The following is a 105,418-nucleotide window of genomic DNA, read 5'->3' as shown; positions in this document are numbered from 1 at the left end:
TACTACTACAATGAGTTACAGCTTCCCGAGTGTGTTCGTCCAAGTTCAAAGGTATCAAACTGCATTATCTCTCGGGTTACTACGTATGCTCATCATATTACACATGCCTGCATGACTTCCTTACATCTATTTACATTTTTCTGTTCCATCCATTCGTCATATTCTTTTGTAGCTCCCTGCCAGGGCCGTGACGCAGTGATTTGATTTAACAACCTAGATTAAATTAAGAATTTAATTTTAAAAGAACATTTTTAAATGGAATATGTTAAGACTCTTGGAAGCAATGGAAATTGAACACACAGTTGGGCAATTCATTATGGATTCCATTAGTTATAGCATACCACGCACACACACACACTGGTGACTGACATGTATAGGCTGCAGGATCTTGTATTTGGCTGTACGTCAGTCAGCTGTAGAGAGGCTGGAAAACACAGTTGCGTGTTGTGGATATTCTCCAGTGGGGTGTATACAGAGTGATGAAAGCACATCAGGGCGGTGAAACAGAACAGAAACCAGAAGACTCTGTCATGTGACTGTGTTTGAACATGTATCCCCTTAAGCATGTAGGAAACCTGCTGATGGAAGAGGAATTTCCAATATATAATAACTGGAAATAAAAAAAAGAAACATATATTTATGCTTCTGGTCAAGTGGAGAAAAATCTTAAGTACACCAGTTTATCTGCCTGCAAAATTACCATCCATATAAAAAATAAAGACCTGGTTAGATACCAGCTAAAACATCAATAACCATTCCAAGGTTTTCTCAGAAGTTTGTTTTCCTTACTATTTGGAACATCCCAGGAATGTTATGCCCTGTCCCATGTTAAGGTCTTAATCTCTCTCCAAATCTCAGTGCACGTGAGGTCTGTAGTGGAGTGCATAATTTTAGCATTGCATGTCTATTGCCTCATGTTTTGCCATTTATAGCTCTACACAAAATCCTGTAGTGGCTTAGTGGTGCAGATTTATAGGGGGGCTACTAATGATGCTCTCTGAGATCACTACCTCTGGCTTTGTTTATACCATTATCTCTTTTGCAAAGATAATTGTGCTTCTATCAGAAAATAAAAGGGGGGTCCTGTGGGGCAAATGTAAATTGTTATAATCAGTCATTAGAACCTGTGTGGTAATGGACATCCCACGACAACAGGACCATTGTCATTCAGGATGTGTACAGAGGGGTGTGTGCGTGTGTGTCCCCGATGGTGACAAACATAGAGCAAAAAAACTGAAGCAGATTGGACACCCATCAGCTCTTCAGTTTCACTGTGGTATTTATTTACCACCTCTATGGACTTCTAATAAATAGTGACCTTTCAGCCAGCACGTGTTCATGAACCTTTTACTCGCAGCTTCCTCTTGTCCTTCAATGTTTCTCCAATTATAATGTCATTGGTACAACAAAAGAGATAATTAGATTTTTCTTTAAAAAAAAAAAAATTAGCTTCACTATTCTTCCTCAGCTTAGTCTTACTTGGCCACCAAAGAACGTTACCCTTTGGTCTTTAACAAATAGTTATGACTGTTTATGTACTTTTTTTGCAATTTAAGAGTTATAACATTTGTTTATGAATAGATGGTCTGCAGTTTGTCATGTAAAACCATATTGGTACCTTTGTATTGATCAACAGAAATGTATGTCTGTTATTTGTCTGCTTTGAAGCCTATAAACAGACGGGCATGTTCACTGGTGTTGTGGTAATCCTCATAAAATGGTGATGTAAACTTACACTGACCCACTTGACCCACCGTGCAGTAGCTTGTATTGAGAGCTTTGCTAATCAAGTGTTAGATTGAACTCATATTATTTTGTAATGTAACCTAAAGAAGAACCGTTTTTGAACCTTGGAGAGCCCCTGTCCTATTATTATGGCCATAAAAATTTGTTGCATAAAGTGGGGATTAACTCTTTCATGTTGCTGCCTGTGGAGCAGCCTCCTGAGATAAATCACTACTATTTCAGCTACATGAAACACCAGCTGCATGGGAACACACTGTTCTAATTCAGCTGGGATGTTACAGTTCCCAGATCCAAGATGGTTTGAGTGGTGAGGTGACGACGTGGACCCATGGGGAGAGGGGTACACCCACGGACAAACAGGAGGAGCCAGCTATTCTTGGAATTTTGATTGAAAATTAATTATTCTTTTTGGGATTAAGGCTAAACATTTTCATAATATCAGAAAATGTTGGAATGCATGCAGGTACATTGTTGAATAGGTGATTTCGGTTCACCCAGGCTTGCTGAGCTCTGCTATGAAAGTTTACCGGAAGAGTGACCCAATGCCAAGTGTACCCCAAAACACCCTTGTACATTAATGCACAGTCAGAGAACAGATTGTTTTGATGTTTGACAGGTCTCTGTGGAAACTGAGCTTGGCTTTGTATGGCCGCCTGGCCTGCTACTGAGCCTGTGACATCATCCTCTGGTTATTCACACCAGTGTCAACTCCAAGGAAGCAGAAACAGGAGAAGACTTGAGCTCCAAGAACAGCTGTGTGCCCCAAACACACTCACTTACATCTTTGCCTTTATGTCGCACAGCCCTGTTCATACTGACTTTCACCAATTGTGCACTGACACAATTAGTAATTGATTAACAGGCCTTATGTAATACTGCATCTCAAGCATAATCCTGATAAGAAAAAAAACTGATGCTCATTGCTACATTTAGAAAAAAAAAGGAAAGCAAAGTTTTAGGAATGAGGAAGCTGGAAAAATGAATTCCTTATAGAAAGCAGACAAATGACATTGTAGCTAGAATCAAATTAAATAAAATTAAATTTGATTGTTTTTATTTTTAATATTCATTGAGATTAATTGAGATTCAATATTATTCACCAAAAATATTAACAGATCACTTCTACTTTCTGTTTCTTTTCTGCAAAGAGTTAACATATAAAAGGTCAGATGTTCTGTGCTGACCACAGATACTCTAAAAATTTATTTATTTATTTCTCATTTTTATGACAGTTAAATTAACTCCATTACAAATGTTCCAAAACACATAACAGATTAAATCTTTAAATAACTTTTAAGAATATACTTGGGGGAATATTCTCTGTATACATGTACTTGAGTTGAGTTTTTCTTCAGGTATTGCAGCGCCATCTAGTGGGAATAACAGTACATAGACCTAGCAGTTTTAGGACCCACACATTTTATTAGTTAAGACACAATATTAATTTTCCATTTTGACATTTTATTAAAGAGCAACAATTTTGAATGATATGGAAATGACATAAAACTTTGCAAGCTGATAAAATGAGCTGAAAAGATCATTTCACCTAAACAGTTGTCTTAGTTTTGAGTATATGAGACAGCTGTACGATTGGACACAATCCTCTGTGTAGTCACGTCCAAGTTCTAAGTGTAAGATTTTTTTATTTTAATGGCAGCAGATAGAAGACAGAAGTGTATGCTTACTATTAATATAACAAGAATCTTATTTGACAGTGATACAATCTGACTCATAAACAAATCATGTGTAAATTGTGTCAGTTTGTTTGCAAATGTCAACAAACTGACACAATACAATTGATGTCTGATGTCAATCAAACTGAGATGTTGGATTATCTTATCCAAGATTTAAAACTTTAAATTTTCCACTTTTCTTGATTTTCTATTTTTTTAGAACCATTCTTTCATTGTCTATAATTAATGTACTATTTTCTGATGTGCTCCTTGAATTGTATGGTGGGCGAACTGACCGAACCATTAAAGTTAATGCATATCTACCATATTTACTGTCTGCATTAATTTTGTTTTTTAACTTAAGTCTATTTTTACACCCTTCTAACATGGAGACATTCAGACCTGCTTATTTTTTTCCCTATGTAACATAATAACAATTTGACACAAGGTTATTAACCTTTAGAAAACATGACCTAATCTCTGTGCAGTCTCTCACCTGACCTTTTTTAAATCCAAGAGGGACTTTTAAACACTGACATAAATACAACATAAAAAGTAACAATAATAATGATATAAAAAAATAACCAATGAAAATCCCAATAAAAACACAATATAGAAAACTGTGGACTGAGATAAAACTAAAGTACTGGAAAGATACCAAAACGTGAACATGATTTCTAATTACTTTACTTTTGCTTTCTTCTTGATAATTTCAATGATGGATGGAGCCTTCCGCTTTACACCTTGGAGCAAAACAAAGAAATAAAAACAAAAGAAGAAACAGAATTTAGTTGAAGCATGACTAATATAAAAGGACATAATGCTCCTGTATGTTTCTTGCAGTACCTTTGCTTTTGCTAGGTGACTCTGGGGATCTCTTGGCATAAGCAAGTTTCATCCTCTGAATATTTTTCTTGCTGATCACTTCGTGCTGTACAATGGGATGTGGGTAGTCTTTACCCACAATACATCCTGCTGCCTGCTGGATACTGCGTGGAGCTTTCCAAGGTTCATAGATATATTCTGCTGGGAACTTCTTCAGAAGAGGGAGGTACTTCCTGTAAACATAGGAGAAATGCTAAATCATTATAAACGATACATGTAATGAATGTGAATTGTTTAGGTAATACGTTTGGCTGATAGATCTTACCTGATGTAGTCTCCATTTTTGTCTGTCTTCTTCCCGAAGGCCACTGGAGAGTAAACCCTAAAATACTGGTGGAAGAAGGTGCTCGCTGATAGCCACTGCCAATTTCCAGCATTCAAAGCCCAGTCGCCATCTAATAAAAGCTGCTCAAACACCTTCATGAGCAGTGAGAAAATGTTACAGGTACCATACTGATTTAGCATATGTACTGCTGGACTCATGATAGAAAAAAAAAACACAAGTGTTGTGTATAGCTAATAATAATTACTATTAGTAGCAGTAGTATTGTAATATTTGTGATATTAGCAGCTGCAGCCTTTGCGAGCTGACCTTCTGCCCTTCTTCCCAGCTGATCCAGAGGTCTCCCCTAGTAAGGAAACAAGCAACAGCATGTCTGGCCAGGTGGTGGATCCAGCCCTCTTGCCTGAGCTGAGTCATGATAGCATCAATGAAGGGGTAACCAGTCCGAGCCTTTAAGGAGAGTGTGAAATAACAATGAATCATCTATGACACAGAAAATTAGATTACTCCACATTTAACAACAATTGCATAAGTACATCAACATGAAAACTCCTCTTCTCGCACCATCAATTTTCTCTAGAGACACTTCATTCAAGGACTCAATCTCAATACCTCTCTCCAAGCAGCTAGATAATCAGGGTTTGTGTCCCAGTCCACCTGAGTACACACGCTGTTACCCTCCATCTTGTTAAAGCTAGGAATGCCCAAACTGGCTGTGTAGAAGAACTCTCTCCAGAGTAACTGGCCATGCAGAGAAACTGGAGGATCTGAGTGTTTATTCTGCAAAAATCACACAAGTCAAAGACAAAGATTACTGCAAATACAAGCACATTGCACGTACAGTGTCTCACCACAGGAATCACACAAGGAAAGTATTTGAAGTGGCAATGATTAATTCAGTTTCTTTCCTGTTGAAATGTATTAAACAATACTACAGCATAATTTTCCTTACCATTATTAACTACAATATCTGTATGTAAAGTGCATCACTCACCCCTCTATACACCTCTGTGAGTCTCCACCAGAAGGTTCTGACTGATAAGCATCCAAAGGTGACATAGGGACTGAGAACAGTTGTACTGGGGCTCAAAGAGTTTGGAGAAGTCTGTGGCTTCTCAAAGGTGCAGACCCATTTCTGAAAGGCATACACAGAAATGTTTCAGAGAATGTAGGCATGTCTGTTGTTACAATCCTGCAAATAACAGGATGTAGATGTGAATCTAATTTACCGTTCTTTTCATATGTTCATCTAGTCTCCTGAGAGCCTCCTGTTCTCCTCCTGGAAACAGATCCTCTCCAAGAGGAGCAGTGTCCAGGCCGAGCTCCTCCAGTGTAGGAATCCCATATTCCTTCTCGTGGTTTTCTGAGGATGGTGTCTTTACATCTTTGACAGTGGGGATAGATTTAATCTAATCACTTCTAAATGTTGACATTTGCTTTTTAGATAAATGTCCATACATCATTGCAAATAACTTTGTCTGACAATTCAGTAACACTAGTCTGTTTTTCTGGTATTGTGATACCTTTCATATCGTCCATGGTTGGAGCAGGGATTGGTCTCTTAGGGGGACCAATCGTCTTCGCTATTGCTTGCAACTTGGTATAGGTAAGTGGGGGTTTTCCATTATTTTCCTCAATTATTCTATTAAGACAAAAAAACAAACAAACACACAGTCAAGAAATGACAACACAAGTAGCACAGAAAAAAAATCCCCTGTCTGAAAATGCTCAGCAAGATTTTTACCTTTCAATATTATAAAGAGTGTGTGAGACTTTGTAGATGACTTCAACTCCACGTTCTTTGGCCAGTGACGTCACTTTGCTGTCGCGCTGCAGGCTGTAGGGCTCTGTGTCATACTCATAGGTCAGCCTGGTTACTTTCCACTTGGTGAATAACTTGGGGAGCACATCTTCTGGCTTCCCTCTCACAACAAACAGCCTAAGTAGATTAAACATACCATAACATGACAATATAGGTTGATGGCAGCTGTCTGACTTTTTAAAAAGTGTTTAATGTTGCTGAGTGTCGACTGTGTCTCTACCTAGAGTTGAGCTTCCGTCAAGGTCCTTCAGCGCTCCAATGAGGAACCTCCAGCGGTTGATACCCACACACGCGTTGTTGTGGAGGTAAGGGTCCAGTATGAACACAGGGTACAGCTGCTTACAGTCCTTGAGAGCAGCCATCAAAGCTGGGTTGTCATGCAACCTGAGTCCCTTGCGGAACCAGTGAATACACATGTGAGCCATACCTGCGGACACGTGAATCACAAACATAAGGCACCAAAACATCAAGTTAATGATCTTCAGTGAGCTTGTGTCAACGCGTCACATAAACTAAAATTTTAAAAGAACTGATGCTGTAGGTTAACATCCATTCCTCCTCTCCACCTCATGAATTTCAGTTAATGGAGAGCACATCCTTACACAGACACGAAACCTCAGAAATGTAAACGACTAAGAGTTAAGATCTTTAAAACTACGGTAAATACAGCACAAATCTTAAACCAAACAAAACAACATTACGTTTCACAAAACAATATGATGATTCCTTGGAAGTTCTGAGCATCCGCTTAAATTTACACTTCAGCGGCAGAACCTGCAGAAACCTCTAAACTGCAACTAACATGCAATGCAATAAATCAACGGTATGATAACTACAGGATATAATAACATTCAAACATTTCAAGCCAAAAAAAGAAAAACTTTACCTTCTTAGGGCTTTTCAACTTTGCGCGATTCAGATCAACTGCTGTAGAAAAATTCAGTGTTTGGTAACAATCACATTCAGAGTGTTACAAAACAGGAAGACGTGTTACGTCTGCAGCAAGGGCAGCCAACCAGAGCGAGGAGGCTTAGCAAAACCACACGTGGTGCGGCTGTAGCAGTTTGTCGGTTTATCCACCAGGTGGTAATGTCGGGCAGACAATAACCGAAGTTATGCTCTTATAATGTCACACTAACTCCATTTGCTGCCGATAATTATTAAAAGTTGTGCAATGTATGTGTGTATATTGCTTATTTAAATCATATATCTGAAGCTTACCTCAATCACTAACAATAGCACCACTTTGACAAAGTTCCGGGGAGGGTTTACTAAAGAGACCTCGTTTTTGCCTCTCTAAACCCGTCAGCTCATCGTAGCTCGCCGTGATCGTATAGTGGTTAGTACTCTGCGTTGTGGCCGCAGCAACCCCGGTTCGAATCCGGGTCACGGCATTGTGAAACAATGTCACGGCAGATGAGTTTCTTTTCGACTATGTAAGAAAAATATGTGGCTTCGTGATTATTTTTTAAAATTCCGGCCGTAAATGTGTACGACATGAAACAGGTCTAAAATACGTGGTAGTTCACTCGTTTCCTACCACTGGGAGTATTTTGGAAACCGTATCCAGCCACAATACAAAGGACTAGGGCCCTGTTTCCCCCCATTGCTCCATTGTAATTACCATTAAGCACCCCCAGAGAGAGACGTGGTTGAAGAAATTTGAGTTTTCAGTTTTCTGTTTGGTCCAAACTCATCCAGCCGAGATCTTTCTCTGTACAATAAGCTGATCAGTTGTAGGATAATAAATACCGCCTGTCCTCCGCTGCTCGTGAGCAAGGCATGCCAATGAATTATGTTGGGTCGCACTCGGGCATAAAAGCAGGGAAATAATAAACAAAAAATAACTTGTCATTTAAAAATAGCCTGGCAGAAACACAGATACATAAATATTCTACTTTCTGATAAACGAAGTGCATTTGAGTTTAACAGCTTCGTCATCTATAAACAATGCGTCTCTCTGACTACATAATTAAAGACTGGAAACCAACCTGTGGAGGTGAAGCGGATTGAATGCTAAAATATGCTGTTGCCTTCACGTTCTGTCGGAAATATCCATTTTAACACACACAATAATAAATTAACTGGAAAATTTGGCACGTGAGGTGTGACGTTGAGCGTAAGTATGTTTCGGGAATGTTCAGCTGACGCATTTCTTCTTTTATTGCGTTAGTTATTCGTTTATCACCTTGAATTAACTGAGCAACTTCTAAAACAGGACAAAGCACCTGCCTGTTGTTTTACTTGTGAAGCTGTGTTATTATTCCATGTGGATTTAGTCAGGACTTGCGGCAGCCTATCGGAATTTCGACTTCTGTTTTTAACTCTGCGAAGGCAGCATCAGTTCCCGCTCTGTTGGCTGACAGATTCGCCATTCATCAACCAGCCCGCCCAGCACCATTGAGAGCGGCATGGCAACGGCGGAGACGGGGGGAGAAGGTGTGGTGAGGGGGTGACAGTTTAACCGGACCAGAGAGGAGCAGCAGCAGCAGTTACAGCAGTGTTCCCACTTCTCATTGACTGGAGAAACGCAGCACCCCGCTCAGTCCGCGCTCACACACTAATAAAACGATGCACCACCGCCGCCTGTCTGCACACGCGCTGCCGCTGACCAGGTGTTGGAGCAAAGACCAGGGACGCCGTTAACGCCTCAGAACATAAACTTGTATGTATGTGCTGTGTGCACCTCTCTGTGGTCCCGTTCGCAGACGATCGAGAAGATGCTGAGCCGACTAATGAGCAGCAGCATCAGGAGTCTGGACAGGGAATGCAATTGCACCGTGAGGCTGCTGGACGACTCGGAGTACACCTGCACGATCCAGGTCAGTGGAGACCAACATTTCCTGTTTCTCAAATCACCTTGTTGCGGAGGACGTGCTTTTGACACGTAACAGGGTGGCGATCAGGTAAAGTGACGTTTTCACCGCTCGCCCGTCACATTCAATGTGATGCTTGCAGGAAACATTCAGATTAATAGAGGTGTCATCTACGGCAGGTCCAATCATCTTCACATTACACCTGATTGTATGTTTTATGGTGCAGCCTGTCATTGTGTAGCTGCGGATGTTAGGCTTTCGTCAGAGAGATACCTGTGTGGACATGCCATGATGAGCGCATGTGGTTCGTGCATTGCGTAGCAAATATCAAGGATGGCCAGATGACTCTATATGCCAACAGAAGGAATACACTAATGTTAAATAAATACAAAATAAAATATCAGCATGAGCTGTGTTTCTTGACAGCTTTTTGCATGCATTGATTAGAATGCATTATAAAACTAATCTGGATAATCTGATCTTGAACGATTTCAGTGGAAGAGACAGTCAGGATTTCTAGATTCTTTAGCTACATCAGCCAGTCTGGTTTTATCATAGAATGACATAATGTTAGATGTTTATATACTAATTATGTTTATAGTTAGTGTAACCAACTCAGGTGTCATAGTCCCAAAGGTGGTTGACCTTCAGACTGACCTCATGTTTGGCTGGTAAACTGCACTTGTGATGAGAGGGATGTACATACATTTTTGCATTTGTGGTTGTTGTTTTGAGCCATTTAGAAAGTCTTTTATATCTGAGTCAGCTTTAACACAGAAATATTCTTTTCCAAATCTATAACGAGTATCATATTTACATTTTCAAAGAGTTCTGCAGCACAAACCTTAACGATCTAAAAATTGTTTGAGTTTTTAAAAATGTGAACATAAATGACAAATACATGGCTCCAAAAATTATTTCTCAGAAAATCTTATCTTATAGAAAAGGTAAAAAAACAGAAGCCAGTTTCTTTCTATTGTGTACTTTTGCGTCATTAACTGACATTGTAAGTAAAATAAAAATCACATTTTCCTTTAGTCTGAGTTACTTTAAATAAAATAAATTGGCACGAATAAAGGCAAAACATGATTGCAGTCAATAAGTGCAGTTTGTTTATAATGAGTGAATGCAGGAATAAGAGTAAGTGATTAATGTGCACTACCTCCTCTGTAAATCAAGTGTGTTTGTGTCTTTTGTGTTACTGCATACATTATAAAGTATGATTTGTGCGTCGTCTAACCTGGTCTTTGATTTGCTGGAGGTGCGTTTGATGCCTCTTACTGGAAGAGATTCCAGCGGTGCTGAATTAGAGATGACAGCAGAGAAAGGCCATCAACACCTGCTCATTTCTACGATCTGACAGCAAAGGCAAAGCAAGGCTTTCAGCATGTAACAACTTAAAGTGGTGGTGCTCAGGGGACAGATAAAATAGGGATTTTGTCAGTGTCAGGTCTTTTCCTATCTGTAAAAAAAATCAGCATTATCAACAAGTTGGGAGAAACATGAATGTTTTTCATTCAAATTATTCAGTTTTTTTAGTGTAGCATGTTGGTGAGTACTCGTTTAGATGACTTTGAGGCTGTCCTCATAGCTCAATACACATTACTGTTGAGAGAAAATGATGTGCTTTGTAGATGAATTGACTTTTGACCAGCTTGCCAATTTACCTGAGTGAGTTTTAACATTACTGTTTAACAAGCAAAACACCATGTACCATTTGTTGGGACGACATGGTGTCCTTGTGCTTTCTTTTAGTTTCAGCCTGTACTTTTTCCCCTTTGACTTCTAAGCAGCTCCTTCCCCTGAGTGTGATTCAAAGTGTTTGGCTGTCAAGATATGCTGATCCCATCCTTTAAGCAACTGAAACCACACAGCAGGGACAGAATGCCTAATTTCTAGTGGAGCTTGTATTGAGAAGGATTAGCGCTCTTTTGGCGTATGTCATTATTTCCAGCATGGGAAATAATGACATACGCCATTATTTCACACTATGGGGCCCTTGATGAAGCACAACTGGTCTAAATGGAGACATAAATAGGATCATCGGCTTAATCAATCGTCTATTATTCACAACAACAATGCCATTTATTTGCTGACATCCGAATGGGTGAATGCAGTATTTAGGAAACTCTATTTTATGTCTTACACAAAGCATCTCTAAAGCTAAATAGACACTGGTGTTCACTTCATTTTGCATCGGAGTAAAGGACATTACAGTGTCCTTAGTGCAGGATGACATAATTGTGGGCTCAGGGAAATTGAGAGTGGATGGTAGCTGTCCTTTCCTGGCCCACCTTACAGAGGTGGCCCAGAATAAAGGGTCCTCGTGGGGCCCAGTGGTCACATTCTCCATTTAGCTCAATTAGCCTACACCTTTAACAGCTGCTGTTAGAGTGAAATAACATCTTTTGGGAACAATGGGAGATACAACCTCCATAATTGGGAGAATTTCTCAATGTGAAGACAAGCTAAAGTGGAGTAGGAGAAGGTGAAGGTGTCCTGTTGTTTTAACATGGACTTCTAACTTTGCCTGTCAGTTGGCCAGGCCTGCCTACAGTATAATCAGACTGAAGAACGGAGAACCATGTTCACTCATCTGTCCTGTTCTGACAAGACTGCCCTTCACAATATTCACAGACGTCGCACATCCACAGATGTTTAAGCCTCAGCTCATGACTGAGCAGTTTATGCAGGGAAAAATTAGGAAGGTAAATGGTTGCTGTAATGAAAAGGTGGAAGGTGGTGCTGAAAACCCCAAATTTTAAAGAATATCAAGTTCAGTAACCACAGGATCAGGACTGGGACCACCTGTTGCTTATGAACCCCATCAGGAAAACTTTGAGATAGTTTTGAAAAAGCAAAATTTCAGCATTTAAAGGTAGAAATGGCCGTGCAGAAGGAGTAACCTAATGGACATATAGAGCTGTGCAGTTAATTGGATTTTATGTTCAGTTACATTGTGTAATAAATCTAGTGTTCCCCTTTTCATTACAGTTGAGACTCACTTTAAAGGCTAAAAGGTCAAATTCACTTTTCCACAGGCTGCTTAAGATTTACTTTAGATTTAGCCAAGATAGAAAGACATTGGTTCAGCTGAATTCAGCTGTTTAGAAACACTGTGCTCAGAGTGACTATAGCTACACTACCAGTCAAAAGTTTGGGCACACCTCCTTTAATGGTTTTTCTGTTTACCTTGTAGATTCTCACTGAAGGCATCAAAACTATGAATGAACACATAGAATTATGTAGTAAAGAAAAAAATGTGAAATAACTCTAAACATGTTTTATATTTTAGATTCTTCAAAATAGCCACCCTTTTCTCTGATTACTGCACAGTCTTGGCATTTTTTCGATGAGCTTCATGAGGTTGTCACCTGAAATGGTTTTCCAACAACCTTGAAGGTGTTCCCAGAGATCCTGAGCACGTGTTGGCCCTTTTGCCTTCGCTCTGCGCTCCATCTCATCCCAAACTATCTCCATTGGGTTTAGGCCATGTGACTGCGGAGACCAGGCCATCTGGCACAGCGCTCCATCATGTTCCTTCTTGGTCAAAGAGCCTTTACACAGCCTGGAGGTCAATGTCCTAAAACTAAATGCAAACCCAATGGGATGGCATATCACTGCAGGATGCTGTGATAGCCATGCTGGTTCAGTGTGCCTTCAGTTTTGGAGAAATCCCCAACAATGTCACCAGCAAAGCATCCCCACACCATCACATCATTCCTTGTTTCAGGGCTCAACCAAATCTCTTCTGCTTATTGCTTTTCCTTAGTAGTAGTAGTAGTTTTTTTTAAATCAGCTATTTGACCATAAAGGCCTGATTCATGCAGTCTCCTCTGAACAGTTGATCTAGAGACGTGTCTGCTACTGGAACTCTATGTGGCATTTATCTGGGCTCTAATCTCTAACACTTGATGGCTTTGCGACTGCACTTGGGGACACAAATTTTTGCAAGTTCTTAAAGTAATGATAGACTGTTGTTTCTCTTTACCTAGCTGATTGGTTCTTGCCATAATATGAATTCTAACTAATAGGGCTGTCAGCTGTGTACCAACCTGACTTCTGCACGGCACAACTGGCGGTCTCAAAACTGGAAAGGCACACCTGTGAAGACAAAACCATTTCAGGTGACTACATCATGAAGCTCATTGCGAGATGGCCAAAGGTTTGCAGTGCTGCCAACAAAGCAGAGAGTGGCTACTTTGAAGAGTCTAAAATATAAAACATGTTTTGAGTTATTTCATACTTTGTTTACTACATATTCCACATGAGTTCATCAATAGTTTTGATGCCCTCAGTATGTATTGTCACAACCTGGCTCAAAGAATGTGACAAGGATAAGGGAGACCACACCACTGGCTGTCACAGTATCTACAATGTAAATAGTCATGAAAATAAAGAAAAACCATTAAATAACAAGGTGTGTCCAAACTTTTGAATGGCAGTATATATGGAGAGGTATAGCTTGTATAACCTGAGAAAGCTTTAGTATTACTGGAACCAGTCCTTTTATTCTTAGTGATCTTGGCCAAATATAAATCGACTGGATTTATGATTTTATACACTTTACCAAGTTCTATTGCTGTTTCCTTTAGGGGTATCCACAATGAACCATCTGCCTTCATCTAATCCTATCCCTGGCATCCTCCTCTATCTCACCAATCCTCTGGATGTCCTCCGCATCCATTAATCTTCTCTGAGGTCTTCCTTTTTTCCTCATGCCTGGAAGCTCCATATTCAACATCCTTTGTCCCCTATCTCTCATCTGCACATGTCCAAACCATCTCAGCCTTGCCTTTCTAATTTTTGCTCCAAACTGCTCAACCTGAATTATCCCACTAACTTTCTCATTTTTAATCTTGTCCATCCTGGTCACTCTCAATGAAACCCTTAACGTCTTCGACTGTTCCACCACCAGCTGTGCCTTCCATGTTTTATTAGTGCCATTATCTCACAGCTATACTCTCACTACCATCTTGTGAACCTTTGTCCTCTCTGGTACCTGCGTCTTACTGCAGATCACAATGTTGCAAGCATCATAGTCCACGGGGCCCCTGCCTAATCTCATCTGTCCACTTCTCAGTGTTATGGTCCTTGGGTCTCGGACGCAGGTTTTTGAGTTCTTTTAAGGTTTAGTTTTCATTTGTGTTTAAGCATGTGTTATATTTGAGTTTGTTTGTTGTTTAGAGTTTTTCCTTTACAGTTTTTCTCAAATGCTAAAACACATGTCACAAACGTTACCACCAGGTCCCCCAATGTCCAAACACAACACCCTTCTCTAAAGCTACATAAACACAACCACACCTTCCCACTGCAAAACTCAAACTCCCACACCAAGAGAGCAGCTCGAAGCTGTCAAAACTGTAAACACTATACACAGCATTACACACTACAGCAAAACAATTGAAAACACAATGCTCAATTTGTGAGAAGGTTCTTTGTTCCATAACTGCCAATGCATATTTTAGAAACTATACAGTAACGGATCGTCGTAGATCTCTGCAGAGGATTAGGCATTTAGATTTGTGAGTTTCATATGAGTAGTATAAATCTATAGAAAATCCTGCATGTACGTACACTACTGTAACACAACTCAATGCAAAAACAGAATCTAGTGCACACAACAGTAATCTTGAAAACATGAACAGGGTGTGAAGTGTATTTACGTTATTCACACCACACACACACACCACAATCGCTGTGCGGCATCATGTCGCTGAGCTGTTGCTCGCATCTCGTCCGTAATGATGGTGCGAGGTTGTCTTGCTCTCCCTCCTGGACCTTCTCCTCTCCCATGTTGGCCTTCTCCTCTTCCTCGTTGGTCGCTCCTCTTCCTCCTCTCATTTGAACTCCTCTTCCTCATTGGCCTGCTCCTCTTCTTCCAGGGTCAGCTCTTCTCCCTCCTCTGCATCAAATTCCTCTTCCCCTGACTCTGCCTTCATCCATTGTGTTTGTTTGGAACCTTCAGCATACTGTGCACTCTGAACTTGCTTTTACATGTGGGTACAGCATTAGCAACAAGTGTCTTCAATTTTGAGTCATTGTGTGTAGTGAATGACGCCAGGTGTGTTCCCTGTGTTCAAAGATTGGTGACTGTGGCAAGCATTTTGCATCACATGGGCTTTCATTTGAGGATATGAGCAGAGTTGTTTTGCAACATGTGTTTTAGCAAGGAAAAATGTGTTTAGATTTATGAGTACAGAGGGTTGTGTTTTGTGAATTGTGTCTTCATGTGACATGTGTTTATGGTACTGGAATATGGTGGCTACATTTAGTAAATGTGTTTAGACTACTGGTCATTTGGGTTACAGGATTGGCTTTTGTGTTTTAACATTTGAGAAAAACTGTAATTTAGTTCTTCTTATTACAAGACTTTCAAGTCTTGTTTTCTTATGTTTTGTATAGATTCTTTATCGTTTATTATTTATTTTATTGATTATAGACTCTTCATCATTATTATTGTTATTAGAGTTGTCTGTTCTTGCTCACTAAGGAAATTCTGTTTATTGTTAATTGATTATTCATATTTGATTCCTTGTTTTCCTTGATTCCTGCTCCCTCTGTGTTCCTCATGTCCTGTGGTTGTCTCAGTCGCTGTGTTTGTGCTCATATTTTGGTAGCTTCCTATTTTATTTTGGTAGTCCTTTGTGTCCTCTTGTGCTCTGTATTTAGTTTTATTTCTCCCTTTTCTTGTTATCTTGATTTCTGTTCGCCTTGTTTTCTCCAGCAATATTTGCTCTTTCTGATTACCTCATCTTTCTAGTTACAAATGTAAGTCTACATATTTGTGTTATTGTGTAGCATTGTTTCCCTGCCTTCCTCTTTCCCTGTTTGTTCTTGTTCTTTGTATTTTTGTTACTTGGACTCTGTTTTAGATTTGTATTATTTTTCAACCTAATAAATGACTCATCATTAATTTTTTTGAATCCCACCTTTGCGTCCTGCATTCTGGACCCTCACTCCTTCTGAAAATCACATTCTTGATGATCTGCATGTTTGATTTGGTAGTGATTTTACGCCGGATGTCATTCCTAACACAACCTTTCTCATTTATCTAGGCTCGAGCGCTAGAAGTACACTCACTTGTGGCCCCCTGTGGTTGAGTTTACCCACAAACACATTGATGGTGGCATGCTACCATGCAAGGCATTGCCTTAACCAAAGGGAGTAATTTGGGGTACTTAATGTAAGGCAGCTCGTGAAGAGGAGGAGCATAGATCGAATCACCAATCTGCAATAAGCAGATGCCCTCTACCTGCTGAGTCACCCTATCCCAATCAATACGAGGATGAATAGTTTCTTCATTCAGTATTACAAAAAATAATAATAGTATTTTATCCAGACCATTCAACAGTACAGGCATGATTGTCCAAATCAATAAGATGATAGGACAGGGATTTAATCTTTAAAACCTGTTAAAATAAGTGAGACACACTGTTGATTCACTACTGTGAATTACATTTTCCTCCCATCTGCAATGCCTTGATGCTTCAGGTACCTTGCAGTTGATCTGCAATATACATTAAAAAGAATAAGTTTACATTTAACTTCAAATTTTATTGCTTGACCAGTTTCCTTTATGTGCGTCTTTTGCCTTTTATTATTTTTGTCCTAGAATATATTGACAGTGTTACTCTGGTTTGGATTTAGCCTTAGCTCATGAGTATCTGTGTCGGCTTCTTTACTCTTCTGAATTAATCACTGTAATTAAAGAGGTGTACAAATACAGGGATTATTTGGATCTACGTGTTGTTTGGCAGTTATGCCCTGGATGCCTTTGAATTATGTAGTCAAGGAGTGTGGTTAAACAGCCACGGTCTATAAGATAAGATAAGATAACCTTTATTAGTCCCACACGTGGGAAATTTGTTTTGTCACAGCAGGAAGTGGACAGTGCAAAAGTTATGAGGCAAAAATTAGGATACAATAAGAATAAATACAGTACACAACTGTACAGAATAGAATAAAATAAAATAAAATACTATATACAGTAGAATAAAATAAAATAAATATATAATATTTATAATATATAATATAATATATTACTAGCACTAGTAATAAGCAGTGTCTCAACACAGAACAGCAGAATCAATTCTCCAATAGCTCACAAACCAGTGAGTTACATTTCATGAGATTATTCTATGAAAATACAAGCTATGTAATTCACTCAAAGCTCAATATAACATACAGTTGAGCAAATATCATCCAGCAGTCAGGCAGTTAATATTTGGAGTTAAATATTGCGGGCCATTTGCTCTAACTTAATATTCCTGTTGTGAACCAGAATATGTATGTATTAGTGATTGAAAGCTAGGTGAATGATAGAAATGCAGTGATGCAAGGAAAGGTACCTTATCACTGTGATTAAGTGACTCAGTCACCTGGCACCAACTCAAGCCCTGGATAAGTCGCTAATGAAATTAGGATTGCTGTAATGCAGCCAAATGCGCAACTTGGAAGAAGCTTGTCTTGTTTGCATTGTGAATGCATTATTGAAATAGGCTTCCGTCATCTCCAAAGTGGTCTCTGTCCACTTGTATTGTTTTCCACTTGGTGTACTCTGCTAGAATTTGAGTAGACGTTGTAATATTGTGTTTGGATACATGCAAGGGCCTCTACTGATTATGGTGTCTTCATCAAGGTTCCACACTAAAATAATGAACATAAGAAAAATAGCAAATTACAAATTTTTGAGTATCTCTCACAAGAGACCAGAAGGCACTGGGGCATTCAAAAATATCAATTTGGTGTTAAAAGATTGTTCTATAGTAAAACTGGCAAGTTTATAAATGGTCTTCATACACTGAACTACAGCAGGTATTGATTCACTCTTGATAAATATTATACTTTGGCTCCCAAATGGTTTGGGTTTCAGGTTGTTTTCAGTTTGTACCTTGAGGACAAACAATAGTCAAAGCACTTATGCTGTGCTAAAATTTCATTTGTATTCTTCGGTTAATCCAATTCATGGTCGTGGTGGGGCTGGAATCTATCCCAGCTGTCATAGATTGAGAGGTGGGGTACACCCTGGACAGGTCGCCAATCTATCACAGGGATAACACAAGGAGACAAGACAACCACTCATCCTCATATTCACACCTACGGGCAATTTAGAATTACCAGTTAAACTAACAAGGATTTTTTGGGGTTTGGGAGCCTGAGTACCTGGAAATAACCCACACAGTCGCAGGGAGCACGAGCAAACTACACACAGAAAGGTCCCAGCTGACCAGTGGATTCAAATCCAGGACTTTCTTGCTGTGAGACAACAGTGCTAATGCCATTGTGCATATTACTACTTCTGGTAGTAAAAATCTTGATATTTCATGGCACTCCATCAAGATATTTCACCAAAAAGCACAGACATAAACCTCCTGGTGGCCCTTGTGGAAGAGCTAGGGGATCACGTAATGATTCATTATCTGAATGTCTGTGCACAATGTCATAGCAGTCAAACTAGTAGGTACTAAAATACGTTGTTCAGAAAAAATGTGGTGCAAGTTTTTTTTTGTTTCTTTTTTAAAAAAAATGCCATTCTTATTGCTTCATATTCTTGTTCATTTCAGGGGTTGTAATTTAGATTGCAGTTACTGACGAATATAATAGTAATCATGGGTTTTGCCCTAATTGAACAGCCCTGGACAAATCTGACCAAATTTCTGGGACTTCATTGATTCAATAGACAACTAACCAGCCTTCAATTTGGACTGTGCATTCTGTAAATGTTTGCGCATCAGATCAGCTGGTGCAAGCACGGATGCTGTCACTCCTGTCAAAATGTCTTTGATCAGAGCTTTCAGTCTCAGCTCTGTTGGATCTGCCAGCTGGAGATAACAGAACTGTCTTTGAATTTGGAAGCTCCCAGATGTTAAAAAAGAGCTAAATGAGGTGTTCAGCCTTTAATTTTTGGACAACTTAACAATGAAAAACTGTTGATAGCTTTGTTCTCTCATCACAGTTCGTGGCGCTTCACGTAGCACCTTCAGAGGTGCTAAAAGAAAAGCCCAGCATGTAACTCTCCTTTGATGAGTGTTTGGGATATACTATTGAACATATAGTTACAGAATATGCAGATATAAATTTCAACTGATGGCCAAAAAAGCACAAGCATAACATTCAGGGAAAGAATTTGGCCTCCTAAGTAGATTTATTTCTAACCTGTAAAGGCTTAATATAGAATAAAAGTAGGATGTGCTTTAAACAGAGCTCTTGCTTATCTGCCTCGCTTCCAGCTATGTGCCACCCTGCTGACATGTCTGTCTGATGAGAAGGCAAACTGCTAAATAACATGTTAATCCATAATGTGCAGAATTGATGGGATGAGCCTTCAAGGCTTTGGTGTGCTTTAATCCTGGGACTTTTGTTGGCAATGACACTAATGTGTAGGACTCCAGTGAAGTCAGGGCAACTCTGATTAAGAGGCTGATTCATTGTCTTAGTCAGATATAACCCATAATCCATAGTAGATTGTATGCCATTATGTATTGTATGCCACAACTGTTCAGCAGCTCACATAAACTTTTAACCACTGATGTACTGTTCAACGGTTAATTGAAAAGTGGATATTCTCTGTGTACACTAGTACCAGCAGGTAACTGAGCTTAATGTAATTACTTTTATTAAGAATTAGAGAAGAGAATTTAGTATGTGAAAATTAATCATAAAGTGAATCGCACAGGGACAGATCTTTTACATCCAAAACTGAGACTCCTAAAAAACATTTTGTAGCTCTTGTTGGCTCTCAGGTTGCTTTTCATGGAGCTCATCCCACACTGGCTAACCAGTATTTGTATAAGGTGTAATCAAAAAGTGACTGTGACTATAAAAATGAAACATTATACCTGATTTAAATTTGCTTGCTATCCCCTTCAGTTTAGTCTCCTTTAGCAGCTATACACTGCTCTCAATCGGCCATGTTTGAGTCGTTCCCTTGAAGTTCTGTTCTGACCTTGAATGTGATAACAGCCATACTGAGATCCAGTGAAGTTTTTAGTTTTTCTAGGCATAGTTTGGGGTCTTCTTGATTGCATCTCATATTTTAACACTGACACTGGCACTAAGTTGCTCAAGTAGTAAAAGGAGAATTTTCCAGTACACATAAAGCATTTGTCTTTGTTATGCCATTTGACTTGTTGTATAAAAGCATATGAAAAGAGCCGTATAGTAAAACAAATCTTACTCTCAATGCTCTAACACTCTTTTTTTCTTTATCAGTCTTGTTCTGTCGGCCCCGTTTGAAGTATCTTTCATCTCGCCTCTTTTTTTGTTCTTTGTCTCTTGCCTGCCCCCTAAATTCTGTAAAATCCCCTCTTTGTTCTGTCTCACTTTCATTCCCCACTTCTTCTCTATGCCTGTCCTCTCTCAGCCCGTAGCACTGCAGCTGAGCAGATTAATGAGCTTGGCCTGAGTGAACCTGACACCAGTAAACATCGCAGCAAAGACATTCTATACATGACACAGCAGATAGGATGGTAGAGGCACTTAACTCAAGACTAGAGATTACAGCCATTGTTTCATACATGGAGGACCCTGTGTTTTATCTACACTAGCAGCATGATTCTAGAAATGGCCACTTCTTTGGTTCTTTAACTCACATTGAACTCTTAGGGTAGACTGATGTTAAATTTTGTGCAAGATTCAATGTTTACAAGTTACCTTTTTGACCACAGTGTGAACATCTGGATATCCATACCTTGGTTCTTGACCAAATTCCAGCAAAACTGTTGACATCCCTGTGAGGGTTGGGTAATTGAGCCAGTACAGTGTCCATTGGCAGAGTTCATGATAGGATGACTTTTACTTATTTTACTTTTTTGTGATGAGGAGGTCAGTATGTAGCCTACTGTTAAAGCACTATGTTGGAGCTCTATTCTAGATAAACTATTGCCTGTTGCTAGAAGTGTGTCTGGTTGTGGGAAAGTTGTGTTGCACACATGTCAGCAAATATATTGACAATTAGTGGTGGTTATACTGATGGTAAGCTGAAGGTTTTAAGAATTAAAACAGTTTCTCTTTCAGACAATACTAGCATGCTACAGTATGACAGCAAACTGAAGCACAGTAGCATTGGGCTCAAGCCTAATAGTGTATTCCAAAGGTTGGAATTGGAACACCTGCTAAAGTCGAATTTCCAAATGGTAAAGCTGAAGTAGAGCTACCAAACCCAGCTTAATCCAAAATGCTGTTGCGTATTTGTGACAGGTTGAATAACATACATACATGGATCACTGCTCTGTCCACAAATGTGCTGTAGTGGTGTTTTTAAGTGCCAAAAACAAGCATTGTGTTGTATTGCTCGAGATACACTAATGGATCTACCCTGCTAAGAGGGACAATAAACTGTATTTTTCATTGCATTACTGACTTTACTGCTGGAACTGCACCTCGAGGTCCAACTTGCACGATAAATGAAATGCACCATCTGTACAGTGTCATGGAGTCAGTAACATGGCCTGGCATATCAGCGTTATTTTAATGTCTAGCATTCGTACATAACAGACAGCAGTTGTTGTTTTTTTTATCCACATACCTATCACACTCAGAATGCCAGAAAATGAAATACAATATATTTATTCTCTGCTTCTTTTTCACGGTGGTGATTTATGTCTCTCAGGGAGCTGGCGTGTCTTTTGCTGATGCCTTTGAAGCATGCAGGAATAAAAATATGAGAAAAGGTGTAGAGAGCCGTTCACTGTTGGGAGGCAGTAAATATGAGTGTTTCTGAAGCCTGCTGATACAACCGAGGTGTGCTTAATTCTCAATAAAACATAAGAGAATGCCAATGTGATTGTAGGTCAATACAATATTGACTCAAGGTGAGATTCATCAGTTTAATTCTAATAGTTACGCTTGGCGTTAGAAATGATCTGCATAGTATAGTGTGAATAGAAGACACCTATGTTGCTAATTTTAATTATGCAGCTGAAACACAATCAAGTAATTTTCCTGTCGTACTTGGGAGGCATCAAAAAGATTATGGTATAATGTGGGGAACTGAGTAACAGACAGACTGTAACCACCCAAACTAAATCACCCCTCTGCATGTATAGAAGCAGTTGTAGCTCAGGGATTATGTACTACGATTCCCATGAGACTGCAAACACCCTCAAGGTGATGGTCTGTAAATGGATGTTTCTCACTTTTGCAATTTCCTCTGTCTGTCTCTTTGTAACACCAATTTGCACATTACTCAATTAGTGGATTCTCCATCTGCAGTGTTTGGCTGCAGCTACAATCAGGTGTTAGCGGTACTGTATCCCACATCTTCACAAAGAAGAAAAAGGAGAATGAATGAAAAAAAATAAGCAGAATGGATGTGTATTAGCCTTTCAACACTAGTTGATATCAGAAGCACAAAGAAATCTTCTCACCCTGGCACAGGCTTTACAGCAGGGAAATCTTTAAGACTTTACAGAAATGAGAGAGCAGTCTCTTGTTCTCGCCGCAGTCTTCTCTGGTGCTCCTATTCCCCTTTTGTCTTTCCTTTTATGTCAAACTTGAAAGGGGAGACAAAGCTTGTTTTGGAAATGCAGGGGCTTGCTGTGGAGTTGAGAATGTTGCTTGAAAGGGCGAGCTGAGGCACAGTGGCAATTCTGCACACGCTGATGTTGGCCTCACTGATGTCGGAAATCGTTCCGTTGCGATTTTTGCTCAGACACGGGTCAAATGTTTTATTCATGACTCAGTTCCCTATTTAATCATCATACTGATGATGTTCTCATCGAGGTGCTCTTAATTGCCAGTGTGAGTATTAGTGTGTGTGTGTGTTTTCTTTGCCTGTGTTTCTGATGTGTAATTGTGTGTGTCATTGCTGAACAGTTTATTTGCGTATCTGATTTTCTTCTTTTCAATGTTTGTGTGCAATTTCTGCGTTAATGAGAGATGGCACAAAAGATTTTGCTGGTGTCCACTGGTGGAAGGTGCCTCATAAACAAAAGGCATAGAGCTTTAATTACACGTGGATGCTGACATCCTGTTGGGGGGCTGCTGGCTTTGCAGATTGCAGACAACAGTATCCTCTGTTTGTGTGTGTGTGTGTGTTTGTGTTTGCATGTGTGCATCCAAGTGCTTCTGAATGGAGGTTTTGGACTGGACAAAGGAGAATGGAGACATAGCACCATAAGGATCATTATAATGACTTTGGGATTCTCACTTGGGTAACACTCTGTGCGTGCTAATTACTTTGTTGCAGAGACAAAATGAAAATGCTAAATAATTAGCGATGCTTCAAGAAACAGCCGAGATCACTCAAAGCGGTAAAGGATTGATTTTGGGCCTGTCAGTTAAATCATTTTTCCTTTAAGTGAACACTATGTATATGTTGCATTTTGCATCTCTGTGGGCTGAGATGCCTGTTGCAGGGGCACCAACGAGTATTAAGGCTGTACATATCCATGCAAGTTAGTTAACTAAGAGTGCCTCGGTCTGTGAGGTAATTATTGAGTGTGTGCTGTGGTTTGTGGTGTATGTGTTTGTATTGTAGCTGACTTGTTTGTTGTCTCTTGGGAATATGCGCTTGTCTGTGCCATACTATGAGATGATGGTGTGCTCTTCTTCTCTTCTTTGTCAATTCACAGGACCAGTTTAAGGGTAGAGGTGGAAGCCACACAGTATTCAGCGCAGTCTGATCATGTTTGAAAAGAAAATCTGAAATATGCATGTTGCATCGCTGAGCATACAAGAACATAATGATGCGAGCAAATAAAATATAAAGTGTCAATATCTTATTAGTTAAGGTATAAGAGTCAGCATGCAACAAGTATTCATACACTTATTTACAGTATTTTCTTTTTTAAAAATTTGTGGCCTGATAAAAATTGAGACAGATACATTTTTAACCTCCTAGGACCTGGCGTCTACATATGTGGACATCACATTTTGGGTTGTCTAGACCAAAATACTAAATTTTGCTCTACAAGGGCCTGATATCCACTTACGAGGGCATTATACAGCCACTGTTCTATCAAAATTTAAAACAAATGTCCTCTTATGTGGATCTCATTTTTCTCAGAAACAAAAATCAGGTAAAAAAAAATAAAAAATCAGGTAATTCTTTTTTTTTTTTTTTTTTTTACATTCATCAGGTCCCAATCAGCCCAAATAGCAAAGAGAAATTGAAAATGCATGCCACGAAAGAGTTCGGGTCTTAGGAGGTTAATGCATTTTATGATGTATAACAATACTGTGCACAACATTTCAACTAAAATAACCTTCATGGATGTACACAGAACTGCAAGACTGTGGTATGCCATTTATTATATTTATTTATAATAATTATTTATAATACCTTTCAATGTGAAAATTAAGAAAACGTGGCCATATATGTGTTTCTCAGTATGTAAGGTACTGTATATGTTCTGAGACTGCAGTTGTTCCACCTGGCATTTCAGCAAACGTCTAGCAGGGATCTAGCTTCTAGTTTGTGTTGTTATCTTGAAATGCACATTACCATTTTTTTCATCAGCAGTGATGGTGTGAAATCATCTGTGTTCCATCAGCTAAATTGTTTGCAGTGGCTGCAATATAACAAAGCTGAATACACTATTGTAGTGTACCTGTAGTTGTATTAGGAGTCTACTAACATGTCCTTAAAACAGAATATAATGCTAACGTGTATACCAGTCACCCAATCACCATGCTAGTGGTTTTTTAAATGGCTTCTTCTTGTTTTTTAACAAAATACTCAAAGGCTTTTATTTTGAAGCAGCTAAATAATGTGCAGATTTAATTACAGATAGTAGCATGCTTTTTTTCATTAAACCAAACATTAAGCAAAACCAAGTTAATGCTGTGAACCATTGGGCTGGACAGAGAGGCACACAAAAGTTTCTCTGGTGGGGAAAATATTATTTTATTTTTTTCATTGTTTTAAAAAGATAATTCGGCATGCTTTCTTTTTTTTCAGAATCACAAAAGTTACATTCGACTTTTAGTCACAGTTATGCAAATGCCAGTGGACATGTCTTCTAGGAAAATAGAAGTAAAGAGCAGAAGTTAAACAAATCACTTCAGTCCTTCAGATGGCTGGATTGAGATTTTCAAGAGATCAGCTGGGAAGAGCAAAACTCTGGCTGCGGTTTGCACTGATATAAACTGTATCTAGGCTTATGAATCTTTTACAAGGCTTTGGAAGAGAAATGCTGCTCCCATGGTCCCATGGCATTTATTAACTCTGAATTTAGATATTTCTGCAATATAAAATGGGTTTATTGTTTTCAGTTCTGCTGTTGTTTGCATACAGAGGGGTTTTTTTGCCCATTAATAAAATCAGCCCTCTGATCAGATCATTTTCCCTCAACATCATATAATTTAGTGAGCTCAGTAACTTCAAAATGCATTATGTCACTGTAAATCTTTAATAGCTTACTAAAACACATTAATAAATCTTTAAAATTGTGATCAATGTAATTCAGTAAATAAATAAATCTACACCAGTGCACTTTCAAGTATAAATCCTGCTCTAGTGTAAATCCTAGACTTCACACTCTGACTGTTTACTTGTGGTTCCTAGGCTATTTAAAAGAAGAATGGGAGGCAGACCCTTCAGCTTCCAGGACCCTGTTCTGTGGAACCAGCTCCTAGTTTGGATTAGAGAGACAGACACTCTCTATAAAATTGGCCTTCAAACTTTCCCTTTTGATCAGGATCAGGTGACCCAGAACCCTCCCTTAGTTATGCTGCAATAAGCCTAGGCCGCTTGGGGCTTCCTCTGATGCACTGAGCATTTCTTCTTCACTCACCTCTTTTCTCTCTCTCTGTGTGTTTATACAACAGTCTGCATTCAATCATTAATCATTATTAAAGTTTCTCCCTCTTTCACAGTGTGTCTTTTATTCCGTCTTCCTTTCCAACCAGTCACAACACATGGCTGCCCCTGCCTGAACCTGGTTAATCCAGAGGTTTCTTCCTGTTAAAAAGGAGTTTTTCCGTCCCACTGTTACCAAGTGCTTGGTAATCAGGGGTCGTCTGCTGGTTGGGGTTTTCTCTGTATTATTGTGTCTAAACACACAGCCTCAATATAGTTTACTTAGAATAACAGCCAGAGGCCGCGGGACTGAGCGCTAGATTGATTGTGCTCACGGACTCCAATAAAATCCAGAATTATTAATTTTTTTCTCTCATTTGTTTAAATATTTAAGGTATTGATCAGTTCTCAAATTTGTTGAGACAAAGTAAGATAAATTACTGCATGAAGTAACCATTATTTAGGTCTTGCCACTGTTTTCATTTTATGTGGGTCTGTTTAATCTTAGCACCCATTTTTTTCTTTTAAATCTTTTATATCAATCAGTATATTATAGAATACTAAATTAATACAATACATTTCTAAGGAAACAGCATATTCTGATCTCACATTGATACCAGTGTCATGTGTTAGGTCAAAACTCTACAATTCATTAATTATCATTACGAAGGACTAAGCCATTTACTTCCCTCCCCTTCACATCATCCAGAGCAGTCTGGATCCCCCTCTTCATACGCTACGGCGCCTCTCTTTTTAGCTCATCTGCGGTCTATTTTTAAACTCTTGCTATAGTGGAGAGAGTCTGTGTGCATGGAATATTAAGCGCTCCCCCTGTTCTTACACACTCTTGCTCTTCCCCTCTCTAACTGTGGGTAACTGTAGTCATCATCGGCTCACTTCTATGCAAAGAACAGGCCACACTTCAGTCAAGTATCAGTCAAAGAACTCTCGCTTTTTCCTCCTGGATCTGTTGCTTTCCTTCTTTTGCTCTTCTCTGCACACAGAAATAGACAATCTATCTATTTTGTTTCATCTTCCTTTCATCACCTTTCTAATATTCCTTTTTATCTCTTTGCGAAACTTAGTTTTTTCAACACCTTCTGGCACGGTAAGCAGTATAAACAGTGAGCAGAATGGCTAACTGACTATTTTGTAATCTTATGACGTCTTGGCGAGCGGCTGTTCTGATGCACAGGGCAGCTCAGCGTTGCCTTCCACTTAGAGTGTGCGTGTGTTTCTTAAAACTACAAGAGGGAAGATTCAGCAAAGGTTTGTCTGCACTGTGAGAGCTTTCTTCTCCTTTCTTCACCTCTCTCTGAGTGAGGTAGACAGCATGAGAGTGACTCACTGAGAGGGTTTGATCTCCTCTACATATAGCTTCTGGCATTTTGTATGCTGCTATGCTAAAACTGAATTGGTGTTTTGGATGTTTACAGACCCAACACTTGCATTGCTAGTGGAATGGTTTGTGAATTCCAGTAGGGATGCACCAGTATATTGGGAAATCAGCTGATATCAGTCTTATTGTTTGATATCATTCTTCCTGCAAATAAGATAATAAGATTTGCTGGTAGTTATTTGTGGTGTCACAACAAAAAAGAGGAACCAGTTACAAAAAGTAAAAAATTTACTGCACATTTTTATTTTAAACATTGTGATCCATATTGGCCCTGTATTTCAGAATCAGAATTTCTCTAGCATCAAGGGATTGAGGCTTTTGTGTGTGTGTGTGATTCTAAAATAGTTGACATTCCCTACTTTGCATCTGTATTTTAGTGTAAGTTAAGCATATTATGTTACATAAAAGTTCTCGATTTAGTATCATTTCAGAAGCAACTCCTCATACTCATGTCACACAGAGTCAAACGTGATCGATGGCAACAGTTTCCTTCATTCATCAGTGCCAAACACACAGCACTCATTTTCTTTTTGGATGTGACTGTAGTATACAATAAAGATCATTTGTCAGTGTGCACATATTTGCATAAAGAATAAGTGACAGACACACATACACAGCAAAAATAAACACACACACACACCTTCTGTCATTAGCACCGCTGCTGGCAGTGAATCTATTTCAGACACATTTTTCATCAGTTACTGCTGATCCAATGGTCACAGTATGAAATATGGATTTGAATGTCCACTGAAAATGTGATGGCTTAGATTGGCTTCCAGCCCTGATGAGAAGAGTTTCAAGTTGCCCATCAAAACAGATAAGAAATGGGGAATGTGGACTTATGTTTGTGGATATATTTCCCCCTTGAAAGGCACTTGGAGAATCGAAGACATTTAGGATTTGGATTTTTAGGGTCAGAGTTTTGTGTAAATAGCATCAAAAATATGAAATCACGGCTCCATTCGGCCTTATATCAATTGCTTAAGCTGCTGCTGGTGATATATTAGTGGGCAGGATATTTTCTTGGCACATTTTGGCAGAGCATCATTTAAATGCCATGGACTACCGGAGGATTGTTGCTAATCTTTTTGACCACAGTGCACCCATCTTCTGATAGCTGCTTAAAACAGGATAACGTGACATGTCACAAAGCTCAGATCATCTCAAACATGACAGCGAGTGCACTATACTCAAATGGCTTTCACAGTCACCAGATCTCTACCCAGTAGGGTGGAATCTGGAATCTAATTGGAATCTGACAGAATGGGAGATTCACATTATGGATGTGCAGCCAACAAATCTGCAGCTACTGTGTGATGCTATCATGTCAAAAATGGACCAAAATCATTGAAGAATGCAATTATATTGTCATTATGTAGCTAGGTACATAGTGACATTATGTACCTAGTTACTTCCAAATGTTGTTCTTGGGCGACAGAAATGCTCCTAATCCAGATTTTAAATTATTCATTATGTCCCTCAGTCAAGGCAAGAAATGATTTAACTTTCAAAATTTACAGCTGGAGAAGTTAGCTCTTCAGATGAAATGATGTCCAAAAGCTCCTGAAGACATTATGATATGCTGCTTTACAATGTTTTCCATTTCCACTTTTCAGTTACACTTTTGTGTGGATTTAAAGAATGAAGCCATTAATCACAAGATGATGTTTATCTAAACAGACGTCTACTTAAATTCCCGGGCCCTGTTTCAGGCCTCAGAAATCATGACTCCCTTTGCATGTTTAGTAACAAACCCCAGTCTTTAATCAAAGATGTGATATAGAGCTATAGTCCTGTTTTCTTTGTTTTCTATTGTTTTTATTTTCTCGCTGTCCGACTGTCCATATTTCTAAACTCTTTATTTTCCAGTCATTGCAGGGACTCTGTACCTCATCTAAATCAAGAGAACAACAAGCTTCTCAGTCTTGATCAGTGGTGTGTTAGGTTTGTGCTCTGATTTCAGGTTAAAATTTTTTGCTTCATATGGCTTATGGGATGAAAAACAGAAGAGACTTTCTTTACCGCTCCCCCTTAACACAATTGCACACAGATGTTTGATTGAAAGACTTAGTTCCTCTCTATTCGCTGTGGATTTGGGCTTTCCTGATTCAGCCGTTTTGACACCAAAGCATATTTTAACAAGGTTTCAGTGACTTGGCATAAAAGCCCAACCGTTTTCCAGTAAAGTCTTTTTCCTATTCATGTTTCTTATGAAGCAAACCTTTAAATCTAAAAATCTTTAAAATCTTATCCTGCATGGATTAATAATTGAGCTCCTATGACTCTGAATGTGCAGCCGTGCATCGTCTCATCACAGCAGCACTGTGTCCCAGCCAGCCAGCCAGCCTAGTGACTTTCCACCGCCCTTGAATTTTTGGAGATGCTGGGGAACCACTGGTCTCCATGGCAACAAGATTATTACATCACTACTCTCCAGCTGCTGTCGTCAGGCTGGTGTTTGGCCAAGCTCTGCGGCAGCCCGGTAGTGACTCCACACACTCATCACATACACTCACTGCTGTGCATGTCAGAACCCTCACTGTGAACTCTTCCAACTGTAAGAGGAGGTCCATATGTCCACAAATATCACGATTTTGGTGTGAGACTTTTAGCTGTGATTAGCATAAGTTAAAATGGATTTGTTTTATCTTATGAGTAAGGTTTACAAAAGTTTGTTAATCCATTTTTAATGTTTTTGGGACATTTTACAGACAGAAAAGTGTTGGTTAGTCCAGAAAATTATTTGATAGAGACAAAAATAGGTAATTTCATCTCTTCTTGAGGTTATATATATAATCAACATTCCTATGAGAAAAAATAGTAGTATGAATTAATAAAATAAATACAATAAATATATGAATACATCTAAAAGGATGTGTAGTTTTATATTTTACCATAATTACAAAGGATCCAACCAACATCAAATGACTATAAATTGGAGATGTTATTCCTCAGTGCTTCTGAGACTTCTAGGCTGTCTTTACCCCAGTTTGGCTTTCGCCTCAGGGAAGGTTAGTTCCTAAAACATTTGGCACTATTTAAATGGGGTTAACAGTTTGTGTTAGCCCAGTTTTCAGTCAGCTTGGTCCCTGTGGGTGCCTGTGATAGATGGCTACATGAAAGTAACGTACCTACAGTTGGCTGTAATGTGCAAATGCAGAGGATGGGGTTATGATTGGTACAAAGTATTCAAGGCTTCAGGCTTGTCATCTGTGTAGCTTCAACAATCCTGTCTCCCTTTCCTTAACCCCTGTACCTGCCAGCCAGGTTTTCTCTGGTGGAAGTGCATGAAGGCAGAATAATCTACTATGTCCCTCAGCTACATCATTCATCAAGTTGTCATTACTGTTGCAGACTGGACAGCATATCCCAGAAGAGCATGTGTACTTTCAGCTTTAGCAGAGGTCAAAGTGACCTTGCTGCCTGACTGAACTCTTCAGTCTGATTTTGGTCCCTTGGCTATTGAACATTTATTTGCATGCAGCTTGCTGCATGCTCTAGGGTCTCACTAAGAGGAGGGAGTGATGGATGGATGAGACAAGTATCAGGTGAGCTGTAACTGGAATAAGAGTAGAGATGACAGTGGGAAACAGTCGGTCGAGGAGTGAAAAATCATAGTCAAATGGGTCTCTGTGACTGTGGATCATAATAAGTTTAAAAACACTGTCCACTTGGCATTTCAAGGCAAAAGTCTTCTTATGTAGTTTAATCTAAAATGAGAACACATCTCTGCAGAACGGTCATGAAAGGTACAAATGAAAATATATACATCTTCAAGAGAGGTGAACAATCTCCTGAATCAAAGGTAAGGTCCAAGCTGATGTGCCTAGAGAAGAAGACAAAGAAGAAAAGATAGAAAAAGCTAAAGTGAATTTAAAAAGACCCATTAATTGATGTATTTGTTGGTAAGCCTTTTCACTGTTGAGCTGCTTCTCTATCCTTCAGCATTTTTCCATCCGAGAAGGCTTATGGATAGCTTTTTACTTCAAACCACAGATCCGATAAAGCTTTTAAATGTTTTCCTCCTTTGCTTTGATTTCATGCAGTGTGGACTAATAAGTCTGAGAAGTTAAGATTATAGTATAGATTATAGATTTGAAGATATATAGTAAACTCTTCTTGCCGAGAAACTTGTTAAAGAAATGTTACTGCCAACAAATTATGGGTTGACAGCGCTTTCATTTTGAAATCTTGCTACAGTATCTTGCAAATATTCCATCCTTCCACTTAAACGTACCGGGAGAGGGTATGCAGAAATCACGCAGACACAGAGCAAACCATTCACCTCTTTGTTTTTTTTCCCCCCAGTAGTTAAATAAATATAAATAGTAATATTAATATTTTAACTCATTTTAAGTGAAGGGATTTAAATTTGGCTACTCTCCAGATCAGTTTAATCTCTTCTCATCAGCAGTCATTTACAAATCATTCCATAAAAGTACCGTTATATCCCGCTGAATTTGTGCCTCCGCAATGCAAGGTGAATCTCTTCCAATGTTTCAAAATCTTCAACTTCACCTTTTCAGGAAGTGGCCAAAGTCACAAGGAGAGATAACTGGTAAGCAGTCCTGGTTGTGAGCAATTAAGTTGTGCTGTGGTAGCTAAAAAAAAATACAACTATTCTTTATTTAACTCTTACATTTAACAAATTAACTCTTTTAATGTTCAGTTTTCAGTTTTGTGCTATCTTGCTGGCATTATATTCTCCACCAGAGGCATCAGGATATTTCAGTAGAACACTGAATTTAAATCAGGCAAGGTTTGTGATTTGTATATATAGACGAGTAAATAAGCAACAGTTTGTTGTTAACTATGTCTAACTACCTAAAAGCTGATGATAAACTACATTATTTACAAAATCAAACATGAAAACGTCTTTCGGACAGCTGTGGTTCACGAGGCAGAGTGGGTCATCTACCGAATGGAAGGTTAGTGGCTCGATCCCCAGTTCCTCTCCACTGAAGCGTTGCCAAACCACTGTGGGGTGAGATGCTGATACTAATTACCTCCGATGTGTGTGTGTGATAACTAGAATGCACTTAGGGGAGACTAAAGTGCTGTGTGAGTGGGTCTGTGAATGAGGCTTGTAGTATAAAGTGCTTTGAGTGCTCATTTAGTCTAGAAAAGGGCTATATAAGTACCAGTTCATTTATCTTGCTGTTTTTACCTTTCTTTCCTCATTACTTCTGGATTTAAAATGCAATTTTATTTATGCAATTTTATTATTCTTTACTCTTCATCATTCACACTCGGATCCATTGAATCAAAAACTTAGCTCTATGTTATATTCAGTTGACCCATTACTTAGTTCTTCTATATCTATGGAAGGGTAAAAACACTATTTTTTTTAACTATATCATTATCATTAGTGCACTGGTGATGTGGTTGCCGCTCAATATTCAGATGTGAAAAATCAATGAAAACAGGATTCAGCTGCTGTGTTACTCATACATGTTAAATAAATAGTTTCAACAGCCAACACTAAACTGGGAGACATTATATTTAATCTGTTCCTTAAAACATATCACATTCAAGTATTGAGATACAGAGTTAAGAAAATCCACTAGCTTGGTATTAAGAAAGTCAGTTTTTATATCAGTGGTTCTCACTTCTGCAGAGTTACATGGTGTTAATTAAGGAAATTGTTAATTCAATTAATGAAATGTCACCAATTTGACATCAATTTAGAAAGACGTTTATCTTAAAAATGATAAATGAGCAGTTATGCCAGAATCTAGAATGAGTACATAAATTAACACATACTCGAATTTGCTAATTGAGTGTATTAATGAATATTTACACTAGGGTGGTTCATTTGGGATGAGAGGGGAAGATTGGATAATGGAAAAAAGAGTAAACATGTGAACAATTTTTGTATGTTTGCATTAATCTGACAAAAATCAAGAGAATTTGCACAAAGAAAGTAACTTAGATGGGTGAATTTAATATTCTGTTTTTTTTACACTAAAATGGATAAATCATAAAACCTATTCCTGGTTCCCCGAATAACTTGAAAACCCTTGAAACTATAGTTGTTCATTAAGACTATCTAGGTTTTTGTGCAATTGCTGTTAAGCATTTCTGTTAAGATTCTGTTCACATTGTTGTTAGTTGGTATGAAATAGTGTCATCTGCATGTGATGACTTAACAAAACTTATTTAAGCTTTTGCCTTGCACATCTTTTTTATCTTCGCTGAGCTCTCCTCTGTTCTGCATAAGGGTGGCTCAGCTGTTGGTAATTAGTCACTTCTGACGTTGCAGAAACGCCTGACCTCAGTCTTACCTGGATACTTGGATGGATCGCTAATTTACTCTGGTGGGGATAAACCACTATGAAAGTGCCTGTCATGAATTCCCGCTCTTGCTGTAGATGACTGTACTTGTTTAGCTGTTGATTAATCAGCAACATTATTCTCATCCAAGGGCAAAACTTTCACTGGGGACTGGACGCCAGGAATGTCCCACCCATTGCTAATTATATTCCATCACTTTTAAACCTTGACTTCAATCTAGTGATATAAATGTTGTTTTTAAAAATACATATATTTGTTCTTCATGAGTCATCCAAATAAATAAATAATTATATAAGCAATCTATACAGGCATTCTTATTTTACAATGTGATAACCATAATTTTCAGCAATGAGTGTTATTGGGATATAAAATTTCAGACCAGATAGAAACTAAACAAAACTACTTGCATGGATGAAAATGCAATCCATTCGTAATAAATAATATTTTCTCCAAAGAAACATCAGGAGTGATAATCACAAATAAATCTCTAAAGGTCAAGTGCTGATTTATTCAAATACATCATTACTATTGGAATAATATGGGGGACATCCTGCAGAGGTGTACGTCTTCTTCTACCTCTTAATTTTCGTATTGTCTTATATTATTTTATGTAAAGCACTTTGTGACTGAGGTCTGTAAAAATCTCTAAACAAATGTTGTTTCCTTGTTTGGTTACTTCAGTTGGCTTTTCATTAGCCATGGTAATTGATAAGAATGTAATGTGATTGGAATTGTAATTCCATTGCTTATCGATTTGATTCTTTAATGATTCATTTACTGATTCTCATTGGGTTTTCACTGGCTCCACTTTGATAGTTATCACCATCTCAAATGTTTGTGCATGTTGGAGGCATTCATTGTTGGGGTCACTACTCAAAAAAAGTAATGTATTAAACATATAACACTAAACACTTTATTTAAAAATAATGCAAAGTGTTACTTAATTGCTCTCAGGAGAAGGTAAGTAGGTTGTTACACTACTCGTCACATTACTTTCTAGTTTCTCCATAAATGACCTGAAATGCATGTTCTCATAATTACCATTTATCAATATAAACCTGAGGCTACACTCCCGCACACCAACACAAATCCCTTTCCTAACAAGGACACAGACGTATGAGCACAAAGCCAACAGCACAAAGCAAAGATGAAAACCAGCAGAAACAGACTTCAAAGTGATCGCCACAGTGATCCTACTTTAGAAACATAAACAGGTAGAAACAGAGGCTGCAGCCTGACTGCTCATCCCTTTGTTACCTGTTGAAGTTCAGGGTCTGGCTGCTGGGCGTGGGTCAGCATTCACTTAGCTTTATCATCACTCACAGTCTGTGCAGGGGTTTGTACGCAGTTTGCACGTCACCATCTTGCTCTTGTCCTTTTGTGTAGGAAAAATAAAAGTAATGTCCATATCCTCACTGTAAACAGCAACACTATTTTCCTCCTCCAGCACACAAAATGAAATCAGCTGAGTGTAGTGCAAGTGCAAGTGGAGCCGATAAGCGGAATCGATAGGCAAGCAGACTAACAATTTCAAGGAACCAAACCTCTTTGATACAACTGGTCTCAAGTCCCATCCCTACTTAAGATGCTTGAAACATTTCATTTAATTTAATTATGGAGATTTTGGAGTGTTTAAGTGTTTCTGTGATTGTTCAGGGGATAAGAGGTCCAAAACACAGGACAAAAGGATGGGTAATAATCCACAATCCACATCCTTAATACAGTGCTGGGTCATTAATAAGTTAAGTAGCATAGCAAACAGTTGAGTCAAAAGGAAGGTAAAAGGTCTCGCAAAGGTCAGGGACAAGGAGCAAATGGGGGAATACATATGTATATACTGGGAATATTTTAAACTAAAATGATTCTGTAATACTGTTTAATTTTTTTTTTTACCCACCAAACAGTACGACTGGTTTGATATTTTTCACGTCAGCAGCCAAGGCCATACTTGTTTGCTGTGTATTAGGACAATCTGTATGCCATTCATGCTGTCTCTCCCTTCCATGGCCAGCCTTGCTAACATCATTTAGAAAGCATCTAAAAGTCAATTACAAACTCAGAGGATCAATAATTGCTCTGTTCTTTACAGCAAACGGGGTCTAATAACCAAGGCCTCAAAGCCCAATTTTCTCTAAATTAGTCTATGTTTGGTTGAACAGCCTGACTTCTAAATCTAGTGGGCTACTTTACTCCAAACATCACATCATTTGTTAACTTGACATTCCTTCAATATCCAAAATTGGGACAATGATGGATGATTAGTAACCACAGCTATTACTAAGAAACACAGTATAGCCTTGCTTGAAAGATCTGACAATATTTTTACTGCAACTAGTTATCAAGATGCATGTGCTTGGCAGTTTATTTTCGCATACATTATCTGTTCTCCATCAGATGAAAGAGCAGTGTGCATGCAGACATTGACGCTATGGACGTATGGCTTAAATAGGGCTTCTTTAAGTGTCAGTCATCCTTCCTAATACAGTGCATCAGAGAAATGAGGCCCGCTATATTGGCAAGAGTTGGCAGCACGTGATTGCAGAGAGCTTAGCAGTCAGCCTCCCTTTCCTCCTCAGTGCACAGCTAGAGTGACACAATTGTCTGAGGTACTGGAGCTTTTAATTGAAAAACTTGTACTGGAAGTATCTTTCCTAAATGAAGTGTCATCTCAGTGGGATTTTCACTCTTACTCCTCAGCTTGGAACACTCGAATGAAGAGAGAGAAATCATTTTAAGCTATTTTTAAATATCCAGCAGGGTAGAAAGATGTTTATTTTTTACATGGCCTCTAAGAGAGGAGTGTATGTTTATATACTGTGGGACCAGTTACTTTTCATTGCAGTGCCCTTGCTCTGTACTAAAAGGAAGACTAGAAATGAATCAGCCCATTGAGCCGTGTGAAATAATGAAAAATTAAATGAAATACTTTAGGAAGAAACCGTGATATACTACTGTGTACACAGCTATCATTACTGTCTGCCCATAATTTTAAGCCCAACTAAGAGTCAGCTATAACAGAATATTCATCTTTCACCTAATATTGTTGATAATGGACTTTATTAGAATTCATTTAGAGTCTCATTTCTGTCCATTTGATGAATATAATTTCAACATTTACTGTTTTTTGCTTTAAGTTATTAGCTTCTTAGGGAGGATAGAGGTTTTTAGCAGTTAGTTGCTCGCGGACTGCCTTTGTCTGTTTAGTGCTAAGCAGGGAGTATCATACAACAGGTAGTATACAAACTGTTCAAACTGTACTTATATATTATTAAGCGCTGGTTCTCATCCAAATCAGACCCTAAGTGGTCTCAAGAAGGGATCAAAACATGAAAGTGGCATAAAAGAAAAAAATAATGATGATTTTAAGGAATCTTATTGACAGGCCATTACAAGTAGAGATGAGCTCAGTTTAAATGTTTGTAAGCTAAAATGTCATCCAGCTCATTTTCCATCTACCGGTACATAAAAAGACAAATACTGAAGAGAATGGACTGTTAACTCTCTTGTTGCATTGGATGCTTGGTTGGCAGAGGTTGCCTGTCCTGTGCAGCTTGCCCATTTACAGTAGCCTACAAGAGGAAGCTGGCATTGAATGCTGGGTTTAGCTGGGCATGTGCCTTCACTAGAGGCTTTGCTCACACTAGGATAACAGACAGTGTGAAATGTGAAATGAGCCATCTTAGCCCTGTGTGTACTTTTTCGCTTTAAATAAAATATTACGTGAAGTCTGACCTGAAGAAACAAAATGACCTCCTGTCTTAAGTTGAATTTGAGCCCTGCAGGTTTAAAAAAAGTCAATTTAGGTTAAAAGACAAAAAAACAAAAACAAAAAACATCAGTAATAATGTCAAGAGATCAGGGGCTAAGCTGTAGCAACATGAAAGCAAGGAACAACATAAACTGTCAAACAGGTGAAAAGCATCACAGTAATCTTCTGGTTATGTGAAGGCATCCCCTTCTTGACCTGTCTGTCTTGTTGGACAATAACGTCGGGCCCAGACTTAAACAGTCTCAATCACGGCACAATCTGTTTCCCTTTTACGACTGTCTGATTTTTGTGTGAGGAGCGTGTTGCGGAGCTCGGGGCAGTGTGACAGGAATAAGAACGACTCCTGCTTGTCCTCTCAGGGGCTCGGTGAATATCTGCAGCTATGCAGCTAATTGTCTCTGCCGCTTTGCGTCGGCATTCTGAATAATGCTGCAGCAGTGTTGTTCCTATCACAGGCTGCTGTTTGCCTCTGGCAGTGATGAAAGGGAGGGCCAGCTTGACCTGTGAGGATTTAATGAGCATATAATATAATAACAATAATTACTTTTAAGAATTGAAACATTACCTTCCTCCTCAAGTGTTTAAATTTTATTTCTGAGAATAAAAACATTATAGCCTCATAAACCCTCAAAAAGCACAACTGCAGGAGTCAGAGACTTTCTTGTTGCCTTCCTTTAACCCTTGGAATTTTTCACAAGTGTCATTGTGTGCTCATGAGGATCGATGGGTCTGTGTGTGTATGTGTGGGCATCCCAGTTCCAGAGGGATCTCATGCTCCACTGTCATTAATGAGACAAGATTTATTCTAAATATCACTGCACCCTTGTTCAGCCCCAGAGTCTAGCAAATAAATGTGTCCACCTCAATCCATCTCAGACCTCTCTGCAGCACACTTTGGTTCTTTTTTTAACCACAAGGGCAAATATTTATGTTAAATTAAAATCAAATTTCCACTGTGCCTTGTGTTGCAAAAAATTCAGTGGGATTTTGGACTGGGCTGGCACGCTGTCAGTTCACTTCAGCAGACAAGCAATCAACCCGACTTTTCAGCCAATATAATTGTTATGCACATATTTTTAAAAAATGTTAGGAAAAACCTTCTTGTACCTTTTAATCAGTCTCTCCGACTGTCTTGTAGCATTTTAATTTGAAAGGGAAAAATCATGCACTGTCGTGAATGTATGTCTGCTGTACCAGGACACTTTTTCCTGTCATATTTGAAACTGTTATCATGTGAAACTAATCTGGAGCTGACTTTTGCTGCTATACAGCAGCAGACTATTGTTTAGTTTTAGCCCCCAGCACTATATGGACCTCATATCACATGCATGCATTCACAATTGGTATAGTTGACGGGTGTAATATTGTACACTGTAAAAAAGGGCAGTGAAATTGACATAAAAACCATGTAAAACCCCTACAGAAATGTATAGTAAACCCCAAAACACAACTTTCCTGTTTCGATCACAGTGAATTATTGTAAACCTTTAAACAGAATGTTCCTGTTATATTTACAACATGAATGTGTGATTATAATCAAATTTATTGGTTAAAACTACAAATACTGTGAATAAAAACAGTGAAACACCGTAATACTCATAACCAAACAATCATGTTAATTTGACATGCAAATACTGTAAAAATCACAGTTTTAGTCAGTTTTTCTTAAAAACACATGACCTATAAGTCACTTTACAACTGCATGGATGTACTGGGCCTACTTTTAACATGATTCATGAAATGATGCAAAGTCATGGATTGGACTAATAAAAATGTTTTCACAGAAGATGTCATTGTGAACCTGAGAGGTTGCCTCTCCATTTATAGGCTATATAAAAATATACAATTAAAATTGTTTACATCATGTTTTTTTCTTAAATCATTTGCAGCCTATTGTAGGGTAACCAATAAGAAATTATTATTTAACGACTAAGTAATGCTTCTGTCATAATGCTTGTATTCTTTATGTTTCTTTTAATTGCAATGTGATACTTAGACTAGAATACTTTTTTGGGTTAGGTCAGCAATGTCTCATTATTAAAGGCTAAACAAACTTACAGTGCCTCCCATAGGATCTCTATGGTGCCTCATCTCCACAGAGCTGTAAGCTACTTCAGGCCACTCACAGTTGCACTGAGCGCGCCTAATTTTGAATGTGCATCTGAAGCTCGTCTCTGATTGGATAATGACGTGAGGGCGGGAGGAGAAGAGCGCCTAGTTTACGACTATAGCTAACGAGCCAGCACGAGAGAGAAGACGGGAGAAGAAAACATCGAACTTTCAGCAACTACGTTGTTAGGACAAATTACAAACATACGATTTCAAGTGTTTTTTGAGGATCTGTGTTTGTTCGTCAGAAAGTCTGCACGGTAAGTTCAATATCTTGGCGACGTTTTTTCGAGATAAAAGCACCAGTTGATATTTAGACCAAGGCTCATAACCTAGCGCTAGCATGCTAGTTCAGCTGAAAAGCACAGGCAAACTTTAGAAATACTAAAAATGATCATCTGCGTCTTTTGTAAAAAGGTATTGGTCACATTAAGAGGCTATGTACTACATTGCAGAGTGCATAAGAATGAGCCTTGTTGTATTTTTAAATGTGTTGGCGCCAATTGCAGCCAAACATTCACCACGTACTCTGCTTTCAAGGGGCATTTTTATCGTGTGCACAATGCACCTGCACTTCAAGCTACTCCTAAAGCTCTTGTTGCAGATTTAAAATGTGCAGTTTCATTATGTGCCCGCCATTTTCAAACAGTGAAAGAGCTAGTGTCTCACTTAAATGATCATATTGCAGGGGGCAGGTCTGTGTCATGTCCAGTAAGTGGTTGTAAGCATATGTTTACAAAAAAGTCATCATTTACTTCTCACATGTGTAGGAAGCATAAAGCTTGTTCCCCAGATGGTATTGATGACATGTACAAGGAATCTCGTCCTCAGCCCCCAAATGACAGTACAGAATATTCAGAAAACACACATGAAACCATGGCATCTGCTAGTTCAGCCAGGGATATGCCAGAGAAGGATAGTCATTCTTATCTCAGAAACATGTGTCTCTTTTACCTTAAACAGCTACTTTGAAGAGAAGGAGGAGTCCATGCTTCTCTGTGTTGAAGATACATGTCTGGCAGATGAGGTACAACTGGAGCAAGTGCCTCTGACACCCACTATTATCATGTGTGGTAAGTCTGTTTCATAGCTCTCTCTCCCTCTTTTTTTTTTAAGTGCATTTTTTATAGAATGTCATGTGACTGCCGTGTTTATTGATATAACCTGTTAAATAATTTCTTCACAGGACAGTCCTGCTATTCCTCAAGAAGATACATGCTGAGTGTTGATCGGCACCTCGTCAGCACAAACATATCCTCCTTCATTTCTGCACTGTGCCTCATGTTCGGGAGCTACTACAATTTCAACATCCATTATCCATCTGAGCTGGCTTCCACTTTAGAGTTTCTTCAGAGGTGAACAAATATGGCTTTGTTATTTCTTATAACTGAGACTCTGGGATCTGGAGTCTGGCTTTGATGTGGTTCGAGTCCAGGTCTGGCTCTGAGTCTCGGTCGGCTTTGGAGCCGGTTTCAGTTGTTTTTTCTGTTTTTTGTTGTTGTTTTTTTTGTTTGTTTGGTTTTTTTAAATACATTAACAGTCTGAATCTGGGTCCAAGCCTGGCCGAGACTCAGGGCTAGACCAAGCGTCAACTGACGTCTGACTACCTATAACCTTTGCTTTGGATTTTAACAATGCTAAAGTGTGACATATCACTGCAGAAGACACTCGTGAAGGGTGCCAATACTTTTGACCATGCATTGTTCACTTCCCCACAGCATTTTGGTTATACTTTGTCTTGAACGTGGTCATGGCCATGACTGTATATATATATGTATATACTTAATTTTTACTTACTTTGTATGTGTATTTTAACTGATCAATTATAAAAATGCTTAATAAACTTTTATATGATTGTTATTCTACAGGTGTTTCTTCTCCATAAACCCAGAAAAAGGAACCAAAGTAGAGAACAAAAACTCAAAGCGTCGTCTCAGTGTGAACCCTCGAGTCCTCACCCTGATTTAGGATCTCGCCGACCACGAGTGGCGCTAAGCCTAAATCTTGACTCTCTGTGGACTGTTAGTTTTACTTTGTTAATTTTGTTCCACAATGTGTACTGGAACCTTTTACTGGTCGAATGCATGAAGCCAATTCATGAAGATGTTCTTTCTTTGTAGGAATGTTCTTTATTTACATAAGAAAAGAAAAAAAACAACATGCTGCTACTGCAGTGTTTCTAGACCACATGTGTAGGTTTGTTTCACCACGTGGTTTTGCTGATGTTTTCTGACCAGGGCCATGGTTGTGGTGACAGCAGGGTGCGTGTTGCGTTGCACAGTGATTATGATCATTTTTGGCACAATATGTGTTTTTTGTTTTAAAGTCTTAACAGGTTAGTTAACTTTTTCTGGTGGAGGGTCTAACAAATGCTTGTTTCATGAACATGGTTCTTGCTTTGCAGGAATGTTCCACAGCTTTTATAGCCTATATTTTGATTGAATTGTGTAGTTGCTGTGTGCCTTGCATATTGTGTTAGTTGGAAAAATGGATCCATTTGCTGTCATTTTGCTAATGTGGCTGCAAAATAAATTTCCCAAAAGTGATATTTTCCTCTCTTGTGTTTTCTCATGTGTATTTTTGCATGTTTGGGTGTAGGCGTAGCAGTAAGAAATTTGCTGGGTTATGGTTAAAATTTTACATTAAAACATATAATATTCAGCATAGATTTTATGTATAATTTACAGAGCAGCTCCATTTAATATGCACAGTTTCACCGTAGTTCTACCATTTTAAATTAGTTCTTTGTACGATATTTCCCTGTTAATTTTGCAGTTTATGGATCCACAAAAAGCATTTATTACTTGTAAAAGATATAGGAAATAGTGTATTTATATATCACATCTATGTGTGAAATTAACTTCTTTTTCCTGTAGATTTAACAGTTTTAATCTGAGATTCATTCACTGTAAATCAATTTACAAGTTGCATCTGTAAAGCGTTTTTACAGGAAGTCCCTGGTAACCCCAGCTGCCAGGGTTTTCCTGTAAAAACAGCACGTTTTTTTTTACAGTGTAGGCTAGCCTTGTGTAATTTGTCTGTTCATTGCCTTGACTTGGCTGAGCATTAGTGAATGTGTTTCCTTTCCAAATATGTTTATTTATAGCTTGCACACTTGCTGTATTGCAGCTGAGCTGCATTTTAATGATTCAGCAAAATTCTCTTTCTGGCTTTTTTTTTTTTTTTTGCAGCCCTCTTGATATTTACAGGCCTCTGTGATGGGCTTCCAACTATATCTTTGAAGTTGTTGTTTACATGGACCCCAGGAGACCCCAGGCAGAACAAAAAGGTGGAGAGGGATTAATCAATAGTTTTGGTAAAGGAAGGGGGAAGGAGGGTAATGTCTGCGCCCCCAAAACCTCAAAATTCCCACTCTTCCCTCAGGCAGAGATGATCAGGGTTTAATGAACAGAATTAGTTGGAAAAAAAAACTTAATGTAACAGAAATATTGCCTTAAAAGAATAATAATTTTGGGAAATAGACATATTGGCTTTGTTGACAAGTCCAGTACTTCTTTAATGTCTGTACATAAAAATTAAGCTGGAGCCAGGATTTGTAAACTTTGATTAAAACGGAGACTGAAAATACTGAGAAAAAACTGGCATGGCTATGGACGAATGGAGGCAGATATTAAATAAAGTAGCGTCTAGAATTAGTAGCAAAATGAAGCATTACTATAGCTTTTCATGCATATGGTACATTTCTATGTCTGAATAGATAAAAGATTATTCTATTTTTCGCCAAGCAGTATAATTACACTTCAGGATCAGATTTAAGTTACTGATGTTTCTCTGTAAGAAACTTAGTGAGTTTTAAAACTTATGCAAATTTTCTATTTCACTAAGCCTGACATGGTGAGTGCTCCTCAAAGGTCCTTCACTAATGGAATCCAGCAGTCTGAATATATTGACATGATGTGACTAGACTTTCATGTAGTTGTATGAGTTGGTGTGCAGTAACTCTTGTCATCAAAGATATTTAAATCTGACGCTGCAGATTTAATGTGACAGGGAAGCTGGAGGATGAATAGATCAGCAAAGAAAGGAAATAAAAGACTGCAGAATTTGTGTCTAGGCAATGGTGCAAATATGGGATATAAATGTGCTTGTATACTCCATTCATATCAATAACTGGTGATGCTACCATTCAAAAAATAGCAGTGTCTTTATCTGCACCTGCTAACACTTAGACTATATGGCCATTAGTGTGATAGGTTTCTCATATTGATGCTAAAGGATGTAATTCTATCACAAGGTTTTGGATAAAAGACAGCTGGCTGTGTCACTGTTGGGTTGATTTGCTTTACTAGGAAAAGCTCCAAAATTGTACCTCAAGCTCTCTCGAGTAAATAGAGTGCTATTTTCTCTCCAGTCTTCTTTAGAGCATGCCAGAAAAACGCAATATGCTTTTTCATCCTACAGTGGTCTTCATGCACTCACCCTACTGTCTGGCTTTCTTCTTTAATTTAAGTCCTTTTTAAAAAAAATAAATAAGGACAGAGGTGTAACATTGCTCCTTTATTTGCTGTTTAATTAAAGAATGAAAAAAGTAAAACTTATACACATATTATCTGAAAATAAATCTCTAAAAGCAGAGTTTTAAAGGTTAGACTTTCAGAGTGCTGCCCTTCAGCAGACAACCAGAGTTTACAAAAGAAAGGTTAGAGATGGGCATAACATCACAACATGATAAAAGAAATTTTTTGGGGGTTTTTTGTCCTGCAGTTTGGACATGAGAGGTTTTTTGAGGGACCTTGTCCCCCTTTGTCTTTGTTGGTTTTCAGCTTTAAATCAGAGTTTCTCAAAATCTCTTCCCCTTTCCAAATAACTTAAGATACTAAAAGCAAATGTTGGAATAACCAGATGTCACGGTCCTGGGTCTTATGACCCAGTGTTTTGAGTTTCAGTTCTTTTGATGTTCATAGTGTATGTTTAAGCTTATCAGGTTTCCTAAGTTTATTTGTTATCATGCCTAAGTGTTTCTAGTTCTTATTATTTCCCCCTCGTGTTCCAACTATGTTAAATCTCCCTTGCCCTTCGTGTGTTTCATGTCTGTTGTCTTATGTTGTTATGTCTGCCTCTCATGTTCCTGTTTCATTTTGGAGAGATCTCGTGTTTTTATATTATGGATTATGTTTTGAGTCCTTTGTGGTACTGTTTCGTGTTTCCCTAGATCTCAGTTATGGTTATCTTAGGTTTTGCTCTTTGGCTTCGTCATATGGCTTCCCTGTGTTCCATGTTATGTCCACTGTGATGGTTTTGTACCATATTTCAGGTTCCTATATTCTGTCTCCCCAGTTGCTGTTAAGTTTGCATGTTTAGAATTCAGTCAGTGTGTTTCCTGTTTTACTTTGAAGGTCCATGTCTCATGTGAGTGTTTCTAGTTTTGCTTCCCTTGCCTCGTCCTGCTTTATTACCCTCAGCTGTTCCTCCATGTGTTCCCACTTCCCCTAATCACCTCCTGTGTATTTAAGTCCTCTGTTTTCAGTGTGTGATTGTCAGGTCGTCTGTTGTCCACGCCATGTTTCCCATGCCATGCTTCCAAGTTTCTTGCCTAGGTTTTTCTTATTGCTTGTTTAGATTCCCCAGTTTAGGTTTGTGTTAATTTTGCTTCAGTTTGCCTTGCCCTTTGTTTGTACCTCTTCTACTAGCCTTATTAAACGGCTCGCCTTTTGTTAACATTTCAAGTTCTGTTCCCTGTTCCTTGGCGTCTGCGTTTTGGGTCCTTTTTCAATTCATACAGTCTGCCCTCGCCAGACTGTGACACCAGATTTCCAGTAGGATGATGATTTTCTTAAATACAATCACTCCGAAGATGCCACCTGTTGTTTAACATTTTTGCTGTTTACACTGAAGCAGCAGCTCCCTCTACACATTAATCATGCTGTTTTCGAATGTAAAACCTTCCTTTTCTTATCTGCTTGAGGCTGTTCAGTGGCGTTTGATCAAGTTGTCCAGCTCACCTGGTACACAGAAGAGCCTGTGTGTTTGTGTAGGAGATTTAATATCACAATGCAATAGGGCCCTTTTATGAATGTGGCGAAATCGTGGGAGAAAAATTATAAGGTAAACCAGACAGCAGATTTATATATAAAATGCAGTGTAGGCTCTCAAACTGGAATAATATGAAATAATATGAAATAAGTGTATGTACATATACACTTATATGTTAATGAAATGTTTAGATTTTATTATTCTTATTTAGGGATGAAACACACCACAAACCTAAGTGATGATACTGGGGACCAACATATGATTATATTAAGTCTCTGAAAGAGTCCAAGTGCCTTTATGTGAGTGTGTGTGTGTGTGTGTGAGTGACAGAAAGAGGACACAAAATCTATCTGAAAGCAAAACAAACTACCTGTGAAAAACATTCTAACTAGGTTTTTAATATTGTAATAAACATAAATTTGTCTCCCAAAAGCAGCCTGAACTTGTTTCTCCATGATTTATTGCCACATCTGTGGATTTATTTTCTTTTGTGGATTTAGGCACACACTTATTTTTCCCCATTCACTTTGCACTGGGTTTTAAAATTGTGCCAGTATATAGAACTTTAAATTTATGTAACGCCACCAAGGCATAAAATTTCATTTGAACATGGTGATGGTCTGGTTGCTTCTCTAATTTGTCTATTTGTTCTACTTTTAGGCTTCAGCAGATGGGTGGAGATCAATTTGAGTCACCTGGGGCCAGTGTTTCTTCTATGTTGGGAGGGACTCTTGCTTTCATATTTTATGGTCCACATAGGTCACTAACACAACCTCATAATTCATGCAAATGTGTTTATACAAAAAAAAATAAATGCAGATATAAAATACTATAATTTCACTCCGTTTCACAATAGACCTGCAGGTTTATTGCTCTGGGTCACAAAATAAACTTTTAACATATTTTCAGGCGAGAAAGTAGCTGTGTAAACATCAAATATCTGCTCGGTTTATCAAGATATCGCATATTTGCAAAAGTGCCTCGACGTTTTCGGAGACGTCTATACCCACCAGCTCGATAGCTAGCCGGGAGTCCGAGGGTCACTGAAGCCGCCGAGAACGGCACAACTCCCGGCACATCATTTTCAGATCACCGCAGACTTTTGCTACTCTGGTTAAACGTAATATATAAGTCACTTAGACAACCTAAAAATGTTATTGTTGGGCTTTTTTTAGTGTTTTGTTTGTTCGTGAGTAAATCAGTTTGGCTGAGATTAAAGTTATTAGATTAGATAAAATAAAACTTTATTAATCCCCCGGGTGGGTTCCTCCTTGGTTTTTACACAGCTGACTAAATGTCAAACAGAAAACTGATTAAACAGAAGTATGAGACGGTCGAGAATTTACGCCAGTGTCCTGTTATATTTTAGATAGCAAGGAGCAGACGGCTGAGTTTATTAAACTCCACCGAGACAGCGGTGACGCTAATCAGAAGGCTAGACCGTCTAATTTCCCCAGCCGTTTACTTCCAGCCTACCCGACCTTCTGAGGACCCGGCCCACGTAGACCGCGAAGGCCGGGTCCTCAGGAGGATGCAGCCCATGAATTTGGACACGACCACTAAACTAAAATAAAACAGGAAGTAACTAACAGAGGCTGGACACACACACACATAAACAGTAACTTTACACCAATAGAAACAATGAGGAAGACCAGGAAACTTACATTAAAACTATATGCAGAGAACCCCTACAGAGTACATATAGGAGCAAAAAGAAAACAAACGTCAACAAAGTAAACTAGTGACTAAAACAATGAAAACAGGAAGCTGTAAATTCCAAGAACTCCAAATAAATAAAAGCAAAAAGACCGTGGGACTCTGACATATGCATTGGTAAAGGTTCTTTGTGGGCGGTTAATCACTGCTCATGTGCTGAGGATGAGATGAAAACAGCAGGCAGCTATAAATGCCCACAGATTAAAACACTGAAAAATATAATATTGTAAAATTGTGTATGAAATAAAAAGATTTTTATTAGATTATTCAGAATTGTAAAGACAAAAAAGTAATATGAGTGAGATTTTAGGAATAAGAGCATTTTCTGTAAGGTACTGGGTAAACAGGAATTATTGGTCATGAATACAAAATATGTCCCCTGTGATTTATGTTGTATGTAAATAAAGATAAAGCTGGTGAGATAAAGATGGTCAGCAAGGTGGCTGTTTTTTTTGTCTGTGGGCAAGTACCATGTGGGCATTAAGATAGATATATAGCTTTTTTTGGAAGTAAGTGCTCACGGAGATTCAGATCAGAAAGACTAAACATCAGTTTAGTGTGCTCTGCACGCTGGGGACAGTTAAAAAAAAATTACAATCATTGATATGTAATGTCTATAATTTTGTTTATTCTTTTTTTTTTCCTTTTTTTTAAATTAGAAACTGGAAAAATTAAAGCATGCTAATTTCAGCATAACATAACACTTAGAGAATGTCTAGAATTATGAATATTAAGACGGATGTTAACCTTGGTTGTGGTTTACTGAGATTAGATTACATTCACTAGACACTTTATTCATCCCCAGGGGACATTCACAAATTCCAGCACATCCTCCCTTCTTTGCTTAATGTATATAAAGTAAAGGTCCCTTTGGTTTTTCTCAGGTTTTCCACTTGTCTTTATCAGCACATAAGTTAGTAGAAGAATGAAGCCGCTTTAGTGCTTCTCTGGCGCAGTTTTCCATTCTAAACCTTTCTGGCAACATCACGAGTGTTATGACGGTCCACTGATGGCCACTTTGTCCCCAAAGGGAAAATAAACAATTCATTCAACGCACAAGCGTGCTCATTGTACATTCTGAGGAGCAGGGGGAAAGCTAATAAAAAATCTTTTGTGTGAAGGATGCATTAGCGTGACTTTGTCTGAGTGAGAAGTCTTTGTGTGTATTCGTGTGTATACACACACACCATCTGGTGCATTTGATGAACGCAGATAATGATAGCGTATGGGAATGTGTGCATGTCTGCATGTGTAGCATGGTTTTAGGAAAGCCAATTCCAAGTGGCTGGTGTCTGTGAGCCCTAAATCACCCAGTGTCCTTCCGAATCCTTGTCTAGATGCAAGCACAGCAGATGCAGGGCGCCTGCTTCCATCATGGACCGTGATCACTAATACATTTGACCTGCTGACTGTTCGGTCAGGGCAACAGTATTGGCTGTTAGCACTTTTTACAGAAGGACTTCTCTGATACCATAGATAGAACACTGTCTATGGTATCAGAGCTCAAAGCATTTTGTTGCAGTCCTGCCCTTAGGCATGACAGTGAAGCTGCTTTTACAGGAAGAAATATTTCAAAAAATATATAAAGTATTTGTACTGAATATTGTTTTTCTCAGTGTCACAAAGTTTTTCTTTTCTTATTGTTTTAATTGGGTTTTGCTGACCCTTTCCTCTCACTAATTTCACCACAATCTAATCCTATGACTCTTATAACTTAACGTTGTGCAGTGAGCCAAATAATCACTCAGCCAAGTAATAACATCTGATTATTAGAAGTCCTCCTTGAGTTATTCTGTTAAATGAGCTGCCGTTACAGTGCCTAGGAAACTGAATAATTATTGGGCAAAGTGACTTCTGGGCATTTACTGCAGTTACCTGAACAAGTATTTTTTTTCTGCCACTTTGCAGAAACAATCTAGGAGCCATGTCCACAATAGTGTGGTTTAAACCCCTCCTACTATATACAGAAGAAGTTGTTTGTACAGGGATATGTCAACCTTTCACAAATGCTCCACAGGGAAAAACTCACCAGATACATGACATTTGTGCTGCTGCTTTACACCACCGTTACATAACAAGTGTCACGGAAGGTAAACACTGCTTGATGCTAATCGAGTAGACGTTGAACACAGACAATCATTGCGCTCCTATCATCTGTAGAAAATTCCACAGATTTTTGTCACTTACAATTTGTTATTTTACAAAAGTGAGAAGTGGGTTTTGACAGCAAGTAATATGTCCAAAAGTATCCTGCATACATGTCTATTTTTAAAAATAATAAGTGTCAGCTTAACAATGTTTTAGTTCTCTCCTAATTGATCTGTTTTTCACACAGTAGCTATAGTTTTGCTTTATTTAACTGTTTTTATAATCTGTGCTCTTTGATCTGCAGTTCCTCTTGGTTAGAGACTTGTGAGAGAACTGCTTAAAAATTGCTGAGCTCAAAGCCGTTGTATACTACAGTAACACATTTTTCACTATCCTACAAGTATGGGTCAAGTTTGTGCTGCCTGATTGGCTTAAAATTGATTTGAACATTGTGTGAAGGTTTAGCTTAATGAAAATTAAAGGTTTTCTGCATTGTAAGGGTTTTTAACACTTTTTTTAAAAGCCTGACTTCTCCCTTTTTCTCTGGCTTTGCTGTATACTCTCAGCTAAGTCCTTAAACTCTTTAACAATCAATGAAAGCCAGAATCTTTTTGCCTTGCCATGTTCTCAGGTGACAAAGTGATTAGTATCCTGATTTAAAATGTGCAAAATAGCCATGATAGCAACATGGTAGTAATAATAATAATAATAATAACGGATTGGATTTATATAGCGCTTTTCAAGGCACCCAAAGCGCTTTACAATGCCACTATTCATTCACTCTCGCATTCATACACTAGTAGTGGTAGTATGCCTCAGTCAGTTAGTTAGTCCTTCTCTATATGCTATACTGCTTTTTTCAGGCAACCTTAGGAAGGGATAATGAGTCCACATATATAATCCTGTTATGTTTGCACCAAACCAAACTTACGATGCCATAGGGGATACCACAGATGGCAGAAGAATGTGATGGTGAAAAGGTACAAATACTCTATAAAAGACATAGAAGCACATTCAAGCCAAAAAAGGGCAAGAGCAAGTCCAAAAAATGAAAAATAACCTTCATGGCTCAAATTTTCACCTATTTATTGACCAACCCCCCCCAACCCCAAAAAAACCCCCAAAAAACCAACATGATTACTCCTCATCAGAGAAAACTTTGGGTGCCTATGCAGCTTCTATAGCTAATCCTTGTAACTTTTTAATAGACTGCAGTAAACATTTAATCTACCATCTTCTTCACAGGCAGTTTATGCTTGTTGTCATAATCTCTGTGCAGCAGAAGGCACCAACAGAGACATTATTACTGTTGGTGCACGGTGAGTGTTTGTATTTTGACTGGTCATTTCCTGTAAGTGCTGAAGACTGCGCAGAAGCACAAGTCTGCATCAGCAGGATACATTAATGCAGGAGGATTGATGGCACAGATTGTAAATGACCTCATTAATATTTGGTAAAGTGTTTTGTAAACTTATGAGTGGCTATTATATTGTTGGAGTGAATGCTTTTATTTTGAAAGTCACAGAGCGACAAGGTGCCGTAAATCAAGTGGCGTAAACCATATGGCAGAAGCGCGAGTTTTAATGCACAGAGAGAAGGTGTGCTCTATGGTTAATGGACGGGAATGGGAAAAAGAATGGCTATTAAGGTGCAACACTGAGTCGAAAGCAGTTTCTTAGCACCTGGTTGATGAGGGAACAAGGTTTGTAACAAAGTTTGTCCTGTAGATATGTATTTTGTTGTTTTACGGAGCATATAGCTGCTGACCGCTACTAAGCATAAAGGCTAAGTTTTCACCCACTAGAGGGCGCTAACGTACCTCGTCATGTTTAGGCAGCGATGCAACGATTTCCCTGTTATATGCAATAATTTACAAGTTTTAGTGTTATTTGTTATGTAAGGTAAGGAGAATTAATTTGTGATTAATGAATAAGTCAAAAGGTTAAAGGTAACACACTGTTTGATTTACTAATAGTCTTTTATTCTGTATGTTGTAGCTCTTACGGTGTGTTCACATACACGGCTGTTTAATAAAAGGATTGTGAACCATCAGTTTGAGAGACCATCTTTTCAACCGGGGATGCTACAGTAAGAGCTTGACCCCAGCTGAGAAGAGCTCCATCCCACGCTCAGCATCGAGGTCCCAGTTCCACAGCTCCACACAAAGTCTTCTGGGATCTGATGGTCAACTAAATTGCCCCGTCCTCAGCATGGAAGCATCTGAAGAAGAGACAGAGTTTGCGGAGGATCCCAAGGCCAATGAGGAAGAGGAGCCTCCTCACTCTGTTCGTCGAAGGAGGCCTACTGAAAAAATGCAAGCGTATCAGGAGGAGGAGGCCCACAAGAAAGAAAAACGGCTTCTCAAAGTTTATGATGAATGGAAAAAACAAGTACGTAAAACACGAGAGCAATTAAAAGGAGACTTAACAAACAATCAAATTGCTTCACTCATGGACATGTTAGAGAATGAAAAGGAGAATGTCATAAAGTTGTATATGGAAATTAGAGAAAACATTACTCCCTCGAGTGGCACAAGGCGACTCATAGACGCATGTGAAGCAGTCACCAGAGACATTATCAAGATTGCTCATGAAAGACTCTCAGGCATAGATGACTATGATAGGGACAAGGTAAAGATACGTCTCCGTGAGCTTCTTGAGCCAGACTATGCTCAGTCCATTTACAGTTCCTCAGTCACGCACTCAAGTAAAAACTCTTCTGCCAGTAAGTCATACTCTGCAATGTCAGTAGTAGCTGTTAAAAGAGCAGAGGCTGCAGCAGAGTTAGCAGCCAAAGAAGCAGAGTATGAGGTGTTATTAGAGGAGGAAAAACAAAAGGAAAAGATTCAGCTTTTAGAAGAAAGGCAAAGAAAGGAGCTCGAATCTCAAAGGCGTGAGCTAGAGAAACTGAAGGCTGAAAAGGAGTTAAAGGCTGCACGAGCTAGACTAAGGACCTATGACACTGAGATAAAGAGTGAAATCAGTGCCTCTGATGTTGACTATAGAAACACTGCTCAGAAAGCCCCCACAGTTTCTAATCTCAGTAAAGTCCCTGACAACAATGTAGTGTCTACCTCACTTCCACAAACAGATGTCCTCTACTTAGCACAAGCAGTACTGGATAGTGTTGCATTGAACAGACTGCCAGTGCCAGAGCCCTCCACGTTCACAGGTGACCCAATACAATTCATAGAGTGGAAAGCTTCCTTTACTGCTCTCATTGATAAAAGGAACATCTCACCTGCTGACAAACTGCACTACTTAAAGAAATACATAGGAGGTCCAGTTCGACAAACGCTTGATGGCATCTTCTATAGAAACGACAGTGAAGCATACAGAGATGCATGGGAGCGTCTCAACCACAGGTATGGACATCCATTTGTGGTACAGAGGGCTTTCAGAGAAAGACTGGCAAAATGGCCAAAGATCCAAACAAATGACTCCACAGGATTCAGGGCATTTGCTGATTTCATTCAAACATGTCACGAGGCCATGCCCCACATTGAAGGCTTAAGCATTCTCAACGATTGTGAGGAGAACCAAAAACTCGTTCAAAAGTTACCAAACTGGGCGGCTGCAAGTTGGAATCGTCAGGCCACTCAGTTTATGAAAGAAAGTGGGAAGTTTCCAGGTTTAAAGGACTTTGCCAAGTTCATGTCTTCTGAAGCAGAGATCATGTGCAACCCGATTACATCATTTCAGGCTCTCCACTCTGTAAACTTCACCACAGACACTGGTAAGGGCTGCCAAAAGGACAAAAGGCCCACCTCTAGTGTTCTCCATACCCAGGCGATAACTGAGACTGAAAATAAAGGTCCAAATGTTAAGGCCCCATGCATGTTCTGTCAAAACAACGGACATAAACTTCACAGTTGTCCACAGTTCAATGGAATATTGCTTGAGGAACGAAGGAAATATATAAAGGAGAAAAAACTCTGCTATGGTTGTCTTAAACCCGGACACAGCGCAAAGAACTGTAATTACAGACTTGTATGTGAAGTGTGTAAGAAAAAACATCCTACCTGTCTGCACGACTTCAACTATAACAATGATAAATCAGCCTCAAACCAGCCACAAACTCAGATCAGCACAGAACAGGCTGCAACCACCCTGTCTCTGAATGCAGAAGCCAGTGAACAGTGCGTGAGCACCTCCATGATTCTACCAGTATGGGTTTCTTCAGAGCAACATCCAGGTACAGAAAGGCTTGTTTATGCCCTCCTAGACACGCAAAGTGACACCGTGTTCATTGACCAAGATGTGTCTAATAACCTCCAAGCTAAGGCTACCCCAATAAGGTTGAAGCTCACTACACTGCTTGGTAAGGATGTTGTTGTGCCAAGCGAACGCATCTCAGGTCTCAAGGTAAGAGGCTATAACTCCTCAGAAATGATTGAACTCCCTCCTGCTTACACTAAAGAATGTATACCAGTTAACCGCTCTCACATTCCTACCTGTGAAACGGCAAGGCGGTGGAATCATCTCAAGGAAATAAGGAACGAGATTCCTCCACAGCTAGAATGTGAAGTCGGCCTTTTAATTGGCTACAGTTGCTCTAAGGCACTAGCTCCAAAGCAGGTAATCTTAGGAGGCGAGAACGAACCCTATGCAGTTCGCACAGCATTGGGCTGGAGTATTGTAGGCCCGACATCATCTTATGGTGACTCTTCTAGCATGTCTACTGTGTGTCACAGAGTTGCAGTTAAAGAGCTTCCCCCAGTGACTCCAGCTGATGTAATCAAGGTCCTTGACTCTGACTTTAAGGATAACGACAAGGATAACAAGTCAGTGTCTCAAGATGACATTCTCTTTCTGAACATGTTAAAGGAAGGAATTTACAAAAACACTGAAGGCCATTATGAAATGCCACTTCCATTTAAGGAAATACCTCCACCTGCTGACATCGACATGAACATACCACTTGGAGACCCAGAGGTTAAGAAGGTGCAGGCACTGAACACGCTCAAAACAGAGAAAAAAGGTTTATCAGACAAGTTAACAAAGTTTTCCTCATGGTACAAAGCCACCCAAGCCATAGCTCGACTCATTCGCTGTGCCAAGGGAGACAAAACAACAGGCCACAGTACAGTACAAGAAAGACAAAATGCACAATGTGTTATTCTAAGAGACACACAAGCAAGTGAATATGCAGAGGAGATAAGGTTGCTAAAGAACGGGAAACCACTTCCACACAAAAGTAAACTGTTTCAAATGGACACTTTTCTTGATACTGATGGACTCCTTAAGGTGGGAGGAAGACTTAAAGATGCTTCATTCTCCTCAATACTGAAACACCCAGTGATAGTTCCAAAAGGTCACCATGTCACTCAACTAATAATAGATAATTTCCACAGTAAGGTGCAGCACCAAGGGAAAGGTTTTACAATCAATGAGATCAGAGTGAATGGATTTTGGATTCCAGGCATCAACAAGGCCGTAGCAAATTTTATACACCACTGTGTGAAGTGTCGCAAACTCAGAAGACGCACAGAGGAACAAAAGATGTCTGATCTCCCAACGCAGCGCTTAGATCCATCTCCACCCTTTACATTCTGTGGAATGGACTGTTTTGGTCCTTTTCTAACCAAACAAGCTCGCAAAGAGCACAAGCGTTATGGACTTCTTTTTACATGCCTTTGCTGCAGAGCAGTGCACATAGAAATGTTGGACAACATGACTACAGACGCCTTTATCAATGCGCTCCGCTGTTTTATAGCCATAAGAGGAGCAGTCAGTGAGATTAGATGCGATCAAGGAAGCAACTTTGTCGGAGCCAAAAATGAGCTACAAGAAGCTTTAAAACAAGTGGACTCCAATCGCATTACCACATTTCTTGCAGAGAAGCAGTGTGACTTCAAAATGCACACTCCTCATTCAAGCCATACAGGAGGTGTATGGGAAAGACAAATCAGGACAGTTCGAAACATTCTGCGCTTCACAATTTCACTTTCATCTGGCAGAATGGATGACGCATCGTTAAGGACATTCTTTTATGAGGCAATGGCGATTGTCAACAGCAGGCCTCTAACGGTGGACAACCTAAGTGACCCAAGCAGCCCAGAGCCCTTGACGCCAAATCACCTGCTTACTATGAAATCAAAGATATCCCTGCCCCCTCCAGGCACATTCATCAAAGAGGATATTTACGCACGTAAAAGGTGGCGGCAGGTGCAGTACTTATCAGAACAGTTTTGGTCACGTTGGAAAAGGGAGTATCTATCCAACATCGCAACAAGACAGAAATGGCACACTCCAAGGAGAAACTTGAAAGTTGGAGATGTTGTCATGGAGAAGATGGATGATCTACCCCGCAATGAATGGAGATTAGCACGTGTAGTGGACACAGTAACTGACAAAGACGGACTTGTAAGAAAAGTAAGGATTTGCTTCGGAGAAAGGAAGACTGAGAAGGGACAATGTTCAAGTAAACGTTCTATAGTGGAACGCCCAGTGCAGAAACTGGTTTTGCTATTAGAGACTGTTTAACTGTATTCTAAAGTTTAAGGTTCAATGGAACTATGTGTTATCATACAGTTTAATGGTTACGGGTCATTTCTTCATTAGGAAATCATTATCGCTTCAGTTAATTCCCAGTTAAGCTCTTAATGATTTGGTGGGAGTGTAAATGACCTCATTAATATTTGGTAAAGTGTTTTGTAAACTTATGAGTGGCTATTATATTGTTGGAGTGAATGCTTTTATTTTGAAAGTCACAGAGCGACAAGGTGCCGTAAATCAAGTGGCGTAAACCATATGGCAGAAGCGCGAGTTTTAATGCACAGAGAGAAGGTGTGCTCTATGGTTAATGGACGGGAATGAGAAAAAGAACGGCTATTAAGGTGCAACACTGAGTCGAAAGCAGTTTCTTAGCACCTGGTTGATGAGGGAACAAGGTTTGTAACAAAGTTTGTCCTGTAGATATGTATTTTGTTGTTTTACGGAGCATATAGCTGCTGACCGCTACTAAGCATAAAGGCTAAGTTTTCACCCACTAGAGGGCGCTAACGTACCTCGTCATGTTTAGGCAGCGATGCAACGATTTCCCTGTTATATGCAATAATTTACAAGTTTTAGTGTTATTTGTTATGTAAGGTAAGGAGAATTAATTTGTGATTAATGAATAAGTCAAAAGGTTAAAGGTAACACACTGTTTGATTTACTAATAGTCTTTTATTCTGTATGTTGTAGCTCTTACGGTGTGTTCACATACACGGCTGTTTAATAAAAGGATTGTGAACCATCAGTTTGAGAGACCATCTTTTCAACCGGGGATGCTATACAGATGCCAGTTGCTGGAACAGGTGGAAAACATGGGACGCACTACAGAAAACTGCTGAAAACCATCTGTGTTTGCTTTGTTTCCTGTTTTGACATTTTCGGTTCCTGTTCCAGCTGTGAAGCTTTTTTTTTGTTTTTTGTTTTTTTGCAACAACACCCAAAGTTTAGAAGAAAAGTGGAGCAAGCAAAGATATAAATTATTATGCCGCTGTGTATTCTGAATGTTTATCAGTGAATGAGTTGAACTGAGAAGGTGAACATGGTAAATAAAATGCATACTTTATCATTGCACTTGTTATCAAAGTTAATTTTATTAAAGCCATCCATTTTCTAAAATAGCTTTAGAGTCATTAATTAAAAAACATGCATGTGTGGGGAGGAGGCTAGAACCGCCTCTGGCACGAGGAGATCATGAAAACTCCATAAAGAAACCGCTCAGCAGATTTGAACCCAGGACCTTCTTTTTGTGAGCCAACAGGACTTACCATTACACCAGCTGTGATAAAACGGCAACATATTTAACTGACAATTGTTCTAGTATAACATTGCTTCTTTAACAGTAATGCAAGGGTTTTCAATTAAATGTAGGTATTGCCTGATATTCCTCCACAACTTGCACGCCTAAACAGACATGCACACATATTATTTGGGGTAGTAATTGTAAAATGTAATTAATTTCTTGTGGCGGAGGCGTGGCCCCGGGCGCAGCTGCAGGGGAGGAGTGGAGCGGAAGGCTCATCAGGGCGGCGCTGCGAGGCCGGTAAGAACAGCTGATGTTGTTTATGGACTGATGATGGTCTCCCTCCGCTGTGTTTATAGTGAGACGAGGAGGAGCGGCCAGGGAAGAGATCAGCTGGGCTCGTGAGCTGTCAGACTGTGTGACTGAGTCAGCTGTCAAAACAACAACACGTGAATAAATGTGGAAGTTGGCTGTACCTACCTGTGTGTGCGTGTGTCTGTGCCTGGTGTATTCCACAAGTGGTGCCGAAACCCGGGAAAGTGCCGGTGGGGAAATGTCCGACCCACAGGCCGCGCCACCCGCCCAGCCTCTGCAATTCTTGGCGCAGATGCTGGCGGAGATGGCGACGATGAGCCGGGATCAGGCGGCCGACCAGCGTGCCCACCTGGCCGCGCTGCGGGAGCAGACGGACCGGCAGACGCAAGTTCTGGAGCGGCTGGTCGGGGCCGCTGCCACGCCGAAGCCCTCGCCACTGTCGGTGGCGGTGCCCCGGATGGGGGACGGGGACGACCCACAGGTTTTTTTGGAGACCTTCCGTGCCACGGCGGAGGCTTGCCAATGGCCGCGGGAGGAGTGGGCTCCGCGGCTGCTCCCCCTGCTGTCCGGGGAGGCACAAACAGCGGCCCTGAGTCTGCCTCCGGCGTCGAGGAGCAGCTTCGCGGACGTGAGCCGGGCGGTGGTGGACAGGCTAGGGCTCACCGCCGAAGACCACCGCCGGCGGTTCCGGGCCTGTCGGCTGGCTACAACGGACCGACCATTCGCCTGGGCCCGGCAGCTGCGCGACGCGGCGGTACGCTGGCTGCAACCGGGAACATCGGAGGGGGAGACGAAGCTGGTGGACAAGGTGGTGCTGGAGCAGTTCACGGAGGGATTGCCAGCGGAGACGGCGAGATGGGTCCGGTGCCACCGGCCCGCAAGCTTGGAGGTAGCGGTGACGCTGGCGGAGGACCACCTTGCCGCTGGAGCAGGGGAACCCGGGGACGCTGGACGGAGGCCGAACAAACAGGCCCCGGTGCCGGCCCCGAGGCGCCGTGTGCCGGCACCAGGGCAGGCAGAGCGGCTGCCGGCGCTGAGCCCCACTAACCCTTTCGCGGCGTTGGTGCCGTCCAGGGCAGCCGAGCCAAGTGGAGCCGCCCCCGAGCCACGGAGAGCAGCACAGACGCCGGGGCCGGAGTGTTGGAAGTGCGGGCAGCCGGGGCACCTGAGGAGGGATTGTCCGCTTATGGAAGTGGGGCAGGTGTTTCGTGTTGCTGGCGCCCCAGCACCCTCCCCCGGTCCAGGAGGGACATACAGTATTCCGGTAAGGACTCGAGGGGGTATACACCAGGCGTTGGTGGACACGGGCTGCACGCAGACCCTCGTACACCAAAGCTTGGTTCGCCCCGGGGCATTGCTGGAGGCAGAATGGGTGGAGGTGAGGTGTGTGCATGGTGACGTTCACAGGTATCCCATAGTGCCGCTGTTATTAAAGTATAAGGGCAAAACGCATAGAGTAACGGCGGCGGTTAGCCCGCGCCTGTCGCACCCCCTGATTCTGGGTACCAATTGGCCGGGGTTTCATCAGCTACTGGGACAGTACGCGGGGGTGCGATCACGACCGGAAGCGGGGTGTAGCGTGTGCGCGGCGTTCAGCGGTGACGCGGGGTCGTCCGACCCTGACTCCGGGGGGGAGGAGCCGGCGGGTCCCTCACGGGACGTCCCGCCGGCCCCGGAAGTGTCCCCCATGGGTGATTTCCCACTGGAGCAGTCTCGTGACGGCACCCTACGCTCAGCCTTTGACCAAGTGATGGCTATTGATGGTCACGTGGTGCGCCCTGAGGCCGCGCAGACCTACCCGCGTTTCGTCTTATTAAACGACCGATTATATCGAGTGAGTCGTGACACTCAGACAGAGGAAACACACACCCAGTTGTTGGTGCCGCAGGGCCGCCGGGAAACGCTTTTCCAGGCGGCCCACTATAACCCCATGGCAGGGCATATGGGCTATGAGAAAACTCTGGAGCGAATAACGGCCCGATTTTATTGGCCGGGCATCCGAGCGGATGTGCGCCGCTGGTGCGCGTCCTGCCCGGACTGCCAACTTGTTAACCAGCCGGCCATACCGAAGGCGCCGCTGCGCCCTCTCCCCCTCATTGAGGTCCCGTTTGAGCGCATCGGCATGGACCTCATCGGGCCGTTTCACCGGAGTGCACGCGGCTACCGCTTTGTGTTAGTCCTGGTGGATTACGCAACGCGGTACCCGGAAGCAGTTCCGCTGCGCACCATCTCTGCAAAGAGTGTGGCGCAGGCACTGTTTCAGGTCATCTCCCGAGTCGGAATCCCGAAAGAGATACTGACTGACCAGGGCACGTCGTTTATGTCTCGTACACTGCGGGAACTGTACGAATTACTGGGCATTAAATCTATTCGGACCAGCGTCTACCACCCTCAGACTGACGGGCTGGTGGAGCGGCTGAATAAGACTTTAAAGTCCATGATTCGGAAGTTCATTAACGAGGATGAACGCAATTGGGATCACTGGCTAGACCCTCTGTTATTCGCAGTGCGGGAGGTGCCCCAGGCCTCCACGGGATTTTCTCCCTTTGAACTGCTGTTCGGCAGGAGGCCACGTGGGGTGCTCGACCTGATTAAAGAAAGCTGGGAGGACGGTCCGAGCCCCGCCAAAAATGAGATTCAGTACGTGTTGGACCTGAGAGCAAAACTCCACACTTTGGGGAGGTTGTCACGGGAGAATTTGCTCCAGGCTCAGCAGCGTCAGCAACGCCTGTATGACAGAGGGGCTAGGCTCAGGCAATTTTCACCGGGAGATAAAGTGCTTGTGTTACTCCCTACTTCCAGCTCGAAGTTGCTCGCCAAGTGGCAAGGACCCTTTGTGGTCACACGGCGAGTCGGGGACGTGGACTATGAGGTCGCTCGGTCGGACAGGGGAGGAGCCACGCAGATTTATCACCTCAATCTCCTCAAACTGTGGCGAGAGGTTGAAACCGCTTCTCTGGTGAGCTTGGTGAAGGAGAGAGATGAGTTGGGGCCTGAGGTGCCAAATTCTATCATTCCCGCCTCCCTCCCTTGTGATGACCATCTCACACAGGCCCAGAGAGCGGATGTTGTCGCGTTGCAACAGCGTTTTGCGGACGTGTTCTCCCCCCTGCCCGGCCGGACGTCCCTCATCGAGCACCATTTCGTGACGCAGCCTGGCGTGACGGTGCGTTCACGGCCCTACAGGCTCCCGGAGCACAAGCGAAAAATCGTGCAGAGGGAATTGGCGGAAATGCTGAGGATGGGAGTAATAGAAGAGTCGCACAGCGCCTGGTGTAGCCCCATCGTTCTGGTGGCGAAGAAGGATGGGTCTATACGGTTCTGTGTCGACTATCGCAGGGTGAACGAAGTGTCACGCTTTGATGCCTACCCCATGCCTCGGGTCAACGAGCTCCTGGACCGGTTAGGCACGGCCCGCTTTTTCACGACACTGGACTTAACCAAGGGCTATTGGCAGATTCCCTTGTCTGCCGAGGCCAGGGAGAAAACGGCCTTCTCCACTCCGTACGGTTTGTACCAGTTCGTGACACTTCCGTTTGGCCTGTTCGGGGCCCCGGCCACTTTCCAGCGTCTCATGGACCGGGTACTGCGTCCGCACGCAGCGTATGCTGCCGCCTACCTGGATGACGTGATCATCCACAGCGACACCTGGGCGGAGCATGTGCTGCGGGTGGCCGCGGTCCTGGAGTCCCTGAGGGGGGCGGGGCTCTCGGCCAATCCGAAGAAGTGCGCGGTTGGACGGAGGGAGGTGCAGTATCTGGGGTACCACCTGGGGGGCGGGCAGGTGCGTCCACAGGTGGAGAAGACGGCGGCTATCGCATCCTGCCCGCGCCCCAGGACGAAAAAGGAGGTGAGACGGTTCTTGGGGTTGGCGGGTTACTATCGTCGCTTTGTGCCGGGGTTTGCGCAGCTAACCAGCCCCCTGACCGATCTCACTCGAAAGGGTGCCCCGGATCTGGTCCAGTGGACGGGGCCGTGCCAGGCGGCGTTTGTGCAGGTGAAAAAGGCTCTCTGTGGGGAGCCGCTGCTTCACACTCCTAACTTTTCCCTCCCTTTTGTTCTGCAGACTGACGCCTCGGACAGAGGGCTGGGAGCCGTTTTGTCCCAGCAGGTAAGGGGGGCCGACCGCCCTGTCCTATACATCAGCCGGAAGCTAGCAGAGCGCGAGCGCCGGTACAGCACCGTGGAGAAGGAGTGCCTGGCCATCCGGTGGGCGGTCGGCTCCCTGCGCTATTACCTCCTGGGACGCTCATTCACCCTCTGTTCGGACCACGCCCCGCTGCAGTGGCTCCACCGCATGAAGGATGCCAACGCCCGGATCACCCGGTGGTATCTGGCGTTGCAGCCCTTTAAGTTCAAGGTGATCCATAGGCCGGGGGCGCAGATGGCAGTGGCCGATTTCCTCTCTCGCTCGCGGGGGGGGGGGGAGTTGGCTCGGCCGGACGGCTCCCCGGCCTCGAACGGGCGGTGGGGGTGTGTGGCGGAGGCGTGGCCCCGGGCGCAGCTGCAGGGGAGGAGTGGAGCGGAAGGCTCATCAGGGCGGCGCTGCGAGGCCGGTAAGAACAGCTGATGTTGTTTATGGACTGATGATGGTCTCCCTCCGCTGTGTTTATAGTGAGACGAGGAGGAGCGGCCAGGGAAGAGATCAGCTGGGCTCGTGAGCTGTCAGACTGTGTGACTGAGTCAGCTGTCAAAACAACAACACGTGAATAAATGTGGAAGTTGGCTGTACCTACCTGTGTGTGCGTGTGTCTGTGCCTGGTGTATTCCACATTTCTCTACCATTATTTCAGAAGCAAGCAAAGGGAAAGCCAGACACCCAGTTTTCTTGCAGGTGAAATGGAGCTGGATGTTAATCTGCATCTACATTTGTAAGGCTAATACAAAAAAACAAAGATGTATACACTTACCTTGGTTCTGCTGTAGTTTAAATTCAACAGTGAACACCATTTAGCAGCTAATATAGGTTAAAGCTAGATTTTTAAACACCATTATATAAGACTCCAAGACTAAAGAAAACGTCAGTCTGATGAATTAAAGTGTGAAGCATATTACATTACTATTTGAAGAAAGTCTCTTGTGATCACAAGCAGTGTTCCAGATTTTTGGCACAGTTTAGCGAATCTAATTTAGAGTATCCCTTCATTTTTTAAAAAGACTAAATTCAGAGAGACAGTAATAGCTTAATATGAGACAAATGACCTGTTAGTAATGTCTTGAGGTCAGAGTTACCTCCAGTGATTTGTTTCGGCACAAAATAATATTGTATTGTCAAGCCAAAATTCAAAGATGGCCACTCAAATTAAATTGTATTTTTAGGCTTATATTGAACAACCGTAGCCACAGGGATGTTCTTGATCTGTCATCTGTCCACGTGGCCCACCCTCTTCTCAATATCTCAGAAACAGCTTTAGGGATTTCTCTGTGATATCTAAAACATAAAAGACAAGCTTCAAAGGTTAGATATCAAATGAGCTGTGTATGTATGCATTACACTTCTAAAAATGTCCACTGAGACCCCAGTTACCAGATGGTTGTTAGTGTATCTTTTACCCATATATAATGAAAGAATGAATTTCTTCATTCTCTCTCTCTTTTTGTAAGACATATCAGTCATAATCTAACAAATAAAGAAAGGAAGTTTAGGCAGAAATAACTCAGATATAGCTGACTGTGTGTCACAGAGAGCAGTAACTGGAATGTGATCCATTTAATTTATCCAGCCTTACATTTGCCCTCTGTGATCTTCAGTATCAAGATCATGAGCTATACAGTGAGCAATTCATGTATCTAAAATGACCAGGAAATTTAAGAACCTTCTGATTGCCTTTTTGATGTGCATGTGAAAGAAAGTACATGTACAGCAATCATGTAGCAATAAAATGTCTTTCTTCAACTTTATATGTCACATATTTATAACGAATGCAGCTAGATAGAATATATATTTGTTGTATGTGTGTTTTTAAACGAAACTTTGACTGTGATCCTACAGTAAAAATGCTGACAGGGCGTACACTGCTGCAGAGCTTGTTAAATGCCAGACACGGCTGCAGCTCTTTCAGCAGTGATTCAGCAGCTGTGCTTCCACTTGACTTTAAAATGTTTCCCTGGTCTCGTACTTGTAGTTGCATGGACATAGAATAACACCATAATCAAGTTTTGATATAAACCCTCAGTGAAAAATTTGAAAGTGTAGCAACTACAAGGAAAGTTATACAGAATTTTAATGAAGACTTTTTAGGGGCTCTGCTCAGTGTTAAAGGCAAAGGCTGCAAAGTCTGTGCAATGAAAAGTCTGATGCTATTTAAGAATTTAAAATGTTTCTTAAATGACTGATAATCAGAGGGTGGTAAAAAGGCATTTAGGTATTAATGGGGACTGTGCATTGGGAAAAAGTTACAAACATGTATTTTGATTGCATGGAGAATGCAAATTAGCTGCAGCTTTCTTCATAATGATATATTGTCTTGTAATTAATGGGTTAATTATTAGCATTTTTGAGACAAAAATAAGTTACCAGTTTGCTACTATAGTTGTTGCTGATAGGTTGAGGGCATTTAATGTTAAAACAGTGCAGAAACTATAGTCTCACTTCCTATAGAGCAGTGGTTCTTAACCTTGTTGGAGGTACCGAACCCCACCAGCTTCATATGCGCATTCACTGAACCCCTCTTTAGTGAAAAATAAAATGTGATTTTTTTTTTACTGGTGCACAAAATGAGCCATGCATGTCATGGCGGAGGCTCTGCCGAACCCCTGAGACTGAGTCACTGAACCCCTAGGGTTCGATCGAACCCAGGTTAAGAACCACTGCTATAGAGCATACTGTATGTAAAGCATTTCTCCCACACAAATTACTGTGTATATAGCAGAGCTGAACTGTTGCCAGCTACAAAGCCCAGGTGTTAGCCGTGAACATGAATATTATTTTGAAATGCAGCCTATTTCAAGAAGGTTGGCCGCTGTTTATGGTACACGTCACCATGTTTTGTTTGCCTATCTGGTCTGAAATATGGAATATTGAAAATATAAGATTGGACACTTGTAATTAAACTTTTTAACTTTCAGCCAAAGTTTTGAGATTGTGTCAGGCTTTATTGTGAGAGCAGTGCTCAGTGCTTTGAATCAGAGGTTAAAGGAAGGACGAAAAAACAGGTGCTCTGTGGTTTGGCTTGTTTTCATCTCATGCACATCACAAGATTTTTCTAAGAGAAAAGACAGAGAGACTGCTCAGCTGGGGCTACAAGACATCTGTGAAGGTTGTCTTTCTTTTTGTACTGGCTTCCCTCTATTTATTTCTTTTCCTTTTTATATCCTGCACTATCCTGCGTTTTCCACATAGCCTTTTATCTCTCTGTCCAAAACTCTCTCTCCCCCTCTTCCGTCTTCCACTAACAGCATGTTTAAGCAATAGCGTACACTGAGTATGGTTGTCCTAATAATTCTTATGGGTTTCCTGATCTCAGGGACACTTCTCCACTGTGGCATCTCTTTAATGAAGGCCCCAGGAGCTCGAACCTCTACCCATTGTTGGACTTATATCCAACAATGATGAGACAAACTATAGGACAGAGGTGCAACAACTAGAGTCATGGTGCCACGACAATAACTTGGTCTTAAACACCAAAAAGACCAAGGAGATCATTGTAGATTTCCGGAAGAGGGGCCATAACAACCATCTGCCTCTCTTCATTGGCAGTGAGGCGGTGGAGAGGGTGAGCAGTTTTAAATTCTTGGGGGTAACTGTGACCGAGGACCTGTCCTGGGGCAACCATATCACCTCAGTTGTACGGAAGGCCCAACAGCGCCTCTACTACCTGAGGAGACTGCGGAGCGCACACATTCCCAGATCTCTGATGTTGAACTTCTACAACTGTGCCATCAGCAGCGTTCTGACGTATGGATTTCTAGTGTGGTTCCCCAGCTGCACCAAGGCCGATCAGCAAGCACTCCAGCGGGTGGTGAAAGAAGCTGGCAGAATTATTGGAACAAGTCTGCCAGAGATCAGTAATATCTTCCCCACTCGCTGTCTGAGGAGGGTGCACAGTATCCTGCGGGACCAACATCACCCTGCGCGCCACCTTTTCCATCTGCTGCCCTCAGGGAGAAGGTACAGGTCTATACAGGCCAGAACATCCAGACTGGCCAACAGCCTGTATCCACAGGCTGTGAGGCTCCTGAACTCTCTGCCCCCCTCTCACGGACAATAACCATATCCAACTTCTTAATAGCAATGAACTGGTCTGCATTGGTGCATCATATCTTTATTCTCTTCCCCCTCCTGCCCCCCCCCCCCCCTCTTTCTTAAATAGATAACTATCATATCTGATATATCTCACAGTACAATAATATTGAATGGGTTGCATTGTTGTATTTTGTCATGTTTCTCAGGTCTTTGTCTGAATTTCTACGAACATTATTGCTAAGGATTGTCTTATTGCATTGGAGTCACACTGGGTTAAATATGTACACTTGGGTTTTAAGGGGTATTTATTATTTTCTTCTTTTTTTTGGGTTGTATGGAAGCCCCAAACGCAATTTCATTGTTCTTGACAATGACAATAAATAAATAAATACTAAAATACAAACAAGAAAGGATTTATAAGACCAAGCCGAGGAGTGATTGCGAACAGTCCCAGCATTGTTCAGTCCCACTGGGCCACTTCAAGGGCAATAAAGATGGCAGCCTGCTGACAGTGAACATCTTTTTAAGAGGATCACTGTCTTTTCCCCTTGCAGCTGAGGGTTGTTTTAGGGGCATATGAGTGAGAAAATAAAATATGTGTATTAAACTGTAGTCAAGCAATGTCATAGCATGTTAGTGTCTCACAGATTGACACTACATTGTATATAAATTTTTGCTTAAGCATGTCTTTGTGCAACTTTAACAGGGTTACATCACCCTACATTATATTGTTAGTTATTCTCTTTTTCTGATGAATAAAACACCCACTGAACTCTTTGCGTGGGTTGGTCGTCCGCGCCATCATCATAATGAACTTGAAAGGGTGGTGTTTATTCTAAACCTTAAACGAATCCATTCATTTAGAGCCCTAATCTATTCAACCACATTGTTAAGAATAAGAAAAGGTGACTAATATTCTGAACAATCATGCTGTGCCCATCAATTTGGAATGGCAGGCTGGTCTATTTTATAATGGTCAACTCTGGGTTGCCAAGGAAAAGAGGCCAGTCAAATCATCATATTCACTGCCATAGCTGTTGTCACAGTGTGGCACCATAGTTAACAGCCACTCTTTTGCTTCCTTACACCCTTCATTAGCAGAATTTTAAATTCAGTGATTGTTTCTTGCTGAATTATACCTTGTGACTCACAGCTTTGCCTACAAAATGTTTATGCTTATCAAAAACCAGACACTGCATCATGGTCACTGCCGCGTCTTTTTTTGCTTGTTTCCATTAAACACTGGCTTGTGTGTCTGTGTTTGTTTTGCTTCCTCTCGTTGGGTTTATTTTTCTCACTTTTTCGATTGTCACCTCTGCCCTCATTAATATCACCTCTAGTGTGCTCCTCTTGTGTAGTTACTCTGTGTGTTGCCTTGTCAGTTGTCAGTTTGTCTTTTCGGCTGTTTATCTTTCCTGTAATTCCCCGCATAACCTCCTCTTGCTTTTGTTAGTTTTGGATTTTTTTTCTGTAGATTTTTCTTTGTTGGCTTTTATTCAGACTTATCTGTTCTTTCCTGAATCACCAACCACCTTTTTTGTTTGTGTGTGTGTGTGTGTGTGTGTGTGTGGGTGTGCGTGTACGTGTATCCTTTTATTTGGTTGTCCATTTGAAAAAAAGACTATATACTGATCAGGCATAACAGTATGACCACTGACAGGTGAAGCAAATGACACTGATTATCTTTTCATTATAGCACCTGTTAGTGAGTGAGACATATTAGGGAGCAAGTGAACATTCTGTCCTCAAAGTTGATTTGTTAGAAGCAAGAAAAATGGGCTAGCTTAAAGATTTCACCGAGTTTCACAAGAGCTAAATTGTGATGGTTTGATGACTGTGTCGGAGCATTTCCCAAAGTGCAGCTCTCTGTAGGCATTACTATCCATCAAAAGTGGTCCTAGGAAGGAACACTGGTGAACCCGTGACAGGTTCTTGGGCAGCCAAGGGTCATTTATGCGCGTAGGGAGAAATGGCTGGTCTGATCCAACAGACGAGTTATTGTAGCTCAAATAGCAGAAAAAGTTCATGCGCGTTCTGATAGAAAGCTGTCAGAATGCACAGTGCAGTTTGTTGCGTTTGGGGCTGTATACCTGCAGACAGGGTGCCTATGCTGACTCGTGTTCACCAATGGTTGCCATGTGTGCATCAGAACTGGCCCACGGAGCTATTGAAGCAGGTGGCCTGGTCTGATGAATCATGTTTTCTTTTCTATCATGTGGATGGCCTGGTGTCACTTACCTGAGGAACAGCTGGCAACAGGATGCATTATGGGAGGAATGTAAGCTGGCGGGCAGTGTGATGCTTCGGGTAATGTTCTGCTGGGAAACCTTGGGTTCTCCCATACATGTGGATGTTGTTTTGACACGCTGCAGACCCTTTCATCAAAACAGTACTCACTGATGGCTGTCCCCTCTTTGTGCTCTGCCGCAAAGTAAGAGGAATGGTTCAAGAATGGTTTGAATTCTCCAACAATGACTTTGAGATGTTGACTTGACCTCCAAATTCTCTAGATCTGGACAAAAAAGTCCAATCCATGGAATCCCTATCTTGAAATTTAAAGGATAACGTATTAATATCGTGGTGCAAGGTACCACAGTACATCTTAAGGGGTCTAGTGTAGTCCATGCCTCAATAACTGTTTGGGCAGCAAAACCAAAGAAATGGGCACTTACATAGCATTAGGTAGGTGGTGATAAGGTTATCCCTAGTTGTTAATATGTTTTCAACGTTTTAATGATTTGATCATGAGAGTTTATACTGTGAATCACCCATATTTTTGTCACAGTCTGGCGAGAGCAGACTGTATGTATTGTGAAGAGTGGACCCAAAATGCAGACACCAAGGAACTTGGATCAAAACTTGAGTATCAACAAAAAGCGAGCCGTTTAATGAGGCTGGCAGAAAAGGTACAAATAAAGGGCAAGGCAAACAGAAATAAAACTAACATTAACCTAAACTGGGAGAACTAAACAAACAACATGGAAAAACCTGGACATGAAACCTAGAAACATGGCATGGAGAACATGGCGTGAACAACAGACGACCTGACAATCACACACTGAAAACAGAGGACTTAAATACACAGGAGGTGATTAGGGGAAGTGGAGACACATGAGGAAACAGCTGGCACACATGAACATAATGACGTCACAGTGGGAGAGTAAAACTGAACATGATGAACACAGAACACCAGACCTCTTCACAATAAAACAGGAAACATAATGAGACATAGACATGACAACCCGAACTTGACAACGTAAGACACAGACATGAAACGCATAAAGAGCAGGGGAGATTTAACATGGTTGGAAACACGAGGGGAAAATAATAACTAGAAACACTTAGGCATAATAATACAAACTTGATAACAAATGACACGCAGCATGAAACACGAAGGTTGAGGGGAAACTTAAATACAGGGGAAGAAAACACAAGGAGTCTAATAACCAAATGAACTTAGATAACCTAATGAACAAAATAAACTCAAACTTAAAACGCTGGGTCAAAAGACCCAGGATCATGACAATTTTTTTCATGAAAAAAGCCATATTTCACGAATCCTGTTCTAAAAGCTAAGATTTAATTGAAATGTTCAGCTCAAAATGAGTCACTTTACTCATGTCAAAAAGTCCCTCTCCTAACATGACTTCATACTCACTGTGTTTTTCTTGTGTTGAACTGAGATTAAATCTGAGGACGAGCAATATATTCTGAGCAATTTAAAGTAGTGTCACTGTGCTGTGCAGCAAGAATGAATCACCAGTAAATTAATGGCTGTAGAGGAAAATAAAGACCCAGTCTCATGCAATTTGGGGGAAAATACATGGAAATGAGAGAGCTTTATCCACAAGAAGTGGTGTGAGTCATCCCCATAGAAATGCCATTGAGTACGGTTTTATTCAGTGTGTCTACTTTCTTTTTTCCAGTGTCAGCACGGGTCTGCATAGCCTTGTGCTTTTAGTTGAGCTCTACTGAATTCAGAGAAGAATTCCATGCTCTTTTTAATCATGCTGCTGAGAAAGAAAAGTGATGTTTTGAGTCTTGAGTTTGGATCCATTGAGTTCTGATACAAATCCTTAGCTATACTTTTAGATTATGCACTTTCAAAGAGGCTATTCGTGCAAGATGTCAGGGATAAATAAATACTGTTCTTTAATACTGCTCTCACATGCGTCCATGAATTATGCAGCTAGAGCAAACAGCTGGGTGACTACAGCTGTTATGGAGACAGCCTATTTATTTAAGTAATGTAAGATATACTAAGCAAACATACAGAGAAGCTTAATGAAACCTAGTATAATATACAGTGCACATCATCACCAGGTTATTTAAATGTATAGTAGTACTATTACATCACCATGGTGCTGGTGCCTGTTGTCTATTTATTTAAAGTAACTCGTGTATGTTCAGAATATACACGAGTCACTTTCTTTCTTTCTGCAAAAGCCATTGCAATATAGCTGATTTATTTCTTCCCTGAGATTGCCAGTGAAGGCATGTTGAGTGTAAATCTTCTTACCAAACAGCTGTTGACTGACAGGAACATCCACTACAGTCTTTCGCTCTGTAGAATATGGAAAGTACACATTACCATATCATAAGATTATACTAAGCCATTTACAGGCTTGCAGCTTTAGGGACAGCTTCTTAAAGAACAGCAAAAATCAGCGTAAAGATCATGCAGTGGAGCTTTGAGATATGCTAAATATTAACTTTGTTGTTGAGCTCCAAAGAAGCAGGCAACGTTTGAGACCACCGTGAACCATACTTCCATTTAATCGTCTGCTAACCTAAAGCTGAGAGCTGTGTGGCGTTGCAAAACTGGAACAAAACGTTGTCAAGCACCACTTTTACCAGACGCTATTATAAGCAGTAATTTTTTCAAAACTATTCCCACAGTTGTTGCAATTTCCATCCTCTAGCTTAAAATGACACCATTATTTATTGATGTGGTGTTTCCCAAGCTGATATGGAACCCCTCTCAATAATTAATCTAATGCAAGGCCTGGCCATGCTGAGAGAGCGGCGTGCTGCTGCTGTTGATGCTCCCACTAAAGGAGCACAGTGATCATTTGGCCCCAGTCTGGGTTATTTCCATCTCCCCGTTTATCACTTTTATTGTAGCTGTGATGAAACACGGCGCGTGCCTTCATAAAGCACTTACGGGCCTCTGCTTGTTTAATACATTCCTCTCCCTGTGGCAGGTCTGCACTAATCTAATTTACCCAGAAGTCACTGTGGCTAATATCACAGTGCACACATGCCCATGCTACTACACTTATCACAACGCATCTCATAAGAACCCCGATACATACATGAACATGTATATATGTAAAATGCTACGATTCTTATTACTCATAAGTTTACTGCTATTGCCACAAATAATTCATTCAGCTTTCCCAGATTTATATGAGTTTGAGCTGAGCCTAAAACGGGTTAGTGTACTTTAGCCAAACTTAATCCCACTCCTCCAGGACTCACCATGGAAGAATTAGGATGTGCAGTTTTTGAGGTCAGCTGCTTGTATTTGAAATCTCATTGTTTCAGATGTTAGCCAGCATTCCTGAGCCTTGTGAAGGTTAAAACGCTTGCATGTGGTCAGATTTAGTCATGCACTTCATTTAACCTCATTCACTGAAGTATAGGCTAAATTTTATTTCAGTTATTAAAACTATCAAACCCATTTGTGTAATGACACTGTGATGAAACCAGTAAGAACTAGTTTATCATCACTATAAAATAAAAATTGTAACCATGACATTCGCAGACAAAACATAGCAAAGATCAAATGGCTCAGCGCTGTGGTCTTTCTACCCTATGTTCCTGCTGTACATCTTCAACTATACATCCTGAAGGATGCTGTCATAAGCTTTAGTAAGTGCACAAAGACTGGATTAGCAAATTCCCATAACTGCTTGAGTGTCTTCCCAAGAGCAAAGAGCTAATCCATCGTTCCTCAAAGGCACTGAATGTGAGTCTTGAATCTGAAGCCAGTCTGTCTCGATCCAACTAAAGCTTTCTCTGGGAGGACTGATAAATGGAGCATACTCAGTGGACTTCTTTCTAAAAAGCGGGAAAGGCAATTTTCACCTGTAAGAACAGTGTGCATAGTCTTCTCCTCAATTTTTGAGTTATATAAGAGGCAAAAGAAAATCCTTTTTCTGATCCTCATCTTTTCTAGAACTCAAAAGTTGATTTCTGTGACCATAAAAACTGGTTTTGGTCTACAGATCTCTGTCTGCTTTTTTGTGATTTATCACAAGTCTTGAATGTTCCCCTTGGCTCGCATAAAATCCATATTCATGAGATGGTTGTTAAGATTATTTGATCTCTTACATTAAATTATACCTGAGGTTGCAGGCACTCTCAAATACACCTGAGCAAGCACACATGCAAGTGTTGGGGAACAGAACCTCTAGGCCATTCATTTATTCTGATCAGGGAAGACCAGTGAAATCAAATACCAAAGCTTAATGATTTTTTCAGTGAATTTAATGTAAGCTGACAGGATAATATTAGCCCGAGCTACTTTATCGGTACAAGAATACACACATAATTAATTAATTAATTAAATAATTAATAATATATACTCATATATGTACTCATTTTAACTGATCATACACTGTACATCACAGTATAAAGAAAACATAGTTAAGGCCTAAACCTTTAGAAAGTAGAGTTATTCTAGGAAAGTGGTTTTAATGAATATGTGTGATTAGTTTTTATGCTTTTTTTGTCTGTAAATTTGCAATAAAGCAAATTTAATTCTAACAGTCTAACCCCAGGGTTCTCAATGTGCGACCTGTGGGCTAGTGTTAAACTTTACTCATGTACTTAATAAGAAAAGAGTGGACTATTAATCTATAGTTTTTATCAATATCATACCATTATATAGGAACAGAGCAAAAGAAAGGGGGATTCTCTTCAATTCAATATCTAACAGACTGAACCTTTAAATGCTGAAATACACAGCTGCTGTAAAGAAATATAACAAAAAAAACACTACAGTTACAACAATTACCACAGAAATCATCACCCTCTGAGCAGATATATGACAAACACTACAATAAAAGCAAAGTCGGTGAAGCAGTCAGTTATATGATGGCTCCCTTAATTGACACTCAAAACGTTGAGAACTCCTGATCTCAACCCAAAATATACTTGCATGAGAGACATCAACTGGACAATAATAGAAAAGATATTTCAGAGTGGCTGCTGACAGAGGATGTGGTAAAATTACCGGAGCATTTTACTTCAGCCACATTTCGATACTTGACTTGCACAAATGGTAAATGGCCTGTATTTGTATAGCGCTTTACTAGTCCCCAAGGACCCCAAAGCGCTTTACACAACCAGTCATCCACCCATTCACACACACATTCACACACTGGTGATGGCAAGCTACATTGTAGCCACAGCCACCCTGGGGCGCACTGACAGAGGCGAGGCTGCCGGACACTGGCGCCACCGGGCCCTCTGACCACCACCAGTTGGCAACGGGTGAAGTGTCTTGCCCAAGGACACAACGACCGAGACTGTCCAAGCACGATTGCCCCACAAAGGCATGCAAGCAGTCTGGTTGCCATTTTAGCTACAGGAAATAAATGTATTCATGTCATTTCAGCCACTTAAGAAAAGTATGAAGTGTGTTAGCAACTGTACAGGGAGTGCAGAATTATTAGGCAAATTTTGTCCACATCATCCTCTTCATGGATGTTGTCTTACTCCAAGCTGTATAGGCTCGAAAGCCTACTACCAATTAAGCATATTAGGTGATGTGCATCTCTGTAATGAGAAGGGGTGTGGTCTAATGACATCAACACCCTATATCAGGTGTGCATAATTATTAGGCAACTTCCCTTCCTTTGGCAAAATGGGTCAAAAGAAGGACTTGACAGGCTCAGAAAAGTCAAAAATGGTGAGATATCTTGCAGAGGGATGCAGCAGTCTCAAAATTGCAAAGCTTCTGAAGCGTGATCATCGAACAATCAAGCGTTTCATTCAAAATAGTCAACAGGGTCGCAAGAAGCGTATGGAAAAACCAAGGCGCAAAATAACTGCCCATGAACTGAGAAAAGTAAAGCGTGCAGCTGCCAAGATGCCACTTGCCACCAGTTTGGCCATATTTCAGAGCTGCAACATCACTGGAATGTCCAAAAGCACAAGGTGTGCAATACTCAGAGACATGGCCAAGGTAAGAAAGGCTGAAAGACGACCACCACTGAACAAGACACACAAGCTGAAACGTCAAGACTGGGCCAAGAAATATCTCAAGACTGGTTTTTCTAAGGTTTTATGGACTGATGAAATGAGAGTGAGTCTTGATGGGCCAGATGGATGGGCCCGTGGCTGGATTGGTAATGGGCAGAGAGCTCCAGTCCGACTCAGACGCCAGCAAGGTGGAGGTGGAGTACTGGTTTGGGCTGGTATCATCAAAGATGAGCTTGTGGGGCCTTTTCGGGTTGAGGATGGAGTCAAGCTCAACTCCCAGTCCTACTGCCAGTTTCTGGAAGACACCTTCTTCAAGCAGTGGTACAGGAAGAAGTCTGCATCCTTCAAGAAAAACATGATTTTCATGCAGGACAATGCTCCATCACACGCGTCCAAGTACTCCACAGCGTGGCTGGCAAGAAAGGGTATAAAAGAAGAAAAACTAATGACATGGCCTCCTTGTTCACCTGATCTGAACCCCATTGAGAACCTGTGGTCCATCATCAAATGTGAGATTTACAAGGAGGGAAAACAGTACACCTCTCTGAACAGTGTCTGGGAGGCTGTGGTTGCTGCTGCACGCAATGTTGATGGTGAACAGATCAAAACACTGACAGAATCCATGGATGGCAGGCTTTTGAGTGTCCTTGCAAAGAAAGGTGGCTATATTGGTCGCTGATTTGTTTTTGTTTTGTTTTTGAATGTCAGAAATGTATATTTGTGAATGTGGAGATGTTATATTGGTGTCACTGGTAAAACAAAATAATTGAAATGGGTATATATTTGTTTTTTGTTAAGTTGCCTAATAATTATGCACAGTAATAGTCACCTGCACACACAGATATCCCCCTAAAATAGCTAAAACTAAAAACAAACTAAAAACTACTTCCAAAAACATTCAGCTTTGATATTAATGAGTTTTTTGGGTTCATTGAGAACATGGTTGTTGTTCAATAATAAAATTATTCCTCAAAAATACAACTTGCCTAATAATTCTGCACTCCCTGTATGTCAATGAAAGAGGGTTAGATTTAACTAATTAATAGGTCTAATTCTCTGCAGTTCAATGGGATGATATGGCAGCAATGATATTTACTCTGTGTGATGTGTAATGTTATGTGGCATTACCAATTAAGAGAACTTAATAACTCTGTTTTTAAAGCCCAATTACTATAAACTTCATGAGTGTTAAATCTTGAAAAAGAGGATGCATAACAGACTTCGTTACCAAGGCCTTTTTTCAGTCCTTATGTTGAATATAAAACAAAAGACAATCTCACTACAAAGCCTCTTGTACAAGGTCTTAAATGTGTGTCTGTTTATCTTAATAGCAGGTTATTATATTTCAAAGTTTCATGATGTTTTGACTATAAAAGGGTTTTAATCCAAATATAGCACAGATCCAATTATTTCCTCCACAGCAGTAAAACCAAAGGAGAGAAAGCAGTGAGAGAAGCAATTCCCACAATGAAATCACATGACCACAAACCACATAACAGAGCTGCAGTTTATCTACTCAAAAACAATAAAACTGTGCTTTAACTAGAAACATATAGCATTTCCTCCCTGTAGCCAACAGTGTATTGCTGCTTAACTCTGAGTTTAAGGATGTTGAAGAACACTTAACTTCAGATCGATAATGTTTCAGTCTTTGTCTCCCAGTGGAGCAAGTGAAACCTTACTGAAGTTCAGTGAATCTTATTAGTATGGAACACAACACCATCCATACATTACAAGTGTTTGGTCAGCTGCCTATGGGCAGTTTTATTCTGGTGCTTTATCCTACATAGTTTAGTCAAAGCAAATAATGAGCACAGGACAAAGTTACAGTGTGCTTTGATTTCAGTAATACAAACTGCATCACAGTGCAGAGTCAGGTAAATTACTAGGGACAACAGGATTATATCATAATGCACAACAGGAAAATCAAGGTCAGAAGTTCTTTACTTAGTCAAACCACTTAAAATGTGCTGTAAGAGACACTGAAACCATTGTAGAACATGTATGTGTTTACCTCTGCTGCAGCTATAAAAAGCACGTCTGCTTGCTTACCCAAGTGAGGAAATATTTTCTCGGAAGACTAGTAATCTTGATGAATGGCTTTTGCAATTATCTTTCATTCCTCTTCATTTATATTCTAAAGTGTTGGACAGAGACAAATCATCCTGCTTCTTCTTTTGTTGTTTCATAACTTGTATGGATATTGACCATCAGTTACTCACTCACACACACAGGGAAACACAGGCAGACACACACACACACACTAAGATATGGCATATACTAACACTCGAGTGCACATATTAGCATAGCATAGTGATTAAGTGGGATTGCATAGTTTACACTACAGAGCTAAGCAGATGGAGCGAGTGGGAGGTACAGGCTCTGAAAATGCTGTGGATTTAGAGGTTTCACAGGTGTATCACCATCCATTATAACAGTGAATGTGCGTGTGTGTGCGTGTGTGTGCGTGTGTGTGCGTGTTTGTGCATGTGTGTGTGTGAGAGAGAGAGAGAGAGAGAGAGGGCAAGAGGGATGCGCCTTTCTATTTTTGCTCCTGGGCTGGTCAGCAGGCTTGTCCTGGTGAGTCTGGGTGTCTGTCATGACAATGACATACAGACACACTGACAGAGGAGATGGAGGGTCAGCCTGGTGCATCCTGGGAAAGGTCTAGTAAGTGCACATCTTGACACAACTAAACATGATTCATGTTAGGTTGTGCTTTGGTGTTTGCTAAAGAATGGATCAAATACTTCATTAAAAACACGTATTAATTGCATGCTTCTAAGTTATTTCTTGCGGCAGATTTTTCATTATAGATTCATTTCGTAAAGACTGTTCTGAATTAACTGACAAATTAATTGTAATTTTGTCTTCGCCACAGTGGATTTTAAATCAGACAATTCAAGGGCTTTACAAAAGCATTGCATCAAGTGTTTAGGAATCGCAATAATTCTAATACATAATCACCCATTTTCAAATAAACTAGCATATGTTTACATGTAAGGAATGTTTTTAATACTTGATGAAAATCCTTTGCAGTCGTTGACTGGCTGTCTAGTGTCCATGGACACCAAATGTTGTTTTCTCCTTTGAAGTGGTGCCTTCAGTAACTGAATAGCATGCTTTCCTTTTGTTGAAATCAAGGGACTGACTTGCCCGTTGAAGAACATCCCATTTGTTTCCCTTGAACAAGTCTCGGGTTGCTTTTACAGTGTGCTTTGCACCATTATACATTTCCACTGTGAAGAGCTGGTTCTTTCTTCTCCGTCCTTCCTCTTCCTATCATGTTAATACAAGTTCATCTTGGTTTCATTTGTAAAAAGAACCTGTGGCGGTTTTGTTAGATGCTTTCTGGTAATGTGGCGTTCCGGTTCATGATTGTAACCAGTGGTTTGCACCTTGTCATAAACCCTCTGTATTCACATTCATAAAGACTTGGCTGTAAACTTTAACAACGATACATCTACGAAGATATTCTTGACTTGGCTAAATATTACGAAGTTATTTTTGTTAACCAATGAAACAATTTTGTAATCATCCAATTTAGATGTCTACTGCGGACTTTAAAGATTTTTAGTGTTGCTGGGCGGTCAGTGCATGCTCTCTTTTTAAGAACATACTAGATTACTGATATGTCCATTCCCAATGACCTAATGATAGCTGATAATAGCTCTATCGTGATTAGCACGCTAAGGAGCCACAAATTCAGACTTTGGAGGAATATAAGATGTAACAAAAATAAGCTGTTTAATTAAGATGATTTAAATAACACCATGAGAGGAAAAGTGCACGTGTGCACACACACACAAAAACAAACAAACTTCTACAACAGCCATACAAGGGAACAAGGGAATTTGCTGAGACAGAGACTGTTGGAACAGTCCTATTTAAACACATGAGAGTAATTAGAAGAAGTGGACACAACAGGGTAACAAGACTCAGACAATAACAATCAAAGACAATGACACATGAGGAAGTAAAGCTAAACATAAGACACTAGAGACAAGTAACAATACTAGATAGGAAGAAACTGACAAATACAGACGCCAGACACACATATGCACAGTCATTTAACATTCAGGGAAACTAGAAAAAAATGAACCAAAACACAAGCAATCTGGTAATGCATGTGAAAAGCTAATAGAAGCTAGGTTTCAATTAAACAATAACTAAAAATAATAATCCTAACAAAAATCCTCAACTAAGGGCTAAACCTGAAAAACATAAGTAAAAAGCTTAAAATAATAGACCTAAAGGCCATAATGGCCTCCTTACCTTGTATCAACATCTCTTTGGACCTCATATTGAGAGTTCTAGTGAACATCTACCGAATGTATGCTCAACCGTTAGAATCATCTCAAGATTTCTTTATCTGCTTAATTTGTCATGAAATAAGGAGAGAACAGGCCACACTGGTCATTTAGCATTCAGCATGTGATGTAGCTTCACTGGCACAAAGAAGAGAATGATGTTGTCAGCAAGGCTTCATGTTCAGACAGAAACCAAGGCAGATTTGTTAAAGTGGAACACCACACGAAACAGAGTAAATAAAATAATAAAATTGTTCAAAAATCTGATCTGATACTGAGTGATATGAAAGTGTGGACAGGATTCATCATAGATTCACACATTGTCCGACATGATATGTCTCAGCAGGCCTGAGCATAGATTGTGGTTCACACATGAACCAGTCCTTCAGTGCAGTTATTCTCCTATCCCCTATTGATTGTGGTGTTGGATAGAGACATATTAATCAGAGTCATCTGGCCTTCTTTGTTCTCCGTCGTCTCCCTGCGTTCTTGTCCTCTCTCTTAATTTGATCTCACTTTCTGTTTGGTTTTGCCTTTCCCTTCTCTTTCTCCCGTTCTCACATATCTGCCTATGACTTTCTCTGACTCTGCAGTTTTGTGACACTTATGTGAACACTGTGTCTTCTGAAGGGCAGAGTCAGATATTTTATAGTGTCCTTTACAACAAAGACAAAATATATCCTATATGTACAGTACAGTGTACAAGGGGCAAAAAAAATTCCCTTGCTGTACATCCAATCCATGGTGATACGCCTCAAAGGAGACATTTTAAGACATACTGCAATAAATCTCCATTATTATATAGTGAGGATATCAAGGGAGAGGTATAACAGTGAGTGTCTGCAAACAGAGAACACGGTGGAGACTCTGTCAAAGCCTGCATTTCTTGTCAACGTTGTCAAAATTGATTCAATTATAAATGCAGAAAAGTACCATCAGACTTTGATCCTACTGTTAACTGGAAAGTGTTTCAATGGCAAAGAGTTTGATTTTTAAGGATATCAGTGTTTCCAAATACACTGCCAATGCAGTAAAAGCATAACTGGTAGGGAAGCGAATTGATAAGAATTTAGAAATTCCGATCCCATTATCGATATCACTTATCGATTCTCATTGGGTTCTTATTGGCTGCACTTTGAGAGTCACTACCATCGCTAAGCAGCATATCAAAGACATTACATTTGTGAAAATTAATTGCATGCTGTTTGGTCAAATGTTTGTGCATGTTGGAGGTATTTTGCCTGTTGGGGTAATTACTAAAAAAGTAATGTATTACATATATTACACAGAACACTTTCCTAAAAGTAATGCAGAACATTACTTAACTACTCGCAGGAGAAATTAATTTGTTACACTACTCATTACATCTGTTGTTACATGAAACACGTTGTCTACATATGCTACAGTCCCACACACCAACACAAATCCCTATTCTAATGAAGGCACATATATAATCTTTCTCCTACTATTTAAGTATGAATACAAAGCAAAGATAAAAACCAGTATAAAGAAACATGGAAACATTGTTACCTGTTGAAGTTCAGGGTCTGGTTGCTGGGCGTGGGTCTGCATTCACTCAGTTTTAACACAGTCTGGGTTCTGGGCTAGCTTAGGGTTAGCATGCTGTATATGCTAGTACTTGCAAAGAGCCAAAGTTGTGTTGGAAGTATAATGCAGTTAGGGTTGCCAACCGTCCCTTAAAATACGGAATCGTCCTGTATTTCGAAACAAAAGTACACGTCCCGTATTGAGCTAATAAGGGACGCACTTTGTCCCGTATTGAGCTAGAATCAAAAGTAGTCTATAAATGTTAATGGAATTAACGCTTTGTTTGAAAACATAATTCCCAGCCCCTCTCCTGCTTTGTGACCAATGAGCTGACAGCACACTTATGACAATTCGAGTATGACAATTCAGATTACCGCTCATCTCATTGGTCGAGGAAAGGTCGCTTGCGGAGAAAATACCGGAAGACAACAGATGACCACAACAACAAGCATGGCCAACAGGGAAACAAACGCCGACACTGCGGTGCAAGTCTCGGACGACAGTACACCTAAAGCTGGGCAGACACTGTGCGATTTTTTCAGTCACGTTATTCAGCTCCTGCTCAAACTGCACGATTGACTCGCAGAGGTTAGAAGTTCATAGGTCACGATGCAGGGTCTCACACTATACCGCCCGATGCGACCTGAGTGCTCACACTGTGCCTCCATAAAATGAAGGTTATAACAGAAAATCTGTCGCTCGCTCTCTCTGTCTTTCACTCACACAGACACACCACCACCATCAACTTTGCTAAACTGATAATGAAAAACATTTATCAGGCAGCTGTGATTGAGCAGCAGTGTAAATCCAACTATTTTCACGGTTGTTGTGGTCGTGATAATTTTGTGATGCCACATCGAAAAGGCTCGGATGAGCTTTCCAAAGTTCTACAAGTTGTGCCTCCATCGCTTGTGGATAGTGCACACGCTGCACAGCCGTGCTGCTCCGTCTTTTTCACCGACGTTTACGTGTTTGCGCGTGAGCAGTGTGAGCGGCTGTGGTGACACCCTCACGAGCGATTGATGATCGGGAGCTGGTCGTGAGGTGTTAATCACTTCTCGTTACCCCACGTATATTACACGACGCACGATGAAGGCCAAAATCGGTCTGATCACCAAATCGGTCGCACTACTCAAAAATCGTCTCAAAATGGGCCAAAAATCGCACAGTGTAAGCCCAGCATTAGAGCAGCAATGTTTGTTCCCCTCAGAGAAAGGGAAGAATGGGAAAAGGAAAACACCTGGCTGGAAAAAGTTAATATGGGCATGTGCAGTGAATATCAGCGCTATGTGGCCAGAAGTGTGATAATATAACTTATTTTGTGTAATAAACAACTGCAAGGATAGATGATTACAACAAACTGATGACTAATACATAAAAGTAATACATAGATGAATAATGATGATGAGTTAAGATGCGTAATCATGGGAACAAGCGGGTTTTCAAATGGGAGCAGCTGATTAGCATTAGAAAAGCTGAAATAATACCTCAACTGAAGCCAATTGTACTAAATGCACTAAATGTGCACTGTTACAAGAATGTTTTTCTTTCTATTATTTTCTATTATTTTAAGTTAAGCAGGACAGAGTTCTTTTAAAGAAAGATTTACTTATATTCCCAAAAGTTAAGCATGACAGGCTTCTGTTTAAGAAAGAGACCTGTTTTACTGTGTTAATGTTGTCATTTTGAGCTAAAAATAAATGGCTAAATGATCACTTGTTTCACATGTGTTCATATCACAAAGAATAGAATATGCATCTACTTAAATCAACTTCAAGTCAAATGGTTAAAAAAAAATAATTTCACACACAAAAAAAGAGCTAGAAAATTCACCACACTGGGAAGGGTGAAGACAACTGGGTTGCCCGGCCCTGGCCACGAGGTGTCCCTTATTTATTTTTCAGAGAGTTGGCAACCCTAAATGCAGTTGTGTCTGTTCTGGATGCAGTTTGCACTTTACCATTGTGCTCTCACCCTTTTGTGCAATAAAAATAAAAATAATGTTCATATCCACGTTGTAGATGTCACCACTATTTTTCTCCTCCAGCACACACACTGAAGTCAGCTGATTGTAGTACTTGTGCCGGAGCTGTGAATGGAATTGAAAGGCAAGCAGGCTAACAATTCCAAGAAATTGAACTGCTGGGAGCCGGACGTCTAAAAGTACTGGTTCTTGATTCCCACCCCTAATACCTGAATATAAAAATACACAATGGAACATTATCAGTCATAGACTGGCGTCCTAAGAGCTTGAATTTCAACATCATTGAATCACTGTGGGATCATCTTGACATAGAATGAAACAAAAGGCAGCAATAGCCAAAGAAGAGCTTTGAATGTCCTTCGAGACGTCCTGTAGACTACTTGAAGAAATTACAGCTTGCCTAAGAAAGTTCAGGCTGTGTTGAAGAATAAAGGTGGTCAGACTAAATGTTGACTTTCAAGCTTGTTAGAATTATACAAACTCTTTTTTTGCCACATATACTTAATTTCCATTTACAGTGCTATTGGACCACCCGTATAGTAAAAAAATAGTAAAAAATATATATATTTATTTAACATATTTTTAGGCAAACTGTAACAAACTAAATTCATGCTTTTATAACCAGATTTCAACCAGCACAGCAAACTTCACTGAGAAGTCAAAAATTAATCAAGCATAACGTTCAACCACTAAATTAATTTACCTCTTTGAAATGCAAGTAAATTAATGCAATTTTGGTGTTTTAAAAAACCCCGATTTACTGCTTTACTATTTGTTCTGCTTTTTTAAAACAGAAAATTTAAATATGAATGGATAATAACAATAATTTTAGCATTAAAAATATCATATTGATTGTGCATACTGATGTAACCATTACAGCAACATAAAAAAATATTTTGGTAATTACTAACACTGTGAGTTTAGAGCAGCTCTGATATAAACCTTACACTGGGTGGTGGTCTAATAAATGTTCACAATTCGTTTGCATTTTTCAGTGCATGACCACACCTATTGCTCCTAGCTGACTGAAGTCCATTCATTCAACATAGGAGAAGTGTATGTGAAATGCATGTGTATGTCACGAAAACCCCTTTTTAAATCAGTTAAGGTAACTGTTCCCTTTTCTTTCTCAACATCACTTTTGGTCTATACTACAAGCCCAAGAGGGGTGAAATATTGCAGTGTTGTCCATCACAGATGATTTTTGTTGGCACTGTTATAACACACCAAATTACTTCTCACGGTTCATTTTGCATTCAGTGGGAGCTATGCGTCTTAATGATGTAGTTAAATCTAAATAAAGACTTCACTAAAATAGATTTTCAATGAGTCACATTGGGTACATGCAGCTTTTTGTAAAGCCATATTTACTCTGAGTTAAACTGCTAGTTCCAAAAGTGAATAACGTTAACTGTCACATCTGATATATATGTGTGTGTGTGTGTGTGTGTGTGTGTGTGTGTGTGTGTGTGTGTGTGTGTGTGTGTGTGTGTGTGTGTGTTACAGTATCCTGGGGCTCCCCCATATCACACCTGGCTCAGCGTGTCTACCATTCACTTAAGACTTATTTCTCCATGCAGTGACCTGACTTTGATTCATCCTCTGGCCCTTTGCTTCACTTCATCTCCCCGTCTATCTCTCCCCCTTTCCAGTCCATCTTCACTCTTTTGGTCAAGTACAGGCCCACAGAAACAAAAAGAAATCTAAAAAAACTTGTCATAAATTTAGATTTTTTGGCTGCATTGCATGACAAGGCCTATATCTTCTTTCCAGTCTGCAGTGAGCCTACTCACTGTCTTGCTGCTTTTTCGGGACTTTTTCTGCTGCAGTAATGTTTCAGAGCGTTCACAGATGGCTGCTGCCTCCATATGAATATTTGATAGCCTTCATATATCTCCCTTGAGGGTAGTAAAATATTAAAACATTTTCTGGTGGCCGTTTTGACTTTTCAGAGGCTCAAAAAGAAAAGAAAAAAAAAGATTGACTTCCTGATGAGACAGAAATAAATCAGCTCGATGTGGCACTATTATTATGTCTTTAAATGTCCTCTTCATTTTATAATGCATGATGCTGTTTGCTGCTCTGTCTGTAATGTGGAGTCTAGATTTTGATTCCACGTGTTTGTGTGCACAGTAAACAACATTGATCTGCTTGGGGTTCATTAACTGTGTCCCAGTATGCAACTACTGTGAGGGAGGATGGAGACTGTTCAGTCATGTCTTTCCCCTACCCTTCTGACTTTAATATCCCTCAGTAATGGGCACATTGGTTGAATCTTCTAATACTATCTCATGTCACGTCTCTTTCAGCGGGACGCCAAAGGACAGTACTTGTTTGACCTCATCTGCCACCATCTTAACCTGCTGGAGAAAGACTACTTTGGCATCAGATATGTTGACCCAGACAAGCAGAGAGTAAGTATGAATCTTCTTCACAACCAGGGGTGCACATAAGTGGTCGGCAGGTGCGCATGCGCTGTCAAAATAAAAGACGCGCACCAGATATGAAGTTGCAACGCGCGTTTGTGTACAGAAGATTTTCTGGAGGAGGACAGACATTTGTTTAGAACTCTTAAAGATGTCGAAGAAGCAAGCTCCTTTAAGCAATTGCTTTGATGCTCCTCCGCCTTCAAAGAAATGTCAGAAGGAGCCCGAACCGCAAAAGAAGCGCGTATTCTTCGAAAAGTGTTTGCAGGAGGTGAGCTGGCTTCAAACAAATGATGAACGCACAGAGATGTGGTGCGGAATGTGCCGTGAAAATCGTATGTACGCAAACGCGCGTTGCAACTTCTTATCTGGTGCGCGTTTTTTATTTTGACAGCGCATGCGAATCTGCGGACCACTTATATGCACCCCTGTTCATAACAAACCCATCAAATAGAAAAATAAAATAAAACAAGTTAAAAAAATTTCCCTCTGTCAATAAAACCCAACCTTTTAATATCTACATTTCCCAGCAATAATTATCTCTTGTTAAGTTTCTTACATTATTTGAGGTTTTGTTCACCTTTTAGATCATTTGTGAGCACACGTTAGCTGGGTCCTTGTCCTCAAAAATCCATTTTATGCCTCAAAAAGGTTATACAGCATTGAGATTCATTCGCTACGCTGGATTTAAAGGATAACCATATTCAAATATAAATCTTAAAAACGCTGAAGAAAATAATGGGAAGCTGATGCAAGGATAAGAAAGCATTTGGGTCTATTTAAGGATTCTGAACAGATGGGTAGATCTACAGATTAATAATAAAAGCTGGCAAAAAGCCAACCTCTTTGACTGAAGTGAATGTGAATTAAAGGGAAAAATGATACAGTGATAGGTAGATTTGCAGAGCTTGAACTGAGGACTCCTTAATTATTCAACCTTTAACTGTAAATAAGATTACAAATTCTTTAAAAGGTCTAAAAAGCTTTGTTCTTTTTACACTCTCAAAGGTCACTTCAGTATTTTACTTCAGTGGTGATATTTTTACATTTTTCAGCCTCCACCAGTAATCCAACAACCACCCATTTTTGGATGGCGGTTACTTTACAGCCTCTAAATACACAAAGTCATAAGCGAAACATATGCTATTTAATGCTAAGAATGTGCAATCCAATAGGCTCTGAGATAGTGGATGATTCAGAAATAAACCTGGAATAACGATGCTTTGTTGTACAGCATTTCACATCACCATTCCCATCATGTATGACTGCATTTGATAGTCAGACATGATAAGACTTTCTGCTGGATCTTTGTGTAAATCTTTCAACTCTAGCTCAACACAATGAAAAGATAGGAGATACCTTGAGGGCTATTCAGCATTGCGTTTTACACATGCATTATTTACCAGGTTGATATCTCAAGGAGGCAGATCTTGTAGAGAACAAAAATCTTCAAAAAAAATTGCCCCAGAAAACTAACCGACCTTGCCTCAGCCAATCGCCCTTTCTTTATAGCATCTTTGGCTACCCTGTGTTGACTTCCGTGCCCCATTGTCAAACTGTAATTATCTCACTGATTAAAACCACTAATGAATCTTGATGGTTGGTGCTCAAAATAAACAGAAAAGCAGCACTGTCCTGATTATCTTCTAAATGTCTTTCTTTTCTCTGCATGGTGACTGTATTGGAGGGAGTCTAAACAAACAGAAGGAGAGGCGATGGGAGTAATTCTACTGTGCCTTCCAGCTATAGATTTTAAGTCATCATGCTCAGCTGCTGAGTAATCAGACCCCAGACTGACAGTTTGGCAGATATCGAATCAGTGTTAAAAGTGCAGGTCTTTACTTCTCTTTCTCTTCCCTACAGCACTGGTTGGAGTTTACAAAGTCAATTGCCAAACAAATGAAATGTAAGTACCGTATTTAGTTTGAGATCCCTGATGAGTTTGTTGATACTGTTTTTGGTTTATTCATTTTCCAAGATGTCCAGAGTTGATTAGAGTAAAACCCCTGAAAGAAATATATCTCCTGTTTGTAGCCCAGCCTCCATTCACCATGTGTTTGCGTGTCAAGTTTTACCCACCTGACCCCGCTGCCCTGAAAGAGGAAATCACCAGGTAAGACATTAAGATGGCTTAGTCGGCTCCACATGGGAAAAGGTGGGGTTAATTTATATCATATTCTTCTTCTATGGGAGACCTTTTGAAGTTTAAAATATGATAATTTTATGTCTTATACCTGAATTTGCTTAGAGCTAATTTTCATCTGCAGATAACAGTTGAACTTTTTGCACAGTAATCGAGCGAATACAAACAAAATGACACATTGCAGAGGTGCACACAGTAATAAAATATGCCATCAACAAATGATATTTGACTGTAAGGTGTCAGTTTTTACAACTGCCTGCCAGTTCACATCTCTTCACAGTCATGTTTTGCATTTCTACATGACTTAAATGCCTTCATTACAACAAGCAAGTATGCTAATGTCACACTGTCTGCAGCCATTTGTATTGACTACTGGGAAAACTAGAAAAAATAAATAGTTAACAAACGTAAAAAATTAAAATAAAAACCAGATGTGCAAGAAAAAAGGGGGATTTAATGCATACCAAGAAAACTGAGCGACTCATTTTCACTTGCAAATTTCCTTCTATCAGGTCACGGGGATCTGTCACTTGCAATTTCAGAATAGGGTCAAGACGTCTGCCATTACACTGAAATGGGACTGCCAATCATGACGCTCATAGAAAAGAGAGAAAAAACAAATTACAGACACACAATGAAAAAAAACTGCAGTGTCAGCCTCGTTTTATTTGGAGCTCAGGGCATTAGAAAATACTGAAGGGCAAACTTGAGTTCCTTTTGTTGTGCTTCAAGTTAGCTTACATTATTATTATTATTATTATTATTATTATTATTATTATTATTATTATATGTGTGTGGAATATTCCTTTTTAACACAACTTAAAGCAGGAAATGTGTATAGATGTCTACCTTTTTGCTTCTTACACTCAACAATCTAAGAAATGCTGACACAGATCAAACTTAAATGGCAGATGTAAAATAATAAAAGTCTCCACAGCAAAGAGAGACTTTTATTGAACCAAAAAGGGGTGGGGAAGACATCTTTTTCTTCTGCCCTTACTTATCTCATAAAATCCAATCAGATAATGCCTTTTTATGCTTCTGTAGCTGGCTTTTACAAAATGGAAGAATGAATAATACCACTGCAACTTAAACGAGATTTTTAGGAAATCCTATTTGATTTTAAATAAGGAATCCTTTTCAGTAAATTGTTATTCGCTTAAGGAAAAAAAACCCTGGAAAGTATAATAGCAATTTTAATGGGAACGTTGAAAATGGGTTTCAACTTGGCCTCTTTATTAATGAGCCAAAATGACCCTATAAATTATCTAAAGTCCAGTATTAAAATGGGCAAGTGGTTATGAAGGGGCAGAAACCCACGCTTTTCAATTTGTAAGAGTACTCCGAGTTCAGCACAGTGGCCTGTGTGCAGAGAGGATTTGAGTGTTTCCTTTTGTGCAAGCCGTGGTGTCATGAAGCTCTGTGCCACTACTGTATGGCGTGCAGCATCTGTGACAGCTGAACAAACTGCTGTGAGGCGTGAGCCGGAGAGCTTCCAAGTGCACAGATCCCTGTAAATCACATCCCTCGACTGGTTGCCATGCAATGAAATCTCTTATTCACAATCCAGCTCATTTTGGTAGACCAGCGCGCCGGCAAGGCAGAGCCCCTCCATCCTCATCCATCTGTTCCGACTAGAGGCTTTTACAGACAAATGAATGCATAGCGGATAAGCAAAAATATATCTAAATAATACCAGTTATTTCACAGCAATCCTGCTTTTGTGTATTGTAAAAGAAACTTGGGTACCATGCAAGATTTTGTGAGCAATGAGGTGGCAAAGGCAGTAGAAATTACATAAAAATGAACCTTGTATGAAACTTGCACACATTGAAGACAACAAGTAATAACCTCAGTAATGTAAAATGCTCAATAACCACACTTTTTCCCAGCAATGCTTAATACTTCTATGCTATTTATTGCTTTGCTGCTTGGAGAGAAGCAGAATCACAGCCGTATGAAATGAATTTAGGGTGAGCAAAATGACAGACAGGAATTCTTGGATGTTGTAGAAGAGACCAGAAAATGAAGTTGTACCCAGAGGGTTTGTCCATGAAACTGCAATCATATTTTAAATCAATCTCAATTCCCAAAATGATTATGTATAAGCTCGAAACTCCAGCGACAGACTGGTCCAGACCTGTCCAGGGTGTGCTCTGTCTCACACCCTCTTCAGGCTCTTCATGAACATGTAGAGAAGCTGGGAAAGGCTGAAGCAGCAGAGGATGGATGGATGCTCATGCTCTGTGTGAAATTAGAATAAATTTTCACCTTCTTAAATGCATGACCAGTCCATTTTAGAAGCCTGGACATAAGATGATGACTCATTTTTCTCATAAATTGTGTTATAAGTGAATTAAAAAATGGGCTACAAAAAGGCCTGAGTATTCTAAGGTTTCAAAAGTTACATTTATGTATTTTACATTTTACTGTGGTTGTGGTCTACAAGGTTGCTTATTCGTAGTAAACACAGACATACAATCTCAAGTCGCCTTAAAACACTCGTGTCATAATCTGTCATCATGTCTTTCACTCTAAACACTTTATAGAAGTCAGCCTCAGCTCTTATTTGGTACTCTCAGAATTTCATCTTCTAACAGTGACTTCCCATATACTATATACGCAGCCTCAAAAGGCACTTTAATTTTAAATTGTAAACATCTAGACGTCCTATGAGTAATGACCCAAATCAGTTTCTCTGTGTTCCACTCCACAGATATCTTGTCTTCCTGCAGGTTAAGAGGGATCTCTACCACGGCCGCCTCCTGTGCAAGACATCAGATGCAGCTTTGCTGGCTGCCTATATATTACAAGGTATGACAAACAACCTTTTTTGAGACGAGTATGTTTAATCATACTGTAAACATATATTTCACTGTGTGGTTGTGTGCAAACATGTGAGCAGAGTGTGTTTAAAAGCTGAAGACTCATAGGGTTCATACTGTTGTTTGCAAAGGGAATCGGAGTTTGTTGTTTTTATGCTGAACTGAATTTTTTTTTTTTAAATAACAGTATGAAAAGCAACTTAGATAAACTCAATGTAAAAAAAAAATCATCAGTTTAATTTAAGATGTTTACATGCTTTGAAACCAAATCTGAGAGTTCTGACAAAAAGACTTCCTGGTTCCTCTGGGTGTTAGACTCATCAACATGCAGAGGGGTGAGGTGCATTAAGAAACAGTTTCCCTGTCACACACACTACCAAACATCTCTGCTGCCAGGATTCTGTCTCTCAGACATTCCCTGAATCTAAATGTCCTCTGTGTCTCTTTATGTTCCTACAGTAAATAATACAAACCGCAGTGTGCCTTAGAACGCATGCATTAACAAAATGGTGCATTTCACACTAAAATAATGTAGACGAATAAACAGAATAACAGGCCAGAAAAGAAATGTAATTTTTTTGGGTGAACTGTGTCTTTTAATTATTTAGCAATAATCACTTGAGAGGGAGAATAACAGTTTGAATAAGAAACAGCAGCCTTGAGTGGCTGCAATACAAATGTGGTTTCAACCACACCAGTCTTTAGAAATATTGTATTTTTATACACCAGATAAAGAGAGTTCATCTGCGGGGGCTTAAAAACATTACATATATATAATATACACTTAATGCAATGTATACAGTTTATTTGTGAGTTGGAAAACATCTCAGCAGTTACGACAATCACAACTCTGATACTATCACATGGGCAAAAAACTTCCCCAATCTTTTGCAGCTGGCACTGTAATTAAGTTAGCTGTCATTAGCCTGGTTATCATAGCACCTATTTTTATGGTGGATCTACTTTTCTTAACCTAACCAAACCAAACACAACAACAGCTCAGATGAAACTGAGAAACTTTGCAGATTTACATGCTTTTTAAATATTTTTTCAGTCACAGTGTCTTTTATGCTCTTTTTATTAAGTCTGTCTTCTTTTTTCGGTGGGGGTGGGATGGCTCTGTGAAGGCTGTGAAGCCAGGAATGAGAGCTATTCCACCAGGATTTTCCACCACTGAGTCACACTTTTTACCATCTGAGGTGACATGTAATCGCCAATAGGGACACCATTTCTCTGAAAGGACCTATATTGGCCAGAGTCCCCCTTTACAGTATAGAAGAGTCATATTCTCCAAGACTTGAAAAAAGTAACCAAGAGGAAGAGCAAAGTATTCTCATCTCAAATCACTCGTTTTACAGTGTGCTTAAATTTTGTTATTGACTTTTTGCCCAATTATGCTAAATAATTACTACCTATGTTAATTTGAAGTAAATTACCATAGCTGTCTCGTGCTGCACATCAATCCTTTAGACACAAATAACACATTTGAAGGTTTCAACTCTGATAAATTCCACTAAACTGATGTTTACATATTACATTGTGTTGATCTTTGTTTGAATGTCAAAGTTTTGATTCAGAATAAAGATTCATGTATTCGTGAGCAGATGTTTTAACCTTGAAAAATTATAATCTAAGTTTAATCTTTTTACTACTATTAGTTTAAAGAAATGTCTTTCAGTATCATGCACCCCAGCACAAACTCTTTTCTGTCAAGGCCAACCACATAAATGAGAAAGTCAAACATTGTCACTGGTAGCTGAACACAACATAAACTGAAATAATTCTGAGTAAAAGGAAAGACCTTTTAATGTCAAAATTGGCAAAGTGAAAATATTTTTCACTGTTTTCTATGTGACATTTTCATGCTCAAAGATATGCTGGGCAGCAGGACGGAGATAATATTCTCTTAATACTGAGAACACACTGTCTCTCTGTGCATGATTATTCAACTTGTACAATTTATCTTTAAACTGAGCTAATAAGAACAACCCCTGTATGATGAACATAATTTAGTCCAGTTGTTTGTTTGAAAGTTCAAGCAATAGCATTTAGCTACGATTTCTTTATCCCATAGTTGGTTGAAGGGTCTTACATCACAAAAAAGTGACTCATGGGCCAGCTGGTACCACATACACCATCTAATTTATTACCTCAGCAGTCCCAGTTCCAACTCTGGCCTTTTGCTGTATGTCATCGTTTCACACTTAGCTTTACCTATCAATTAAAGGCAAGGCAAAAAGCCAAACATAAAATCATTTAAAAAAGTCATCCTTTTCTTTTATTTCTTTCTTTTTAATTTTCCAGCTGAAATTGGTGACTATGACCCTGGGAAACATCCAGAGGGCTACAGCTCCAAGTTTCAGTTCTTCCCGAAGCACTCAGAGAAGTTGGAGCGGCGGATTGCTGAGATCCACAAAACTGAGCTGATGTAAGGTGGCATCTGTCCAGATGCCTGCATACCTGTGTAGTCTCCTTCAGTTTTATCAGAGGCAAGGTGCAGGCATCACAAGAGCATAGCTGACTTGGAGCACCTATGCAATCAACTATTCTATATAATATATAGCTTCTTATTTAACTTACATGAGTGCGGATGCTTTTAGATCAACATACGGCAACATTGGAATTCTCATTTAGGATATTAAGACAAGATAGGCAAGCATAATTTCTTATATATTGTAAAAAGTTCTGAACTTTTAATTATGTAGCAGGTATTGTGAATTAAAAGCAGTGATGTAGAGGTACCTAGATGTTTTTTCTGTCATGTGGTACAAAACCTTTAAAGAATGTTTAAAAAAACATGAATACATTTTTTTTTTACTGTGCTGGTAATTTGTTTTAAGATTTTGGAAAAATTGTAGTTCTTCTGTGGATTTAGACTGACTGGATAATTTAAGACCAGCTCAGTGATGTTGAGACTAGGAGTACATTGTACAATGTTCTGTACAATGTTGGAAGATGAACCTTGCAGATAGTATTCCTGGGCAAAAGAGGATTTAATCAAATAAACAGCTCCACAGTAACTTATACTTGCTGTATATACAATGTACAAAACCCAGGAGGACGCTGGCACTGGGTATAGATTCAATCCTATACTGCCCTCTGTTGCTCATTTCCTTCCCATAATTAAGTACATTCCCTGGAGTTAAGTGTCAAAGGTTGTCCGTAAAACATTTTGCATAAGAATAACAGTGTAATTTGCTAAGATACAAGAAACTTGAGTGTGGCAAAGGGATAATGACGTTAATTCAGTTTATTTCAGACTGCCTGAGCAAAAACAAAGAGCTACAGTATGTTCTCCAGCCGAGCTAATGTGACTCATACACTAGTTTCATCAAGGATTATTAATAGAAGAAAATGTAGACAGCAGATTGATTTATAATCCTTTCATTCCTGTGGTCAGTACAACAGCTGTTAGAACATTATAGTCACTGCTTTAAAGTTTGACCTGCAGGGCTAAAAACTGAAGTAAGCTTTTGTTTGATTCTTTACACACAGTGAACAGATTTAATTATGTATCCTTGATCTGCACAGTTTACACCCTGGTAGCTATAGACATTTAAAAGAGTAAGTAGATGGTTAGAGACTTTTTCTTTAGGAAAATTAAAGCATCCAAACCTTTTTGATGCTACACATTATCAAGTTTGATAATGATAATCTTCACATAAGTCTGTCTCCATGAATTAAGAGTTGTGACAGAACCCAGTATGTTGACTTTATTTATTTAACTTTTTTCTCAGAGGTCAGACTCCTGAAACATCAGAGCTCAACTTTCTTCAGAAGGCTCAGATGTTGGAGACCTATGGGGTCGACCCACATCCATGCAAGGTTATCATTAAGATTTACAGTAAAGTGAACCCTAACATGAATGACTGAATGTCATTGTGATTTAAAATGTTAACTCAAATCCATGTTTTTACAAAAACACGGATGTGCTGTCAGGATGTGTCTGGGAACCCGGCTTTTTTGGCTTTCACCCCTTTTGGATTCACTGTGCTGCAAGGAAACAGGAGGGTTCACTTCCTCAAATGGTGAGTAGAGATGAAGAGTTGAAACTTCACTTGATAATCATATTCATATCAAAGGTTTGTACTAGCAAGACAGTGACTTTATTTTAAATAAAATCTCCCCATCAGTTGCAGAAAAAGCTCAAATATGAATTAAGCATCAAAAGACTTTAACATTTAAACTTATTTTAAACTTTTATGCCCATGAATATATCAGCTACATTCCACTTCAAAATGACCTCAGTGCTTTAAATAAAGAAAAGAACAAATAAAATCCTAAACTTGATACAATTTCACGCATTGTTGGAAAAAAACACACAAAGTACAGTACAATTTTTAAAATATTGTGAAATGTGATGCAAGAGAGTCCAAAGGAAAAAAGTAACCAGTTATCCATACAAGAAGATAACAGTAACCTTTGTAAGACCGCAGAGAAAGCTTCGAGGTTTTCACAGCATCTGACTTGTTTTGTTGTTTCCAAATCAGCATTTGAGCTCTTGCAGCTCTTGCACAGAAATGAATCACTGTTAGCCCTGTTAATTTACCTACAGCTCTTAATATTTTACAGCCTTTTTTGGTTTATGTCTCTCCTTTCTTTTGCTCACTTTCTCCCCTATTCTTTCTGGTCTGATTTCTTTGTTACTCTGTTTGGTTTGTCTTCTTTATTTTAACCTCAGGGAGGAGGTGACCAAACTTAAGTTTGAAGCAAAGACGTTCCATATATATGCAAATCAGAAGGAGGTATGTGTATTCATTATTAAAACTGCCTATTCTAGCCTGTGGAGCTCAGGAAGTTAAATGAGTGCGTCCATGTTTTATGCATGGAGACTCTGCCACTGGGGAGCCACTGTACTATATTCTTAATGCGGAAATAAATGAGGAAGGATTTGACAAAAATGTGTGCTACCCATAGGTTTTAGCAGACAAAAGAGTAAAATAAAGACACTGTGTTAGAGGCGGTTGATGTTTAGATCAGAAGGATTATTTCTTTTGGGTTTTCTTTGGCTGATTGGTTACAGTGCCCTTTAAATATATCTGTATAGACACCTTCTCATATTCTAAAACTCAATGTAGGCTTTGGTTTGAATGAGAATGTAAAGCCTTTAGATGAAAAAGAATGTTGCTTTCATCACAAATATGAGTTAATATAGTGGACTGGTTACAGGATAAGAAGATCATACTGACTTACTTTGCACCTACACCAGAGGCCTGCAAGCATCTTTGGAAGTGTGGGGTGGAGAATCAGGCCTTCTACAAGTGAGTAAAATTACATACAAAAACTGAATAGGTATCTTTTCATTTAAGCTAATGACTGTATTTATGGTTTTTCACTCACAGGCTGGAGAAGTCAAGCCAAGTCCGCACTGTGTCCAGTAGTAACCTCTTCTTCAAGGGTAGTCGCTTTAGATACAGGTATCAACAGAACAATATGTTTATTGCAAAGCATGATATGGGAATACTAAGTACAATTGGGAGTTTTCAGTGCTTGCCGTAGTGGTCACGTTTATCTGTTTTTTAGCGGAAAGGTTGCAAAAGAAGTAATGGAACAAAGTGCTAAAATTAAGAGAGACCCCCCGGAGATCCACAGGTAACAATCATAACAATCATGCATTGATTAAATTATGTAACAAATTGATTAAGCTCTGAATGCACTGTCAAATGTGTTTGTTTGGGGCTTTATGCATACATGTGTTTTCTCACAGGGCTGGTATGGTGCCTAGTAGGAGCTGTCCATCCATCACTCATGGCCCTCGTCTAACGAGTGTGCCAAGGACCCGACGAAGAGCTGTGCACATTTCCATTATGGAAGGTAAACCGCACAAACACAAGAGCAAAGTGTAGCTGAAGCTCTCACTGTGTTGGTGGAAGTCATGGGAGTCAGTCCTCAAACTGCCAAACAATATAAGTATTTGCAAGTGTGCAAAAAGAGGGCTGTTTAACCAATAATTTTACCTAGTATATGCTCATACTATAGCATTGTTTGGTTAGTGATGTTAGTCCATTAGTGGATGGTTACTATTAACATGCTGACATCATAATATATCATTTTTGTGGATATAAATTATTTGCTATTGTTACTTTATGAAATACAAGTGCTATTATTGGGCTTTATAAGTGCACAAATACTGCACATGGATCATTTTAGACTGTTGGTTGCTAGGTAACACGATGGCGTCACAATATCTATAGGTAAGTGATGGCTGTGATGGTAGAGCGGGTTTTCTACAAACTGGAAGGTCCACTGTTGTTATCCCCGGCTCCTCCATACTGAACCCTGAGGAATCCATTTGAGTGTGAGAGTGCTTGTGAAAGTTAGATAAAACACTAAGACATAGATAAAGGCACTGTATGAATGTTCATGTGACTGGGTAAACGAGACTTCTAGTAGAAGGTGACATGATTGCTCACACTGAAGAGAAAGGCGCTATAAAAGTATTCTTCTTCTGGCTGCTCACTTTAGAGGGCATCTGCCTCTATTTCACCCTATCCACAGGTCGTCGTCTGTCACACCAGCCCTCTGCACGTCCTCCCTGACTATATCCATGAATCTTTTCTGTGGTGTTCCTCTTCTCCTGCCAGACAGCTCCATTTTCAACACCCTTTGTCCAATATATCCACTAGATCTCCTCTCTTAAACAAAGTACCCGCACATCCAAACCATCTCAGCCTTGCCTAACTTTGAATCGAAGCCGCTTGATCTGAGCTGTCCCTCTGGTATACTCATTTCTAATCTTGTCCATTCTCTTTGTTCCCAACAAAGAAACTTCAGTTCTGCCACGTCTAGCTCTGCCTCCTGTCTTTTTTGTTAGTGCTACCATCTCCAAACCACACATCATAGCAGATATCAGTACCATCTTGTAAGCCTTCCCATTCACTTTTGCTGCTATCCTTCACACAAGTCACCCCCTGACACTCGTCTCCACCCACTCCACCATACCTGCATTCTCTTCTTCACTTGTCTTGTGCACTGTCTGTTGCTTTAGATGGTTAATCCGAGGTGCACTATAAATCTATCCCATAAGAACCATCAGAGTTCTAAGAGGAACCTGTGTGCCATATTTGGTTGCTCAAATCCTGATAATACAGGAGGTATTAAATATGTTGCTATAGCTCAGATAGTTTTAGTTCATTTCTTTTCCTTTAGTTTACTAATATAAACACTTTATCCACTGTGCTTTTTTTCTTGTTTAAACATATAAAGTCTTCCCAGTTAGGCCAGGTCTTACTGTAGCTACCTAAACTTCTTAGCTAAATTGCTGATTTCCATTAAATCTTGGGCCCTGGTGTTGAGGCATTACACTTACCTCAAAATATAGATTTTTATTATCTTTTAAAAAATTATTTTATTGGTTAATTTAGAGATATCACAGTCTGCCTTATAGTGTGCCCTGGGGGATCAGTCCCCAGGGCACATAAGAAATCACTGTCTTAATCCTGTGATTTGATCTGGGTTGCACAGCAATGGCACAGCATTTTTTTTAGATTCCTTATAACACTATCAGACATAGTTGTGAATACCTGCATGGAGAAAGAGCGCAATCTAAGTGCTTTTCCATGTTAACAGCCTACCTACTTGCAAATGTCAGTCGCTTTCTCTGTATTTTTGTGAGATCTCACTCTTTCTCTAAAGGGTGTGCTTTACTGAAAAGTGCACACACTGCAGTGCCCATCAGCAACTGGCCTCAGGTATTATTTTGACATGAGAAAGTCATCCTGTCAGTTTATAAAGGGCACTTTCCATCCTGCCTTTCCTCCAACAGGCTATTAACCTTTTGCCAATGCTGCCACTGAGAGTAAGTTTACTCTTTGCCGATCGGCCTCAGTCACACTAATAAACTTACAACATAGCCTGTCTGCAAAAAAGAAAAGCAAATAGAAAAAATTTATTTTATCAAACCAGCCTTAGTTCTTGTCCTGGACTCTGACATTGCACCCAAGTGTATCAGCAGGGAAGCAACCCCCCTGTGTTTTGTCGTGTTGCTATATTTGTACTGGTATTTCAACTGGCAATGATATCTCAGCCTGAAAAAAGCTCCTGCTGTCAGGGACCATGCTGTGTGTGTCACAGCCGACAGCAGGAGGGGAGGTCGAGGTGAACTGTGGCACAAGGGGACCACATTCCTGGGCCTTGTCTTTCACTCTGACTGTCTTTCTATTTATCTACCGCTGTCAGCCCGCCTAACAGCATGTGGGAGCTTACTGCATAGAAGGGAGTAGTGCTGCTTAGCTAGACCAGTCTCAGTTGGAGACAAAGACAGGCAGCAGACAGGCAGAATACAAAGAGGCCGTTTTAAGATTTAGAAAGCGAAAGGATAGCAGTTGAAAACGTGTAGAAACTCAATTGGAAATAGTGCTTTTGCTGTTGTGTAATCATGGTGAAGTGTTTGATCCGCATCAAGACCAAGGTGAATGTTCATCTGCGTATGATCAACCATTGTTATCGGGATGTGAAGGTGCGTGTGCTGTCTTTGGGACCCAGGCTTTTGGGCAAGGCTCTGGGAGTCCTTCCCCTTTTCCCCGCTCTACCGGGGGGATCTTCAAACTCAGGCTCTGGACCTGGGTTAAGACAGGAGTCCAGGGCTCCTTCCAGGCTAGCTGTTCCACTCCAGTTACATGGCTGCAGCCCAGCAGGCAATCGTGCAGGTAAAAATCAGGCTGGTTTTGTTGGATTGAGATATTTTGTGATAGATTTCCTGATTTTTAAAAGTGATTTTTTTGTGGTTATATTTCAAAACATTACAGTATTAAGTGACTGTAAGACCTATTGCTAAAATCTAATGTGATAGATAGAAAGTTTGCACTGTGATGAACCTCCAAAAAGCAGCTGTGAGAATATGAGAACTGAGTAAGTTCCTAGAAGACATCGGTTTTATGTTGCATGCTTGCTTTGGGGTTACAGTTGCCATTTGTATTTCCTTGGACATAGATTACATGATGTGAAGGCTAATTTTCTTCTGCATAAGTTGTGAAAAGCTAGCCATTAAAAAGAAATCCAGCTTCCCTTATGACTATATTAGCATAAGAGATGTCAGCACAGTGTTAAAGAAAGCACAAATGTACCAGAATATTCTGGCAGCTCAGCAAGCCAAGCTCCAGAGGCTTGTGGAAACTTTGCTTCAGAACTAATTAATAAGGAACAAATGAACGTAATTTCCCTTTAGACCTCCTCTTTTATGTGCTATAAGGGACAGGTTCTTTATATCCACTTTTATATCTATAACTTTCAGACATAATAAGCATGTGTTTTCCAGGCATCTACTAGTTATGTGGATATTCATGAGCAACTATTAATTGCTGCATACCTATAAAAACTGCCTATCCAATGCAATGGCACCTACATGTGTAAAGCTGTTATTTCCAATATTACCAGATCAGCCTGCAAAAACAACATGATGGATAGTCTGTAAGTCAGTCCTCGATTCTAGGTATTTTAATACCGCCTGCTTTCAGAAGAGAAAAACAATACAAAATGATGACTTAACAATCAAGTAGGTTTGCAATCTACAGTCTATTTTATGGGGTAGTGGTTCACACATGAAAGATCCATAGTTCAAGACCAGAGGGAGACACAAATCCTACTGTACTCTTAAGTGCTGTTTTCCAGGCTGGATAAATAGGAGGATTGCATCTGGAACGGTGTCTCGCACAAAATCTGCGCCAAATAATACATGTGGATCCATCTACATCCACGCATTGGGGACAGACAACCTCTCTATGTTTAAGATTAGGGTTAAAGCTTTCCTTTTATAATATTGTTTAATTTAGTTAGGGCTGGATCAGGTGACCCTTAATCCTTCTTTAGTTATGCTGCAATGGGCCTGTTAGAAGAGTATTTCTTCTCCCTTAGTTCTTCACTCTTCTCCACTCATCTGTTTTCATTCTCTTTGTGCTTTCACACAATCTCTGCATTTAATTATTAGTTTTATTAGTCTTTGGTTTTCTTCCACAGTGTCACTTTTGTCCTGTCTCCCTCCCTTCACGCCCCAACCAGTCACAGCAGATGGCTGCCCCTCCCAGAGCCCGTTCTGCCAGAGGTTTCTTTCTGTTAAATGGGAGTTTTTCCTGTCACCAACTGCTTGCTCATAGAGGGTTGTCTGATTATGGGGGGGGGGGGGGGTCTTCTCTGTATTAATGAGAGTGTTTAGTGCTTTTTAGATGAAAGTTCGTTATTGTCCTGGATCCCGCATCTAAGACAAAATCCCTTTTTTAAGTGGTGCAAGGAGCACCAAACTTCCTTCCGGTTATTGAATCTTATGAACTCCTGTCTTTCCCTGCTGTTTGTGTCAGGTTTGGAGTCCCTTCGAGACAGTGCTCACTCCACACCGGTGCGCTCAGTTTCGCATGGCGACTCCTTCATGCCTTCAAGGAGCCAGACGGTAGATGGCAGTGAGGCAAGCACGTCAGCAGTCATCTCAGATGAGAACTACAGCCCCTCTGACAGCGTGCTGCCTACACCCGTGGCAGAACATGGAATGGAGATGCCTTTGGCTCGTCACCTCAATGGTGCCCCCTGCAGCATTGACGAGGAGGAGTCAGAGGCAGGGACATCGAAAGAGGGGCAGGCCACAGAATTTGGGCACAGCAGGAGAGAACAACGTATGGTCAAGAGGAGGCCCGCAACATCTAGCGAGGTAGAGGAGCTCAACAAGTTTATCCTGAGCGTGTTGCGTCTCTTCCTGGTTACCATTGGACTTCTGTTCGCCCTGCTGCTGCTTCTCATCATGCTGACAGAGTCGGACCTGGACATTGCCTTCTTAAGAGACATCCGCAAGACACCTGAATTCCAGCAGTTCCACTTTGAATACTTCTGCCCTCTGCGGCGCTGGTTCGCCTGTAAGTTACGATGGATGGGAGGTTTCCTTGTTAGTGAGGCAAAGTGAAAACAGACCAAATGACTCAACAAAGGCCTGCGCTCATGGAAATTGGATACAGATAACAGACAGGTCAGAAGAGAAGGCAAGAGGAGAGAAATGGATGGCTCTGTTCCTGATTTCAACTAAGCTTCTCCCAGGAATAATCCTGTCACAAGCCACGTACTGTCCCCTGAAGAGCCTTGTTTATTACGTTTGACCATCACTACGAGGAAAGGAAATGTTACTTTAGAAATTCAGGTCATCAAGGTATTTTATTTTTTCACAAAATCACAGGAGCTGGGTTTAATTTGAAAACTGTATCAAGTATGCCTGAGTTCTCTTCTTCAACCACAGATAATAGTTGCCTTTATTTTTTTATTAATTTATATGTTGTATCATCACTGTAATACAAAACGATCTGAGGTGTTGGGGTGCAACTGAGAGTTTAAGACATTTAAAAGATTTAAAAATGGAGGGCAGACTATATCATCAGTTTTTTATATCAAATCAACAATATTCATGGTGATTAAATGTTATTATGGCTGCTGTTTTCAGGTGGTGGGCTTAGAGAAAGCGTGAAATTGACGAATAAGCATTACTGAATGTAGATGAGTCCTGAGTCAAACGTGTTTGCAAATATTATAGTTTTATACGATTCTTAGGCAGATGCAAATAGACGTTACACATTTCTCCAGATGTACTTTACAATCCCAGATCTGAAACATTCAATTTAAAAACACTGCTAAACGACTAGTTGTAGTAGCTTTGTGACACGGGTGTGTGATGGTGCTGCCCTGACAGAAGACTTTATTAGCGGCCAAACATCTGCTGACAGTTTTTGTCCAGACACTAGGGAACTGTTAAAGTTTCATCATCCAATGACTAGAAATTAAGCCTTTTTAAGGATATAAATAAGTAATGGAGTTTATAGGTTTACTGTTTAAGAAATAGCAGCCAAATAACTCTAATAACTACAATGAACTTCTGTGCGTGAGGAACAGTTGTCACTTTGCTGTAGTTACTTTTACAGTAGTTATAAAGGTGATGGGACTATGTGAGCTAGCGCTATAATGGTAGTCAAGTGTCTGGTCAGTTCTTTGACTACTGCAATCTGTAGGAGTAGTTCATCTTGATGTGCAATACTGTTAATATAAAAAAGCAGATCCTTTCTATCAAGGGAAATTTGACTTTGTTTTACCTTTGTAAAGTGCAAATATTAGTGCAATTTTCCAACAGTAAATAGTTAAGAGTTTGTTTTTAGTTGAAGACCCATGTTGAGTGACTGTCATTCACCTTTGTTTAGCTCTGCTCTGTTAAAAAAAGTTATGCATTTATGTGTAATGGCTGAATATATTTAAATCATTTTTGTACCATCTTGTTAACGCACTGACAGTTCCTCACAGTGACTTTTAATGTACTTGAAGCTGTTTTTCGTTTGTTTTTGTTGCAGTGGATCTATGGTTTTCAGCCCTGCACTCACAAATGAGCCTAAGATAAGTCATGTTTACGTCGTTCTGCAACCTTCATCAACACCAACCAAAGAAACCGCTGTTGTCCCATACTTCTGTCAGTTTGTGTCAACAGATGGCAAAATAGTCTGCTGTCCTTCTCCGGCCTTATTTCTTGTATTTCACAGGTTAGCCTACAGTGTGTCTTTACAGCCCAGAGCAACAGAATCAATTCAAACTATGAGGTCAGTTTTCACTCTAAAAGTATTTGCCCTTTCAACAAGCCTACAAGTGCTTAGGATGCTGTGTGTATACAAGGAGCAATCAAAAGATTTTGTGGCTCTGCCCATAAAAAAGCAAAAAATCATACCTGATATTAGCTTGGCTTAGGTCACATGTTGCACACATCTGAACGTCTTTCAGTGCTGTTGACATTTTGAGAATGCTCCCTGGAAGTGGTGTCTGACCACTTGCACTTACCTGTGGGCAATGTCATCATGGACCTCAAACTCACGCAGAGAGCTAAGATGAACTTTCTGTTTTCACCCAACCATCATGTTGACTTTCATCACTGGAGATGAGAAGCGCAACTCAAAGACCAAACAGTCAACAGTGTTCAAACCTGCAGGCGCCACAACAGTTCAGGAGCTGACCAGTCTATTTTTCATGAAGTTGCACACTGAATAATTCCCCCAGGGTCGACACCGGGTTGTCCCTTAATGCCCTGAAGCTTTAAAGGAAGCACATTTGAAGCAAACCACCTCAGCTGTGGCAACAGCCAGAGATCCATGCATGCCTTCCCAATTTTGTCTCCCTGAAAAGTTCATAGATTCTAAAAATGAAATTCAATCAATCCCTGTGAAGGGTTTTATTGCCCCTAATAAAATATCTCTGTGGAGCTGCAAAACATATTCAGACCTTATGATGAACATGACACAGCCTGTTAGCTATGGATTATCAACATTAATAACTGATACCACATGCTTGGGGATTTATATGAATATAAATATATCAAATAAACCTTGTATTTTTAACATTAATACCATGTTTTTATTGTATTAAAACGTTTAGAAATTTGTTAACAAGAAATAAAAATTTTAAAAAACTACTTCCATGTAAAAGCCTAGAGTCCAACCTCTGTTTGGGCAAATTATTCAAACTGAAAAAAGTCTATTTTAATTATTAGTTTGAATTTGAATTATTATTTTGATAATTGGCAATGAAAGAAAACAAACCCTAAAAACATAGCCATTGCTCATTTTCATTTCAAAGTATTATTTGTCACAACCACACACACGTGTAAAGAAGTTTACCTTAACCCTTAATCCCTGCGATATCTCAATATCAGAAGAAAGTGAAATTTCAACAATGTGTTTCAGTTTTTCTGCATGATAAAGAAATGCTGCTGTAAGAAATGAAAGAAATCTGTCAATATCTTTGGACTTAAATTGTAAGAAATGCATGAAATTACATCTCACCGCCCAAACTTAATGTAATTATCAAACAAAGTGACCTAATTTCTATCAGGTATGGTTTATACACTGTTTTTTTTTTTTTTTTGGCAGAGTTGCAGAATTTTTGGATCGCACCTGGTATGGTACAACATGCTGAATAGACATATGTCATACAAAAAAAAAAAAAAAATTAAGCATGAATTATGTATGCAAAAAAGGATTTCAGTTTTGCAGGTTCCTGTAGGTGATTTAGAAAGTTGATGTGTTCAAATCTTATTCAAAGTTAACACAAGAATGATTGCTTTGAGAGTTGCTGTAGTGTTCAATGTGGAGCTTTAAATGCTGGTTTTATTTTTGTACCCAGAGTGAAAAAAACAGAAGTATTAGCACCAGTGTTTTCCCCTTTTACCACAAAGTTTAGAGAACAACATAAGCATCTAATGAAATATTTATATTTTAATTTAAAAAAACAAAAACACAAAAATAGATTTTGGGGTTGTTTTCAGACTTGACTTATTTAACCTCCTAGGACCCAGCGTCCACGTATGTGGACATCACATTTTGGGTTGTGTAGACAAAATACTAAATTTTCCTCTACAAGGGTCTGATATCAACATACGAGGACACGATACTGCCACTGTTCTAGCGAAATTTAAAGTGAATGTCCTAATATGTGGCCCTCATTTTTCTCAAACAAAAATGAGGTAAAAAAAAAAAAAAAGCATGTAATTCTTTGTTTTTACATTCATCGGGTCCCAATCAGCCCAAATAGCAAAGCGAAATTAAAAATGCGAAAGAGTTCAGGTCTTAGGAGGTTAATTTAAATGGTGTTCTGTGGTTTTTGATTGATGCGAGGCAATTGTGTATTGAAAACTACGGCTAGTAAAGGAGAACATTTAGCTTTTTACTCACCTTTATGTCGAAAAATCTACAACTAAAGCAATCGGAGCAATAAATGTCAGATGTAATAACCGTAAACTACAAAATGTTTGTCTGAGTCACACAAACTGTTTTAAATCCCCTCAAAAGGTGAAACGGTTTGCAGATGTATGCGTGTACCAGCAGTGGTAGACCGCTCTCTGCGATACAGAAACTTCTCCAAAAAAATCTTTTCATGTAAATCGTGTTTGGTTGTCTATCTTAGACTAATTTTTGACTGAGTTTATAAATGTATCACATACAGGTTTACTTGGCAGAAACAACTTAACACCTGGCGGCATGGTCAAGATTTCCAATGGAAGAAAACAGGTATATTTTTAAATAATTTAAACAGCATTAGTAGCATTTTTAAACTGCCTGAACCTTTCCTTGTGCAATGTAGTTCACTGGCACGGTGACCAAGGGGTAAAAGTTCCACTAATAAGCAACTCTTGTTTTCAGTTTAATGAATGATGTAAACAAGGCCTCAGACATGGCCTTACTGTAAGCTTCCTTCCTGTACCATGGCCCTGCACATGGAAATGTCTCTGTAAGCATGTGTCCTGCATTTATTACCTCCAAACAAGACTGCTTATTTCCAATCACTGAAGGAGGACTCGTGTAATCTATTTATGAATAAATATCATCTATTCTTGACAACTGGGAGCTAGTCTGGCTACAAGTTCAATTCTGAAGTCACAGAAGCAGTAAATAAAAGCATTTAGTGTGAAATTCAGTGAACAGTGCAACCCAGATCAGCACCATGTGGAGTTTTTCATTGCATCCCTGCTTGAAAACAGTAAAGTGTGGTCAATCCTCTCTCATTCTCACACATGCACACACACCTTATTTTACCAGCTTCAGGTGATAATGATGCTGTCACTACTGGTGAGATTCACAGCATTCATGTGTACAGTATTTTGTAATAAAATGTCTATTTATTATGTTTACTTTACAAATGAGAAAACAAAGGAAATTAACACATAACAGGCATTTCCAAAAGCACTTTCACTGACAGAGAGACTCAGTGCAGAAATGACATTTACATCACATAAACCTTACATAAAATAATAAACCATGAATTTTTTGAATTGGACTCTTATGTTAAAGAAAATCCAAATAAACTCCAAATATCAAAATAAACCAGTCTACACACTGACCTACTGTAACTTGTGGCAATATATGACATTAAGTTTCTCTGTCACTAGTTGTGTCAAAACTGGTTGTGATCATGGAAGTGTACCTGTCAACAACAATAGATGAACAGTTGGTTAGTCGTTACCCTGCCAAATAAACATGACACACATGATAAATCTGTCAGAGTAAAAGGTTTCAGAGGAGAAAATGGATATTTGAAGACACTAAAAACAGTCAGGAGGCACTAATAGAACGCAGGTCTACATGTGCCAGAGAGCAGCCACACAAGCTTTAAACTGAGCTTGTATGACTACTCTCTGAATACTGCCCATGGAAAAGAAAAACAATTAAGGTCTTGCAGCGGCAGCACCCTGCTGTGTGCATGCTTCTTTGCAAGTCTGACAGTTTTAAGAAACACTGGGTAGAATAAGTGAAAGAAGAAGAAGAAAAAAAAAAAGGCAGCCATATGAGGAAAATGTGTCTGACATCCACCAAGGACACAATTGCAAACACAGGAGTGGGTTCAAAACAGGCTTATCCTGGAGTTAAGGCTTCATGTCATTTGAGAAGTTGAGCTCATT

General features: G+C 40.0%; 1 protein-coding gene, 1 non-coding gene and 1 pseudogene across 3 annotated transcripts; 2 read left to right on the top strand and 1 right to left on the bottom strand.

Annotated features, from left to right (window-relative positions):
• Positions 1 to 4,052: 4,052 nt before the first annotated feature.
• Positions 4,053 to 6,876, bottom strand: LOC146639500 (cryptochrome-1-like; annotated as a pseudogene). Its single transcript, XR_014906194.1, has 10 exons — positions 6,630 to 6,876; positions 6,332 to 6,526; positions 6,111 to 6,229; positions 5,817 to 5,971; positions 5,582 to 5,722; positions 5,200 to 5,367; positions 4,897 to 5,037; positions 4,570 to 4,721; positions 4,266 to 4,477; positions 4,053 to 4,162 (listed from the first exon to the last, which is right to left on the bottom strand). The product of XR_014906194.1 is annotated as a cryptochrome-1-like (transcript).
• An 855-nt stretch (positions 6,877 to 7,731) lies between these two features.
• On the top strand, positions 7,732 to 7,803 carry trnah-gug (transfer RNA histidin (anticodon GUG)). Its single transcript has one exon. It is a non-coding gene; the product is annotated as a tRNA-His (tRNA).
• Positions 7,804 to 9,129: 1,326 nt separating this feature from the next.
• frmd5b (FERM domain containing 5b) lies at positions 9,130 to 100,308 on the top strand. Its single transcript, XM_085352988.1, has 14 exons — positions 9,130 to 9,231; positions 83,938 to 84,042; positions 85,918 to 85,960; positions 86,089 to 86,167; positions 88,914 to 89,011; positions 91,327 to 91,450; positions 92,760 to 92,847; positions 92,962 to 93,050; positions 93,704 to 93,767; positions 94,192 to 94,283; positions 94,365 to 94,439; positions 94,546 to 94,614; positions 94,730 to 94,836; positions 99,315 to 100,308. Exons 1-14 carry the CDS (start codon positions 9,130 to 9,132, stop codon positions 99,905 to 99,907), a joined length of 1,728 nt encoding a protein of 575 aa, XP_085209114.1. The 3' UTR covers positions 99,908 to 100,308.
• The last annotated feature ends 5,110 nt before the right edge of the window (positions 100,309 to 105,418 follow it).

This window comes from Diplotaxodon limnothrissa, linkage group LG1, assembly GCF_057381915.1.
Source record: "Diplotaxodon limnothrissa isolate DT_005_m linkage group LG1, D_limnothrissa_male_GT1.1, whole genome shotgun sequence".
In the NCBI taxonomy this organism is placed as follows: Eukaryota; Metazoa; Chordata; class Actinopteri; order Cichliformes; family Cichlidae; genus Diplotaxodon; species Diplotaxodon limnothrissa.
The sequence above is the reverse complement of the archived record's forward strand: the minus strand, read 5'-3'. Positions and strand labels throughout refer to the sequence as shown.

Coding starts and splice junctions, on each gene's coding strand:
- frmd5b (XM_085352988.1), top strand. CDS start 9,130: ATGCTGAGCCGACTAATGAGCAGCAGCATCAGGAGTCTGGACAGGGAA. Junction 85,961..86,088: donor AATTGCCAAACAAATGAAAT/GTAAGTACCGTA, acceptor TCCTGTTTGTAG/CCCAGCCTCCATTCACCATG. Junction 93,051..93,703: donor AGGGTTCACTTCCTCAAATG/GTGAGTAGAGAT, acceptor TTTTAACCTCAG/GGAGGAGGTGACCAAACTTA.